Source organism: Suncus etruscus, chromosome 11 (assembly GCF_024139225.1).
Source record: "Suncus etruscus isolate mSunEtr1 chromosome 11, mSunEtr1.pri.cur, whole genome shotgun sequence".
NCBI classification, from domain to species: Eukaryota; Metazoa; Chordata; class Mammalia; order Eulipotyphla; family Soricidae; genus Suncus; species Suncus etruscus.
In genome coordinates, this window is record NC_064858.1 from 60710108 (window position 1) to 60813338 (window position 103231).

The 103231-nt window shown below is 43.5% G+C and overlaps 1 protein-coding gene and 1 pseudogene across 2 annotated transcripts; one reads left to right on the forward strand and one right to left on the reverse strand.

Annotated features, from left to right (window-relative positions):
* Positions 1 to 10715: 10715 nt before the first annotated feature.
* NT5DC3 (5'-nucleotidase domain containing 3) lies at positions 10716 to 88862 on the reverse strand. Of its 2 annotated transcripts, none has more exons than XM_049783157.1 (14): positions 88688 to 88862; positions 60350 to 60534; positions 41125 to 41199; positions 40272 to 40327; positions 39132 to 39222; positions 31411 to 31548; positions 30706 to 30766; positions 30164 to 30266; positions 29489 to 29590; positions 26368 to 26449; positions 25322 to 25408; positions 14497 to 14637; positions 12482 to 12546; positions 10716 to 11304 (listed from the first exon to the last, which is right to left on the reverse strand). In XM_049783157.1, the coding sequence occupies exons 1-14, from the start codon at positions 88860 to 88862 to the stop codon at positions 11052 to 11054; spliced, it is 1614 nt and encodes a 537-aa protein (XP_049639114.1). In that variant the 3' UTR covers positions 10716 to 11051. The 2 variants fall into 2 exon arrangements, with proteins under 2 accessions (XP_049639114.1, XP_049639115.1); XM_049783158.1 differs by lacking the exon at positions 88688 to 88862 and adding an exon at positions 88130 to 88187.
* A 7023-nt stretch (positions 88863 to 95885) lies between these two features.
* LOC126022303 (high mobility group protein B2-like) lies at positions 95886 to 96557 on the forward strand (annotated as a pseudogene).
* Positions 96558 to 103231: the final 6674 nt, after the last annotated feature.

Below are 103231 nucleotides of genomic sequence, written 5' to 3' on the forward strand. Positions count from 1 at the left end.
CTCAGTGGGTGGCCTTTGTATTCTGGGCACTATTTCCTTTGAGATGCAGAAGCTTTTCAGCTTAATATAGTCCCATCTGTTTATCTCTGCTTCCACTTGCTTGGAAAGTGCTGTCTCCTCCTTAAAGATGCCTTTAGTCTCAATGTCCTGGAGTGTTTCACCTACATGTTGTTCTATATACCTTATAGTTTCAGTTCTGATATCAAGGTCTTTAATCCATTTGGATTTTACCTTTGTATATGGTGTTAGCTGGGGGTCTGAGTTCGCTTTTTTGCAAGTGGTTAACCAGTTGTGCCAACACCACTTGTTGAATAGGCTTTCCCTGCTCCATTTAGGATTTTTTGCTCCTTTATCAAAAACAAGGTGGTTATATGTCTGAGGAACCTTCTCTGAGTACTCAAGCCTATTCCACTGATCTGAGGGTCTGTTTTTATTCCAATACCATGCTGTTTTTATAACTGTTGCTTTGTAATACAACTTAAAATTGGGGAAAGTAATGCCTCCCATATTCCTTTTCCCAAGGAGTGCTTTAGCTATTCGAGGTTGTTTGTTGTTCCAGATGAATTTCAGAAGTATTTGATCCACTTCTTTGAAAAATGTCATGGGTATCTTTAGAGGAATCGCGTTAAATCTGTACAATGCTTTTGGAAGTATTGCCATTTTAATGATGTTGATCCTGCCAATCCATGAGCATGGTATGTGTTTCCATTTCCGCGTGTCCTCTCTTATTTCTTGGAGCAGTGTTTTGTAGTTTTCTTTGTATAGATCCTTCACATCTTTAGTCAGGTTGACTCCAAGATATTTGAGTTTGTGTGGAACTAATGTGAATGGGATTGTTCTCTTAATGTCCATTTCTTCCCTATCATTATTCGTGTATAAAAAGGCCATTGATTTTTGTGTGTTAATTTTGTATCCTGCCACTTTGCTATACCAATCTATTATTTCTAGAAGCTTTTTGGTAGAGTCTTTAGGGTTTTCTAAGTAGAGTATCATGTCATCTGCAAACAGTGAGAGCTTGACTTCTTCCTTTCCTATCTGAATTCCCTTGATATCTTTTTCTTGCCTAATCGCTATAGCAAGTACTTCCAGTGCTATGTTGAATAGGAGTGGTGAGAGAGGACAGCCTTGTCTTGTACCAGAATTTAGAGGAAAGGATTTTAGTTTTTCTCCATTGAGGATAATATTTGCCACTGGCTTCTGGTAGATGGCTTTGACTATATTGAGAAAGGTTCCTTTTATTCCTATCTTGCTGAGAGTTTTAATCAAGAATGGGTGTTGAACCTTATCAAATGCTTTTTCTGCATCTATTGATATGACCATGTGATTTTTATTTTTGTTGTTGTTTATGTTGTGTATTATATTAATAGATTTACGGATGTTAAACCATCCTTGCATTCCTGGGATGAAACCTACTTGATCAAAGTGAATGATCTTCTTGATGAGGCACTGGATCCTGTTCGCCAGGATTTTGTTGAGGATCTTTGCATCTGTGTTCATCAGGGATATTGGTCTGTAATTTTCTTTTTTGGCAGCATCTCTATCAGGTTTTGGTATTAAGGTGATGTTGGCTTCATAAAAGCTATTTGGAAGTATTCCTGTTTTTTCGATTTCATAAAAGAGCCTGGCCAGAATTGGTAGTAGTTCCTCTTGAAAGGTTTGAAAGAATTCATTCGTGAATCCATCAGGGCCTGGGCTTTTGTTTTTGGGTAAATTTTTGATTACAGTTTTAATTTCCTCAATAGTTATGGGGGTGTTTAGATATGCTACCTCTTCTTTATTCAACCGTGGAAGGTTATATGAGTTCAGAAATTTATCCATTTCTTCCAGGTTCTCATATTTAGTGGCATAGAGTTTCTCAAAGTATTCTCTGAATACCCTTTGAATCTCTGCAGTATCTGTAGTGATCTCCCCCTTCTCATTTCTAATACGCGTTATCAAGTTTCTCTCTTTCTTTTGCTTTGTGAGTTTTGCCAATGGTCTATCAATCTTGTTTATTTTTTCAAAGAACCAACTTCTGCTTTCGTTGATCTTTCGGATTGTTTTTTGGGTTTCCACTTCGTTGATTTCTGCTCTCAGCTTTGTTATTTCCTTCTGTCTCCCTATTTTTGGGTCCTTTTGTTGAGCACTTTCTAGTTCTATTAGCTGTGTCATTAAGCTACTCAGGTAAGCTCCTTCTTCCTTCCTGATGTGTGCTTGCAAAGCTATAAATTTTCCTCTCAGTACTGCTTTTGCTGTGTCCCATAAGTTCTGATAGTTTGTGTCTTTATTGTCATTTGTTTCCAGGAACCTTTTGATTTCCTCCTTGATTTCATCTCGGACCCACTGGTTATTGAGTATGAGGCTGTTTAACTTCCAGGTGTTAAATTTTTTCTTCTGTGTCCCTTTGCAGTTCACATCTAACTTCAGAGCCTTGTGGTCAGCAAAGGCAGCCTGCAAAATGTCTATCTTTTTTATTTTATGGAGGTATGTTTTATGTGCCAGCACATGATCTATCCTGGAGAATGATCCATGTACATTGGAAAAGAATGTGTATCCAGGTTTCTGAGGATAGAGTGCCCTATATATATCTACTAGGCCTCTTTCATCCATTTCTTTTTGCAGGTCTAGTATATTTTTGTTGGGTTTCCATTTGGTTGACCTATCAAGTGTTGACAAGCCTGTGTTGAGGTCTCCCACAATTATTGTGTTATTATTGATATCCTTCTTCAGATTTGTCAACAATTGTATTAAATACTTTGCTGGACCCTCATTCGGTGCGTATATGTTTAGGAGAGTGATTTCTTCTTGCTGTACAAATCCCTTGATTAGTACATAATATCCATCTTTGTCCCTTACAATTTTTCTGAGTATAAAGTTTGTGTCATCTGATATTAGTATGGCCACCCCCGCTTTTTTAAGGGTGTTGTTTGCTTGAATGATTTTCCTCCAGCCTTTGATTTTGAGTCTATGTTTATTCTGACTATTCAGGTGTGTTTCTTGTAGACAGCAGAAGGTTGGCTTCAGTTTTTTGATCCATTTCGCCACTCTGTGCCTCTTAACTGGTGCATTTAGTCCATTGACATTGAGAGAAATAATTGTCATGGGATTTATTGCCATCTTTGTGTAGAAGTTTGGTGTGTTTTTTGTTCTGTCTTGTTTTTAGAGTAGATCTTTCAGTTTTTCTTTTAAGGCTGGTTTTGAGTCTGCAAAGATTTTGAGCTGTTGTTTATCTGTGAAGCCGTGTATACATCCGTCAAACCTGAAACTTAGTTTTGCTGGGTGCAATATTCTTGGCGAAGCATTTATTTCATTGAGTTTTGCCACTACGTCCCACCACTGCCTTCTGGCCTTGAGTGTTTCTGGTGACAGGTCTGCTGTAAATTTCAAGGATGCTCCGTGGAATGTAATTTCCCTTTTCGATCTTGCTGCTTGCAGTATTCTATCTCTATCGGTGGGTTTCATCATGGTGACTAGGATGTGTCTTGGGGTGTTTCTACTGGGGTCTTTTTTAGCTGGTACTCTTCGGGCATGCAGGATTTGGTCACATGTTTTCTTTAGCTCTGGTAGTTTCTCTGTGATGATGTTCTTAACCATTGATTCTTCCTGAAGATTTTCTTCTTGGGTCTCTGGAACTCCAATGATTCTGAAGTTGTTTCTGTTGAGCTTATCAAAGACTTCTATTTTCATCTTCTCATATTCTTTGAGTAAATTTTCCATTGTCTGATCATTTGATTTGAGGTTTTTTTCTAATCTCTTCTGCTGTGTAAAGTTGTTATGCATCTCATCTTCTAAAGCACTAATTCTATCCTCAGCTGCTGTTAACCTGTTGGAAAACTCATCCATTATGTTCTTCAATTCGTCTATTGAGTTTTTCAGACCTGTTATCTGATCTGATATTTCAGTTTGGAGTTTTCTGATTTCTGTCTTCATATTCTCTTGATTTTTATTAGTGCTCTGATTTATACTTTCTTTGATATCTGATAGCAACCTCCATATTTCGTCTCTAAACTCCATTTCTGAAAGACTGCTTAGGTAGTTGGTCGTTGTTGGGTCATCAGAGTTTCCATCTTCATTCTCTATGGTTGAAGTTGGTCTGCGTAGTCTCCCCATTGTCTCGCTTACGCTGTGGGTTTTTCTACGTGTTGTGGTGGTACTCATTGGCGAGGTGGAGTGCGCGGCCGCGAAGCGCAGCGGAGCGGCCGCGCTCCGGCCCCCAAACACTCACCTCAGCCGAGGCAAGCCGTCAGGGGATGCCTGGGGAGGCCCCCAAGTGTCTGCCAAGCAAAGAAACCAGCACAATCCACAACTCCAACAGAAAACTCACAGCCCCAGCGAGACACGCCTTGAAGAGATTAATGCTGAATCAGGTCAAAGTTCCCAGGTTGATGCAGGCTGGGGGAGGTCCCAAAATGTCTGCCGGGCCTAGGGGTCCAGCAGTCAGCCTGATCTGCAACTCCGGCCCCCAAACACTCACCTCAGCCGAGGCAAGCCGTCAGGGGATGCCTGGGGAGGCCCCCAAGTGTCTGCCAAGCAAAGAAACCAGCACAATCCACAACTCCAACAGAAAACTCACAGCCCCAGCGAGACACGCCTTGAAGAGATTAATGCTGAATCAGGTCAAAGTTCCCAGGTTGATGCAGGCTGGGGGAGGTCCCAAAATGTCTGCCGGGCCTAGGGGTCCAGCAGTCAGCCTGATCTGCAACTCCGGCCCCCAAACACTCACCTCAGCCGAGGCAAGCCGTCAGGGGATGCCTGGGGAGGCCCCCAAGTGTCTGCCAAGCAAAGAAACCAGCACAATCCACAACTCCAACAGAAAACTCACAGCCCCAGCGAGACACGCCTTGAAGAGATTAATGCTGAATCAGGTCAAAGTTCCCAGGTTGATGCAGGCTGGGGGAGGTCCCAAAATGTCTGCCGGGCCTAGGGGTCCAGCAGTCAGCCTGATCTGCAACTCCGGCCCCCAAACACTCACCTCAGCCGAGGCAAGCCGTCAGGGGATGCCTGGGGAGGCCCCCAAGTGTCTGCCAAGCAAAGAAACCAGCACAATCCACAACTCCAACAGAAAACTCACAGCCCCAGCGAGACACGCCTTGAAGAGATTAATGCTGAATCAGGTCAAAGTTCCCAGGTTGATGCAGGCTGGGGGAGGTCCCAAAATGTCTGCCGGGCCTAGGGGTCCAGCAGTCAGCCTGATCTGCAACTCCGGCCCCCAAACACTCACCTCAGCCGAGGCAAGCCGTCAGGGGATGCCTGGGGAGGCCCCCAAGTGTCTGCCAAGCAAAGAAACCAGCACAATCCACAACTCCAACAGAAAACTCACAGCCCCAGCGAGACACGCCTTGAAGAGATTAATGCTGAATCAGGTCAAAGTTCCCAGGTTGATGCAGGCTGGGGGAGGTCCCAAAATGTCTGCCGGGCCTAGGGGTCCAGCAGTCAGCCTGATCTGCAACTCCGGCCCCCAAACACTCACCTCAGCCGAGGCAAGCCGTCAGGGGATGCCTGGGGAGGCCCCCAAGTGTCTGCCAAGCAAAGAAACCAGCACAATCCACAACTCCAACAGAAAACTCACAGCCCCAGCGAGACACGCCTTGAAGAGATTAATGCTGAATCAGGTCAAAGTTCCCAGGTTGATGCAGGCTGGGGGAGGTCAATATTCAGACAATTTTCATTTAGCGGCATATTGAAACATTTTTCGGGATATACTCGGCGTATAAGTCGACCCCTGATTTTCGGTTGACTTTTTTTTGTTTCAAAAGTCATCTTATACGCCGGAAAATACGGTAATTGAAATCAAAATTTCTCTGGTGTGACCTCATAACCAGTAGAGACACTTGAATTAAAAGACTTCAGGGGCTGAACAGTAAAGCAGGTAGGGCTTGCACGCCAATCCCCGACATCCATATGGTTCCCCAAGCCCTGACCGGAATGATTCCTCATGGCGCTGTCTGCTCTAGAATGATTTATCAATACAGTGATGTCTCAAAGAGGCAAGTCACAGCGGGAATGATGCTAAGAAATATAAACTGGAAGGAGCCGGACAAGGAGCACACAGCAAGTGATCTGAGAAAAAAATTTCGAAGGAAGCATGTCACAGAGCCCCTAAAGTCCCAGAGTCTGAATCCCAGAGTGCACTGTTTGTGCCAGGGACTGGAAGGGAAGAGGAAAAGCGTAGCTGCCTCAGGCTCAGGATTTCCATAAGGAAACAAAAATTCTGGAATTTTCAGAGGGGCTCATGCTACTTACCATCATCAAATTGTATGCTTTAAACATGAATTTCAGGACTGCAGAGCTAGTGCAGGGGCTTAGGTGCTTGCCTTGTATGTGACCAACCTAATTCCATCCCCAGCACTGTATGTGGTTCCCTGAGCACCACCGGGAGTGATCTCTGAGCACTACTGGGTATGACCCAAGACCAAAAACAAAACAGTGAACTGAGTATGTGAATTATATCTAATAATTTAATACATAATAGAGTGAATGTCATTACCCTTCTAAATATTATTCAGATAGGTTGGCTACAGGGCTCTTTTGAATACAACAAACTGCCCCCCCCAGGTAGAATAGACCATCCATTAGTAGAATGCATCTATGGTTGCATTATCATCGTGATCTACACCAAAACTTCTTTTATCGGAGAACAAAGAACCTCCAGCAAGATTCCAACCAGGTTTCAGACAGAGTTCATGCAAACATTCTGAGATACAAGCAAAGTTTCAAAGGGACTGGTGATAGGGAACGGGGTCACCCCAAACTTTCTACCAGCTTCAGCCTCTTCATTCCATACCACAGCTCACTTCAGAAACAGCCTCGGGGTTAAAATGTCACTAGGGGGGAACAGAAAGATGGAGAGAAACCAGGCCTCTGACAATTGAGGGTGGGTGCCTTCCTTAGGCAAAACTGTCAAAGACCTAAGGTCCCCCCCTCCCCACTTCTCCTTTACTAGTAATGCCAACTCCAGCGACACTGGACACATCGCCCTCCAATGGCCTTACACATGCAAATATAGTCCTCTTCTGGCTACACAAATTCCTCTGAGAATTGGGGGGAGTGGATGGGGAGCATTGATAAAAGTAATAATGGTGGACCAAAGCGATAGTACAGTGGGTAGGGCATTTGCCTTGCACTTGCACACAGCAACCCGTGTTTGATCCCCAGTATCCCATGTTTTCCCGAGCACCACCAGAAGTTATTACCTAGTGCAGAGCCAGGAGTAAACCCTGTGCATCTCAGCCCAAAAAAGAAAAGTGGGCAGGAGGGTTCTGAGGAGCCTTGGGCCCCCACAATGTCCTTACAGGTGAAGCACTTTCACTTCGTGGGGTTTCTATGTGGGTTTCTTTGTAGATTATTGGGAGAAAGAGGTGCAATCAGGCCTAAAAGGCAAGATACAGGAATGGCCAAAAAACAGTTTGTAGACCAGGAACCCAGTCAAAATGCGGATACTAAGGCCCAGGGAACAGGGAACAGGGAACAGAGCAGGTGAGCTGTAGCAAGAAATGGGAAAATGAGGTTCTTGCCCCAGGTTCTTGCCACGCTCCGTGGGTCCAGAACTAGGCTGATACATTTTCTTTTTTTGTTTTGTTTTTTTTTTTTTTGTTTTTTGTTTTTTGTTTTTTGTTTTTGGGCCACACCCGGTAACGCTCAGGGGTTACTCCTGGCTATGTGCTCAGAAGTTGCTCCTGGCTTGGGGGACCATATGGGACACCAGGGGATCGAACCGTGCGTGGTCCGTCCAAGGCTAGCACAGGCAAGGCAGGCACCTTACCTTTAGCGCCACCGCCCGGCCCCAAGACTGATACATTTTCAAGGTATTTCTACCCCTTCCTGCAAAACTCACAATTCTACTGTGCATGTCTTGGTTACAATGCCCATGTACCTTCAGTCTACTAGGTCCTTGATTCAGTTTTCATTTTTCTGTTGGAACATGAAGCATAAAACTTTGCTGGGCCTTCCTAGGAAGAACACAAGCAAAGACGATGAAGGCGTTTTTGCAGAATGAGGAAGTGACTGATCCCAAGAGGAAAATGTGGGCACACTGTCAAATGCCACACAGACTAAGCTGACACCAAGTTTCCCTCAGTGGCTAAAGTCCACAAGCTTTCAGCTCTGTGCTGGGGGATGGGAGGCAAGTGAGGAAACAAGCAGAAACCTAACCCCTTCTCACCAGTTTTACTGGTTTTTGGACCCAGCAGAATTGGACACAGCTTGGCCACTCTATTGAGCTCTTCAAACAGGCAATTTTACAACAGACTGAACAAAACCAAACTTTTATTTGGTAATCCACTTAAGATCAAATCACATAAATCACCATTTAGAATAAATAGCAAATTCACATTCAGAATAAATAGTACATCTACTACAAGAAACCCGCATTCAGGGTGCCTGGCATTGTCAGGGCATGAATTGTCCTTCTACTTAAAAGAATTAGAAAACGAGTCTCCAAGTCCAGTCTCCTGCAGCCCCAGAAAAAGACCAAAGAAAGCACTGCTGCTAAGTTGGCTTTCCAAAAACTCAGTGGAGACCCACATGCAGGAGGTGCTCAGATGAGTGAGGTTCCCAGATCCCCAACCTGAGGGAGGCAGGTGGAACAGAGGAGCCCTGGAGCTAGGATAGACCTGTAGGGTTGAAGTCACAGCAGCTCCAAGGTGCTAGGACCCCCGGGCTGAGAGCAGGAAGTCAGTCCTGGGTCCTCAAAGGTCTTCCTAGCAGGTCATGCCTGAGGCGAGGGCACCAATGAGCTAGTGTCCTGGCATGGCAATGACACACTATGACAAGTGTGGCTTATGCTCAGTCATGTGAATCTGCTGAGTGACTTGCCAACATACCACCACTCCAACCCCCACAAAAACACATCCATCCAAGGAGTGGAGAGTTAAGGTGCCAGAGCTGAATCCAGACTCAGATGGATTGTCCACCAAGGTTACAGCGCCCTTTCCCTGTGTGCATGGCCACTGGAAATGAGCCTCAGAGCTGACTGGAATCATTCTGGGGCCTCTCCAGGGAAAAATACAAAAGTACAAACCCCTGCAGGAGAAAAAGTCCCCCCCTCTTCATCTTACCATCTTAATATTACTAGGGGTCAAGGAGCCACATAAGGAGGAAGGGGGAGAGGAAACTGGTATTTAAAAAAAGGAAATTTTAAGATGGGAAAATAGAGGCTCCCTATGTTGAATAGCGAAATCAAGGAACCTGCCTCAGGCCAAATTCAATCTCAGAGCAGGAGAGCCAAGGAACCCTTTGGCAGCAAATGCACATTAGCAGGGAGGGATCCATTTCCCCATACTTGATGCTCTCTGGGGATGCAAAGCCATTCAGTGCTCAGGAAGCTAATTAATGAGGGAAAAAGATGACTTTTCATTTCTCCTCTCCCATAATTAAGAGGGCCAAGGCTTTCAAAGCAATTAGCAGTTGCATGTGTCAGGCTGAAGCAATAATAGGAGGTTTCTGCAGCTCAGCATCTGAGTGGAGGCAATTGGGAAGAGAAAAGAGGCCGACGTGGGAGAAGAGCAAATGTGGGAATATTTGCCAAAGCCCACAGCTCTGGCCTATGAAAGCATGTCTGGAGAAGTTGGTGGTATGGGCCCTCCCCCAGGGTGAAGCCTCCCACAAAGGGCACACAGAGTACGTCTCCCATATGAGCTGGACTCTAAATTTGTGGCCACACAATTATGACATCAGCTGACAAATTGGCTAGTTGCCTGCCCTTCACATGGGGTTTCCCATCCTGACCTGTGCTTCTAACTGAGCTCAGGGGGTTGTACTAGAACACAGCCAGGTTCTTGCTCTGCGGCCCTAACAGCAGTGAACCAATCCCATTCACTTTTCCTAGGAAGTGTATTTTTTCCCCCAAGACCTGAGTCCCCCTACATAGACATCTGGGGGAGTTTCCCGTAGGCCACTTCATTCTTCAGTCCAGAGTGCCTGGAAAGGGCACCCAAGATGCAGGCCTGCATTTCCCTGTAGAGAACAACCTGGAATTCTTGAACAATCCCCATTTGCTCATCTGGCTTCTCCAAAACAGAAACTATGAATCTGGAGCACGAGATCCCTGAGGAACCCAGGATAGGTGCTCACTTAAAGTGCCCAAGAGTGAGTGCCCAGGGAAAATAATCTACTTGGAGGGCTGCTGCATCTGTAACAAAAGTCTGTGGAGGGAAAAGGGGGGCCTAAGTAGGTCTTCTGGGTCATAAGGATCATTGCACCACACTATTTAAGTACCACATTTGTCCCACATCAAGCCCCGCCCTAAGGCCAAGGAAGCGTCATTATCAGTCAGCGATGGAGGCCACCAGCTGGCTCTGCTTCTTCTGTAACTGTGGAAACACTGGTGGGAGGACACACACCTATCCTCCATCTGTCCCTTGCTGCTTTGGGTTTAAGGACACCTACACCTACAGCCTTAGGAAAACAGAGAAATATTCAGTAGATTCTTTGCTTTTTCTTGTAGCCTCCACATTTGTCTCCACCTTAAATGCTGACCCCTACAAGAAAACCACCCAAATACCTCACCCCTGGTTGCCCCTGCAGGGAAGGGTTGGAAGTGGTACCTCCTTACTCCTCACTGAGATCCGGCTCCTCTCAGTGTCAGCCTGGCCAGGCCTCGGGGTCTGTGGGTTCTAACAAGCTCCAGGCTTGGCCTTATACGTCTGCTCTGAGCTCAATCCTTCGTGAGCATAGGAGAGCACAAGAAAGCAGCCCAGGTATGAACACTCCATGACCCCATCCAGACCCTTAAAAGCTGGAGCATCACGTGCATGAGCCCCTATGTTTCACACATGACTGCTCAGTGAGTCTCCCCAAAAGTAGCAGGAGTCTCTGAGCTGTGCCTCCCAGAGACAGGGAGAGGCGGGTATGGGTGGCAGAGGGTATGGCCCAACACAGTCTGCCCTCCAATGCTCAATGGTTGGAGAGGTGGTGGCAGAAGGGCAGCTGCACCCTATGGGCAAGACCTCCTCCAAAGTAGAAAATGGGTATCACAGGAGACGTGGGCGCCTCTTTCCCAAAAGCAACACTTAGGCCAGCTAGGCCGGTCCTGCAGTCTCTGGCTTTGCTCGCACCCCAGCAAGGTTGGCTGGTTACTTGGCCTGGGCGGCCTGCAGGAGAGGAAGCCTGAAGGTGGGGGGCCCATCAGCCCAGGAGGGGAGTTCATGCTGCAGTGGAGTCCTGCGGGGGTAGAAGGTGTGGCTGACATCATAGCTGAGGAGGCAGCTCAGGGAGGCCATGTAGATGTCGGCAAAGCGAGACAGGCGCCGCAAGAAGTATGTTGGGTTCTGGTCAGTGCGGAACAGGCTGCCGAACTGGGCGTTGAAGAAACCCTTGGTCATTTCTCTGCAGGAGCGAGAGCAGAGGGGTAGGAATGATCCCAGAGAGCTTGTTTTCATTGTTTTGATTTTTGCATCACACATGGCTGGGCATGGGCATTCAGGAGTCACCCTGACTCTGTGCTCAGGGATCATGCTTGGTGGGGCAGAGGGAACCATATGGGATGCCGGGGATCAAATCCATGTCAGCCACATGCAAGGGACATGCCCTCTCCACTGTACTATCTCTCTAGTCCCCAGAAGCTTACTTTATAAAGAAGCTTGAACTAAAATCATCGTATTTCACAGGATTTTTTTTTTTAAGACTCTGGGGGGAGGGAATTGGGGCCAGAGAGATAGCATGGAGGTAGGACATTTGCCTTGCATGCAGAAGGACGGTGGTTCAAATCCTGGCATCCCATATGGTCCCCCGTGCCTGCTGGGGCGATTTCTGAGTGCAGAACCAGGAGTAACCCCTGAGCGCTGGTTTTTGGGTGTGACCCAAAAAACAAAAAATACATAAATAAAACACACAAACACACACACACACACAAACACACACACAGTCTACACCCACACAAGAACACACAGGATGTGTTCTTCGGATGTTCTCCGAGTGTCTGAATTTTTGTCTTCCCCAGAAATGAGGCCAGATCCTCCTATCAAAAGGTGGAGTGATAATAGAAGCGAATGTCAGTATGTTCAAGTTCTGAAGGGCTGGAAAGTGAAGGGCCTCAAGAAGTCCCCAAAACTCATCCTCAGCATCTGCCCCTCTCAGCTTGTCAGCAGCACTTACCGAAGCTGTGCATGCAAGCCAGCTCTAAGTGGCTTCCTGAGTGCCCACCAACACCTTGTTGAACACACAAAAACTGGGGCCTGACACTGACCCCTACACCGAAGTATGTCATCATCATATATCATCAGGCATGATCAGTGTCAGGGCAGAGAAACAATACAAGGCTATTCTGGGCCTCACACTTTGCCAGTTATAGGCCCACCAGCTGCCCAAAGGGAAAAGGCCAGCAGAGACAGGGAAGGGTCTGGTCCATCTTTCATGACCTCAGAGGGCTGAGAGGTCACTACCAGCCCCAGAAAAAATCTGCCAATGGCCAGATCTGAAGTCAGGGTTAGAAAAGGGAGTGAGCAGGGGTGGAGGTGGGCCTAGTAGGGGGGGACGTGACACTACTCAGAACAACCACTCTTACCTCATCTCCTTCCTCTCCTTTTTCCACTCCTGCAGGACCAGCTGTGACTCTGCATCTCTGTGTACCTGTGGAAAAGACACCAGCTGGTTGCTGCAATAGTGAGAGGGTGAGTCCATCTGGGCAGCAGCAGAGCTCTTCCAACACATAACTTCCCCAGGGAATTTTGGACCCCATTCCAACTCCATCACCTGCACACGAAGGGAAGGGAACGGTGCTGTTTCACACCCCAGCACCTCTCAGGGCCACAGTCTGGGAGTGTACTCTATGTTCTGACAGGACTGTAAGGAATGCTGGGGCTCCACCTGGTGGGCATGCATAGACAAGAGCTATTTTTACTTGTGACCTTCAGGCCAACATCAGCCCAACACAGATGCCTTTTATTTTTACAACAGCACCTGGTACACTGGCAGCAGCCCAACACAGAGGTGGACAAGCTGAGCATGCAGGGAGCTGTCACAGGTCCTTAGGGCAGTGTGTACTCTGAGGGGAGACCTGGCACCACTTCTTGTAGCATGGCTTGAGCTCCTGCCAGTTGGGAGGAGCTCCTGAAGGAGCCGGCCTGTCACAAGCCATGGCTTGGGGATGTCAGCAGGGAGAGTGGCATCAGTGTCCTGAGAGCTCTACAAGAAATCAGGGTGTCTTGGAGGCCAAAACACCCTTTTGTGGCCACAGAAAGGCATCCACAGTTTTTCCTGATAGCAGGGAAATGCGACCCAGTTTCAGTCCAGTAGCTGGACAGGTCTCATCACAGCCAAAGGGTCCCATCCAGCCCCACACCTCATATACCGTATTTTCCGGCATATAAGATGACCCCTAATTTTGCAGTTAAAACATAGGTTTAGGCATATATTTGCTGTATCAGACAGAACGTTCCTGTGCTGCAACTGTATGTACCATAGTGAGCCAATCACAACAAGCAAAGGTTCAAAGGTTATACTGTAATAGACTTCCTCTCTGACTCTGGCCAATCTGAGCAGGCTTTTTACAGTATAGATTCCGGTCCAAAACATTGTCTAATTTGCATGCATAAAAAGCCTGCTTGGATTGGCTGAGTTAGAGAGGCGGTTCGAGCAGCCTTGCAGTGATTGGTCCCTTATCATAGGCACCTTTTCTGGCAATTCCCTAGTTGTGTCAGTTAATCTCCCCCACTACATGAACCAAACAACACCCCATCCTCGGACCCTAGCACTGAACCACCAACACGGTTAGCTGGATTTTGCCAGAAGTGGCCGCCAGATTTCCTGAGTACTGTGGGGCCTGATTTTTTTTTGTTTGTTTGTTTCGTTTAGCGGCATATTGAACATTTTTCAGGATATACTCGGTGTATAAGACAATTTTCGGTTGACTTTTTTTTGTTTCAAAAGTCATCTTATACGCCGGAAAATACGGTACTTTCCAGGAAGCCCCAGAGCCTTGCCTGAAGTAGTCACCCCGGCCTCCACAGATCCTTTCCTTTTGCAGATGGGGAAACTGAGGCATAGCACAGTAGCATCTCAAAGTCAGCTAACAACAGTGCCAGAACTAGACCCACTCATGGGCAGACACTTCCCAATAAATCCCCACCCCAAGCCTTCTCCCAAGGGGCTGATTGCATTTCCATGAAGGGACACAGCAGAACTCACCCGCCTCCCCTTGCCCATGGAGCATGTGTTCCATAGGCTCTCAGGAATCCCTGTGCAGATCTCTTCAGGAACAGACCCTCTAGGCAAGGGACCCCCAGTCATTTACTGAGAGTGATGAAACCAAAATCATTGGAGACTGATTTGTTTGTCTCCTTGTTTTGTTTGGGGGCCACACCCAGTGGTGCTTTACTCAAGGCTTTACTCCTGGCTCTGTATTCAGGGATCACTCTGGCATTGCTCAGGGGACCATATGGTGTATCAGGGATTGAACCTGAGTTGGCCACATGCAAGGCAAATTCCCTGCCAACTGTCTGGCCCCCATATGGGAAACACTTTGCCTGGTGGGCTGAGCTGGAACTCAAGGAAAGCCTAGGAGGGAAAGTGATATCAAACCTGCATCTGCTCCAGCAAGCCAGTCAGCGTCTGTAGCCACGTCATGGTCTGCACGTACTGCTCCGTGTTCATGATGCGCAGCTCAGACCGCAACTCTGGGATGATGGCACCCGTGCGCCAGCCGTGCTTCAGGGTCAGGTCCTGGCCACCAGAGTCCCAGAGATCCCCAGTCACTCTTCCGCCAGACACATGCCTCTGCCCACCTGTCCCCATGCCACCCACTTTCCTCAAGCTCCTTTCCCAATGTCACGGCTGGTGATTAACCAAGCCAAGCTCAAGGAATTACATTTCATTAAGACCAATTCAGCCCCCCGGCTTTTGGCTATGTCAGTCGATGTGAACTAGAAATAACTGCTGTAACTCGAAGTCCTGAGTCTGGAGTCATTAGCCACAGGCTGTAAAACAGCAATTTAGGTCAGGCAGAAAGTGGTTCGCCCAAAGTGCCCCCTGAAGGGCATCCCAAACTACTTCCACACTGCAGGGGAGCACCAAGGACTTTGAGTTGCAAAGAATATGGCCTCTCAGACATGATGGAATCACACAACACAATCATACATGATTCCAGTTTTCATACCCAACACTGACAACAGACCTAAGTATGGTATCTGTTCTGCAGAATCTAAGGCACACAAACACAGGTGCTAACTTAATTTTCTCACCTAGCAAATATTTATCAACCACTACTATCCGCCAGTCACCATTCAAGATCCTGACAATAAAGCAACAGAAAAAAATGACTTGGGGCAGAGGGATAGCACAGCCGTAGGGCCTTTGTCTTGCAATTCCCAGTATTTCATATGGTCCCCTGAGCCTGCCAGAACAATTTCTGAGCACAGAGCCAGGAGTAGCCCCTGAGCGCCCCCGGGTATGGCCAAAAAAACAAAGAAAGAAAAAAGCTGACAAATCCCAGTCTTGGGAAACATAGACTACAGAAAGGTAAATACACAATTGTAGTGGCCTTAATATATTGGGAAAAGAGTCAAGTTATACTATGTCTTATTCCTAGAATGGCTATGCAAGGAAAAACTGAGGAATTCATAAAAATGTGGAAACTTAACACACCCGTCACAGATGGCCAAAGAAGAGAAAGTACAAAGGAAGTTTATAGCAAGTTAGGACCAATTAAAGTATAAAATGCAACATGGCCACAACTGTGGGATACACCAAAACTTGCTGAGGAAATATATAGCTATAAAATGAGTAACTTGGTAATTTCACAGTAACTATATTTTTTAATGAATAAAATAAAAAGGATTATAGTCAGGAATGTGGTTTAGTCTTCATTCAACCCTCAGCATCAAAATTAATCAATCAATAAACAGAATTTTAAAAGAATTTAAAAGAAGAATTTCAAATCAACTACCCAAAATGTATACTATAAGGAACTAGAGAAATAATAACCCACCAGAACATATCTGAAAACAGAGATAAATAAAGCAAAATAGAAAAATTAAAAATCCATGAATGTCAAAATGAGTTCTTAAAAATGATCAACAAAAGGGTCAGAGAAGCCTGGAGTGATAACCCAGCAGAGGGTGCTTGCCTTACACACAGCTGACCACAATTTGATTCCTGGCATCCCGTATGATCACCCAAGCCAGCCACGATTGATTCCTGAGTGCAGAGCCAGGAGTAATCCCTGAGCATCACTGGAAATGGCCTAAAAAACAAGGGTAGGGTAGGGTAGCCAGGAGTGACCTATGAGTATTGCCAGGTATAATACTCATTTGGAAAAAAAAAAAAAAAAAAGCCAATAAAATGTGAACTTGATTAAGGAAAAATTGAAAAAGTGAAAAGAAAAAAATATTTAAATGACAAAATTCTGAAATGTAAGTAGTGATATTACTAATGGTTCCATAGAAACAAAAAGGACTATCAAAGAATTCAAACTACTATATTCCAACTACCTGGAAAACTTAGATCAAATGGCCAAATCCCTATAAACACAACACTTATCAAGACTGAATCTGGAATAGGAGAAAATCAAAGCTGACCTCTAACTAGTGAGATAACTGAATGAGTAACTAAAAGTCTCCCAAGAATCCAAAGCCCAGATACAAAGGGCTTTTGGTGAATTCTAGTGAAGATGAGGACTTAGAACCAATCCTTCCCACAACCTTCCAGTCACCTTGGCTCCAACCTCAGAGCGGAAGGTTGTTTATATGCTGACACTGGCATGTGTGCCACCAATGGCTCACAAATGAATGTGGTTTGATTAACACAAACTACAGTGCCAGCATCAATGTGTTATCACCACACAGGTGACCCAGAGCAGGCCAAACATGTGGGCCAACCCTCTACATTTCTAACACATCTCTAAGCACTGCTGCTATATGGAGTACATAGAGGAAGTACTATGGTATGAGCCCTCCTCATGCTCAGTCCTCTCTGTGTAGATGAATATGTTTGAGTGCCACCTCTAGGACCAGATAGCTACCCAGCTGTGATTAGTTCCTTCATGGGGCCCTGTAGAGCCACTTAAAAGGCTGACCAGGCATTCTGGGAGCCCCAAGAATGTTCAGACTGTTTCTACTTCTTCATATAGATGATCAGGGTCACACAATAGGGACAAACAGCCTTCTCAGTCTGAACCCTGGATTACTTCCACCAGCTCTCAGCATTCAGGGTAGGTAGGATTGCCTACCTATGTGCTGGGGTCACCTGGAGGAGGGTCATTATTCAGATACTAGAACTGGCCTCTCTGCCTCCGGCACCTCCTGGGAGCCAGCTGCAGTGGGAGCCAGGCATGTGCACTCAAAAGAACTGACCATCAACCAGATTTAGAGACAAACATCAGCTTGCAAAGATTTTACAGTCCACAAGTGTTTTTGCCACTGAATCTGTAACATGCCTGGCCTATTTATTTACCATATTATCATATTATTTTTACCATAAATACTACCAGAAATGCTTCTTATAAATCAGCAATTTCATTTTTGCCTTGAAATATTCCTACTTTCCCCAGTCCACAGTGTAAAGAGGTTGAGAACTACCTTAGACAGACACTTCCTAAAAGGTCCTACCACAGCACCCAGCTAGACTGTGGAGCCCACACAACAGGCAGATGCCACAGCAATGAGATTGACATACAGGTACACACAAGGGCAGATCCAGTGGGAGGTCAAAAGCTCTAAGACAACAGCAGAGCTGGCAGCCCACGCTTGCTACCCAAACTCTGAGCTTCATTCAGGTTTTGCAAAATGTGAAGAGTGCAGCCGAGCCCAGGATCACCTGGCAGACACAAATTCATCCCACAAAGTATGGCAGCTTTGTCACTATTTCATCTTAGCCCATTTCTCACATTATCCATAATTGAAGAGAAATATTCAACATTCAGTTTTATCAACCCAGGGGGTACAGAAAGGCTCACTTTGCGGTCTAGCTGTTTACTGGAAATGCCATATTTATGGTCTTTAAGGTGACTGGCTGGCAAGAATAGTCTGCTAAGTTGTGTTTGTGTTTCTCATGCTTACCAAAAGGAAATAAAAAGAGTGCACAGTGGCATTTATTTCTTAGTCTTAGAACACAGCTGATTAATTTCAAATATACTTAAATTGAAATTTTTCCTGATAAACTTCTAATTGAAGTTTATAAACTTCTAATTGAAAATGTCTAATTTTCAAAAATAGTATCATTTTTTCCAAAACTCGGTACCCTCATGTTCTGTAAAAAGAAAAGACTCTTTAAATATGGCTTGTTCTTCAACTCTAAAAAAAATATAGAGAGTGCTTAAACCAAAGAGAAACTGCTTGCTAAAGACTAACTCATCTTTCCCCCAAGAATGGGGCCAGAGAGATAACATGGAGGTAGGGCGTTTGCCTTTCATGCAGAAGGATGGTAGTTCGAATCCCGGCATCTCATATGGTCCCCCGAGCCTGCTAGGGGCAATTTCTGAGCGTAGAGCCAGGAGTAACCCCAGAATGCTGCCAGGTGTGACCCAAAAAAAAAAGCTTTCCGGGCCAGAATTGCAGATAAAGCTGACTCTGCTGGGCACCTTAAGCTTGGCAGACATTTTGAGGCTTCCCCCAGCTTGCTTCATCCTGGAACTTTGATCTTCTCTGGCATTCAATCCCTGAGGGCTTGCCTCGGCTGAGGTGAGTCTTTCTGGGCCAAAGTGAGGATAAAGCTGACTCTGCTGGGCCCCTTAAGCCCACCTCTTAAGGGGTCAAAGCAGCTCTACTTCGCTTCGTGGCCGCACACTCCCCCTAGCCAATGAATACCACCATAACACATAGAAAAATCCACAACACAAGCATGACATTGGGGAAACTACACAGACCAACATCAAGTATAGAGAATGAAGATGGCAACTCTGATGGCCCAACAACAGCAAACCACCAAGTTAGTCTTTCAGATATGGAGTTTAGAGAAGAAATATGGAGGATGCTCACAGAACTCAAAGAAAGTATAGAAGATAACACTAATAAGAATCAAGAGAATATGAAGATAGAAATCAGAAAACTCCAAACTGAAATTTCAGGTCAAATAACAGGTCTGAAAAACTCAATAGAAGAACTGAAGAACAAAATGGATGAGCTTTCCCACAGGTTAACAGCAGCTGAGGATAGAATTAGTGCACTGGAAGATGAGATGAATAACAACTCCATACAGTAGAAAAAAATTGAAAAAAAAAAAAAGCCTTAAAGCAAATGATCAGACAATGGAAAAATTACTCAAAGAATATGAACAGATGAAAATAGAAGTCTTTGATAAGCTCAACAGAAACAACTTAAGAATCATTGGCGTCCCAGAGACCCAAGAAGAAAATCTCCAGGAAGAATCAACAGTTAAGAACATCAACATAGATAAACTACCAGAGCTAAAGAATACACGTATCCAAATCCTGCTTGCCCGAAGAACACCAGCTAAAAGACCCCCAGAAGAAACACCCCAAGACACATCCTAGTCACAATGATGAATCCCACTGATAGAGATAGAATACTGAAAGCAGCAAGATCAAAAAGGGAAATTACATTCAACAGAGCATCCTTGAGATTTGCAGCAGACCAGAAACACTCAAGGCCAGAAGGCAGTGATGGGATATAGTGACAAAACTCAATGAAATAAATGCTTCACCTAGAATACTGTACCCAGAAAACTCACTTTCAGGTTTCAAGGAAGTATACATGGCTTCACAAATAAACAAGAGATCAAAAACTTTACAGATTCAAAACCAGCCTTAAAAGAAAAACTGAAAGATCTATTTTAAAGACAAGACAGACCAAACTTCTACACAAAAGTGTCAATAATCCCATGACAATTATCTCTCTCAATGTCAATGGACAAAATGCACCCAGTAAGAGGCACAGAGTAACAAAATGGATCAAAAAACTGAACCCAATCTTCTGCTGCCTACAAGAAACACACCTGAATAGTCAGAACAAACATAGACTCAAAATCAAAGGCTGGAGGGAAATCATCCAAGCAAACAACACCCTTAAAAAAGCTGGAGTGGCCATACTAATATCAGATGACACACATTTTATACTCAGAAATTGTAAGGGACAAAGATGGACAATATGTACTAATAAAGGGATATGCACAGCAGGAAGAAATCACTCTCCTAAACATATATGCACCCAATGAGGGACTAGCAAAGTATTTAATACTAATACAATTGTTGACCAATCTAAGAAAGGATATCAATAATAACACAATAATTGTGGGATACCTCAACATGGGCCTGTCAACACTTGATAGGTAAACCAGATTGAAACCCAACAAAAATATACCAGACCTGAAAAGAGAAATGGAAGAAAGAGGCCTAGTAGATATATATATTTATAGGACACTCCATCCTCAGAAACCTGGATACACATTCTTTTCCAACATATATGGGTCATTCTCTAGGATAGACCACTTGCTGGTACAAAAAAAAACATACCTCCATAAAATCAAGAAGATAGAAATTTTGCAGGCTACCTTTGCTGACCACAAGGCTCTGAAGTTAGGTGTGAACTACAAAGGGACACACAAGAAAAATTTTAACAGCTGGAAATTAAACAGTTTGCTACTGCACAACCAGTGGGTCCAAGATGAAATCAAAGAGGAAATCAAAACATTCCTGGAAACAAATGACAATGAAAACACAAACTATCAGAACTTATGGGATACAGCAAAAGCGGTACTGAGAGGAAAATTTATAGCTTTGCAAGCACACATCAGGAAGAAGGAGCATACATGAATAGCTTAATGACGCAGCTTATAGAATTAGAAAATAATCAACAAAAGGAACCAAAAATAGGGAGACAGAAGGAAATAACAAAGCTGAGAGCAGAAATCAATGAAATGGAAACCCAAAAAACAATCCGAAAGATCAACAAAAGCAAAAGTTGGTTCTTTGAAAAAATAAACAAGATTGACAGACCATTGGCAAAACTCACAAAGCAAAAGAGAGAGAGAAACTTGATAATCCATATTAGAAATGAAAAGGGAGCGATCACTACAGATACTGCAGAGATTCAAAGGGTATTCAGAGACTACTTTGAGAAACTCTATGCCACTAAATATGAGAACTTGGAAGAAATGGATAAATTTCTGAAGTCATATAACCTTCCACGGTTGAATAAAAAAGATGTAGCATATCTAAACACCCCCATCACTATTGAGAAAATTAAAACTGTAATCAAGAATTTGCCCAAAAACAAAAGCCCAGGCCCTGATGGATTCACGAATGAATTCTTTCAAACCTTTCAAGAGGAACTACTACCAATCCTGGCCAGGCTCTTTTATGAAATTGAAAAAACAGAAACACTTCCAAATAGCTTTTATGAAGCCAACATCACCTTAATACTAAAACCAGATAGAGATGCTGTCAAAAAAGAAAATTACAGACCAATATCCCTGATGAACACAGATGTAAAGATCCTCAACAAAATTCTGGCAAACAGGATCCAATGCCTCAACAAGATCATTCACTATGATCAAGTAGGTTTCATCCCAGGAATGCAAGGATGGTTTAACATCCATAAATCTATCAATATAATACACAACATCAACAACAAGAAAAATAAAAATCACATGGTCATATCAATAGACGCAGAAAAAGCATTTGATAAGGTCCAACACCCATTCTTGATCAATACTCTCAGCAAGATGGGAATGAAAGGAACCTTTCTCAATATAGTTAAGGCCATCTACCACAAGCCAATGGCAAATATTATCCTCAATGGAGAAAAACTAAAAGCCTTTCCTCTAAACTCTGGTACAAGACAAGGCTGTCCTCTCTCACCATTTCTATTCAACATAGTACTGGAAATCCTTGCTATAGCGATTAGGCAAGAAAAAGATATCAAGGGAATCTAGATAGGAAAGGAAGAGTCAAGCTCTCACTATTTGCAGATGACATGATACTCTACTTAGAAAACCCTAAAGACTCTACCAAAAAGCTTCTAGAAATAATAGATTCATATAGCAAAGTAGCAGGCTACAAAATTAACACACAAAAATCAATGGCCTTTTTAAACGCCAATAATAATAGAGAAGAAATAGACATTAAGAAAACAACCCATTGGGGCTGGAGAGATAGCATGGAGGTAAGGCGTTTGCCTTTTATGCAGAAGGTCATTGTTTCGAATCCCAGCATTCCATATGGTCCCCTGATCCTGCCAGGAGCGATTTCTGAGCATAGAGCCAGGAGTAACCCCTGAGCACTGCTGGGTGTGACTCAAAAAACAAACAAAAAAAAAAAGAAAGAAAGAAAGAAAGAAAGAAAAGAAAACAACCCCATGCACATTAGTGGCACATAAACTCAAATATCTTGGAGTCAACCTGACTAAAGATGTGAAGGATCTATACAAAGAAAACTATAAAACAGTGCTCCAAGAAATAAGAGAGGATACACGGAAATGGAAACACATGCCCTGCTCATGGATTGGCAGGATCAACATCATAAAAATGGCAATACTTAAAAAAGCAATGTACAGATTTAATGCGATTCCTCTAAAGCAGGGATCCTCAAACTTTTTAAACAGGGGGCCAGTTCACTGTCCCTCAGACCATTGGAGGGTCTGACTATAAACAAAACTAAAACTAAAAACAAAACTTATGAACTAATTCTATGCACACTGCATATTATTTTATTTTGCAATGAAGAAACAAAACAGATACAAATACAATATGTGGCCCACGGGCCATAGTTTGAGGACCACTGCTCTAAAGATACCGAGAAGTGGATCTAACACTTCTAAAATTCATTTGAAACAATAAACACCCTCAAATAGCTAAAACACTCCTTGGGAAAAGGAATATGGGAGGCATTACTTTCCCCAATTTTAAGCTGTATTACAAAGCAATAGTTATCAAAACAGCATGGTATTGGAATAAAGACAGACCCTCAGATCAGTGAAATAGGCTTGAATACTCAGAGAAGGTTCCTCAGACAAATAACCACCTAGTTTTTGATAAAGGAGCAAAAAAACCAAAATGAAGCAAGGAAAGCCTCTTCAATAAGTGGTGTTGGCACAACTGGTTAGCCACTTGCAAAAAAGCAAACTCAGAGCCCCAGCTAACACCATGTACAAGGGTAAAATCCAAATGGATTAAAGACCTTGATATCAGATCTGAAACTACAAGGTATATAAAACAAAATGTAGGTAAAACACTCCATGACATTGAGACTAAAGGCACCTTTTTTTTTTTTTTTTTTTTTTTTTTGGTTTTTGGGCCATACCCGGCGGTGCTCAGGGGTTACTCCTGGCTGTCTGCTCAGAAATAGCTCCTGGCAGGCACAGGGGACCATATGGGACACTGGGATTCGAACCAACCACCTTAGGTCCTGGATCAGCTGCTTGCAAGGCAAACACCGCTGTGCCATTTCTCTGGGCCCGACTAAAGGCATCTTTAAGGAGGAAATAGCACTCTCCACACAAGTTGAAGCAGAGATAAACAGATGGGACTATATTAAGCTGAGAAGCTTCTGCACCTCAAAGAAGATAGTGCCCAGGATACAAAAGCCACCCACTGAGTGGGAGAAATTATTCACCCAATAGCCATCAGATAAAGGACTAATATCCAAAATATACAAAGTATTGACAAAACTATACAAGAAAAAAAAATCTATTCCCATCAAAAAAATGGGAAGAAGAAATGAACAGACACTTTGTAAAACGGGAAATGCAAATGGCCAAAAGACACATGAAAAGATGCTCCACATTACTAACTGTCAGGGAGATGCAAATCAAAACAATTATGAGATACCACCTCACGCCACTGAGATTGGCACACATCACAAAAGGAAAACAAGCAGTGCTCGCAGGGATGTGGAGAGAAAGGAACTCTTTTTCACTGCTGGTGGGAATGCCGTCTAGTCCTTTATGAAAAGCGATATGGAGATTCCTCCACAAACTGGAAATTGAGCTCCCATACGATCCAGCTATATCACTCCTAGGAATATACCCGAGGAACACAAAAATACAATACAAAAATCCCTTCCTCACATCTATATTCATTGCAGCGCTATTTACAATAGCCAGACTCTGGAAACAACCAAGATGCCCTTCACAGATGAGTGGCTAAAGAAACTGTGGTACATATACACAATGGAATACTATGCAGCCATCAGGAGATATGAAATCATGAAATTTTCCTATACATGGATGTACATGGAATCTATTACGCTGAGTAAAATAAGTCAGAAGGAGAGAGAAAGACGCAAAATAGTTTCACTCATCTATGGGTTTTAAGAAAAATGAAAGACATTTTTAGCAGTATCTCAGAGACAAGAGAGATGAGGGTTGGTAGATGCAGCTCATGACATGAAGCTCACCACATAGAGTGATGAGTGCAGTTGGAGAGATGACTACACTGAAAACTATCATAACAATGTGAATGAATGAGGGAAGTAGAAAGCCTGTCTTGAGTACAGGTGTGGGTGGGTTGGGGAGGAGGGAGATCTGGGAAATTGGTGGTGGGAGGGGGGTGTTCTTTACATGACTGTAATCATACAACTACAATCATATTTGTAATCACGGTGTTTAAATAAAGATAATTTAACAATAAAAAATTTCTTGGTTAATTCAATCCACTAGAGAGCTACTATAATTCCATTTCTTTGGCATTATATTGAAGTTTATACTTAGATTTTTTTCAGATATAAGATTTTGAAATCAATACTAACTACATGTCTTTTACTAAGTCAGGCAGCTTAATTAAAAAAAATGCTTAAGACAAGGGCCCCGGAGAGAGAGCACAGCGGTGTTTGCCTTGCAAGCAGCCAATCCAGGACCAAAAGGTGGTTGGTTCGAATACCAGTGTCCCATATGGTCCCCTGTGCCTGCCAGGAGCTATTTCTGAGCAGACAGCCAGGAGTAACTCCTAAGCAACGCCGGGTGTGGCCCAAAAAAAAAATGCTTAAGACCATTTATATAATACATATTTAAATAAATTAAAAATATGAAGAAAAGGGTCGGAGAGATAGCATGGAGGTAAGGCGTTTGCCTTTCATGCAGGAAGTCATCGGTTCAAATCCCGGCGTACCATATGGTCCCCCATGCCTGCCAGGAGCAATTTCTGAGCGTGGAGCTAGGAATAACCCCTGAGCACTGCAGGGTGTGACCCAAAAACCACAAAAAATAAAAGAAGAAAAAAAAGAAATAAACAGGAATGGGGCCGATGTAGTGGCACAGAGCGGACGAACCTCAGTTCGATCCCCTGGCATCCCATATGGTCCCCCAAGCCTGAGTACATAGCCAGGAGTAACCTCTGAGCATCACCAAGTGTGGACGGAAAAAAAACAATTAATATAAATAAATAAATACATAAATAAATAAATAAATAAATAAACAAATAAATAAAATAAAGAAACAGGAAAAAAAGGGCTTCTCACCGCTAGGTCACTGTATATATGGTCACCAAAATACAACACTTTCGATCCTCTCCAGCCAGTTAGCTTCAAAAATTCATATAAATTGCCCTGCAAGAGAAAACTAGAGATATTATATCCCATGGCACAGATATTTATGGCCCATAGTCCAATGTTTCTTTAACTTCAAAAACAATGGGATTCTTTTTGCTTTTACAACTTATATTAAATATCAAAACATACAGGTTAGAGCTTTTGTATGCATTCAATCAACTCTTGCTTCTAAAGATGTAATTTCCAAAAGAACTCATCTTTAGAAAACTCACGGTTACAGGCTTTTAAAAACATTCTACAGTATCTTTCCATGTCAAATACTCATCTAAGTGATTTGCGAAGCTGAAATGTACCATGAGTTATTTTACCCACCCCCTGATTCTCTATAGGTCTGTGACTACCATTTACACCATTATCTTATGTTGCAAGTAACTTTAGGATGAACACTCTTGTGGCAAGGCAATTTCTACTAGTTTAGTAATTTTCTTAGATTAGCTTCCTAGAAGTGAAATGGCTTTATGAAGCAAGTTTTCCAGGAAAGAGAGAAAACATGCCCTACTGAGCAAGAATAATTATCTTTAAAAGAAATGAACTGACTTTAGTAACATGGCAAACATCATCAGCTTCATCATTTATTCAGATATTTTCTAGCCTTGTTAGATGAACAAGATATATTACAACCATCAAACATAAATGAAATATAAAACACAGGGAAACAGCCCTCTGAATAAATAAGATGCCATGGGTTAAATGCTTCAAAAAAGAGAAATTTCCAAGACTACTGGCATCTTTGCTCTTAAATTTAAATTTTATTTTCAAGAAGAGTTCCATTCCAAGACAGAGCAGACCAAAAGGCTACTGACTCCCACTCATGTTCTGCCTGGATATAGAAACAGCCCATTCCAGTGAGCACTTGGAGGGCTCCTGGCACCAAGAGAGCCGTTCCAGACCTGCACTGTCACCTCCATCATAGACCATAAAGCATAGGAAAAAAGGACAAATTAGTCACCAGTTACCTGTTTGTAAATCTGGCCTTTCTGCAACTTGTGGATTTTATCCCAGAGTAAGACACCTTTCTCGTTCACCTTTCGAAAAGGTCTAGCAACAGAAACGAGAAACATCATGACAGGAAGCAGCATTCAGGATGGCTGCTCTGCAGAGACCTCCTAGCTGCCAATGGACATGGAAGAAGTTCCTCACACCTGTAAAGGCCTAAAAACCCATCACAACAACTATGGCCCAGCCCCTCGTGCAATCACACCCACAGGATGGGCCAGGCAGGCCACAATCAAAGGGTGGAAAAAGAACCATTCAGGGATGAGAATGATTCAGGATAACACCTACCACAGAGAGCTCCCCACTTCTAGTTACTAATGCCCTGGGGGAAAGGCCCATAAAGAAGTCCGGGGCCAGAGAGATAGCATGGAGATAGGGCGTTTGCCTGGCATGCAGAAGGACGGTGGTTCGAATCCTGGCATCCCGTATGGTTCCCCGAGCCTGCAAGGAGCGATTTCTGAGCATAGAGCCAGGAGTAACCCCTGAGCACTGCTGGGTGTGACCCAAAAACCAAAAAAAAAAAAAAAAAGTCTTCTTTAACCCCAGAAAAGTTTACATGAAATAGATAAATCCTCAATTGTAAAATTTAGTGAGAAGAAAAATGTAAGGGGAAAATCTAAATAGTCCTATAAAAGTATAAAATGTGTTTTATTGCTGGTGAGGTGGCGCTAGAGGTAAGGTGTCTGCCTTGCAAGTGCTAGCCAAGGAAGGACCGCGGTTCAATCCCCCAGCATCCCATATGGTCCCCCCAAGCCAGGGGCAATTTCTGAGCACTTAACCAGGAGTACCCCTGAGCGTCAAATGGGTGTGGCCCAAGAAACCAAAAAAAAAAAAAAATCAATATAATTTGGGCCCGGAGAGATAGCACAGCAGCGTTTGCCTTGCAAGCAGCCGATCTAGGACCAAAGGTGGTTGGTTCGAATCCTGGTGTCCCATATGGTCCCCCGTGCCTGCCAGGAGCTATTTCTGAGCAGACAGCCAGGAGTAACCCCTGAGCACCACCGGGTGTGGCCAAAAAAAAAAAAAAAAAAAGAAATGTTTTATCGTAAGAAAAGGAATACTGTCTTTATGTTGCAAAATATTAACTGATATTTAAGTACATGCATTTTAACAGCTGCTAAAGCTTTCCTCCCACGACAAACCCTTTGGGTGGACCTGGACTTTTACTGCAACAATGTGGAAATGAAGAGATGGTAAAATGGAAGGGATAAGCCAACTTTTATCCCGAGCATCATAAAAATAAATGTGAACTTGGGGCCGGAGAGATAGCGTGGAGGTAAAGCATTTGCCTTGCATGCAGAAGGACAGTGGTTCGAATCCCAGCGTCCCATATGGCCCCCCGAGCCTGCCAGGAGCAATTTCTGAATGTAAAGCCAGGAGTAACTTCTGAGCGCTACTGGGTGTGACTCAAAAACCAAAAAAATAAAAAATAAATTAAAAATAATAAAATAATAAAATAAATAAAAATAAATAAATGTGAACCTGAGAGACAGAATAGTGTTCTGCCCATCCCTACCTCACTGCTCTGCAAAGCACAATCAAGAAGTGGGGAGGCTTCTCTGGGCTGCAGCCCAACATCTAAAAACTTGCATGCGGGACAGAGTTTGGTGCTGACATGATGCAAGAAAAGTCACAGCTGTGTTAGTCCAAACTCAGGTTTCCCTTTGATCTCCTGAATTTTCAATCTCCGCATGTGACAAGTACACAAGTTTGGTCTCCTGAGTCACTAAGGATAGATGAACTCAGTATCACAGGAAGAATGTAACCAGCACTTATTCTAAGATGCCCCACTATGGGACTGTCAGTTGCCAGAAGAGTGGATGTAAGGCTACCTGTGCACCAATCTAGCAAATATACAAAAGTGGGGAAAAGTCTAAAGCAGGTCATCTTGGGAGGGGTGGGTGTACACCTAGCTGTGCTCAGAGCTCACTTCTAGCAAGGCTGGGGGACTCTAGAGGGTGCTGAGGATCTAACCCAGGTTAGCCATGCACAGGGCAAATATCTAATACTATTCCTGTATTATCTCCCCAGCCCCAAAGGAAGGTCATCACATACATGCAAGTTATTTTTGTAACTCTCAACACTATTGACATGGGGAAACATTTCTCAATAAATATGTCTGTCCCGCACATTAAAAGAGATTTTTTTATGAGCCAGGGCAAAAGTACAACAGGTTGGGCACTTGCCAGGCATGCAGCCATCCTGAGTTGGATCCCCAGCACCCCATGTGATTCCCTGAAGCCTGCCAGGAGTGATCTGTGAGTGCAGAGCCAAGAGTAAGCTTAGAACAATGCTTGGTATTGCCCATAATGAAAAAACAAATTTAAAAAAATTTAGAAACTATGGTCCCCTCACCCGTAATTTAGGGCCTATGATCCCCAAACGATAATTATACCTTACTACTGTCACAACTCAAGATATCCTGTTTTTCCATTCCCTAAGACAACTGTTGCAAAAACAGCCCCTCCGCTAGTCCTAGTCAAGAATCACTGCACTTGACTCAGCTGTGTGGCAACTTTGTGGCATCCACGTGCAATTCAAGAGCAGAGTGAGAAATGCCTGTTAAGGAAGCTGAGTGGGTGCTTGGGGTTGCTGCTGCTTTGTTATGGGCCACGATGCACCTGCAGTCAAAGCTCTAATTCACTGATACTCAGTTCGGATTTTTTTTTTCACTGCTGTCGATTGTTTTCTTAAGTGTGACTCATTAGGATTGAAGTAGCTGAGATGAGAACCACTTCTTGGATATGAACCATCTGCTCTGTGCCTATCTCACCTTCCAGCAACTCCCTCTATAGAACAATTTAAAAAATTCAAAGCTGGGGCTAGAAAGATAGTGGGTAGGGTGACTTCCTTGCTTATGGCTCATCAGGGTTTGATCCTCAGCACCTCATTATGATACCCTCCTTCCAGCACAGGGCCAGGATAAGTGCTGTGCACCACAAGTGTAGCCCCCAAAACAAAACAAATCAGTAATCTCAGTTGTTTGTTGACTTCCACGTAGATTTATCTAAGACACAGGCAATCTATCCTAACACTTCCAGCAGCAAACAAATAATATCTAATCCTCAGAAAGACACTCACCTCCGCTTATCATTAAAGAAGTTTGGCTTCTCGGCCTGAACAATGACCACATCAAACAGGTCCCTCCAGTCTTTCCCAACGATATACCTCATTCCTTTGTCACTGGAAAAAGCAGAAGAGCCCAGTTAGTCCAACCTTAAATCCAGGAAGAGTTGTTTGCCACTGTTTTCATTTGAATCTACAACTATGTTTTCTTCCCCTCTAACTTTATTTTTTAATAAATAAATTCTTTAACTGAAATACAGTTACAAAGTTATTCATGTAGCAAAGTCATACAATGTACAACACTTTTCCCAGTGCACATTTCCTGCCACCAATAACCAATAACTTCAGTTTCCCTTGTGCCCTCCACATTGCCCTCTCCCCTGCCTGCCTCTGATTCTACTCTTTCTCTATATCTCTTCCTTAACCCCTCTTTTATCCCCCCCCATTTTTCCTTTTAGACAATGTGGCTTGCAAAATTGTTAGTGAGGTATGCAATATTGTTTGCATATCACTTTATCTCCTCCAGCATTCAGTTCTTGTTCAGAGTGATCATTTCCAAGTATTATTGTCATAGTAGTCCCTTCTCTGCCCTTTAATATAGACTGAGGCCAAATATGAACTGGAAGTTAGATGTAACACACACACACAACAACAACAACAACAACAACAACAACAACAACAACAACTTACACAAAGCTACTAGGACTATTGGTGATGAGAAACATCTTCTTGCCATGGTCCGCCAATTTGGCCAACACCGCGCGGGTCTGCTCAGCATAGCAGATGTACTTCTCTAAGAGTAAAATACACATGGCTGCAGAGTGAGGCACCACAGACTTGTACATGGGTCATATACTGCCTGGGACACTTGGGCAAGGGATGAAATCAAAGTTTAGGGGCTACGTAGGTGCCCATAAAGACTGGTTCAGGTGTCTGATGGGTGCCCAAGGAATTTGGTTTAGAGGGGACAGGACTATATATTTTTCCAAATATTTTGTCTGAAGCTCATTTCAGAGGCTGGATCAGTGCCATGTGGGGCAGTAACTGATTCAGAGACTAAGTGGAAAATAACCTTGTGGTAGCAGCTGCCAGCTCGTGTCCTATGGCTCAGAACTGTCAGAGACTAGGGATGCAGAACCCCTGCATGTCTTGGTCAGAATGATGCTCAGATTGACCCTCTCCCAGGCCCCCATGTGATGGACATTATCAACAGGATGAAGACAAGCACGTACCAATATCCGCTTCAATAGCTCGGTACATGATCCCTTTGATGTGGACATCTCGAATGGAATCCTGTGAAAGAGCATTTGAATCAGTGGCTTGGCCTCCCTGCAAATGCCCATCTGTGCCCATCCACAAAGTCCCTCAATGATCACTAAATCCTGGCTCACTAATCCCAAACCTCAACCAGGAAAACTTTCATCTTCCACAGCAATAACAAAGGCAGCTCCCTCTGCTTTTCCAAGAAGTCCCTGGGATAAGGCCAAGTGCCAGTGAGTCTCAGAGAAGCCCAGATAGGAACCAGTGATCTCTGCGGGGGCTACAAGCCAACAACCCAGCCTCACAGATAAGGGGCTCTGGGCTTCTCTCCTCTTTTCAGCCTGCCCCAGTCTGCAGCTTTCACGGGATTATCAAGGAAAAGAGGCAGAGAGGGTACATCCTCACTTGAGTGCTACTACAAAATGTCCAAGAGATCAGAGCTCAGGTGGTGAATCCAGCTCTCGGGAGAGAAGCTGCTGCAGGGTGGGGGAAACACCTTAGGAGGCCAGGCATGGAGCATAGCCCAGCACCTAACTGGTACTAGGCAAGCATTTGCCCATCGTGCTACACTGCAGACCCCCATCACCTTCCTTCAGCATGCTAGGGCTGAGCACTAAGAGAGTGGCAGGCATGGGAGTAGTCACCCCCCCCCCCGGGGGGGGGGGGTGCCATACAACCTTAATGTCCTTATACAGGTGCACAGGCTCATAGTCAATGTTGTTCTTCAGGAAGTGTTCGTTCACGCAAGACAGGAGGGCCATCTCCGGCAGTGAGAAGATGTCCATGAACTGTTTCATGGTGTTCCCGTGAGAGCTCTGGGAGGGCATGGAAAGTATGAAATGTGGCTGGCAAACCCATTTGTGTGCCTGCACACATATACATACACATGTGTGTGCCTGCACACACAGGCACATGTACACACATGCAGTCTCTCTTGCTCTCCTGGTAAAAAAAAAGCTAACAACTCACTTTGCTTCTTCAGAACTCTTCACTGCAAGGCCTGAGTCATATATCAGCCTCAGGGCAGCATCACAGAAAGGCCCTCCTAGCCTCTCCCCCCAAAGTTCAGCCACCTTTCCTGCCTCCCACCTGCCTTTATATCCCAACTCATGCTCATCTGTGAAAGAGCCAACCATGAATTTGTGCCCCCAGAATGGCACAACATCCATTAAGGGGCCAGAGTGAAAGTATACCATTGTCTTGCATGCAACCTACCTAGATTTGATCTCTGACATCTCCTATAGTCTCCATGTGCCCAACCAGGAGGAGTTATAGTTAGGAGTACTGCAGGTGTGACCCCCCACCCCAAAAATTAATTTTTTAAAATAGCCACTTAAAAGTGCCTCCAGGCTGCTCTGCTTCGCTTCACACCACACACATCTTCTAGCCAATGAACCCTAGCACAACATGAAGAAAACACCACACTACAAGTGTGACAATGGAAAAACAATACAGACCAACACCATGCAGAGAAAATAAAGATGGCATCTCTGATGACCAAAAAAATGCCAACCAACTATTAACCTCTCAGATAAGGAGTTTAGGGAAGAAATATGAAGGATCCTAATAGAACTCAAAGAAAGCATGGATCAAGCTGAAAAAAACATAAATAAGAATCAAGAGGAGGGGCCAGAGCGATAGCACAGTGGTAAGGTGTTTGCCTTGCAAGCAACCAACACAGGACAGACAGTGGTTCGAATCCCGGCATCCCATGTGGTCCCCTGAGCCTTTCAGGGGTGATTTCTGAGCACAGAGACAGGAGTAACCCCTGAGCTGAGTGCTGCCAGCTGTGACCCAAAAACCAAAAAAAAAAACAAAAAAACAAAAAAAAAAACAAAGAGGATATGAAAACTGAAATGAGAAAACTCCAAACTGACTCCAAACTGAAATAACATGACTGAAAAACTCAGTAGACAAAATGAAAACCTCATTGGAAAGCCCCTCCAACAGAATAACAGCACCAGAAACCAAATCAGTGAACTGGAAGATGAAATGCTTAACAATTCCTTACAACAAAAGAGATTGCAAAAGAGTCTTAACACAAATGATCAGACAATGGAAAAATCCTAAAAGAATGTGAACAATGAAATAGAAGTCTTTGATAAACTCAACAGAAACAATATAAGAATCATTGAAGCTTCCTTCCTTTCCATCTTCCCTCCCTCCCTTTCTTCCCTCCTTTCTTCTTCCTCTCCATTCCTCCTTCTTCCCTCATTCCCTCACTTCCTCATTTCTTCCCTTTTACTTCTTCCCTCCTTCTGTTTTTCCTCCCTCCTTTCCCTCCTTTCTTCTCTTCTTCCCTCCTTCCCTCTCTTCCTTTCAATAACAAAAAAGTCATTGGAGTCCCAGAGACCTAGGAAGAAAATCCCCAGAAAAAAAAATCAATAGTCAAGGGCATCATTGCAGAGAAACTCCCAGAGCTAAAGACTGCATGCAACCTAATCCTGCATGCCCTAAGAGTACTAGCTAAAAGAGACTCAAAGAAAAGCACCCCGAGACACATCCTAGTCACAATGATGAAATCCACAGATAGGGAATACTGAAAGCAAGAAGATCAATAAGAAAATTACATTCAAAGGAGCATCCTTAAGATTTACAGCAGGGGCTGGAGTGATAGCACAGCATTTGCCTTGTACATGGCCAACCTGAGACAGACCCAGGTTTGATTCGACATCACATATAGTCCCTTGAGCCTGCCTAGAGTAATTTCTGAGTGCAGAACCAGGAGTATCCCTTTGAGCACTGCCAGGTGTGGCCCAAAAATCAAAAAAAATATTTACAGCAGACCTGTCACAAGAAATCCTCAAGGCCAGAAGGCAGTGGTGGATACAGTGACAAAACCTAATGAAATAAATGCATCCCTAGAATACTGCACCCAGCCAGACTCACTTTCAGGTTTGAAGGAAGTATACATAGCTTCATAGATAAACAACAGCTCAGAAACTTTACAGATGCAAAACCACCTTAAAAGAAAAACTGAAAGGTCTACTTTAAGACAAACCAGACCAAGAGACACACCGAACTCCTACACAAAGATGACCCTAAATGCCATGACAATTATCTCTCTCAATGTCAATGTAATAAATGCACCAGTTAAGTGACAGAGTGGCAAATGGATCAAAAAGCTGAATCCAACATTCTGCTGTCTACAAGAAACACACCTGAATAGTCAGAATAAACATACACTCAAAATCAAAGATTGGAGGAAAATCATCCAAGCAATCAAACACCTGTTAAAAAAAAAAAAAAAAAAAAGCCGGAGTGGGCCAGAGAGATAGCATAAAGGTAAAGCGTTTGCCTTGCATGCAGAAGAACGGTGGTTCGAATCCCGGGATCCCATATGATTCCCTGAGCCTGAGCCTGACAGGAGCGATTTATGAGTGCAGAGCCAGGAGTAACCCCTAAGTGCCGCCAGGTGTGACCCAAAAAACAAAAAGCAAAAACAAAAACAAAAAAAGCTGGAGTGGCCATATTCAGATGACATAAACCTTAGATTTAGAAAAGTTATGAGACAAAAATAGACATTTCTTAATAATCAACGGATATGTTCAACAGGAAGAAATCACACTCCTAAACATATACACACCCAATGAGGAACCAGCAAAATATTTAATACAATTATTAACAAACTTAAAAAAAAAACAATAACAACACAATAATAGTGGGAGACCTTAATACTGCCCTGTCATCCCTTGATAGGTCAACCAGGCTGAAACCCAACAAGAAATCACTAGCTCTCGGGCCAGAGTGACAGCACAGTGGTAGGGTGTTTGCCGTGCATGAAGCCAATTCAGGACAGAGGGTGCTTCGAATCCCGACATCCCATATGATCCCCCGTGCCTGCCAGGAACAAGTCAGGAGAAACCCTGAGCGCTGCTGGTTGTGAAAGAAAAACATATATACTAGCTTTGAAAGGAGAAATGAAGAAAGCGGCCAAGTAGATATATATAGGGCTCTCCTTCCAAAGAAAACAGAATACACATTCTTCTCCAATGCACATGGGTCATTTTCCAGGATAGAACACATGCTGGCCCACAAAACATATCTCCATAAAGTAAAGAGGATAGGAATTATACAGACTACCTTCTCAGATCACAAGGCACTGAAATTAGAAGACAACTACAAAGGAACACAGAAGAAAAAAATAACATTAACACCTGGTTTACTGGCACAACAGACAATGACTTGGGTTGAACAACCTAGTATGCCTGGAGCCTAGAAATGGTCTTACGCCAGAAAACTTCAGGGGTAAGGTCTCCTTGTATTTAGGCCAAGCCTTTTCTTTTCCATGTCCTCCATATTTTGCTGTGCCTATGCAAACAACAACTGCCACTCTAACACTATTTTTGCTGTACTTCTTTAACTCTTATCCTTAAAAAGAAAAAAATAATAAGAAAAGCCTATTAAACCTTCTGCTAGGCCTTTAAAGAGTTCATTGGTGATTCAATGATTTTCAAAAATATATTTGCTACTGAACCTTTTTTCTCTTCCATCTTGTTAGTTTTTTTTTATTTTTTTAAATAACTTCGCCTTTGTTCTTCCTCAAACAAATGTATTATGACCAATTGTGTCAGCTATGTGATATATTTCCTTTAAATAAATTTATAAAATAAAAAACAAAAATACTCTCAACAAGATGGAAATGGAAGAAACTTTTCTCAATATAGTCAAGGCTATCTACCACAAGCCAATGGCAAATATTCTCAATGGAGATCAAGTCAAAGCCTGTCCTCTAAAATCTGGTACATGACAAGACTGCCCCCTTTCGCCACTCCTATTAAATATATTTCTAGGGCCCGGAGAGATAGCACAGCGGCGTTTGCCTTGCAAGCAGACGATCCAGGACCAAAGGTGGCTGGTTCGAATCCCGGTGTCCCATATGGTCCCCCGTGCCTGCCAGGAGCTATTTCTGAGCAGACAGCCAGGAGTAACCCTTGAGCGCCACCGGGTGTGACCCAAAAAAACCAAAAAAAAAAACAAAAACAAAAATATATATATATATATATATTTCTGGAAGTACTTTCCATAGAAGTTAAGCAAGAAAATATATCAAGGGTATCCAGATAGAAAAGGAAGAAGTCAAGCTCTCACTGTTTGTAGATGACATGCTACCAGTTTTAGAAAATCCTAAAGATTCTACCAAAAAGCTTCTATAAATAGATTCATATAGCAAAGTTGAAGGCTACAAAATCAACATGCAAAAATCAATGACCTTGGGGCCAGAGTGGTGGCACAAGTGGTAAGGCATCTGCCTTGCCCATGCTAGCCTAGGATGAACCTCGGTTCAATCCCCCAGCATCCCACATGGTCCCCCAAGCCAGGAGCAATTCCTGCGTGCATAGCCAGGAGTAAACCCTGAGCGTCACTGTGTGTGGCTCAAAAAAAAAAAAAAATTCAATGGCCTTCTTATACACAAATAATGATAAAGAAGAAAAGGATATTTTAAAAAAAAATCTCATTCACATTAATGCCACACAAATTCAAATACACTGGAGTCAACTTAACTAAAGAGGTGAAGGGCCTATACAAAGAAAACTACAAAACACTGCTTCAAGAAATAAGAGAGACATAAAGAAATGGAGACACATACCCTGTTCATGAATTAACATCATTAAATGTCTAATTAAATTTTCATGGATTAACATCATTAAAACATCATTAAAATGGTAGTACTCCCCAAAGCATTATACAGATTGAATGCAATTCCTCTAAGGATACCCATGACATTCTTCAAAGAAGTGGATTAAACACTCCTGAAATTTAATTGGAACAATAAACACCCATGAATACCTAAAGCAACCCTTAGGAAGAGGAAGATGGGAGGTATTACTCTCCCCAACTTTAAATTGTACTACAAAACAATGGTTATTAAAACAGCATGGTATGAAATAAAGAATAACCTTCAGATCACTATAATCAAATTGTGTATTCAAAGAATGTTCACCAGACATAATACAATCAATTATCTTTATATATATATATATATATATATATATATATATATATATATATTTTATTTAAACACCTTGATTACATACATGATTGTGTTTGGGTTTCAGTCATGTAAAGAACACCACCCATCACCAGTGCAAAGTTCCCATCATCAATGTCCCAAATCTCCCTCCTCCCCACCCGACCCCCGCCTGTACTCTAGACAGGCTTTCCATTTCCCACATACATTCTCATTATTAGGACAGTTCAAAATGTAGTTATTTCTATAACTAAACTCATCACTCTTTGTGGTAAGCTTCCTGAGGTGAGCTGACAATCAATTATCTTTGATAAAGAGGCAAAAAACAAAAATGGAACAAGGAAAGCCTCTTCAACAAGTGGTGTTGGGACAACTGGTCAGCCACATACAAAAGTGAACTCAGACCTCCATCTAACACCATGCACCAAGGTCAAATCCAAATGGATTAAAGACCTTGATATCAGACCCGTAACCATAAGGTATACAGAACAACATATAGGTAAAATACTCCATGACATTGAGACTAAAGACATCTTTAAGGAAGAAAGAGCACTGTCCAAACAAGTTAAGCAGAGATAAACAAATGGGATTATAATAAGCTTGAGAAGCTTCTGCACCTTAAAGGAAATAGAGCCTAGGATACAAAAGCCACCCACAGAATGAGAGAAATTTCTCACCCAACACCCATCAGATAAGGGGCTAATATTTAAGATAATAAGGTTTTTACAGAACTTAAAAATAAAAAACATTGAACCCCGTCAAAAAATGGTGAGAAGAAATGAACAGACACTTCCTCAAGAAGAAATACAAATGGCCAAAAGGTACATGAAAAAATGCTCAAATCAAAACAACAATGAGATACCATCTCATGCCAAAGAGATTGGGACTGATCTCACATACACATACATACACTCATAAACACACACACACACACTCTAAATAGGAACAATCAGTGCTTGTGAGGATGTTGGAAGAAAGGAACTCTCTTTCACTGCTAGTGGGAATGCCATCTAGTCCAGCCTTTATGGAAAACAATATGGAGATTCCTCAAATACCTGGAAATTGAGCTCCCATACGATCCAGCTATACCACTTCTAAGAACACAATAACACAATATAAAAATGTCTCTGCACACCTATAATTATTGCAGCACTATTTATAAATAGCCAGAATCTGGAAACAAGCCAGATGCCCAACAACAGATGAATGGCTAAAGAAACTTTTGGTACATATACAACTTGTATGTATACTATGCAGCACTTAGGAAAAATGAAGTCATGAAATTTTCCTACACATAGATGGACATGGAAACTATTATGCTGAGTAAAGTAAGTCAGAGGGAGAGAGACAGACACAGAATAGTCTCAATCATCTATGGGTTTTAAGAAAAATGAAAGACATTATTATAATAATACCCAGAAACAATAGAGATGAGGGCTAGACAGATTGGGCCACAATGTAAAGCTTACCACAAAGAGTAGTGAGTGCAGCTAGAGAAATAACTAAACTAAGAACTATCATAACAAATATAATGAGAGAAGTAGAATGCCTGTCTTGGGCCCGGAGAGATAGCACAGTGGCATTTGCCTTGCAAGCAGCCGATCCAGGACCAAAGGTGGTTGGTTCGAATCCCGGTGTCCCATATGGTCCCCCGTGCCTGCCAGGAGCTATTTCTGAGCAGACAGCCAGGAGTAACCCCTGAGCATCGCCGGGTGTGGCCCAAAAACCAAAAAAAAAAAAAAAAAAGAATGCCTGTCTCGAATATAGGCAGGGGGTGTTGAAGGACGGAGATGGGGGACATGGTGGTGGGAATGTTGCACTGATGAAGGGGGGGGGCGGGTAATTCTGTTTATGACTGAAACCCAACTACAATCATTCTTGTAATCATGGTACTTAAATAAAGATATTATTTAAAATAGTAAAAATAAATAAATAAAAGTGCCTCCCAGTGCCCCTTGTTTGAGTTCAAGGGGCAGGGACCCTCTCCTCATCATTTAGAAAACACCTGCTTCCCAGGCTAGCGATGCATGGACCATTTTATTCTGACCATCAATGCCCATGAGAAACTTCCCAACAGGACAATCTACAAACACTCTGAAGGTAAAGCAGGCAGAGAAAAAAAAAGGTTCAACTTCTAGCACAGTTCCACTCGCACCCTTCCACACAGGCTTTCTGCAGCCAAGTGCAGGGGGACCACACTTTACCCTCCCAAGTATGGGCCCCCAATAGAGGCTGGGCCAAGGGAACATGGAAGCTCCCATCTAGCCAGAGTGGAGACACATGCTCATTTCTGGAACAACAAAATCCCCAGGCACAACCCCGCACTGTCTCACAGGGCCCATGTGAACAGTGAAGCCCCAAGTCCAGACTCCTGGATCCCCCCACATGGATGGGCTTGAGCAGAGCAGACAGACATGTTCCCCTCACCTTGCCATAGAAGTCGCTCATCTGCTCCAGAGGCACATGGGAGCCCTCATACATCTCGATGACCTCTTCATCAGGGACCACGCTGAGGCCCCTGCACAAAGAAGCTCTATTGGAGAACACAGCAGCCCCACTACAGGTACCCCCACTGGCAACAGCTCATCCTTAACCCACTGCTATTCTGCTGCCAAAGAAGCCACTCATATTGCTGGTATCTGTATTGTGCAAACAGGAACCCCAATGAGACTCTTGATGCTCCACAGCCCTAGAGGGGGACTGTGGTTCTCGATCCCCTATCATCCAGCAGACAACTGTGAGGAACAAGACCATGAGTATTGCCCAAGGTTCCCAAAACAGAAAGGAGTGGGTCTAGATCAGACTTTTAATCTTTGACTCTTTGTTTGGGGGTGGGAGGTAAGGGGGTGGGGTGATACTGGGGATTAAACCCAGGGCTTCACACATGCTCTGCTCCACAGGCCCAGGATGACTCAGAGCCCAGACATTCTTGCTCCCAGGCCCAGACAAGTTGCAAGGTTACCCATTGGCTTCTTTGCAGGTTATGTTTGAAGGTTTATCTGCTTCACTACTCAAGGGTGTTCCTCCCTCTGAGAGCCCTGCCTGCATCCTCCTCCTCCTGCACTTAACTTTCCAACCTGAAGAAAGCACTGGGTTCCCTGTAAAGCTTAGGGATGTGGTCCCCCCCCACCCAGTGTCATGTGACAGGAAGCTCTCAGGCCCTTCCATGTCAATGAAGGGCAGTTTCCGTGCCTGCCTCTGCCCTGCCCTTGGCCTGTCTCCAAGGAACTGTGAGGGGCACAGTGTCATATGAGGGCAGTGAAGGAGGCATGGGTACTCACCCTGGATCCCAAATATAGAGAGCTCTAAAGGGAAACTTGTGCACTCTGCTCCTCTCCCAAAAGAGGAGATGAGGACCCAGGTGGGAACAATTAGAAAATGAAAAGAACCAGCACTGTCACCTTGGCCTGTGGTCACTGAAGTGCTAACACTCCACCACCACCACCTACACACTGAGCTTCTGAAGGATGCGCGCAAACTTTAGCCCTTGATACACACATTCAACCAGCTGGGGTTTGGGGGTGGGGTGGGGGTCTGAAACCCAAAATTTGCACTTCTCACTCTTACCTGTAGACAGCTCCCAGCTGGATGTAATGAAAGGCATCAATCTTCATCAACACCGCCTTCAAAAACACAAACACACACAACATTGTGACTGTTGACCAATACCTGCAGGTATAACAACACTTAGGATCCTTAATCTATATCCCGTAGAACACTAGGATGACAGGAGAAGACTAAATGTTTTGGGGAAAGGTCTGCATTTTGCTTAAGGAACTGAGAGGCCTAGCTCACGGGGAAGGAAAAAAAAAAAAACCCAGAGACTGGTTCCTCCTCCAAACACCAAAAATGGCAACTAGAAGCACATGGTTAATCGACTTTAATGCTCTTCTATTATCAAGTCTTTACTGGGATTGAGAGGAAGTCTTGAGATTAAAGGTGCATACCTCGACCCTTGTTCAATCCCTGGCATCAAGTGGTCCTGAGTATGGCCAGGTACAGCTGAGCATCATTGTGTCCTCTGACTTTCACATTGAATCACTAGCCCAGGTGTCCAAGAATCCCTAAGATGGGGCCCCAGAGTGTTGCAGTTTTTGCAGTTTCACCCCTTACTAATCCATTGCTTAGAAGCCCCCCTCCATGAAAAAATTTTTAAAAACTAAAGATGATTCAGCAGGCCAGCACATGTTTTGTAGTTCAATCCCCAGCACTGCATATGACCACTGAATATCAGCAGGAGTAACCTCCCAAGTCCCTTGCTAGAACTAGTACCTCAAAAACAAAAGTAGTTTATTTAAATAGTTTAGCTCTGCAGCCCAAAAAGAACACACTTTAGAACTAATTTACACAACAAAAAGTACCAGGAGTCTATTTTAGTCCCAAATTCCATGCACAGGAAAACACAGAGACCCACACTTACCCGCTGCACATCATAATGAAGCCCACGGATTGCAAAATTGGGGTCGTATTCATACTTCCTGATTTCTGAAGGATACTGGGAAGGGAGGGAGGGAGAAAGCAGTTCAGTGCTATAGCCAAAATGTCTGGACAGAGTCCCCAAAGGGGCAGTGCAAGGTTGCAGTGCTTGGCAGAAAAAGTGGCATCAATATAGACAGACCAGGAGCCTCTGGCCAGAACCTTCCCCAAGCCCTTCCTGTCCATTCCAGGTGGGCTCATGCCCCCACCCCACCCCATGTCTCTCATCTAATGCCCTCCTGTCCTCTCCATTCCTCAGATTCAGCACCACCTCTGCTTCCACCCAGATACATCTGGGGGCTGAAAGAGGCTGCTGAGGTAGATTCTATATTCCCAAATCTGGCGCCAGGCCCCACTTCAACCCTTGTCAATGCACTGTTGTATGGCTGCCCCAACACTGCCCATGAACAGACTTCACAGAAGCCAGGAGGAAAAAATTTTGGGGACCTGGGGACCCCCAAGTGAAAATGGGTGACCCTAATTCTTCTCACCATATATGGCTTCTGCTTCCCCTCCTGAGCTGGAGGGACCTATGTGCACTCATCTTTGCACTGCTGTTCCTGTGGAGGCCTTGGAGAGGCCTCCTTTTTGGGAGGCAACTCGGTATTAGTACCCCCAAAGTTATGGAACCTTGAGATGCTCTACATCTCTGCACCAGACAGACATCCAGCAGCCCTCCCTAACACACAGAGTACAGGGCACCCCATTTCCCCCCCACACACACACAACTGGTGCTTCAATGGATGGGACGTCAGCTGCACCTGCAACCACCTGGCCTGAGCCACAGATGCGTGAGTGAGGCAGGGAGCAGGCCTCAGCCCTGCCCCCCACCACAGAAACTGCAGAAAGTCTGAGAGTCCATGGCAGATCTCAGGGTGATGTGAAACAAGATGCTGCTCTGGGGGTGCACGAACACCTCTGTGTTACTGAAGAAGGTGACACTTGCCTTCGATGTTTAGTGACCAACTCATGGCACCTCTACCAGCCCAGCAGTCTCAAGACCATGTGTGCACTCCTCGTCAGTTCAGAGGGAGGAAGGGGTACAGTTGAGTCAGGGGCTTCAACCAAGCCATCAGCATGTGGCACCTCCGCCAGATACTCTCTGCCACTCTGCAGGGTACCCATCTCACAGTGGCTGGGCTCCAGGCCAGTTCAATGAAGGCACTGACATGGGCATGTACCATCAATGGCTCATGCATACAAGTGGTTTACTCAACACCAATGGTAGCGCTGGTGTCAACGTCTGAATGCTGGAGAATCGGAGGATTCCATAAGAGAATTTATCCCCCAGAGATCTTTGTGGTCAGGTCAGTACTGAGGCCAGACCTGGATCACCCTGTACTCCCACCACTCAACATCTTCGAGCTAGACACTGATTATCCCAAACCTGACTATGGCTGATGACAACACCTGACATCTCCGTAGGCTCCAAAAGGAGGGGAGCACAGGCTGTTTGTTTAGTTAGAGATGAGGGTAAAGCAACAAAAATGAGGATTCTGTGTCTCTGTGTGTGGCCTGGCTGGGTTCACAGGCCAACACAAAGCCACCACCTGCACCCCAGCTATCCTCTGCCCACTGTTTAGAGGAGCACCGCCACAAAAGAAACATAAGTTGTTTTTTGTTTTTTTAAATAACTTTTATTGTGACCAATGTGAGTTACAAGTCTTTCACATTATATTTAAGGTACATAGTGACAATGAATTAGGGTAATTCCCACCACCAGTGTTGTCTTCCTCCACCCCTGTTCCCAGCATACATCACATACCACCTCTCTTGCCCACTGGACTTCTAGTGTAATAGATCCCCTTTGTGTATAGCTTGTTGTAGATTGGGTTATCTTGATCTGTTGTCGTTGACTTTGGGTTTTGTGTTTAGGTCTGATCATTTTTTATTTCCACTCAAAGTCCATGCGATTGTTTGCTCCTGGTACCATCCACTTTTTTTTCCCCTCCATTTTTGAGGCATAACAAGATGAATCAAGTTCTGTGGTTTTGTTAGAAAAAAAAAAAACAAGAAAGAAAGAGCTGGGGGAAGCCCATCTAGAAGCTATATAGTTTTAAAAGAAAAGAAAAAAACAAACCAAAACAATGACAAAAACACAACTAAAAAAAAAAATACAGCAACAAAACTACAACACCAAGAGGGGGAAGAATGGGGGGGGGGGGTAAAATCCAAATGGATTAAAGACCTCGATATCAGACCCAAAACCATAAGATATATAGAACAACACATAGGCAAAACACTCCAGGACATTGAGACTACAGGCATTTTCAAGAAGGAAACTGCACTCTCCCAGCAAGTGAAAGCAGAGATTAACAGATGGGAATATATTAAGCTGAGTAGCTTCTGCACCTCAAAGGAAATAGTGCCCAGGATACAAGAGCCACCCACTGAGTGGGAGAAACTATTCACCCAATACCCATCAGATAAGGGGCTAATCTCCAAAATATACAGGGCACTGACAGAACTTTACAAGAAAAAAACATCTAATCCCATCAAAAAATGGGAAGAAGAAATGAACAGACACTTTGACAAAGAAGAAATACAAATGGCCAAAAGACACATGAAAAAATGCTTCACATCACTAATCATCAGGGAGATGCAAATCAAAACAACGATGAGATACCACCTCACACCACAGAGAATGGCACACATCACAAAGAATGAGAATAAACAGTGTTGGCGGGGATGTGGAGAGAAAGGAACTCTTATCCACTGCTGGTGGGAATGCCGTCTAGTTCAACCTTTATGGAAAGCGATATGGAGATTCCTCCAAAAACTGGAAATCGAGCTCCCATACGATCCAGCTATACCACTCCTAGGAATATACCCTAGGAACACAAAAATACAATACAAAAACCCCTTCCTTACACCTATATTCATTGCAGCACTATTTACCATAGCAAGACTCTGGAAACAACCAAGATGCCCTTCAACAGACGAATGGCTAAAGAAACTGTGGTACATATACACAATGGAATATTATGCAGCTGTCAGGAGAGATGAAGTCATGAAATTTTCCTATACATGGATGTACATGGAATCTATTATACTGAGTGAAATAAGTCAGAGAGAGAGAGAGAAAAACGCAGAATGGTCTCACTCATCTATGGGTTTTAAGAAAAATGAAAGACATTCTTGCAATAATAATTTTCAGACACAAAAGAGAAAAGAACTGAAAGTTCCAGCTCACCTCAGGAAGCTTACCACAAAGAGTGATGAGTTTAGTTAGAGAAATAACTACATTTTGAACTGTCCTAATAATGAGAATGTATGAGGGAAATGGAGAGCCTGTTTACAGTACAGGCCGGGGTCAGGTGGGGAGGAGGGAGATTTGGGACATTGGTGATGGGAATGTTGCACTGGTGATGGGTGGTGTTCTTTACATGACTGAAACCCAAACACAATCATGTATGTAATCAAGGTGTTTAAATAAAAGAAAAAAAAACAGCAACAAAACTACAACACCAAGAGGGGGAAGAATGGGGGGGGGCTGGTGTGGCAAGGGTTTTTTTTTGGGGGGGGTGTTTTGTTTTGGGTTTTTTTTTTTTTTTTTTTTGCATAGGCACAATAAGTGTTGGGGAAATTAGAAAGGGAATTTCCTTGGCCTAGGAGATACAGGATTTCTCCACCCTTGAAGCATACTGGCATGGGAACAACTACAGGCTCTGAACATGCTCATTGTCGAACCCCAAGGTCTTTTTATGGTGCCAGGAAATGTTCTGCTCAGTGTGACTGTCAAAATCAATCCTCTGGGGCCGGGTGGTGGCGCTGGAGGTAAGGTGCCTGCCTTGCCTGCGCTAGCCTAGGACGGACCTCGGTTCGATCCCCCGGCGTCCCATATGGTCCCCCAAGAAGCCAGGAGCAACTTCTGAGCGCATAGCCAGGAGTAACCCCTGAGCGTCACAGGGTGTGGCCCAAAAACCAAAAGAAAAAAAAAATCAATCCTCTGTAATTAGAGATCCTGGTATTTACACAGGTCATAGGACAAAGTTTAGGACAGAGTCTTTCTTTATGGATCCAGAAGTTCTGCTCTGGCATGGTAGTAATCTTGGTTTTTGCACAGATTCTAGGACAGAGCTTAGGATAGGCAGGGTCTTTCCTTATGGTTCCAGAAGTTCTGTTCAGTCGCAGTTGTCAAGGTCAGACTAAAATTAGAAATCCTTTTTTTTTTTTGCACAAATCGTAGACCGAAGCCTAGGCTAAGGTCTTTCTTTTTGGTCCCAGGAAAAGTTCTGCTCAGTTGCGGTTGTCAAAGTCAGTTTTCTGTAGTTAGTGATCTTGGTTTTTTTTTGTTTGTTTTTTTTTTTAAACAATTTTATTTTTTATTTTTATTTTTATTTTTATTGTGGTTTTTGGGCCACACCCAGCAGTGCTCAGGGGTTTTTCCTGGCTCCGTGCTCAGAAATTGCTCCTGGCAGGCACGGGGGACCATATGGGACACTGGGATTTGAACCGATGACCTTCTGCATGAAAGGTAACCGCCTTACCTCCATGCTATCTCTCCAGCCCCAGTGATCTTGGTTTTAGCACAGATCCAAGGATGGAGTTTCTTCTGATTTCATCTTATTCATTTTATCTGGTGATGAAGTAGAGCAACCTACTCTAAAATCAAGTTTTTAATGTTTCCTCATCAGCAGGCTGTCATATCAACTTGGCACAAGTTGGTGCCAGAGCAGTATTAGGCACTCCCCAGAGGGTGTTTGATTTCTGGTGTTGTTGCAGGGAACTGTGTTTGTTTTATGGTTGAGATCTGGGGCTCAGGATTGGATGGTCACATAGAGTCTAAGTTGAGTCCCCATGACAAATGTTCAGGAGGGAGGCACACCTGTATTATAAAATTTATGGGTTCTTATCCCTAGTAGATAAGAGCTTGTTTCTATACAAAAGATTTCCCCTTTTTCTATGTGTTTTAAGAAAAATTAAGGACATTATTATAATAATGTAATGTAATAGTAATAATATTGCCCAGAGATAATAGAGATGAGGGCCGGAAGAACAAGCTCACAATATGAAGCTCACCAAAAAGAATAATGGTGCAGTTGGGGAAATACCTACACTAACAACTATCACAATCTTAATGAGTGAGAGAAGTAGAATCCCTGCCTCAAATACAGGCAAGGGTTGGGAAGAAGGGAAGAAAGGGCACTACTGGTGGTGAGAATGTTGCACTGGTGAAGAGGGGTGTTGTGTTTGTGACTGAAACAAAACTACAATCAAGCTTGTAATCATGGTGCTTAAATAAAGATTTTATATTAAAAACAAATAGAAGCTTCCCTCAAATCTTGGGGAAAAAAAAAGATTTCCCCTTTTTTAGCATGCCTATACAAAAGGGAACGGTGCCATATTATATTACTGGTACATTTGGGGGCAAGAATAACAGGCTATACATCTCTGTGCCCTGTTTTTGACCTGAGCTTTTATCCCAAGCATGACTTTTTCTCCTAGAATTTTGTACCAAGCAGAACCAAAACAAGTGAAATTAATATATACATATATAAATGAAAAAATAATAAAGATTTAAAAAATAAATAAATAAAAAAGGATGAAGGAGGCTATCTTTGCCTTTGAAAATAAACATACTAAGAGGTATAACTACTGAGGTATTAAACATACAAAGAAAATATAATCGCCGAAGATAGTACAGCAGTAGGGCATTTGCCTTACAAGTAGCTGATCCAGGACAGGTGGTGGTTCAAATCCCAGCATCCCATATGGTCCCCCGAGCCTGCCAGGAGCGATTTCTGAGCGTAGGGCTAGGAGTAGCCCCTGAGCACCACCATGTATGACCCAAAAGACAAACAAACAAACAAACAAAAAAAATATATATATAAGATATCCTCATTAAGTCTTTTGAGATATTGGGGGCGGGGGGGTAGGTGTGTGAGATCCAGGGCACATTTTCATCCTACACCATGGTCTTGAGTTTAAGAAATGGTTTGTAGCTGTAAAAGATCAGGTAGTGTCCTTGAGCTGACGGTCCTTCTGGAGCTAAACCCAGTAGCATGCAACAGTCCATCCACATTTGGTGGAGGGGGGGGTGTTAGAAGAAGGGCCATATAGAATGAGTCATCAGAAATGATAGTTGCAGCTTCTTGCTGGGGCCCAAGATGATTGAGAGGGTGTCTTTTTGCTTTGGGAGTTGGGTGGTGGCTTGTTGGGGCAGGAGGTCAGTCTCGGTACTTAATGAGTTAAGAACTTAGGGTAAAGAGGGTTAAATCGGGGGAGTAATGGATCAGGATTGGAGGGCTAGAGAATAGAAGGAGTTCTGAATGGGGGGAAAGATAATATATGAGGGGCTATATACTATATAGGCATGGGTTGTTAGCAGTCTAGGTTGGGCAGACAAAGAGTTCATTATATACAAACTCCCACCCACTTAAAGACAGACATTAGAGATCTGTTCATAAGTTGTTGTTGGACGCCTGACCCTCACAGGATGGATTTGTGCACTTAAGAAATAATTGAATTAAAAGATAAATAGGGGCCGGAGAGATAGCATGGAGGTAAGGCGTTTGCCTTTCATGCAGAAGGTCATTGGTTTGAATCCCGGCACCCATATGGTCCCCCGAGCCTGCCAGGAGCGATTTCTGAGCGTGGAGGCAGGAGTAACCCCTGAGCACTGCCGGCTGTGACCCAAAAACCCACTAAAAAGAAAAAAAAAAAAAAAAGGCTGGCACCTCGGGGTGGGAAGGTTTTCCAATTTCTAGGTATTTCATCGATGACAGGAGTGATGAAGCTTTCAGAGTTAGATTTGGCTGGAATATTTTAGAAGTGTAATTTTCAGAACTAGAGTACTAAACAATATGGTAGTGAGCACTATAATAGGTGTCTACCCTATATCCCTATGTAGTCTCATCCACCGTGTCTTGTTCCTTTCCCCTACAAAAGAAACATAAGTTGTTTTGTTTCGTTTTCTAAAAACATACAGTCCAGGGTGGAGGCAGAAGCAATAGTACAGTGGAGAGGACACTTGCCCTGCAAACAGCCAACCCGTTTCAATACCCAGCATCCCATATGGTTCCCCAAGTTGAGCACAGAGCCAGGAGTAAGCCCTAAGCTCTGTCAGGTGTGGCCCCAAAAACCAAAAAAATAATAATAATAATTTTAAGTACAATGTAGGGTAGTAAAGGCAGTCACTTGTATGTCATAGCCACAAAGGTTAACACTATTATAACCATCTCACCGTAAGTACAATAAAATACTTGTAGGTAGCATTTAGCAGTAAAAACAATTGACAAGCGCAGCACAACCACCCCACCAGGCTGATGGTCTGGGAGGGGGGGCATCAAGTCCCCCAAAGCTGAGGGATCAATGTAAATCTTTGTCCCTCCATGTACCCATATGGGGCCCTAGGGCAAAGGTGGTCTTCAGATGCTGGGATTTCCCATCTATGAAGGAAGAGAATTAGATTCCTCCCTGAAATAGAAGCAGAAAGAACTAAGTCAAGGATACTTGGACATGGCAAAAGCACAAGCCTTGGCATGTGGTAGAGAGGATGAGGCAAGGGAGCTGGGGTCAGGCTCTGTGTAAGACAGTGGGAACTAAATACAGCTATTTCCTTGTATAGTTTTCTGTACAATTTGTTAATGCATGGGGTTTGGGTTGTTATTTTCTTGCCTGAGGTGCCACACTGAGCACTATTCAAGGCTTACTCTTCATTCAGTGCTCAGGGATCACTCTGGCAGGGCTCAGGGGACCATCTGTGGTTCAAGGAATCAAGCCTAGGTCAGGCACATACAAGGAAAATACCTTCTGTGCTTCAGTCCCAAATGCATGCTCTTGTAACAACAGAAAACACAATAAACAAAGAAAAAGTCTCTTCCATAAGCCATGCTGGGAAAGCAAGACAATGACAAGTGACCTCTCTCTTAACATCACAGAAAAAAAAAAAAACAAATGCAGCATGGATTAAAGGCCTGGATACAAGAGCCAGAAGGACACAGACAGAGGATCATTTCCATGACATCAGCATGCAAGGCATCTTTGGAGACTTGACCCTGCATGCCAGGGAAGTGAAAGCAGAGAGAAAGCAAGGGACTAATGTAAATCTTTTCACAGAAAAGGAAACAGCAAGAAGAAGTGTTTACATGGGCAGGAGGGATAGAAGTAGTACAGTGGTAGTAAGACACTTGCCTTGCATGTGGCAGACCCGAGTTCTGCCACATGCAGAACTCCATATTCCACCAGCACTATCATGAATAATCAATTCCTGAATGCAGAATCAAAAGTGACTCCCTGGTGAGGCCCTGGTGAGCCCAAAACCAAACACACACACATATATCCCAAAAAAGGGTTTGGGGGGGGGGGGGCGCGGAGAGATAGCATGGAGGTAGTGTTTTTGCCTTGCATGCAAAAGGACAGTGGTTTGAATCCCAGCCTCCCATCTGGTCCCCCAAGCCTGCCAGGAGGGATTTCTGAGCATAGAGGCAGGATAGGTATGACCCAAAAAAAAAAAAAAATGTGGAACCCTTGGGCTGAAGTGATAACATAGCAGTAGGGCATTTGCTGTGGATGCGGCAAACTTGGGAAACCTGGGACAAACCCAGGTTCGATCCCTGACATCCCATATGGTCTCCTGAGCCTGCAAGGAGCAATTTCTGAGTGCAGAGCCAGGAGTGACCACTGAGTGCTGACAGGTAGGGCCCCCAAAACATAAAATTCATAATGATTACATTATCTTTATATAAAAAATAAATAAAAATGATGCAACCCAAGTGACCACCCACTTGGAAAAAAGCCCCAACCAGAAGCCAGGGAGAAGAGACTAGAGGAGCCTGAATAGAATAACCTCCAGGTGTGCCACAGCCCCCAAAGCCAGGAAAGACAAAGTATTCCCTGAACCCCAGGTTTTAGCCAAACTCTAACAGTAGGACAGGGGATTAAAGAAAGAAAGAAAATGGGCCGGAGAGATAGCATGGAGGTAAGGCGTTTAAGTTTCATGCAGAAGGTCATCAGTTCGAATCCCGGTGTCCCATATGGTCCCCCGTGCCTGCCAGTTAGAAAACCCTAAAGACCCTACCAAAAAGCTTCTAGAAACAATAGATTCATATAGCAAATGGAAGACTACAAAATCAACACACAAAAATCAATGGCATTCTTATACACCAATAATGATAGAGAAGAAATGGACATTAGAAAAACAATCCCATTCACATTAGTATAAGTGGACCCAACTATAAGCCGACCCCCCGAATTTTACCCTAAAAACTGGGAAAACTTAGTGACTTGAGTATAAGCCGAGTGGAAAATGCAACAGCCACTAGTAAATTTCAAAAACAAAAATACATACCCAAAACAATCACAATAATTGAAGAATCAGTATGTTAAATGGTTTTCAATGTTTATTACTAAAGAAAAACTATAAACTAGCAATAACTTTCAAACTTTAAATAAAGTGCAAAAAACCATAGCTTAATGGGCAATCAAGCTAAATCACAAAGGTTAAAATCCTTCAAAACTGGATTCCTGGGGCCGGGTGGTGGCGCTAGAGGTAAGGTGCCTGCCTTACCAGCGCTAGCCTTGGACGGACCGCAGTTCGATCCCCCGGCATCCCATATGGTCCCCCAAGCCAGGAGCGACTTCTGAGCGCATAGCCAGGAGTAACCCCTGAGCGCCACCAGGTATGGCCCAAAACCCAAAACTGGATTCCTCATCATCATCAGTATGTCCAGAGTTTCAACTGTATCTGATGTGAGGGTATCAGCTTAGACATTGTCATCATCACTGAGCTCGCAGATATCATCATCACTGATGTCAGTCTCACACAAAGCACAGAATATTGTGGGTTAAACAGTTCAGTGGCATACAGTTCAGTTCAGCCCCTACCTCTTCAGCTCAGCCATGACTTGTAGACTGAGTTGAAGAACAGCCCCCTCCAGCAGACGGCAGAAGATGACTGGAGATTACACACCAAATCAAATAACTTGTATGACCCGAATATAAGCCGAGTTCAGGTTTTTCAACACAAATTTTGTGCCAGAACACTCGGCTTATATTGGGAGTATATAAGTACCTTTGAGTCAACTAAAAAAAACTCAGCTTCAAGAAATAATAAAGGACACAATGAAATGGAAACAACACACTGCTCATGGATTGGGAGAATTAACATCATTAAAATGGCAATACTCCCCAAAGCATTGTACAGATAGAATGCAATTCCTCTAAGGAATTATCAAACTCTAAAGAATGTCAAACACTCCTGAAATTTATTTGGAGCAATAAAAATCTATGAATAGCTAGAGCAAGTCTTGGGAAAAGACATATGGGAGGCAGCACTTTCCCCAACTTTAAATTGTATTACAAAGCAATAGTCATTTATTGGAATAAAGGCAGACCCTCAGATCAGTGGAATAGACTTGAGTATTCAGAGAATGTTCCCCAGACATACAATCAATTAGTATTTGATAAAGGGGCAATAAATGTAAAATGGAGCAAGGAAAGCCTATTCAACAAGTTGTGTTGAGACACCTGGTCAGCCACATGCAAAAAAGCGAATTCAGACCTTCATCTAACGTCATGCACAAAGCTCAAATCCAAATGCATTACAGACCTGAATATCAGACCCAAAACCATAAGGAATATAGAACAACACATAGGTAAAACACTCCATGACATTGAGACTAAAGGTATCTTCGAGGAAAAAACAGAACTCTCCAAACAAGTGGAAGCGGAGATAAACAGGTGGGACTATATTAAGCTGAGAAGCTTCTGCACCTCAAAGGAAATAGTGACTAGGATAAAAATGGCACTCACAGAATGGGAGAAACTATTTAAAATTTATGAAGCTTACCTAATACCCATTAGATAAGGAATTAATAATGAAAACATATAAGATACTGACAGAACCTAACTAGAAAAAAACATCTAACCCCATAAAAAAAATGGGAAGAAATAACAAACAGACACTTCCTCAAAGAAGAAATACAAATGACCAAAAAGCACAGCAAAAAGTGCTCTACATCACTAATCATCAGGGAGATGCAAATCAAAACAACAATGAGGTACCATCTCACACCACAGAGATTGGCACACATCACAAAGAACAAGAACAATCAGCACAGGTGTCAGGAGGTGAAGAAAAAGGAACTCTTATTCACTGCGGGTGCTAATGCCATCTAGTTCAGCCTTTATTGAAAACAATATGGAGATTCCTCAAAAAACTGGAAATTGAGCTCCCATATGATCCAGCTATACCACTCCTAGGGATATACCCTAGGAACACTAAAACACAACACAATTATGCCTTCTGTACACCTACATTCATTGCAGCGCTATTTACAACAGCCAGAATCTGAAAACAACCTTGAAGCCTGACAACAGATGAGTGGCTAAAGAAACTCTAGTATATATATATACAACGGAATACTATGCAGCAGTTAGAAAAAATGAAGTGATGATATTTTCCTATACATGGATGAACATGAAAATTATTATGTTGAGTGCGATAAGACAGAAGGAGAGAGATAGATACAGACTCATCTATGGAATTTGATAAAAATAAAAGACATTAATATAATAATACCCTGAGACAAGAGAATTAAGGACTGGAAGTACCAGGCCACAGTATAAAGCTTACCACATAGAGTGAGTTCAGTTAGAGAAATAACTACACTGATATCTAGCATGACAATGGCAGTGAGTGAAAGAAAATGCCTGTCTTGAAGACAGGCAGGGATGAGAGAGAAGGAAGATGGGGCATTGGTGGTGGGAATGTTGCACTGATAAAGGGATTGCTCTTTTTTTTTTGTTTTGTTTTGTTTTGTTTTGTTTTTGGGTCACACCCAGTGGCCCTCAGGGGCTACTTCTGGCCCTGCACTCAGAAATCTCTCCTGGCAGGCTCAGGGGACCATCAGGCATGCTGGGATTTGAACCACCATCCTTCTGTATGCAAGGCAAATGCCCTACCTCCATGCTATCTCTCCGGCCCCAGGGGTTGTTCTTTTTTATAACTAAAACCCTACTACAAACATATTTGTAATCATGGTGCTTAAATAAATACATTGACTTAATAAAATAAAATAAATAAAGATGAAATTTTGCCATTTGCAGCAAAGTAGAAAAAAATCAAGGGGACTACACAAATTTAACCATGTCAGAAAGGAGAAAAGTATTTGGTAATTTCACTCATGTGCAATATATAAATGATTAATAAATAAAAAATAAACCAGTAGACTTAAATAATAGATCAAATGTTTTCTATGGGGCAATCGATGGTAAAGGAGATACCTTTTTTTCATTTAAAAATAAATAAAAAGGGCTGGTAAGAGCCAATAAACTAAGCTGAATCTCTGGATGCGAAAGACCAGGATGTGATCCGGTAGCTTACAGTCCCCAGAGCATAGCTGAAAGCAGCTCCAAAGCTGGACTGTGGCCCCAAAACAAAAACAAAGTGAAAAGAAAAGAAAAAGGGTCATTATGTAAAGTTGAAAACTCTCACACTGCTTTTTGGGAAGATGCTACACTGAAAATTCTGGCTCCATTCATTAATACACAGCCAAAAGATCTTGCAACTCCCATGAGTACATTTCTGTCTTGGCAGGAGAAATACACCAAACTCAATGCATCTTGTATTAATTATTTTGCTTCATCAGAGCAAGAGAAAGATCCAAATTAGCACAACTGACTCTATTAATATGCCTCATATAATTAAGTGTTATGACATTTCTTTTATCAAAGCAACAGACAGAATGAGAATGAATTCAATGATCTTAAATTGAGACGCTTCTGTAACCATAAAGATGATCATTTTCCCCATCTATCTGTATCTTTCTTTTTTCCCACCTTTCATGCATTTTTCACCTTCATAAAGTTTTCATTTTTATGAATGTTTTATTTCCTTCTGAACTATACAAGAAAGAAGCAAAGGACAGTAAAGGAAAACCTTGCTTGCCCCGCCCACACCACCTGCTGGGTTAAAAAAGCTTCAACACTGCAGGCACCCTGAAAATAGTTCTAAGAAATAAATTTAAATTAAAAGAAAATAGTCCTGAGTTCAAACCCTGGTTCTGTTTTCGACTGCCCATAAATTTAACTCTATAAACCTGTTTCCTCAAGACTGGAGAAATAATACTAGGGGTGAGTGAGGTATTTGCCCTGCACATAGCCAACACCAATCCAATCCCTGGCACTACATATTGTCCCCTAAGTCCTGCCAGGAATGATCCCTAAGCACAGATTCAGAGGTAAGTCCTGAGTATTTCTGAGTGTAGCCAAAAAAAAAAATCTAACCACATTCTTCCCTACCAAAAAAAAAAAAAGTCCTTCAGCTTTCTCAATTGCAAAGAGAAACATCTAATTGCAGGATTGTGGGCTGAGAAATAGTCTGAACTGTTAGCATTTACTGTTTTCTCTGCGCTAGGCACTTTGTTCTCATTCCACCAACACTACAGCACAAAAGGGACATTCCCAGTTCAACATCCATTGGTGGAGGCAGGGAGACCAGTGCTGGCTCTAAGAAGGGTAGCCAAGAGGGAGAAAAGAACAGAAATGAAGACCAGGGAAAAGAGCTGAAAAAAAATAATAATAATAATGGCCTGCAAAAAGAGGAAGCCTGGAGGGTAGGGGTAGAAAGGCTGGTCCCAGAATGCCTGTCCAGAACTGCAGACCCAGCTAATTGCTCCACAGTGACAAATGCCATGCCAGAAGGTAGTCGTGACAGAAAGAATGGTCCATGGTCACCTCCGCTGAATCCTCACTCCTCTGCTTTGGATCCTGTGCACACATGGTGGCAGGCACATGGGAAGGGATGAAGGAATGAGGAGGAGTGGTAGCTGCTGAAATCCTGAAGCAACCATGCTAACCATGGAAGAATCTCCTAGGGATCAGAATGCCCCCCCCCCCCAATCCATGCAATGAAGCTCTGAAAGAGCAACAGAGCTGCCCTTCAGGAGTTGTGGAGAGAGACTGCTCCAAGAACTCTGGGCAAGATGACCACCGCCAGGTGAACTCTAACCAGATCCTCCAATGAGACTAGATCTGAGTGTTCCTTCCCTCTTGCAGAAACCCCATCTATGCACGAAGAGACATTCAGATACCCTTCCCGACTGGTGATGCTGATGGGGCCACCATGCAATGTGTATGTATCACAGGACCCAAAGTCAGTCTGTCTCTCTCTCTCTCTCTCTCTCTCTCTCTCTCTCTCTCTCTCTCTCTCTCTCTCTCTCTCTCTCTCTCTCTCTCTCTCTCTCTCTCACACACACACACACACACACACACACACACATTTAGGCTGGCACACTGTGGGACAATCTCCTGTCAGACACAGCTGGACAACTGTCAAGAATAGCAACTGTCATCCGGTGCACAGCGCCTGCAGCTAATAATACTGCACTACTATCAGGGAGCCGGTGAGAATTACACAGACAGGGCATTTGCCTTGCATAAGGTTGACCCAAATTCGATCCCTAGCATCCTGAACATATAGTCCCCTGAGCACCTCCAGGAGTGATCCCTGAGTACAGAGTCAGGAGTAATGCCTGAGCACAGCCGGGTATGGATCAAAACAAAACAAAACAATATTATGTACATCAGCTATTAGAGTAGATCACACACACAGTAACAGCAGCATGGGTAGGAACTCTGGGATATAAGGAGCTCAAACCTATGCCAAACTCAAGAGAGTTGTTACATCAAACATGTGTAACCTTCCACCTGTCAGTAAGATCTCTCTAATGAGATGTTGTTTGGGAGTTGGGTTGAGATTTGGTTATCCCTAAGTTCCCCAAAAGAGAAAGGGATATCCTATACACCCTATCCAGGGAGTACAGGAAAAGATGATTTGTTAACAATTCTCTGCAATAAGTAATCCACACAGATTATTGAGAAAATACCGGCAAGAAAATTTACACTGCAAGCTGTTCACCCACAAGCCAGTTGCTCTGACAAATGGAATCACAAGCCTAGATGACAGCCCCAGCTCAGCTCTTCTGACTTTAATTATTTGAAATCCAAAATCAAGTTTCTCCCCAAGCGAAGGGGAAAATACCAACAGAAAATAAATGAGATACAAATGAGAAACAAATGGGGAGAGTATTTCAAAAGGCCTCAATTTACTTAATATTTTGAGTAATATTTTTATTTTTTTTTTTTTTTTTTTTTTTTTTGGTTTTTTGGGCCACACCCGGTAACGCTCAGGGGTTACTCCTGGCTATGTGCTCAGAAGTTGCTCCTGGCTTGGGGGACCATATGGGACAGCGGGGGATCGAACCGTGGTCCGTCCAAGGCTAGCGCAGGCACCTTACCTTTAGCGCCACCGCCCGGCCCCGAGTAATATTTTTCATACCTATTTTATTCATAGAATTTTCTTTTGGATTTGCCTTGATTGAAAACAAATATTTTTTGGGCCCGGAGAGATAGCACAGTGGTGTTTGCCTTGCAAGCAGCCGATCCAGGACCAAAGGTGATTGGTTCGAATCCCGGTGTCCCATATGGTCCCCTGTACCTGCCAGGAGCTATTTCTGAGCAGATAGCCAGGAGTAACCCCTGAGCAACACCAGGTGTGGCCCAAAAACTCAAGAACACCCTGTTATGATGCCTAAAGTTTTTTCTTTACATTTTTTTTTTGATGCACCAATGCAAATTATTGCTATTTGTTTGGTACTTTTACCCTTGTCTTTTTGGGGCCTATTGTTTACTTTCCTTTTTTTTTTTTTTTTTTTTTTTTTAGAGAATTAAAAAGGGTGAAATATTAAATAAATTGAGGCCTTTTGAAATAGTCCCCATTTGTTTCTCATTTTTATCTCACTTATATCTCAATCAAAATTTTCTGTTGGTATTTTCCCCTCCCCTTGCGGAGGGGCTTGAATTTGGATTTCAATGAATGGAAGGCAGGAGAGCTGAGCTGGGGCTGTCATCTAGGTTTATGGTTCCGTTTGTTGGAGCGACTAGCTTGTGGGTGAACAGCTTGCCTGCTATTTCCTCAATACTCTGTAGGTTACTTATTGCAGAGAATTGTTAACAAACCATCTTCTCCTATACTCCCTCAATAGGGGATATCCTTTCCCTTTTGGGAACTTTGGGATAACCAAATCTCAAACCAACTCCCCAATAATGTCTCATTAAAAAAAAAATCTGTATATGACTCAAAAGTGACCTGGATAATTTTAAGAAAATTCTCTGAATATTCAGTTATTGAATTAACCTTTTTTTTTACTTTTTGGGCCACACCCTGTGACGCTCAGAGGTTACTGCTGGCTATGTGCTCAGAAATCGCTCCTGGTTCAGCAGACCATATGGGATTCCGAGGGATAGAGCTAAGGTCCATTCTAGACTGCATGCAAGGCAAATGCCCTACCGCTATGCTATGGCTCTAGCCCCCATTGAATTTATCTTTCCCAGGCATTCAAAGCCAAATTTTAATAATGTCCAATACCTCTCTTGGCAAAGTAGATTGCATTTGAATAGAAGAATGATTCTTTGCCATTAGCATTTCATATGATAAGGTTACTCCAACAACATGTTTTTAATAATATCTGGACTATAAAGCTTGGCTTTGACTCCTTCCACATAAAACATTTCCCACTGAACACATTGAGGTGTGGTTAGGCACATATTAACCTCTGTCTTATAATCATTAAGAATCCAAATTGGGGGGCCGGAGAGATAGCATGGAGGTAAGGTGTTTGCCTTTCATGCAGAAGGTCATCAGTTCAAATCCCGGCGTCCCATATGGTCCCCTGTGCCTGCCAGGAGCAATTTCTGAGCCTGGAGCCAGGAATAACCCCTGAGCACTGCCAGGTGTGACCCAAAAACCACAAAAAAAAAAAAAAAAAAGAATCCAAATTGACCACCTACACCAATATTTTAATAACCACACAATAAGGTGATAAAGAGCTGTATTCTGTACATGATTTTTTTTTTTTTTTTTTTTTTTGGTTTTTGGGTCACACCTGGCAGTGCTCAGGGGTTATTCCTGGCTCCAGGCTCAGAAATTGCTCCTGGCAGGCACAGGGGACCATATGGGGCGCCGGGATTCGAACCGATGACCTCCTGCATGAAAGGCAAACGCCTTACCTCCATGCTATCTCTCCGGCCCCTGTACATGATTTTTTTAAACTGAGTTGCTTCATTCATGTCAAGGGGTACATATTCTAAAGCAATTCCTCCAGATATAGAGGACAGGCCTCAATTAATCATATCACCCCTAGTAGGAGTTTGTGGTAGGATAGGTGGGTTCAATAAATCATCATCAGATTCCTCTGATAAAGTAATGAGCACAGGATTCGAGTTCACCCATGGGGTCAGTACAGGTGGTTGGGCAATAGTGATCAATGCTCTGTAGAACCTCATGATTCTAAACCTGGGCTTTGGGTTGGCGTCTGCATAAAGCACAGGATTCGGGTTCACCTGTGAAGTCAGTACAGGTGGTTGAGCTCTGGTGGTTGATACTATAGTATAGAAGAACCTCATAATTCAAAACCAGGGCTTTGGTTTGTAGTCTGCATAGAATAAAGGGTCTTATTTTCTGTAGTGGAAGGAGTCACTATTTTTTTTTGAGATTCACTATTTTTAATCCTTTTATCCCTTAATAGCCAACCAATCCATAAGCTCAGCAGGATCACATGCACCAACATCAAAACTCTAGCAACGATCAAGGATATATATAGGGGCCCAGAGAGATAGCACAGTGGCGTTTGCCTTGCAAGCAGCCGATCCAGGACCAAAGGTGGTTGGTTCGAATCCCGGTGTCCCATATGGTCCCCCGTGCCTGCCAGGAGCTATTTCTGAGCAGTTAGCCAGGAGTATCCCTGAGCACCGCCGAGTGTGGCCCAAAAAACAAAAAAAAAAAAACAAAAAAAAACAAAAAAAAAAAAAAAAGGATATATATAGGATGGGAGAGACATTAATGTAATTGTATAATTTTATAGGAAATGAGGACCATAGTCAACCTAAAGCCAAAACTTTACACAAAACTGAACCAATCTGTATTAAACAAAAAAAAAAAAAGTAGTGATCCATTTAATTAACCACATCAGGGGCCAGAGAGATAGCACAGCAGTAGAGTGTTTGCCCTGCAAGCGGCCGACCCAGGACCAATGGTGGTTCAAATCCCAGCATCCCATATGTTCCCCTGTGCCTGCCAGGAGTGATTCCTGAACACAGAGCCAAGAGTAACCTGAGCACCTCTGGGTGTGGCCCAAAAAACAAAAAAAATAAATAAATAAAAATAAATCACATCAGGTATCTAAACATTCTCGTAGAGAATTTCCAAGAACATGAGAACATGTTCTCATTACTAATGAGGGTTGAGCTGCAGATTGTTCAGGCACCATTTGTAATGAGATATTCTTTGGGAGTTGGGTTGAGATTTGGTTATCCCAAAGTTCCCAAAAGGGAAAGGGATATCCTATACACCCTGTCCAGGGAGTACAGGAAAAGACGGTTTGTTAACAATTCTCTGCAATAAGTAATCCACACAGATTATTGAGAAAATACCAGGCAAAAAAATTTACACTGCAAGTTGTTCACCCACAAGCCAGTCACTCCAACAAATGGGACCCAAGCCTAGAAGACAGCCTCAGCTAAGCTCTCCTGACTTTTGTTCATTGAAATCCAAATTCAAGCCCCTCCCCAAGGGGAGGAGAAAATACCAACAGAAAATGATTGAGATACAAATGAGAAACAAATAGGGAGACTATTTCAAAAAGGCTCAATTTACTTAATAGATCTCAATAAAGTAATTGTGAAAAAAAATATTTTCCAAAAATATAACCCAGAAGGACCAGAGTAATAGCACCGTGGAAGGGCATTTGCCTTGCACACAGCCAACCCCGATGGACATCAGTTTGATCCCCAGCATCCATTATGGTATCCCAAGCCTGCCAGGGGCGATTTCTAAGCACAGAGCCACGAGTAACCCTGAAAGCCATCAAGTGTGACCCAAACCCTCCAAACCCTCGTGTGCGCGTGACCCATAAAGATAGTACAAGGATTTCTTGCTTTGGCCACAACTTACCCAGGTCTAAGCCTCAGCAATGCTTATGATCCCCAGAACTCTGCCAGAAGTAAGCCCTGAGCAGTCCCAAGTATACCCTCTCCCCCCAAAACAAAAGAACAATAGTCATCATCTGGCATGGAGCCAAGCCTTTTACTCACTTCGAAGAATTTCACTTTGTGGCTGGAATGTGCCTGGTAGATGAGAAAGGGACGCCAGAGTCCTGAGCACTTACCCGGTGCTCATTGATGAGAAGGTCCCGAGCAGCATTGAAGATCAGCGTGTGCAGGTGCTTGGAGTAAAACACCAAAGTGTAATCGTAATCAAAACCATAGATTTCAATGTCCGACAGGCTCACTTCATTGTTCGAGAAAATGGCATCAGGATTCAACAAGTTGCTCATGATTGAAGGAACCAATTCTAGAAGCAAAGGTGAGGAAATGAAACATGAGACAAAATAAAAGGTACAAGGCAGACCAGATAGAGGGTCCTCTTTGTGACTCAGAAGAGACCATTTCTTTTTTTTTTGGGGGGGGGGGCGGGGGGTGGACCATGCCTGACAGTGCTCTACAGTTACTCCTGGCTCTGCACTAAGAAATTATTCCTGGAGTCAGAAAGATAGCACAGGAGTAGGGCATTTGCCTTGCATGTAGACAACCCAGGACAGACCTGGGTTCAATTGCTGGTATCCCATATGATCCCCTGAGCCTGCCAGGAGCAATTTCTGAGTGCAGAGCCCAGGAGTAACCCTTGAGCACTGCCAGGTGTGGCCCAAAACCCGAAAGCAAATCAATTAATTAAAATTCAATTAATTTTAAAAAATAGAAAAGAAATTTCTCCTGGAAGACTCAGGGGACCATATGGGATGCCGGGGATAAAAACTGTATATGCCAAATGCCCTACCTGCTGTGCTATGACTTTGGCCCCATAAGAGACATTTATAAGTGTCATGAGAAGAGCGAAGTGGTGTTCATATCTTCCAGTGGAACTCACAAGTCCCATTGAAACATACAGAAAAGCATAACCAACCTACAACAGTCATAATGGAAAAGCAATGCAGAACACTGACATGTTTATTGAATGAAGACCCAACTAGTATCAGTCACCTATAGAGCCTCTCTAATAAAAAATGTTAGGTAAGAGATGTTGAGGATGTTCAAGGAATTCAAAGAAACCATGCAACAGATAGCCAGTAAGACTCAAGAGAAAATGAGATTAGAAATGAGAAAAATGCAAACTAAAATGATAGAACTGAAAAACTTGCTGGTCACAATGAAAAACTCATTGGAAAGCCCACTAACAGAGTAATATCTACTGAGTACAGGTTCAGTGAACTTGAAGGTGAACTGCCTAACACCTCCAGACAACAGCAGGAAAAGTGTTTGAAAAGTGTGGTTTCTAAAGCAAAGGAGTAAGTAGCAATGCTGCAGGAGAGCTGGGCTGAGACACTGAGACCCTGCGACCCAGTCAGTTACTCCCAAAGGTGGCCTGTTACAGCGGACAGGGACAGATATAGACTGCCTAGGACTGGGGGATGCAGAGGGAGGGAAGGGCTGCAGATAGATACCAATGGTTCTTCTCAGGAAAGATGCAAATGTTTTCCTCTTTTGAGGTTTTTTTTGGCTGGGGGAAGAAAAGCAGCTACACCTATAGCCACACTCAGCAGTGCTAAGGAGAAACTATTGCTGGGAATCACAGTCACACACTCCAGCCCTGTGAGCCATCTCCACAGCCCAGGAGGAAGAACAATGTTATCTGCAGCTTGAGGAAGGTGAAGCTGAAAGTAGTTATTAAGTGTGGTAAGAAAAAAATCAATTGCAAGGTGTGTAAACAGTCTTAATAAAACAGATACTAAGAAGAATATTTGCTGTTGGGATCAGAGAGATAGTACAAAAGGTAGGGTGTTTGATTTGCAAGCAGCTGACCTGAGTTCAATTACCAGAAACCCATATGTTCTCTGAGTCCACCAGGAGTAATTCCTGAGTGTGGAGCCAGGAATAACCCCCTGAGCATCCCTGGGTGTGTTCCCAACACCCTCCCGCAAAAGAAAAGCATATAGGGGCCAGAGAGATAACATGAAGGTAAGGCATTTGACTTGGATGTAAAAGGATGGTAGTTTGAATCCTGACATCCCATATGGTCCCCCGAGCCTGCCAGGAGCAATTCTGAGCGTAGAACCAGAAGTAACCCCTGAGCACTGCCAGGTGTGACCAAGTAAAAAAAAAAAAGAATATTCACTTCGACGACAAAAAAGATGCTTCCTTTAAATAAAGATATTAATTAAAAAGGAAAAGAAAAAAAAGATACTTTCCTTGGGGGGAAAAAAAGAGTACTTGTCAGTAATGTGGGTTTCAGATGATAAAGACATTCACTAAAGAAAATGGACTAGACCATGTTACATCTGATGACTTGGTGATTGAAAGCACTAGCAAAAGGCAGAGCCCTATAGCTGACACTGCCAAGGAAGTACCTATACCCCTTCTTACACAGAATTGACAGGGCTTGCCCCACATGCTTGCCTAAAAGACTGAATTAAATGGTGCCATTTTGTGGGCTTATTTCTGAAAGTAAAACCTGTCATAAACCAGGAAAGTTTCCAAAATAAAATCCATTTTTTATATAACGGTATGACACTTTTCAGTAATAATTCTTTCTCCCTAAATGTGTTATTTCAGTATCTCATGATGGGAGGGGGGTGGGAGGTGGAAAATGTCTTCCCTAGGAAAAAGCACACACAGACTCTGCAGAAAATTTCCAAAAACCTGGCTCCTGGGATCTAGTCAAGGTTCCCAGGTAAGTAGCACTATTAAACTAACTTGATGCCAAGATTTTATGGCCCAGACAGAATTCACAGGTTCATGAAGTATGAAGGAATAAAGGAAGGAAGGAAGCTAGCATAATAATGCAAGTAATGCACTTGCCTTGCATGTGGCCAATCTGGTTTGATTCCTAGCACCGTATGTGGTCCCTAAGCACAACATGTAAGCCCTGAGCATCACTGGGTGATGGCCTAAAGACTAAAATAATATAATGGAGGGATGGAGAGGACACCTAGATGTCGCTGAATCTACTGAAATACGCATAGTAAAGATTCACCAACAATTCCAGTTATTCATGAGTTGCTGCTTCCTAGGTCGCAGGGATTTTTGTTCTGCATATATGATACAGATACATATATGATACATGAAACAGGTATGTAACAGTAACAGGTACAGAGAGCTGAAAGCAGACCAGTCACAGGAAGTGACTCCTTCCTGGAAAAGGAAGCAGCCGTGAACAGGGAGGCTCCTGGGGTATGGGAAAGGGATGAGATTCACAAATGCTCTATTTTCTGCAAAAGACCACAAGCCATCCTCAGCCTGAAACAAAGTGGGGGGAACACTTAACATAGTGACCACCCAGCAGTACCTGTTCCCAAGGACATCCCCATCCCTCAACACTGCAGGCCACCAGGTCTCTCTCCCACTCAAGGCTCAAGCAGAAGCCCTCCATGAACCACAATGGAGATGGAAAATGACCGAGGGTCTTTCCTCTCCCAAAGCTGCCAGGCTATTTCACATGCCATCTCTTAAAATAAACACAGCCAACATCAGACAATTAAAAGAGCTTTCAACACTGTAAAGCTCTGAGAACAAATGAACCTTTGACTAAACTTAGATTCAGGGTTACATGCTTTCCCAAAGCAGAGCCAAAAAGTGGGTAGCAGTAGCGAGCAGAGAACAGCAGCAAGACCAAGACAGCAGCTGGACCTATAAAGGACAGAAAGGATCCATGCTCAGGGCTGTCCCTCTGAATCAGGTGCTGAGCACACCCTATACCAGCGTTTTTCAACCACTGTGCCGCGACACACTAGTGTGCCGTGAGATATTGTCTGGTGTGCCGTGAGAAAAATTCTAATTATAATGGAAAAATTATAATGGAAAAATTCCAAGTATAATGTCATCAAGGCTCTAGGTGTTGTTCACTTAGTTGTCTGTGTCCTCCTGTCAAAGGCTGAACAACAACATTCTATTGGACCAGGGGTGGTGAACACGCGGCTCTCGAGTCACACGCAGCTCCCAGCCAAAATGAATGCGGCTCTTTGCCAAGTTTGGATTTTGTTCTGCTGCTTCTGAGGAGGGACCTCTGAGGAGATCTCCGAGCGCATAGTCCCGCCCCCAGGCTGCATCATCCGTCTCCCATCCCTAGGAAACAACTGCACGGGCCAGCGAGCGGGGGACCCGTGTGTCACATGTTGGGTCACATCTTGCTGTTAGTACTTAGTGTGAAGGACGCAGCACACCCTTACCATCACCGCAGGATTTTGACCCTCACTCAAAATGGCAAAATGCAAAATGTGTTTAATATATTATTGTTAAAATTATATGTTTTTGTGTGTTTGTCTGTTTTGGCAGGTCACTGTTTTGGCTCTCTGACTCTGCTTTCACTTGCTGAGTGAGGGAGTCTCAAGTGTAGTTACTAGATTACATGGTTGAGATCAACTCACTCTGCACTGAGTTTCCTGAGGAATAACCACAGTCATGTAACCAACCATTTGGTGCCTTGCTTTCTCAGGACCAACACATGTCTTTCCTGCTTTAAGTTTAACTTTTGCCACAGTGTCTGTGAATAAATCAGGAGTATAAAAAAAAAATAGATATTTGGTATTAGGGGCTTGAGAGATAGTACGAAGGTAGAGCACTTATCTTTCAAGGGTTTAACCAGAAATCGATCCCTGACACCATATATGATCCTCCAAACCCTGGAACAAGTGACACCTCAAAGAAGAGCCAGGAATAAGCCATGAGCATCTCTGGGTGTGCCCCCCAAAACACAAGAAAAAAATTATACTCCATGTATTATAGAGTTAAGGATAGTGAAGGAAAGAAACTAAAGTGAAGAAGGCAGAGAATTAAGAATAAATGAGGACCAGAGAGATAGCATGGAGGTAGGGCATTTGCCTTGCATGCAGAAGGATGGTGGTTCGAATCCCAGCTTCCCATATGGTCCCCTGAGCCGGCCAGGAGCGATTTCTGAGTGTAAAGCCAGGAGTAACCCCTGAGCACTGCCAGTGTGACCCAAAAATAAATAAATAAATAAATAAATAAATAAATAAATAAATAAATAAATAAATAAATAAATAAATAAAATGATGAAGTAGCAGGGACCTTGAGCAAACTGGTGGTGGAACACTGTTAAATAGCCATATATCAGAACCACAGAGCCAGCAAATCTGAAACATAAGATCCATGTAACAACACAACTTTAAAATGTGCCTCTCTATGTTGGGGGCTCTGGGCAGGACAGCTAGCCATAGGCCCCCTGGGATGACCACTTAGTCCAGGGGACTGAGATCCCCCCCACCCCAGACTGGACCCCATTCAGGAATTCTCTTCTTACTATTATTCATTTTCAAAAGCGCATGGGTGCGACATATATACTTTTTAACAACACTCAAAAATATTCTTAATTCTCGACTGTTTTTAGAAAAAAAATGGAATTCCCTAGATTTGGAGGATAATATTCAAATAGGTCTCTAAAATCATTGTATATGTAGACATGACTTCCTATACAGTGGTCCTCTCTGACTGCCAAGCCTAATCCATAAACAATTCATCTATACAATGTATATAACCCCTCTGAAATATTTCCCCTCCTCCACACCAGAGCCCCTCTACTCCCTCATCTCTCAATCCGGATTCGTTATCTTCCCCTTAAGTAACCCTCTTTCCCTCAGTTCTTCAGTTTGTTAGGCACCAAGACTGACCTCCTGCCCCAACAGATTCTGCCCTTTCGCACACCCCTACAAAGCTCATTATTACTCCTTAATTCTCCCACCCCCAACCATCAGTACCTCACATTTACCCTTTTTAACTTCAGTTAAAAAGTTAACTTCAGTTAAAACTACACAGTTCTAATCACAGACAAAGTCGTGCATTGAATTTAACAACCCCCAACTATTTCAAAAGACATAAAATGGACACATATGTCTTTTGAATATTTTATGTGTATTTTCTTTAACAGCTATAACTCTTTCTAAATATTTTTTTACCATGACAATTCTACCGACTTTTTATCTTGTCTTCTCTTTGTGAGCTGTTCAATAAGGAATTCTGGTGGAAGAGTCCCTCAGTTTAATGCTTATGATTGAACCATGTCATGGGGATTGTTGGACTTGTTCTATGGTCCCCATATGCACCAATAACGCCATGTGGCATTGTTCTTGTTTGCATAGGCACATTAAAATGGGAAAATACTATACATACAAATAAGTTCTTATCTAATAAAGATTGGAACACATCTCATAGTGCAATGGGGCCTTACACCCTGAACATTGATATAATGACCTGGCACAGGCCTCAGAAGAATGGACATCCTCCATTCACCCCTGAACCAGGGAAGCTATCTACAAAACATCCAAGGTTTTTTATAACAACACCTGGAAGCAATCCTCTACCAGGGAAGACACTACCACAGCTCTGACATGGACCTGCTCAAAAGAGATTTTCCTTAACACTAAGAAGACTTGACAACAACAACGACCTGCTTACAGGACAGGGTTCTCTGCATTGCCCTTTAATTGTGAGGTGAAACGAGAGGACGCTCTGCACCATCCTGACTGCAATATAGGATATGCAGATTCCAGGATCTTTAATACAGAAACATGATACCAACAACAGAGACTGTGAAAAATAAAAGTGTATTGGCACTACAGACAATGACCTGGATTGGACAAACTAGTTTGCCTGGAGCCTAGAGTTGGTCTTATGCCAGGAAACTTCAGGGATAGGGTCTCCTTTCCATGTCTTTTTTCTTTCCATGTCCCTCATATTTTGGTGGGCCTATGCAAACAATAATCGCCACTCTAACACCGTTTTTACTGTGCTCCTTTGACTCTAATCCTTAAGAAAAACAACCCACTTAAACTTTTGAGGTTAACTTAAACTAATATACATGTGCATAGAAATGTAAAAAAGTACTTTGCTTTCAATGTTTAAGGAGTTATATAAGTTTTATGTCTTCGGATTGCTTGGTGTGCTGATAAGAAATATTATGTACTACAGTCTGGGGACTTGAGGGACAAAGTAATTGTACATGGGTTCTGTTTTATTTTTCTTAATGTTCTTTGGCTGAAAGTTCAAAGTTCAGATATCAGCAATGGGACTACTGAGAATTCTGTTTATGGGTGATTGTCCTTCCACTGTAACTTTACCTTGTCCTCTTTCTTTGCATCTTTGTTCTCATAATTAAAAATAAAAATTAATATAAATTAAAAAAAGAGTAGGTAGGAGCAAGCAGCTTCCTCTATTCACCCACCACCTGCCCCTGTATATTTCTGGTAGCTCTAGCAGCCACACCTGTACCCCACTATGTAAGGTGATTAGTCCAGTTCTATAGGTTCTGGAATCTATAGATTCCAAATTCCTCAACATTGACACCCTAGTAGGAGCACACCAAGTTCAATGGGAAAGTAATATAGAAGTCAAATAATATCAATAAATAAAAACAACATAGATTGTTAAACTAGCAACAAATGTCTTGGTAAATCCTCATAAATGACTCCATTGTGAGATACAATTTTCACAAATTTTCCTTTACTTAAGTATTTTTAATAACACCATTAGCAACTTAGTTCTAACAAGCAATATAAAATAATTTTTATATAGGCAGAAAAATGGGACAATGGTAGAGGGAATGGTAGGAATGGTGTTGGAACTTTAAATGCCTGAAAAATTATACTATGAAAAGCTTTGCAAAACCATGTTTTATTAAACAAAAAGTAATCTGAAAATAGTACGCTTAAAATGGACCTGTTACACTGGTAGATGAGGGGGCAAAAGGTGGTGGTATGGTATGCATGCTGGGAACTTTAGTGGTGGGAGGTCAACACTGGTGGTGGGAATGGCCATAATTCACTGTCACTATATGCCTAAAATACAACTATGAAGAATATGTAATTCACGGGCCCGGAGAGATAGCACAGCGGTGTTTGCCTTGCAAGCAGCCGATCCAGAACCTAAGGTGGTTGGTTTGAATCCCGGTGTCCCATATGGTCCCCCGTGCCTGCCAGGAACTATTTCTGAGCAGACAGCCAGCAGTAACCCCTGAGCACCGCCGGGTGTGACCCAAAAACCAAAAAAAAAAAAAAAAAGAATATGTAATTCACAATGGTCTCAATAAAAGTTTTTTTATTTTTTTGGGCCACACCCGTTTGACGCTCAGGGGTTACTCCTGGCTATGTGCTCAGAAATCGCCCCTGGCTTGGGGGGACCATATGGGACGCCAGGGGATCGAACCGCGGTCCTTCCTTGGCTAGCGCTTGCAAGGCAGACACCTTACCTCCAGCGCCACCTACCCGGCCCCTCAATAAAAGGTTTTTTAAACAATAAAAAAAAAAAAAAAAAAATGTGCCTCTCAGGGAGACAGGCTTGGGGAGAGAAACTGGGGACATGGTGTAGGGAAATCTCTATACAATGGTGATGGCATTGGTGTTGGAAAATAGTATGCCTGAAACTCAACTATGAATAACTTTGTAAATCAGAGTCTCGATTTAAAAACAATTAACAGGCTGGAGAGATAGCACAGAGGTAAGACATTTGCCTTGCATGCGGATGGTGGTTCAAATCCCGGCATCCCATATGGTCCCCCGAGCCTGCCAGCAGCGATTTCTGAGCATAGCCAGGAGTAACCCCTGAGCACTGCCAGGTGTGACCCAACAGCCAAAAAATATAAAAAAATAAAAATAAAAACAATTAACAATAAACTTTTCCTACCTGTCCCAGGACATTTTTCTTCTCTTCTTCCCTTTGTTGCTGTGGCAGGAGGAAGGTTTCGTCCTGGCTGTGGTGCTCACACACACCTGATGGGGTGCATGGGAGACTGACCACTTTATGGTGGCCCTGGGGATCCCATAAGCAATGCCCCAGGGATCCCACTCAAAATGAGGCCATAGTAAACTTGCAGCTTCATGCGAGTATGGCAGGTGTTCTACCACTCAGCTCCTCAAAGAAATGTTTTTAAAATCGAAAGATCTGAGCTTGGAGGGGCCAGAGTGATAGCCCAGTGATAGAGGGTTTGCCTTGCATGCGACCGACCTGGGATGGACCCGGGTTTGATCCCCAGCATCGCATATGGTCCCCCAAGCCTGCCAGGGGCGATTTCTGAGCACAGAACCAGGAGTAAGCCCTGAACACCACTAGTGTGGCCCAAAAACAAAACAAAAAAAGAAAAAGGTAGAACAAAAATAAAGATCTGAGCTTGGGAAATGCAATCTCTGCCAAGTAACTTGTCTCCTGTAGCTGGTTTTTAATGTCCAGTGACTGTCCCTTAAGAAAGATCTAGAACATGACAGAGGGTGAGACATAGCTGTCTAGGAACCCAGGGCACAAATCGTGTCTAGTAATATTCCTAAAGTCCCTAGAGGGACAACTGATCACTCAGTCCTAAATGTTGCAGAAGTTGACCAAGTTGACTGACTACATTCTTTCTCTCAGCCTTCCCCGGGAAAGTAGTGAGATAAAGACAGGAAGGATTGGGGCCATAGAAATAGGATAAGAAGTTTGCCTTGCACATGGCTGACATGGATTCAATCCTTGACATCACATAAGGTCCCCTGAACCAGGAGTGATCCCTGAGTGAAGAAATGGGAATAAACACTAAGCACTACCGGTTTGCCTCTAACACAACCAAAAAGAAGAGGGCTAAAAGAGGCCTGACAACCTAAGATCCCAAAGATGGCCTGTGGGGGGAAAGCAGTAAACTCTGGTGTCTGAGCTGGCCCAATGTGACCAACACTGTCACTTGCTTGCTCACTTGCATTCAGCCCATCTCCCCTTCTGGGCACATGGGGAGGGCTTCAATCCTCCCTCAGCCCCATCTCTAAAGCTGAAAGTGCCAAGTGTGTAGACAGACCAGGTTGCATGCTCCATCCCTGTGAATACATCATAGAAACATGCTGTGGAGACACCAAAAGATGGAAACTGGCCAGCATTAAGACTCTGTTGCCTGAAGGCCACAACAGAAAATATGTCAGCTCTGAGAATCCAGCTATGGCCAGGGTTGTCTGCGTAAGTCCCTGGTTTGTGGTAGTGTCCCTCACAGCAGCAGAACCTAATCTAGCTACCACACCTAGTTTGGGATTGATAGTCCACTGTGTGTGGCTCAAAAACAAAAACAAGCCCTGACCACCACACATTTTCCCTCCAGGAAGTTTTGCCAACATTCAGACAGCATGAACTCAGGAAGGACTTATTGGCAACCTCAGGAGATCAGTTATCTGAGTCTACCAAACTAGACACCTGCATTCATAGCACCAACACAGTGTGGCAGGCATGGGCCCCATCAAACCAATACCCTCTTTTACTAAAGCCAAAGTGAACCTGATCAGCCCAATCAAGGAAGTTTCTGGCTGCTTTATTAACCTAAGAGGATATAAACCAAATGAAAGACCACTGCAAGAAACCTAGAAAAGAGGCCATAATGACAAGAGTGAGGTCACCTAGTAACCCTGGATACAGTCACGCCTGAAGCTCTACCATCACTTGAAGTGCTGATTACATATTTTAACATTTTAACCAAACTTCAAAGGCACAGTGCCCCCAAGCCTGTCTTCCACCTTTTACATCTTCAGTACTCCTTCACATGCCTACTTCCAACAAGACCAGTGATCCAAACACACTATAATCTGGTACCAATTGGGACCAAACCTGACAGGCTCGCTGTCTGAATCTAAGTAACACTGGTTAGCTCTAAAGAAAGAACATTCATTAAGATTCCCTGCCACCTCCGCTAGAGGTAAGGTGTCTGCCTTGCAAGCGCTAACCGAGGAAGGACCTCGGTTCGATCCCCCAAGTCCCATACGGTCCCCCCAAGCCAAGGGCAATTCCTGAGTGCATAGCCAGGAGTAACCCCTGACCATCAAACGGGTGTGGCCCGGAAAAAAAAAAAAAAAAAAAGATTCCCTGCCACCTCTACTGCAAATCATACCCCACGAGAATCAAAGAGTGAAAATCTTGGCAAACATTAAAAGGTAGGAAAAATAAATTGATAACTCTTGCTTTCAAGCATAAATTGAATATAACCTTCTAAAGGCAAAAACAATATGAGTAAACACCAACATTTAAAGCATTAAAAAAATTTAAGTAGCTTTACATCCAAACAAGAATTTGGAGGACAAAATACATATTTAAAAAATTAAAAGACAAAGAACAAAGGACTAACATCCTTAATATTAAAAACTCCATAAAATACATAATAAAAATAAGATTTCAATAAACAAAAATACACACTATCACATACAAGAGAGGAAATTAAATGGCTGATAAAAATAAATGTTTGAACACACTAATTATCAAAAAAGGAAATTAAAACAATTAGCCAGGGGTGAGATAATACAGCAGGTTGCCTTGTACAACTTGACCGGGGTTCAGTCTCTGGGATCGCATATGGTCCTCTGAGCATTGCCAGAAGTAGTTCCAAGTGTAAAGCCACGAGCAACCCAAGCACTGCCGGCTGTGGCCCAAAAACCAAACCAAAACAAAAAACCAATTAGCCAGTTAAAAAACTCTCAAAAAGGTAGATTTACAAATGGTATTACTGTTTTTTGTTTCAAATGCAATTTTTTTTCTAGAACACTTGTTACTTGACTTCTCAAATAATTGGTATTGGGCAGAACTAATACTAGACTGGGTAGTATAGCAAGTAGCATCCTTGCCTGGCGCATAGCTAAGCTAGGTTTGATTCCCCAGCATCCGATATAGTCCTCTGAGAACCAACAGAAGTAATTCCTAAGAAAAAAACAAGGAAAAAAAAAAAAAAAAACCAGGAGTAATTCCTGAGTGTAGATACAGGAGTAACTCCTGAGCACCACTAGGTGTGCCCCCCCCCCAAAAAAAAAGATTGTATTAGTGTTCTTGCAGCTATTATTGTGCTTTACATGTAAGAGTTGTTCTTTTAGGAGAGTGGAGTTTACTGGAGGTTTCTGAGTCCTAACTGGGAGTTGCTCAGGGGACCATTTGGGGTGCTCTGTTACCATGGTAGTGCTCAGAGTAGCATAAAGTGGTGCCAGGACCAAACCAGAGCTGTGTCTTACCACCCATATCAGCTTCCCAGTCCTCAGTAAGGATTTTTCAAGTGTTCCAATTCTTGTTTTCCTTTGAAAAGTCCTTTTATTTGGGGGGAGGGGGGGCCCCACACCCAGTAGTGCTCAGAGGTTACTCCTGGCTTGGAACTCAGAAATCTCTCCTGGCAGGCTCAGGAGACCACATGGATTGCCAGGAACTGAACCCGGGTCTGTCCTGGATAGGTTTAATTATACTGAGAAAAGTTCCTTCCATTCCCATCTTGTTGAGAGATTTATTTTCATGAATGGATGTTGAACATTAGTGAATGCTTTCTTTGCATCTATTGATATGATATTTTTTATTTTGTTGATATGGTGTATTATGTTGATTGATTTGCGATGTTAAAGCATCCTTGCACCTTTGGAATGAAACCTATTTGGTCATGATGTATGACCTTTTTGATGAGGCATTATATCCTATTTGCTAAGATTTTGTTGAGGATCTTTGCATCTGTATTCATCAGGGTATGGTCTGTAGTTTGTTTTTGTTGGTGTTTTCTGTTATTTTTTTTAGCATCTGTCTGGTCTTCATATCAAGGTGATGTTAGTTAGCATCATAAAAACTATTTGGAAGTGATTCTGTTTCTTCAATTTCCTGAAAGAGACTGAAAAGTATTGGTGCTCTTAAAAGGTTTGAAAGAATTCGTTAGTGAATCCATCTGGGCCTGGGCTTTTGTTTTTGATTACCATTTTTATTTCCTCAATAGTGACGGGCCTGGTTAGATATGCTATTTCATCCAGATTCAACCGTGGAAGATTATAAAGTCCAAGAATTTATTTATTTCTTCCAGGTTCTCAGTTTGTGGCATAGAGTTTCTCTGAGTAGTCTCTGATTACCCTTTGAATCTATTAGTATCTGAAGCAATCTCCCACTTTCCATTTCTAATTCAGTTTGTTAAATTTCTCTCTCTCCCTTTCTTTGTGCTTTGCTAGTGGTTTACTGTTCTTGTTGATTTTTTCAAAGAACCAACTTTTGCTTTCATTGATCTTCTAAATTGTTCTTTGGTTTTCCACTTCATTAATTTCTGCTCTAAGCTTTGGTATTTCCTTGTTCCTGCCTATTTTTGGTTCTTTTTATTGATCACTTTCTAATTTTCTAAGCTGTATAATTAAGTTATTTACTCCTTCTTCCCTCCTAGTGTGCTTGTAAAGTTATCAATTTGGGGAGCCAGAGTGACAGCACAGCAGTAGGGCATTTGCCTTGCATGCAGTCAACATGAGACAGACCCCAGTTCAAATCCTGGCATCCCATATGATCTTCCAAGCCTGCCAAGAGCAACTTCTGAGCAAAGAGCCAGGAATAACCCCTGAGCACCGCCAGGTGTGACCTCAAAAAAAAAAACGGGTGGCTGGAGAGATAGCACAGCAGTATGGCATTTGCCTTGCATGGGGCCGACCCGGGAAAGACCTGGTTTGATTCCTGGCATCCCATATGGTCCCCCAGCCTGCTGCCAGTGGCGATTTCTGAGTGCAGAGCCAGGAGTAACCTTTGAGAGCCGCTGGGTGTGGCCCAAAAACCTATCAATCAATAAATAAAGTTTAAAAAAAAGCTATCAATTTTCCTCATAGTACTGCTTTTGCCATGTTTCACAAAGTCTGGTGATTTGTTTCTTCATTTGCATTTGTTTCCAAGAATCTTTTGATTTCCTCTTTGATTTCATCTCTGACCCACTGTTCAGTAGTGAGTTGTTCTATTTCCAGGTGTTAAAGTTTTTCTTCTCTGTAGTTCATTTCTAATTTCATTGCATTATGATCTGAGAAGGTAGTTCGTACAATTTCTATCCACTTGATTTTATGGAGATATGTTTTATGGGCCAGGATGTGTTTTATCCTGGAAAATGACAAACCATGTCCACTGAAGACTGTGTATCAAGTTTTCTAGGGGTAGAGAGCCAGATATAAATATAGATATAGATATAATATCTACTAGCCCACGTTCTTCCATTTCTCCTTTTAGGCCTAGTATCTTCTTGTTAGGTTACATCCTGGTTGACCTATCAAGGGATGACAAGTTAAGTCTCCCACTATTATTGTGTTACCAATGTATTCTTTCAGATTTGTAATTGTTTTAAATATTTTGCTGGTCCCTCATATGGGAGTACTTATGTTTAGGAGTGAGATTTCTTCCTGTTATACATATCCCTTGATTAATACAAAATGTACATCTTTGCCCCTTATAACTTTTTAAGTCTAATATTTGTGCCATCCGATAGTAATATGGCTACCTCAGCTTTTTTTAGGGAGTTATCTGCTTGAATGATTGTTCTCCAGTCTTTAATTTTGAGTCTATGTTTGTTCTGATTATTCTGGTGTGTTTCTTGTAGGCAGCGGAAGGTTGGATTCAGCTTTTTGATCCATTTTGCCACTGTGTCTCATAACTGGTACATTTAGTCCTTTGACTTTGAGAAAGATATTGTCATGGGATTTAATATCATCTTTGTGTAGGAGTTTGGTGTGTCTTTTGGTCTGTCTTAAAATAGACCTTTAAGTGTGTCTTTTAAGGCTGGTTTTGAGTTGGTAAAGTTTCTGGGCTGTTGTTTATCTGTGAAGCTATGTATACTTCCTTCAAACCTGAAAGTGAGTCTGGCTGGATGCAGTATTCTAGGTCAAGCATTCATTTCATTGAGTTTTGTCACTATATCCCACCATTGCCTTCTGGCCTTGAAGGTTTCTTGTGACAGGTCTGCTGTAAATCTTAAGGACACTCCTTTAAATATAATTTCCCTTTTTGATCTTTCAGTATTCTATCCCTATCTGTGAAATTTGTCATTGTGACTAGGATGTGTCTTGGAATGCTTTTTTTCAAACCTCTTTTAGCTGGTACTCTTGGGGCATGCAGGATTAGGTTGCACACAGTCTTTAGCTCTAGAAGTTTCTCTGCAGTATGCCCTTGACTGTTGATTCTTCCTGCGTCTCTGGGACTCCAATGATTTGTGTATTGTTTCTGCTGAGTTTATCAAAGACTTCTATTTTCATCTGTTCACATTCTTTGAGGATTTTTCCCATTGTCTGATTATTTGTGTTAAGGCTCTTTTCCATTCTCTGTCTCTCTCTCTGTCTCTCTCTCTCTGTCTCTCTCTCTCTCTCTCTCTCTCTCTCTCTCTGTCTCTCTCTCTCTCTCTCATTTATTTATTTAATTTTGGCTTTTGGGTCACACCTGGTGATGCTCAGGAGTTACTTCTGGCTCTGTGCTCAGAAGTCACTTCTGGAAAACTTGTGGGACCATATGGGATGTCGGGATTTGAACTGTGGTCCATCTTGTGTTGGCTGCATACAAGGCAAACACTTTACCATTGTGCTATCTATTTCTTTTGCTATCCCAAAAGAAATCATTCTTTTTGTTTGTTTTTGTTTTGGGGTCACACTCAATAGGCCTCAATGGTTACTCCCTGACTCAGCGTTCAGAAATTGCCTCTGGCTGGCTCAGGGGACCATATGGGATGGAAATTGAACCCAGGTCTGACCTGGGTAGGCCACTTGCAAGGCAAACACCCTACCACTGTGCTATCTCTCTGGCCCTCTTTTCCATACCCTTCTGTTGTTATGCAGCTCATCTTCCAGCTCACTGATTCGGTCCTCAGCTGCTGTTATTCTGTTGGACAGGCTTTCCAGTGAGATTTTCATTTTGCCTGCCTACCAAGTTTTTCACACCTGTTATTTCAGTCGAGTTTTCTGATTTCTATTTTCATATCCTTTTGCTTCTTATTTGTTTTGTTCAGCTCTATTCATGCTTTCTTTGAGTTCTATGAGGATCCTCCATATTTCTTCTCTAAACTCCTTATCTGAGAGGGTAAATAGGTGGGTGGTACTTTTTGGGTCATCAGAGCTGCCATCTTCATTCTCTATTCATGATGTTGGTCTGTATTATTACCCCATTTTTGCACCAATAGTTTGATGTTTTTTGCGAGTTATGCTAGGGTTCATTGACTAGGAGATATAAGCAGCCACGGAATGAAGCAAAACAGCTGGACTAACTCCACCCTTCTTTGGCAGTTCCAGCTCATCTCTGATCACATGGCTTCCAAAGATACTTCTTAGTGGGGTTGGCCCCAAATCCCACAGCTGTGAGTCAGGGCAGCAGCAGTTTGAAAGTTGTTAGGCAGCTATGAGGCTCTACCCTTATTGGCCATGATTTATATTTAGAATATTATGTTTTGTATAAATAATAGTGGCATGATTTGATAACGTTTTTACTCACTTAAAACTCTTTTTGCAAACAGTTGCAAAAAAGGAGAGGAAGTTGAGAGGGTGTTAGGAGTGTAAGCTGAGACAACATGCCAGTGTGTGCTACTCTGAGACAAGATCAATGGCTCTGACAAGACCATCACAGGCAATGAGGGAAAACCAAAAACTGCCACAAGTCCCAAGGCAACCAATGGTTCACTCCCCCTCCAGAGGTGACCATTCAAAATTCATCTATGTGGCATCTGTTCATTTCAACTAGAAGCTTTCATGATCCTGTGAGTTTAGACACTGTGTCACCTCCAAGGAAACTCAACCCATAACGGGCAGACTTACTCATCACAATCATGAACAATACATTGACATTTCAGCTACTCCCACCCCAAGTTACAATTATATCTCTTGTGACTCTGTAAGCAATAGCTGCAATTCTAGAGGCTCCTTAGGAAGCCTACCGTGTTTCCCAAAGCTCCAAGAATAAAATGAAATAACTGAAGGGTGTGCAAATATTAAGTCATAAAATAAAGACAGATATAACCACTCCCAATCCAAAAGGAAAAATAAACTGCAATTGCTTCAAGGGAAGAACATTTCTTAGACAAAGAAAATGAGTCTATCAAGGACTGGAGCCTAGATAGTACAACAGCAGTGCATTCCCTTGCATGCAGCCAATCCAGGACAGACGGTAGTTCAAATCCCGGCATTTTACATACAGTCCATTTTACATATGCCTGTCAGGAGTAACACCTGAGCATCACTGGGTGTGACTCAAAAATCAAAAAACAAACAAACAAAAAAAGATCAAGGACTTTTGTCATGAAAATGTCTTCATTCCAGTATGAAGTAGAAGGGAATAGTGCCTCCTATCTGGTGAATCAGTGTTTCCTTATCTTAGTTACCATCACAAGAAGTCCAGGAAGCAAGCACTTATGACCCCAATTTGCAGCCACTAAAGCTGAGAAGTTAGTAATGTAACCACCAGTCCATGCAGCTTGTAAACACAGAATCAATAGCAGGTAGAAGGCCTACAGTAAATGTTCCTAAGATTTCCATTTCTCTAGTGATTCACTCAACTAGTAATTTTCCCTACATCCGTAGTTATCGGCAAAATCTAGAGAAACTTGCCCAGCTCTTTCAGGAGGTTTTGGAGGTTAAAATTATTTTTGCAACAAAACTTACAAACTGGAGAGATAGTCCAGCAGATAGGAAAGTACAGATAGCTAATAAATAGAAGCTTGCCTTGCATGTGGCTGATCCAGGTACCCACCAGGAGTGAGTAACCCCATAAGCACAGAACCAGATGCTTTGAGCACGACCAGGTGTGGGCTCCAAAACAAGATAATAATGATGATGATGATGATGATGATAATGATAATAATAATAATTAATAGTAATAATGTGTTAGCCAGAATCTCCACAATCACCCATCCACATTCTAATCCTGAGGACTAAAAAGATGTATCCATCTGGGCCAAGAAGATAAAAGAGAACAAACATTGATTATGAGCTGACTTTAAAATGAAGAGCTTCTCAGATGTGGGGTACAAGGGAACAAAGCAAAGGACTAGGCAAGTTCTAGGAGGGGACAGGAAGAGCCCCATTGACATTGGCACTTTGGTGGTAGATGTGGTATGATAATACTGAAGACCTCAATCTCTGTCCTCCATGTGCACCTGCCCTGAGGCTCATTCATAAAGTAAGAGTCTGTGGGGACGGAGAGATAGCACAGCAGTAATGTGTTTGCCTTGCATGCATCTGACCCAGGACAGACCCAGGTTTGATTCCCAGCATCCCATACGGTCCCTCAAGCCTGCCAGAGCAATTTCTGAAAGCAGAGCCAGGAATAACCCCTGAGCACTGCCAGGTGTAGCACAAAAATAAATAAATAAACAAACAAACAAACAAATAAAGAATCTGCACTGTGAGAGCTGTGGCCCTGGACAGAATCATCTTTATGAGTGGAACCACTCATAAAGTTACATTTAATAATACCATAAAGTAGAGGATGGAGAGATAGCACAGCAGTAGGACATTTGCCTTGCACATAGCCAATCCAGGATGGATGATGGTTCGAATCCCAGCATCCCATATGGTCCCCCATGCCAGGAGCAAGTTCTCAGAGCAGAGCCAGGAGTAACTCCTGAGCGCCGCCAGATGTGACTCAAAAATCATAATAATGGGGCCAGAGAGATAGCATAGAGGTAAGGCATTTGCCTTTCATGCAGAAGGTCATTGGTTCAAATCCTGAACCCCATATGGTTCCCTGAGCCTGCCAGGAGCGATTTCTAAGCATGGAGCCAGGAGTGACCCCTGAGTGCTGCCGGGTGTGACCCAAAAACCAAAAACCAAAAAAAAAATCATAATAATAATACCATAAAGTCATAAAGTCATCATTAGTAATGATCAAACACTGCAAAATAAATTCAAACAAGCCCATGGGAAGGCCAACCTGTGACTTATGTTATAGATGACAGTATATATTCAGTTCTATGGTCTCTCTCTCTCTCTCTCTCTCTCGCTCTCTCTCTCTCGCTCTCTCTCTCTCTCACACACACATACATACACACGCACACACACACACTCTCTCTCTCTCTCTCTCACACACACACACACACACACACACACACATACATACACACACACACACACTCTCTCTCTCTCTCTCTCTCTCTCTCTCTCTCTCTCTCTCTCTCACGGGTCAAGGGGAGACAGGAAGAGAAAGTGTGTGTGTGTTTTGTGTGCAGCACAGCAAATCAAGCCCCATGAAGGCTCCAAGGGCCATAACACCTCAAGAGCTGCTCCCATCTTTTATTTTTAGCCCCTGTGATTCTTCTCTGGTTTCTCAGAGCTCAGCTGCTCAGCTATGCATTCAAAAGAACATTCTTTGTTTGGTCCACCCCCTGCCACTGTGTGCATGCAAGCAACCTGTGTAAGACAGATTTTAGACTATCTGGCCTGCCAAACTGCTAGAAGTCAAGAGCCAAAAGAGATCCAAATCTAAAGCAGCATTCTTCAACCTTTGGGTTTTATACCTACAGACTGGGGTGCGGAACAGGGTAGAAATGAAAGATAATTCACAGACCGGCTGATGGCTAAGATAGAAACAAGAAGCAATGCAGACAATATCATATTGTCTTATTAAGTCCAATGTCATAAAATTAGAATGCTGCTTTTAGGTTTTTTTGGCAGACAGCCAGTAAATTTCCAACCCAGAACCGGCCCACAGCCCAGTAGGGTCTAGAACAGTACTCTAGAGGCTCTCTGGGCTGCATATGTCTGGACAGGCTGTTAAGAGACTGGTTCCTGGTAGTGGTCTTCCCCACCTTCCTCTTCATTGTGTTGATGCCCCCCCTCCCTCATCAGCCTCCACCACCACCTCCTAACTGAACATCGTGCCTTCTATAAAGGCACAGAATTCTGCTGGAGAGATACTTAAAGTCCATGTAGAAATTGCCAGCCTGGAACTATCTAAACCATGTTGGAAGATTTGGGAATGGGTGATGAAAGAGATGATGACCCAGTTCCTCTCCCACGTGTTAATGCAGCAATAGTTTAAAAAGGTTGTTCAGTGGTGTACCCACCACAGTGATGACCCCCCACTTCTGAAGATGACAAGAACAAAGAAAAACAGATGAACTCCCTGTTTGGGACCAAGAATCCCTGAAAGTGGAACAAGGAATGCTTTTTGAAATTACTCAGCTGCAAACTACTTAGACATCAAAGGTTTGCTGATGTCCCATACAAGACTCTTGTCAATATGATCAAGGGAGAGAACACCTGAGGTCATATGACATTCAATATCAAAAATGACTTCACTGGGACCTGAGAGATAAAATAGGTTCTGGGTCCCATCCCAGGCATCCCATATGATCCCCCAAGCCTGCTGAGAGTAATTCCTGAGTACAGAGCCAGTAGTAAGCCCTGAGCATCACTGAGTGTGAAGAAATAGATAAATAAAATAAAAATGACTTTACTGAAGAGAAAGCCCAGGTAGCAAAGAGAACCTGTGGTGTAAAGCAAAAGTTACCTGACACTGGAAGAGTTGTTTCCAATACTAGTCATACTTCTCTGCTTAAATAGTTAATATGGGACAAACTGTAGACAGAAGCAGCAGCCAATCAATAGTATTCGCAGAATATCATACTTACTGCATGTGTATTTTTAGGACAGATTCCAAATCTTTGAGTTTTTCCTCATATGATCAAGTTTCCTTTTTCTTCTTTTCTCTTTTCTGCTCTGAATAAGACAGAATTGTGGGTTCTCTATAGAAGATGACATTTGTTTTCAGCTTTCCCTCTTTTTTGTAAAATGACATCTGCCCATTTTATTGTCCAATTAACTCTAGTGGCCTAGTAAAAGCTGGCATTATAAATAAAAACAACTTGCAAAAAGTTCTCTGAGGGCCAAAGTGATAACACAGTGGGTAGGGTGTTGGCCTTGCATGTTGCAGAACCAGGATAGATCCCTAGCATCTATGTTTCCCCAAGGCCACCAGGAATAACACCTGAGTGCAACCGAGTGTGCCCCCAAAAAAAAAAAATTCTCTGAAACAGAAAAAGAGAGAGAAGAAAATAATGGCTGCTGAACTTTCCAGGTAATATGGTCCAGGCTGATCCCTCTGTGGCAGTCTAAGAAAGGACAAGGACAGATTTTCCTTTCTACATAAACTACAGCAGCTCTAACACCACCCCTGACACTCACTGGCAGAAAGGGCCCAGCTCCACATAACTTACCCTTATCAAACTTCAGAGCCATCTTATTTTAGATTTATAAACCCTAAATTGCATGGCCACAAGCAACTGCATGGACACGTCAATATATTGTGTGTCAAGTGTCAGTCCAGGAGTATCACAGGGAATCTAATGGAAATGTTATGTAGTAATCTACCTACCTCAGTGAGTCTAACCAGTACACAGAAGGCTCAACTAGCACCAACCACAGCACTTCACACTGATTTAATAACACTATGGAGATAACAATCATTTCAAACTGACCTGTGTTGATCTAAGATTTGATCATTCCGATTGCCTTTCTGTTGTAACAAGCATGATGCTTGTACCTGCATGAAGGCAGGTTATGGTGGTGGGTGGAAAACTGGGGGGAAGGTAACACTGGTGGTGGATTGGTGGATTGATGTTGGAACATTTAGTGCCTGAAATGATTGTATTAGAGCAACTTGTTGCTTATCAAGGTGTTACAATAAAAATCAAAAAGAAACAAATAAATAAAACTAAAAACAATGTTTGTGTGTGTGTGTGACAGAGAGGGAGAGAGAGAGACAGAGAGAGAGGGGGGAGAGAGAGGGGGGAGAGAGGGGGGGGAGAGAGGGGGGGAGAGAGGGGGGGAGAGAGAGAGACAGAGACAGAGAGAGAGACAGAGAGAGCCATGTTCCAGACAAATTTCTTCAGCTTTTGTGAAATTTTGAGGGGTGAAAAGGAAGGAGAAAGCTAAGGGCTACACCCTGCATTACTCAGGAGTGATATTGGTTCTGTGCTCAGGACCATATGTGGTTCTAGGCATCCAGCTAGGATTGGTGGGATATAAGGCAAGTGTATCAATCCCTGTACTGAATTCTAACCAAGTCCTCATGTGCAAGGCTTTTTTTGGTTGTTTTGTCTGTTTTGTTTTGAGGCCACACCCTGCAGTACTCAGGACTTACTCCTGGTTCTCCACTCAGGACTCTGGCACGCTTGGGGGACCATAGGAGGGGCTGGAGATCAAACCCAGGATGGCTATGTCAAAGCAAGCACCCTACATACTGTACCTACTACCCCTTGGCCCATGTGCAAGTTTTGTTTTGTTTGGGTTTTTGGTTTTTAGGCTTTTTTTTGTTTTGTTTTTGTTTTTTTTTGGTTTTTGGGTCACACTTGGTAGTGCTTAGATGTTACTCCTGGCTCCACACTCAGAAATCACTCCTGGCAGGCTCAGGGGACCATATGGGATGCCGGGATTCGAACCACCATCCTTCTGCATCCAAGGCAAACACCCTACCCCGTGCTATCTCTCCGGCTCCATCCATGTGCAAGGTTTAACCAAGAATTCAAGTCAGGAGGCCGGAGTGATGGCACAAGTGGTACGATGTTTGCCTTGCATACACGGCTGACCTTGGACAGACCGCAGCTCGATCCCCCAGTACCCCATGTGGTCCCCAAGCCAGGAGTGATTTCTGAGCGCAAAGCCAGGAGTAACCCCTGAGGGTCACCAGGTGTGACCCAAAAAAAAACAAAAAGAAATGGAAAAAAAAAAAAGAATCCAAGTCAGAAGAGCAGACTAATGGAGACTGCAGAAGCCAATATATGACAGAGACTGAGAATTTGCTGAAGGTACGGGTGCATCCACTTGGGCCTATTGTCCTTAGGACAGAATCTTCCCTCGGCTTTCTCCAGATTCTCAAAGGGTCCCTGGCTCCATGATTCTACATCCCTGCTTCATTCCAGTCTCCAGGGGAAGGCAGATGGTCATTAAGTATCTCTGGGTATGATTAATAAACTCATACACTCATCATACATGGCAAGTATCCATACATATATGTATATATGTGTGTTGTTGAGAGATTTTCCCATGTTGTATTTAAAGCGCCATTTTGAGATATTTATCTTAGGTAAAAAAAAGAAAAGGTGGAGCGAGAGCAAGAGTACAGAATCCCCTGCAATCCATATGGTTCCCCAGGCACCATCCAGGAATGAGCCCCTGATCATAGAACCATGAGTAGCCCAAATACCACTGAGTATGGCCTAAAAGCAAACCAACAAATAGGCGAGAAGTATTACATCTACTGCCTCTGACTCATGGGTTCTGACAAGCCCATCAAAAGAAAGCTTTCCTAGTCTGTTTCTGCTCATGTCTTCTACCACATCCCTCAGGCAGTGCTAAAATACAGTCTGAGGGACCTGGTACAGTTTTTACTCATCTCACAGGGCCAAGGGTTTCAAATGGCTGGTATGTAGGAGGGTCCCAGAGTCCAAGCAGCACCCTACTGGACCTAAACCATCAGGAGGCAAAGTCAGGCCAAGTAATCTCAGTATTGACTGTGGGGCCCCTAAGCAACACTGAAGATGACCCCCCAAAAAAATAAAGTAGACATGCACGAACCCCCCCAAAAAAATAAAGTAGACATGCACGAATATCACTGCCCACTGCATGTGGTCCACGAGAAGTGTCTGCATCTTATGCAGATTCCAGACTCAATCAGAAAACCTCTTGGAAAACACCCCCTCCATACATCTGAACACACAGTTTCTGATTGAGTTTTCTGCGGGGGAGAAAATGTCACACCAGCAGTGTTTAAGGGCTACTCCCAGCTTTCTGCTCAGGGCTTGTTCCTGGTGGTGCTCAAAGGAACCAGCATATTGAACCCCAGTACACCCACATACACTGCCACCCACTTTCCAACCCTCTAATTGAGACTTAAGTGTTCAACTGGGAACTTTGACGAACTCCTCAAGGCCCCCAGACCAGCTTCCAACTCTTCGCACTGAATCGCACCAATGATTCCACATAGTCTAGCCACATGCCCCAGGTTTCAAAAGACCAACTTGGGGTGACTTCTGAAGAGAAAGACCAGGACAGGATGGGAACGCCTGGGGGAAGCACAGACTTAAGGACTCTGTTCCAGGAGGAAGAAACAGGCAGGGACAGACAGTGATAAACTTGAAATAAGACACACAGCACATGACACAAGTGAAATAAACACCCGATGCAGATCTTGACACACAGATTGTCCCAACACATGAGGACAAACTCTCCTTGGGACGACCGATTATGGAATGGGATCATTCTTTGTCTTGGGAATAGAGGGGCTGTTCTAAGACTGTAGACTGTCTAACAGTATCCCTGGTTTCTACCTTGGGGGGTGGGGGGGAACAGCACCCCTTTCCCAAGCTTTGCAATCAGAAATGTCCTCAGATTATTGACCAGGTTCCACCCACCCCCATAGGGTATGGAGAAAAGTGCCCTCCCCCAACTCTCACTAAAAACAACAACTCTACCAGACACTGGGGCCTGTGCTCCTTTTCTGAAATATAGACACCCTGTGCTGAACCAAGCGCTATACAGGAGGCATAGATACAGCACTTCCCAAATTCTCAAGCAGATGAAAGAAAGAATTATATGCAAAGTACTTAACCAGTACTACTGAGAAAGTGCCAGGGCAGGCTATAGAGACAGCTCCACAGACTGAGTGCAACTCTGCATGAAGGAGGCCCAGGTTCAATACTGGACACCACATGGTCCCCTGAGCACTGTGACCTTGAATACCAGGAAGAAGGTAGTAAGCCAAGAAGAGCCCTTGAGCACTATTTGGTATGACCCAAGAACAGCACAACAAAATAAAACTCAAAAAATTGACATTAGGAGATAACAATGTAGTAGGGCGTTTGCCTTGCACACAACCAATCCAGGAAAGACAGTGGTTTGCATCCCAGCATCCCGTATGGTCCCCTGAGCCTTCCAGGGGCAATTTCTGAGCGCAGAGCCTGGAGTAACCCCTGAGTGATGATCTCTGAGTACAGAGCCAGAAGAAGCCCTGAGCACCATCCAGGGTGCCCCAAATAAAAGTAAAAGTTCAAGATCATCAAAAGCAAGGACTTGTCCCACCCACAGGAGCACGAGGAGGCAAGGCAGCTAAATGCAGCCAGCTGTGGTGAAGACTCCAGGGGAGAGGAGTCAAGAAAGGCCCAGGTAAGGAAGGAACTCTAACGCCTATTTACGACGTATCAGTTTGCTTCCTTCTTGGCAACAAATATGCAATAGTCAACTGAGAAGCTAGAGCAGCAGGGTTAAAAAAAAAAACAAACGGGCCCGGAGAGATAGCACAGCGGTGTTTGCCTTGCAAGCAGCCGATCCAGGACCAAAGGTTGTTGGTTCGAATCCCGGTGTCCCATATGGTCCCCCGTGCCTGCCAGGAGCTATTTCTGAGCAGACAGCCAGGAGTAACCCCTGAGCACCGCCGGGTGTGACCCAAAAACCAAAAAAAAAAAAACAAAACAAAAAAAAAAACAAACATAAAAGTCATCTGTACATTTAAAATTTACCTCTAAAGGAAAAGATGTTTTAGCTTTTTAAAAGTGATTTAAAAGGGTATGAGATAAAGGGTAACAGGGATAAAACTCACCTCTTCCCAGAGGTGAGCCATTTAACTAGTAAATGCTGCAGAAAGCAAGCTGAGCGTGAACATCCTGCATGCCACAGACCTCACTGCAGAGTTGGGCTAAGGGATGGTGAAGCCACAGATAAGGCAAGAAGGGAAAGTCCAATCAAGGGCTCTGTGTTCCCAAGCCTGAGACAGGGACCACGGGAGTATTTGCTGAGGATAGAGAGCCAGGATGAAGCATCTCATTCACAGACCGATGGGGCATGAAAAAGTTTGATAATTAAAGAGTGCAGTGGCCACTTTCACTGGCAGAGCCCAGAGATTAACTAGCTTGTTCAAGGTCACAGGGCTAGTTATTGGCAGTGTCAGCAACTGAAGAGGTTAGAGGCCCAAGCAAGAGAGAGCTAGAGGCTTCCATCCATGACTAAACCGAAGCCTAAAAGAAGCAACTAAGAATAACAGTTACTCTTTACTCAGCATCTGCTGGCAGCCAAGAACACACTGAAATCCTCCCCTATCCCGAGGAAAAGAAGTCAGAGAGGAAAGCCTTTTGCTAAAGGTCACGGAGTTCAGAACTCATAAATTTCTCTGAAGTCTCCCTCCTGAAAATTCCCAGGGAACACCACACCCCCAAGGGTCTGATGCTGAACTCTGTCAAACCCTTACACTATCTCATCTGGCAGGCAGCATCTAACAAACACTTTTCCTGAGGGAATGCGTCTCACCACTGTACCCTCAGCAGCTCTGTTCACAGATGAGACAGGAAGACCTGGGCAGCCCAGATGCCAGGTCTGTAAATGACGAAATTTGATCATTTAAAAAAAAAGTTTAAGGCAAAATTGTACAGGTTCTTACAAACTACAAAGTTCCCATTCCACCAAGTGTGGGCATGATATTTAGAGAGATGGAAGCTTATGATCACACACAAACTGGCACATATGTATTATAAAATACAGCTTGATTTGTAATAGTTCCAAACTGGGAACAACCAGATGTCCTTCAATGAGTGAGCTACGGTTAAACATTTAATGCTTAACGATGGTATTGGAAAGATAGGACAGCGGATAAAGTGCTTGTCTTGCACATGGCTAACCCCTAGGTTCCATCCCCACACCCCCTTCTGTCCCCCAAGCACCACCAGGAGTGATTCCTCAGCATAGAGCCAGGAATAAGCCCTGAGAACTTTCCGTTGTGGGCCCCCCAAAAATAAAATAAAAAATAAAATACTTTACCCTAGCTAAATAAAAAGGCAATCCGGGGTATACCTATACCAGCAAAGACTACTCAACAATTAGAAAACTATTTTTTAAATATATCCATTATTGATACAATATACAATTTAGGTGACTCTCCAGTAACTTCTGCTTGGTGAAAATTCTCAATTCCCGAAGAGATGACTCAGTGGGCACTGCATGTTTTGGTCCCCTAAGCAAGTCCATAGGAGAAATCCCCAGCACAAAGCCAGGAGCGGCTTCTGAGCACTCCTAAGAAGAGTCCCCAGACAAACGAAACAAAAATGCTGATTCCAAAAGGTTACTCTCTGCACCATCCAACTACACAACATATTTGATTAATAAATTTTAGATGTGGAGACCAGATGATGGCCCATAATGTGAGGGAAGGCATTACCTCCCAAATACAAAGACTTGGGTGTGGTTACAGACAATGAGAGAGATTGTGTAGTAAACAACTCTGCAACTACAAACCCAATGTGGAGCTAGATCCACAAATTCATAAAACTAGATACACACACACACACACACACACACACACACACATCCAACTCCGTAAGGCATGAGAATATGATTTGTTAGTGATAGCAATGTCAACATACTTGTGATTCTGTATCATTGTTCTGCAAGAAGAAAACAAAGGGACAGGGGTATGTCCAAATGCCTGTGCTCACTCCCACCACTAAACACAAATATACAATTACCTCCATTTGAAATCTCAATCATAAAAATCATGCTTCTCTCCAAGCTCCAAATGCAGGTTCCTCTCCACTAGACCCACACACAGCCCCCTGGAATTCAGATGAAAAATTAAATAAAACAAAGGGAGAACCAAAACCCTTTCATAGTAGTCAGCCTTGCCACTCAGAAAAGCATCCCAATGAGTGCCTCCTGCTATTATTGTTCAAACTGACTTCTGCGCAAAAGATGAAAAATGGGATGAAAAATGCTTTCTCCCACCAAATATTTCTTCTCATTATCTCTGTCATCTCCACCTCCCAGTTCCTTTCCCCATAAAAAAAAAATCTATAAAAATTGTTCTAGGGTGGGCAAGGATTCAATCCCCAGAACCCCAGATGGTTCCCTGGGCCGCGCCAAAAAGGATCCCTGAGTGTAGAGCCAGGGGTAACCTGAGCGCTGCTGGGTAGGACCCAAAAACTGAAAAATAAATAAAATTGCTGCTCTGTCTTCCTTGAAAGCACGGATCGGCAATTGCGGGAAGGTAAGAAGCTAAGAAAACACATAAAGGGTGAGGGTCTGAGGTTGACCTGAGGTCAAGGCGTGACCTTGACCCGATTCCTTAAACCTGAGTGTCCCGTTCCCATCTAACGGCTGAGGTGGCACCTCCCTGTAGAGAAGGAGAATTCGGGGAGCCGATCCCCGCGGTCGTATTTCACTAGGTCTTCTCACCGGGTTCCCGCAGCAAGCGAGCTGTTTGTCATCCCCCGGGCACAAAGTTGTCGCTACCTGTGCGGGATCCCCCTGGTCGGTGAGCGCGGCAAATAGCGCGGAGCATCCCCATCGGGACCCTTTCCCCTCGCAAACACTACAGATCCCACCGAGTCTGTAAAAACGAAAGAACGCTCAACGCATGAGCTGCCGCCCGGGACCCTGCAGCCGCGGGGATCCGGGGTGACCTGCCCGGCCCCGGCGGCTCCAAGTGCTGGCTCGGTGGCGACACCGACCGACGAGCGCCGGACGCGGCCCCCGAGCCAAGCGCGCCCGAGGCGCCGCCGAGCGCCAGGTCCAGCCCAGCCTCGGCCCCGGGAGCTTCTGGCGCCGCTTCCGACCCCGCCGGTCCGGCCAGGGCATCGTCCGCGCTCTCCGAGACGCACTGCGGAGGCCGCGGGGTGGCCGGCAGCGGGCGCGAGCGCGGGGCGCGGCGGAGGGGAGCCCGGGAGCCCGCGGCGGTGGAAGGCCCGCGCCCCGCCGAGCGCGCGACCGGGCTGGGGGCGCCGCCACACTCACCGTCCGTGTTCCGCTTCGCCTCCCGATAGCGCTCCCACAGGTAGCGCTTCATGTCCGGGGCGGTCCCCGGAGCCGAGCACAGCCGCCGCACGGGCCGCCCCCAGCCGGCCCGCCAGGACGCCGCCGCCCTCGCGCCCGCCCCACGGGCCGCGGCCGCCGCCGCCGCCGTGGCCATGCTTCGGGCCGCTCCGCTCCGCTCCGATGGCGCCGCGGGGCCGAAGCGCGCGGGATCGAGCCCGGCCGCGGGTGGCTCCGGCGTCGGGACACGTGGCGGCGCGGCCCGCCCCTTCGGCCGCCGCCGGGCGGGGCCTGGGTCCCCGGAGAGGCGGGTCCGGTCCGTGCCAGGGGCGGGCCTGGCCAGAGGGGCGGCGTCTGGACCCGCTGCGAGGACAGGCCGGCTGGTCCCTGGGCAGATAGGAGGCAAATCGCTGGGCCTGCTGCAGTGCCCTTTTTTATTTGTTTGTTTGTTTGTTTTGTTCGGTTCCTTTGGGTCACACCGGCGGCGCTCAGGGATTCGCTCCTGGCAGGCTCAGGGGACCATATGGGATGCCGGGACTCGAACAACCGTTTGTCCTAGATCGGCTGCGTGCTAGGCAAACGCCCTACCTCTGTGCTATCGCTCCAGCCCCTATAGTTCCTTTTTGTCTTTTTAACCATTTTTATTGAGGTACCGGGATTTGCTGTGCTATTAATTATACTTGTCAAGCAGACAGCGTTCCAACACTACATCCATCACCAAAGAGGCCGCCTCCTCCCACCCCCGTATATTCAGTGGGCATAGACGAGATCTCCAGTTCCGGTGTGCAAACGTAGGTGTAGCGAGGAAAAAATGGGGGGCTCCTTGCCGGCCTGGGCTCCCGAGATCCGACCCCTCCTTGTCAAGCTCCGCAGCTTCCTTCCCCCTGTCCCCGTGGCCTGTCCCCGCACTCCCACGGACTGACTGTGCGCCTCTGATCACGGTGCCAAGAGGTGTCCTCCTTATGCGCGGTGGCTGGGTGCCTGTGAGGAAACAGCTGGCCTCTGTTTCCACAACGTGGACTGATCGTTTGAAATGCAACCCCTTCCGCACAGCCAGGGCCCTCCTAAGGAACGGACCTGCCTGGCGCCTACACTAGTTCTGTGCCTCCTGGTCCCACCGAGGCCAAACACAGAGGCTCTCTGCCACGCGCGACCTTTCTGCGCTGGACTGAGTTCGCAACCCCTGCGGAAAGGCTGATTGTTGCACCCACCATGCCCGCACCCCCTAGCAAGGCTGAGAAAGTCTAGACTGCTCATTACTATGGAGACAAACAACCCAAAGCATTAGGGCCCATGGAAGGTGTGTATGTGTTATCATGTACATTCTCAGTAACCCCCAAAAGTGGAGGCCATGATCTCTCCAGCCAACTGAAATCACTTTCCTGAAGCTTGCAGCTATACCGTACATTTCTTTTTTTTGTTTGTTTGTTTGTTTGTTTTGTTTTGTTTTGTTTTGTTTTGTTTTGTTTTTGGGCCACACCCGGCGATACTCAGGGGTTACTCCTGGCTGTCTGCTCAGAAATAGCTCCTGGCAGGCACGGGGGACCATATGGGACACCGGGATTTGAACCAACCACCTTTGGTCCTGGATCGGCTGCTTGCAAGGCAAACACCGCTGTGCTATCTCTCAGGGCCCAGCTGTACCCATTTCTTCCATTAGTCTTCCGGTTTAACATGAATGATAAGGGGAAAGGTAAACTATGGCCCGCGGGCCACATATTGTATTTCTTCCCGTTTTGTTTCTTCACTTGAAAATAGGACATATGCAGTGTGCATTGGAATTTGTTCATAGTTTTTGTTTTTACTGTAGTCTGGCCCTCCAACGGTCTGAGGGACAATGAACTGGCCCCCTGTTTAAAAAGTTTGAGAACCACTGAATCCTTAGTGTTAAATGAGGGGGCAGAGACATAATACAGGAGTAACGCAAGCACTTTGTAACCTGCGCCTTGAGCACCACATATGGTCTCCAGAACCCCACCAGGAGTGATTCCTAAGCACAGAGCCAGAACTTAGTCCTGGGCACAACCAGGGGTGGCCAAAACAAAACTAAACAAAACAAACAATAGGGGGGGGAAGTTACTGAGTACTAATTTAAAAATTACTAAGATAGGGACTAAAGCAATAGCACAGTGAGAGGGCGTTTGCCTTGCATACGGCTGGCCCAGGTTCTATCCTCAGCATCCCATATAGTTTTGGAGCCTGCCAGGAGTGATTTCTAAGCATGGAGCCAGGAGGAACCCTTGAGTGCCACCAGGTTTGGTCCAACTCTCACCCCAAATCACTAAGGTATCAATAAATAGTTTAAAACAGATAAGAGGGGCTGAAGCAATAGTACAGTGCATAGGGCATGCCACTGATCCCAGGTTCAATCCCCACATCCCCTATGGTCTCCCTATCAGGTCAGGAGTAATTTCTGAGTGCCAGAAGTAAGACCTGAGCGTCGTTGGATGTGACCCAAAAACTAAAAACAAGCAAGCCCAATAAATAGAGAAGATATAAAATCCATAGACTCTGGTGCTTCAAACTTATGGTATAGTTAATTTATTCCAATATATATCTTGTGTTACTTGTGTTTCACACAAAGATAAGGTTTTGGTCACAGGGATTGTAAATTGTGTTTACATAAAAATTAGTTCATCAATCCAAAATAGATTAAAACCAAAGAAATCTAAGTTACCATGAGAGCATTAATAATGTTTCTGTATATTTTTAAATATGGTACACAGTGATTCTTCTAAAATTCTTCTCCTTATCACTAACAGAAGTGGTCTTAAAAGTAGCAACAACAACAACAACAAAAAAACTATACAAAACTATACTCCCAGAAGACTGTGTTCCAGGCCTTACTTCAGCTTCATTCCCTTCATTCTGATATTTGAAAAACAGTGTTTTCTCAAATAATAGGTGCTTATTGGACAGCTCTCTGTGATAAATATTTGTTTTATATAAACTAAAAGAAGTATTTTCTATGTATACAAATAAGTTTATATGTGTAAATGTGATGGGTATATTCATACATGCATACAGACTTAAATATATGAGAACATATATGAAAAGTATATATAAATATATATGAAAAGTATGCATGAAAATTTAAGTGCAGGGGCCAGAGGCATGATACAGTCGATAGGGGATTGCACAGCCAACCAGAGTTCAATTCCAGCATCCTACATGGTCCCACAAGCCACAAGGAGTGGGTGTAGTCCTAAAAAAGAAAGAACCCCTATTAGAATATAGGGCAACTTGGGGCCGGCGTGGTGGCCCTAGAGGTAAGGTGTCTGCCTTGCCAGCTCTAGCCTAGGATGGACTGTGGTTCGATCCCCCGGCGTCCCATATGGTCCCCTGCTGCAGACGTGTTAGCGTCCCTAAGCAAAAACTTAGTGGGTTAGATAAATCTCACTAGGAATAAGCAGGTACACAAGGCAGATGAATATGAAATATGAAAATTAAATAAATGAGACCACACAAAATGAATTGTATGGGGACTCACATCCAAGAGACAAGAGACAAATTTATTTTTCAGCTGATGACATTTTTAAGCACGAGCTCTGGTATGCAGGGTGTTGTCAGGGAGAACAAAGAGTAGGAGAGCAGTACAATGGGGAAACAGGCCTAGAATCTACATATCAAATGACTATCCTATAGGTGAGAAAGACCCCTGTTGGAGGTTGGTGATGAAATTGTTTTTGGGTAAACAGAAAAACAGGTTTATCAAGAAAACAGGAGGAGAGAGACAAAAATATTTATGATGTTTATCTGGTTGCTGGAAAGTAGATTTTTGGGGGGACGGAAATAATTGTTTACCATCATAGAGCTAGACTCAGAAAAACAAGCTGCTGGCACCAGGTTATACTAGTCACAAATAAACTAGCCAGCAGGGAACTTTTGGCGGGCTTTGGTACTGACATTTCTTTGTCTGTAGGAAAGCTGAGGCTGGATTTCTATAGTGACCAAATAAAGAGAAAATGTAATGTCACAGTCATGTTGGAATTACAGCCAATAATCCACATAAAGGGTCAAATGATTGACTTCTCTGAACAGGCCTTTTGGCAAATAATTCTTTGGGAGGAAGGCACTGCACCGGGAAGGCAAAAAGCCACGTCTGGTGCGTGCTTTCTTTAAGTGGGGGGGGGGGGTAAACAGTCCCCCAAGCCAGGAGTAACCCCTCAGCGTCACTGGGTGTGGCCCAAAAACAAAAAAAAAAAAGAATATAGGGCAACCCTATTAGCACACAGTAACCTTCTTAGAATATAGTAAATAAAAAAATTACTATATTGATCCTTGGATCCAATGCCTTGTTGAATCCTTATTTATACTAGATTATTTTGTACAAGATTAATCTTTAAGTACAGAAATATCTATGAATGATGGCTATTTTAATTCTACCTTGTTGCCTTTTTCCTTTTGAGGAACCAGAGCAATAGCACAGCAGGTCAGGCATCTAATTTGCACGCAGCCCACCTGGGTTCGATCCCCAGCATCCCATACAGTCCCCTAAGCCTGCCAGGAGTGGTTTATGAGCACAGAGCTATGAGTAACCCCTGAGGGCCACTGGGTGTGACCCAAAAACCAGTAAGTAAATAAATAAATGATAAAATAAAATATCGCATTGACTATTTTTATGTTAATAGAAGGATTTTTTTCCATAGTTGCTTTTTTTTTCAGTTTTGGGTCATACCTGTAGGTGCTCAGGAATACTTCGGGCAGTCTCAGGGGACCATGTGGTTTGAACCCAGGTCTGCCATGTGCAAAGCAAGCCCTCTACCACTGCTGTTTTTCTACCAGTTTGATGATGATGATTAGTTCTTCCTAAACTGCTAATTTGCATTCTAAGTGGATATTTATTTTATTGAGTGTTGTCTTAATATAAATAATTAGTCCTAGTGTTGGTGGGGGATGGTAAGGCCTTACTGGACTCGACCCGGCTCCTGCAGCCCTGAAGGTCTAACTGGTCTGAAGGTTGCAGGGTAAGGGCAGAGAGATTCACAAAGCAGTCAGATGAAGTTCCAGGAGTCAGCCAGCTTTATTTCACAATCCCTTCCACCATGTACACCTCTTCACATGGCCTCCTATACTAAGCCTTTTCCCAGCAGCTACTTCTCCACTCCTATTGGGCTCTCTCGGCCTCCATCTCCCTTTCAGCTGTTTTTATCAGGCTTCCAGGCTGCCTAACTCCCTTTGGTGATGTTACTGCTGCTGCTTCTTTGATGATACTGAATTGCTCATGCTGAATCTGATGCTGTATCTCTGATGATGATGGCTCTCTATCGCTTCTCTCTCTAACTCTCCTCACCCCCTCTCTCTCCCCATTGCAGACTCTTCTACCCGCCCATTCCAGGTGTGGGTAGTTCTGATCATTCGGGTGGGATAGATGAGTTAGGGGAGGGGATAACCATATTCAAGGGCTCTTTATTCATATAGTCATGTGAATATAATTATTCTATCAGTGATGAATTATGGGCAAAAGATACTTCACACTGCTATGATGAAACTCATTTTGTTTTGATTTATACAAAGATGGGTTTGACATATAAGAAAAGCATATTATGGGGCCAGAGCGATAGCACAACAGTAGGGTGTTTGCCTTGCACGAGGGTGACCCTTGACAGACCTCAGTTCAATCCCCAACGTCCCATATGGTCCGCCAAGCCAGGAGCGATTTCTAAGCACATAGCCAGGAGTAACCCCTGAGCATCACCGGGTGTGGCCCAAAAACACCAAAAAAAAAAAAAAAAAAAAAAAGTAAAGCATATTCTTTCCTAATATTCTTACTATTTTTATTATTTTAAATGTATTTTATTTTTGTTTCAAAATGAGTTTTTATACCAAAAAATTATATTCTGGGGGCTAGTGCAATAGCATAGCAGTAGGGCATTTGCCTGCATGCAGCCAACCTTGGACGGACCCAAGTTTAATTCCCGGCATCCCATATGGTCCCACAAGCCTGCAGGAGCGATTTCTGAGCAGAGAGTCAGGAGTGACCCCTGAGTGCCAACATGTATGGCCCAAAAATTCCCCCCCAAATTATCTTCTCCAATACAAATATGAATCCCTTTAACATTAGTAAATATTTTATATGTTAATAATAATAATCTCTTATAATACTCAATAAAATATAATATATTCAGGGACTAAAATATTAAGTCCCCAAACCTTGATTATCTTCACATCTAAGCATTTTGAAAGAAAATGCCTCATCAAAGAATTCTAGAAAGACAATGAGAAAAATCTTTACACAGCAGAACCCCTGATTATTTTTATTCAGTATTGGAATCATGGAGGTCTTCAACAATTTTCTGTCACAGAGTTCTTAGACTAAAACTCTGGAGGAAGTGAACTGTAATTGGGGATGTAAAAAAAGATATTTTTTAAATATAAATTCAGTCAAATAATCCAGGAACTGAGCAGAGCTGCTTGGAGCCTCTAGAAACTTGTCTTTTTTTCCCTCTCTAATTTCCAGGTGACAAAACCCTTTGCCATGAAAGCTGAACATGATCATCTGTTTCACACAAAGGTAAAAGTTTCCAGGAGTAATTTTTCTTTGTCTTTGCTGCTTCGTTTTCTGATTCTTCCCAGGTTTCACCATTCTGCTGAATCTTTTGCTGGATCTTCTCCCCATAAGCAAGGGATCTCCAGTATTTTTTGCTCTTTCCAGGAGCACATTTTGATTTTTCTGAAATCGTGTAAGAGATCAAGTCCGGGGCGTTAATGCAGTGTGGGAACTTACCAGCACTTTCGCACATGGCAGAGCTCACAGTTGTGTAGCTATGGGCAGTGTGGTAGTTTAATCCAAGCAGTAGTTCTCTCATTTTGGTGTCTTTCTTACTGCACTCCCAGTATTTCAGGGTCACCGCTGTTCTGCTTCAATTCAATTTCCCTCAGAAGTCTGTAAAAGATGGAAAGATGTCTGAATGCCCGGAATCATCTTTTACTTTGAGATTTAGTAGAACAGAAACTCACAGGAGGATTCCAGAGACTGATGCATGAGAAGATCCCAGGTAAGTGGTCCTCAAGTCAAATGATCTGTATAGTGGCTCGTAGAAGAGTGCAAAACAAGAGGCTGCGGCTTGCGTTAGGACCGACCAGTTCTCCCCGGAACGAGCCTTGGCGGATCGCGGCGACTGAGGCGCCACCGAAGCCAACTCGGCGGACTCTGAGGACACGCGGCCTTGCCTTCGCCATGGGCAAAGGAGACCCCAACAAGCCGCGGGGCAAGATGTCCTCGTAAGCCTTCTTCGTGCAGACTTACCGCCAGGAGCACAAGAAGAAGCACCCGGACTCCACCGTCAACTTCGCCGAGTTCTCCAAGAAGTGCTCCGAGAGATGGAAGACCATGTCTGCGAAGGAGAAGTCCAAGTTTGAGGACATGGCCAAGAGCAACAAGGCCTGCTATGACCAGGAGATGAAGAACTACGTGCCCACCAAGGTGGATAATAAGGCGAAGGGCAAGAAGAAAGACCCCAGTGCGCCCAAGAGGCCCCCGTCTGCCTTCTTCCTGTTTTGCTCTGAATATCGCCCCAAGATCAAGAGCGAGCACCCCGGGCTGTCCATTGGGGATACGGCCAAAAAGTTGGGGGAGATGTGGTCTGAGCAATTCGCCAAGGATAAGCAGCCCTACGAGCAGAAAGCGGCGAAACTGAAGGAGAAATATGAAAAGGATATTGTTGCATACCGTGCCAAGGGCAAAAGTGAAGTAGGAAAGAAAGGTCCTGGCAGGCCTACAGGTTCAAAGAAGAAGAATGAACCAGAAGATGATGAAAAGGATGAGGAGGAGGAGGAAGAGGAAGACGAGGAGGAGGAGGAAGAAGACGAAGAATAAATGGCTATTCTGTAATGATAATGGATGGGGTGTGCGTGCGCTCAGGCAATTATTTTTCTAAGAATGTAAATTCAAGTGCAGCTCAATATTAGCTTCAGTATAAAAACTGTACAGATTTTTGTATAGCTGATAAGATTCTTTGTAGAGAAAATACTTTTTTTAAAATAAAATGCAGGTTGTAGCTTTTTGAGGAGCTACTCCACAGTTAGATTTAAAAGCTTCTGATGTTGAATGTTTCTAAATATTTAATGGTTTCCTTAATTTCTTGTGTATGGTAAGACAAAAAATTGGTAGGAACTAGTAAGATAGGAAATTTTGGTTTTTTTTAGAATGTTGCATTTTGTTTTTTAAGAAAATTTTGTAATAAAATTATGTATATTCTAAAAAAAAAGTGATCTGTATAAGTACCTCATGGCTTCTACAAGGTGGAATTGGAAGACTCGCTCAGCAACAACTGACCTGCTGGATGTGTGAAATGAAGAATAAAAGAATAATGGCAAAAAAAAAAAGAAGTCAACAATTGATGAAGACAGGAAAAGAATTCATGATACAATGCCAGGTACCATTTTCAGTCGTTTAAATAATTTAAATCAGTGGCCTAAACATATTTAAATTTTTTAAATACATTTTTCAATCTTATTTGTAAGTACTTGTTTATTCATTGTATTCCTTATAAGATTACTTTTAAGGGGCTATTTTATACCATTTATTATCAATGGGATAATGATGTTTGTAGGGCATTGCCTCTGGCATGTGGAGAGACCGCTGGGTATCTACAAATGAAAAACATGGACAGCTGACCCAGCCAATGTCCTGGTACTAACATTAATCATCTCAGCAAGTTTATGTGCGTAATTACCATCTGCTGGGCCTGTGTAATTCTGGAAGATAGACGCTATCATCACTTATCTCTTTTTCCTCCTCTCTTTTGATAGGTTTGGGTATTTTCCCCCTTTGATATCTTATTTTTGCACTATACCCAGCATGCACTATGTCTGGCAGTGCTCGTCTTGTGGGAGGGACTATGTGGAGGCAGGAATCAAATCCCTTTGAGCTCTCTTCCTGGGCCTTTTATTGGTGGAGGGGCCATACCTGGTGATGTTCAAGGGTTATTCATCGATCTGCACTCAGTAATTATTCCTGGTGGATGTGTGGGGGTACCATATAAGGTGTCAGACCGTGAACACAGGTCACTGTGTGTTCGACAAGTGCCTTACTCACTGTACTATCACTCTAACCCCTTGCCTTTCTTTTTCAATAGGCTACATAGTCCAGTGGCTCAAATATCAAAAAGCAAGTATATATTAAGAGGAACATTCCTCTTCCTCTGTGAAATCTTTTAGTTACTTTCTTTGGGGGCTACAATGCAGTGATACTCAGGGGTTATTCCTAGTTCTTCACTCAGAAATCACTCCTGGCAGTACTTAGAGGACCATATGGGATGCTGAAGATCAAACTCAGTCAACTACATGCAAGGTAAGCAACTTACCCACTGTACTATCTCTCCATATAATCTTCTAAAATGTGTGTTTCCATGGGAGCTGCAGTGATAGCACAGTGGTAGGGCATTTGCCTTGCATGTTGTTGACCCAGGACAAACCTGGGTTCAATCCCCGACGTCCCATATGGTCCCTGAACCTGCCAGGAAAGATTTCTGAGTACAGAGCTGGGAGTAACCTCTGAGCACCACCAGATGTGGCCCAAGACACTAAATAAATAAATTAAATAAATAAAAATGTGTCCTGAATTTTTACTAACCGTTCACTGACTTTCTAAAGATGAAAAAGAGGTTAAGTAGTCTGCTCCAGCAGGGTAAAAAGATAGTACAGTGAGTAGGGGTACTTTCCTTGCACATGCCCTTGAGCACCACCAGGTGTGACCTCACCAAATTAAAAAGAAATAAAGTGATTTGTTCCACTTTGTGATCGGATAATCCCCAGCCCAGGCCCTTGAAAACTCCCCAAGCTTTATATATAGCTGTCACTCTTGTAGGTTGCTGGGCTGGCCTCTCTTGAATTCTGCTCCACAGTCATTGATTGGGTCTCATCTTGCCCACAGCTTCTTCTGGAAATCTGGTAGGAGTTTTCATCAGCTCTACTTAGCAATTTTGCCTGAGCCTTGCACAGTGGTTGAGCCGGGACTCATTTGCAGAGGCCTTTCAGACACCCAAGCCAGATCCTGTACACTCTTCCTTTCTGCCCAAAGTTCTTTAAGAGATTTTGACTTACACTGGTGGTGGGAATGCCCCTCATTGTCACTATGTGCCTTAAATATTACTGTGAATGATTTGTAATTCACTTTTACCACAATAAAAATTAAAAAAAAAGAGAGAGAGATTTTTGACTTGAGCCAAGGAGAGAATTCAGGTTTTACATGCAAGTGACTCGGGTTCAATCCCTGGCAATTCATGGTCCTCTGTGCACTACCAGGAATGACTCCCAGGCACTAAGCAGGGAGTAGGCGCTGAGCATCCACCAAGGAGATAAAGAGACAGAGTCAGAGACAGAGAGGAAGAGAGAAGAGACTATAATTTGCTGTGGCATTGAAGCTATCACAGAGGCCATTCTCTGGAAGCCTATAGTCATATTACTTCAAATTCCTTCCTTACCCTGTGACCTGTTGAGGGCCTATACATCTCTGACCTCAACACTCAGCGGTTTTTCTTTTGTGCAGCCATCACAGTAGTTGTCAGGAATGCATATCCCGAGTGCAGCCTACCCTGTATTCCCTGGTTGCAGATCCCAGCCTAGGGCAGAAGAAAGGCCATGGGGAGTTCATGAAAGCTGCAGAGATGTCACTGAGTCCTCCAAAACTCCTGTCTTGGCAATCTCCATTCTGGATTGGAAGGGAACCTAACAGTTTATTGAGAACTTCACTAGCTGCTTCACATCTAATTTCTCACTAAAGCTTCCAAATGGGCTTGCAGAGACACTCAGCACCATACCCCTTTTGAGTACAATAAGAAAATTGGGGCTGATGGGATTTTAAAGATAATACAGGTAGGGTGCTAGCCTTATACACAGCTGGTCTATGTTCTCTAACATCCCATCCGGTCCTCTGAGCACCACCAGGAGTAATTCCTCAGTGCAGAGTTGGGGGTAACCCCTGAGCATCGATAGGTGTGCCCCCCAAAAAAGAAAATTGAGGCTCAGAGAAAATATAATCTCAAGCCCAGGAACTAGCAGAACTTCCTTCAAATCCAAGTTTCTGGGACCCAAGGTGAAGTGGTCTGGCAAGGAAAAAAGAATCCCCATATCCAAAAGACCTGATAAGCTGAGACCGTCCCTGCTAATGGTTAGCTGTGCTGTCCCCAGTCACAGAATGAACTGGAATCCAGAGTACTCCAGAGGCCCCATTGTCACGCGGTTCTGCTGTTCAGTTCCCAAAACTGACTACTTGTCTCCCCCTAGAATGCTCACCCAGCCCTTTAGAATGAACTCATTTCTAGAGCATAGAAACTTTCTGCCTAAGCAGCTTGAGACACACACACCCACAGACTCCCCAAGACAGTGCTAAATGGATCACTCTCTTTGCAGGGCTCTCTGTGCCATCTGACCAGTGTGCCCTCTTTCAATGAACTCACTTTGCTCTGCCTAAACCATCTCACTCTCCTGGTAAATGCTTTTACCATCCACAGCTCAGACCAAAGTATCCTGGTCTCTAGCATCTCTTCCATACCCTTCACAAGAATAAAAATGGGAAAACAAATAATTTCCCTTTCCCTTGGTTTTCTAGGAGCTAGGGGAGGAGGGGCTTATTTAAAAGGAACAAAGTTGGGGCCAGAGGGATAGCATTGCCTTGCACGCGGCCAATCCTGACAAATCTCAGTTCTGGGCAACCCAAATGGTCCTCCAACCCTCCCAGGGGCAATTTCTGAGTGCAGAGCCAGTAGTAACCTGAGCACGGAAAACAAACAAACAAAAAACTAAAAGGGCCAGAGTTGCCTTGCAACAGCCAATCTAGATTCCAACCCTAGTATCACATATGATCCCTGATCCTTGCCAGAAATGCTCTCTGAGCTCAGGGCCAAGAGTAAACTGTGAGCATTGCTGGGTATGACCTCCCCCCCCCCCAAAGACAGAGCAAACAAATAAAATACAGCTAAGAAGGAACCTTCTATCATTTTTCATTTTGCACTTTCCAGTGAAGCCTCACCTACCAAATTTCCATTTGAGTGTGAATTTGAGACCTGAGTCCTGAGGGTTTCCCCAAAATCCTATAAAAATAAATCTCTTCTCAGATTTAAAGTGGTATATTTTCCTAATCTCCCCACCCACCCTTTTATTTCAGTGCCTAAGAGTAAAAATAAAGTGGCATATGCATGATTACCTCTGGCAAAAGAGAGCAAAGCAATGCAAAGAACCTCCTCCCTCATCCCCTTCTTCTTCATCTTTCTTCTACCAAAATAGAACCCAAGCCTCCTGCTTCATTCAATGCTTCATGTTTGATGGACATTGAGAAAGATGATGCTTAATTCTAGAGACTCCATTAAGTGTCTGTCTTGAGATTGCATTCCCCAGCCCACAGCTGCTCCTTAGGTGATCATTACCAGGTAACAAGGATCCCTTCAGATGTGGGTGGACACAAGGAAAGTCCCTGAGTGCCCAATGAGCTGGTGGGGTGCAGTTAAGGCAGCTCAGGTGAGCTTCAGGAGAGGAGGATAAAGGATAAAGGAGCAGTCGGCTGTCTTTGCAGTTTCTTCCTTGAACCTCTTTTGGTCTGGAAAACCCACTGTGTATGAAGTTTGTCAGCAGGTCCCATGTTTGTCTGCTCACTCTTGCAATAATTCTGTGTGTGTGTGTGTGTGTGTGTGTGTGTGTGTGTGTGTTACTAGGTTCGGAAGGGAGAAAGTAACTTGACTATTTCCAGGGGCTTGGCTTCCATTTCTGCCAAAAAACAGTATGTATGTATGTATGTATGTATGTATGTATGTATGTATGTATGTATGTATGCATGTGTGTATGTGGGGGTTTGTAGGCTCAGGAGAAACTTTTTTTATTCTCTTAACCAACCAAGTTGGTGGTTTTCCCTAAGATTCTGGTTACAGCCTGAAATAACCTTAGTTTTTGAATAGCTGACCTATGAAGCCAGCTAACCTCTAATTACAAAGTATCTGCTCTTCTCTCTGCCATATGGATTCCTCCTATCCCCACACCAAGCCCAAGGACTCTCCATCCCTTTCCTTATCTCAGGATGCTATATTGCCTTATTTTTCCTTTTGTCCCCAGACTCCTTATATAGAAGCCAGCTCTCCTAATATGCAAATTTTATTAGGTTTTTCCCTTGTTCAAGTGTCTTGGTTAATTGGAATGTGCAACCATCCTGAGAAGGTCCTGGGGGTTCCCTCCCCAATACTCGTATGTCGTAGGTCCTCTACTGTGTGGGCATAACGCTTCCACTCCTTGCCTCCAGCCTGGACTCTCGGATGACCAGGAGTCTAATGGGTTTGTTGGGTTAATTTTAGCCATCTGATTAAGGACACTGCAAATGGCTAAGGTAGAGAAGTATGAAATGGAAGACGATTGTGTTCTAGGAAACACAGACTGAATGCTTCAGAGTTTTTCAAATGATGAGCAGATGAAGTAGCTACAAAAGGATAAGAGAGGGACCTAATAATGAGAATGTATGAGGGAAATAGAAAGCCTGTCTAGAGTACAGGTGAGAGTTGGGTGGGGAGGAGGGAGATTTGGGACATTGGTGATGGGAATGTTGCACTGGTGATGGGTGGTGTTCTTTACATGACTGAAACCCAAACACAATCAAGTATGTAATCAAGGTGTTTAAATAAAATATATTTAAAAAAAGAGAGGGGCAAGAGTGATAGCACAGCGGGTAGGGAGCCTTGCACACAGCCAACCCAGGTTTGATCCCCACCATCCCTTATGTTTCCCCAAGCCTGCCAGGAGTAATTTCTGATTGCAGAGCTAGAAGTAACCCCTGAGCACCACAGAGTATGGCCCAAAAACAAACAGAAAAATGAGGGAGGGGAAAAGTAACAATCAGGAAGGGTACTCAGCCCAGCCTCAGCCTCAGAAGCCAAATGTAGGGGGATGGACATTGAGAAAGATGATGCTTAATTCTAGAGACTCCATTAAGGACAAACAGAAAAAGAGACACGAGTAGTTGGTAGGGGAGAGAGAAAAAAAGAGAGAGAACTTGATTCTAAATTTATAAGTTGCTGAAAAAAATGACCTTTTCTGTGTAAGTCAAAATTAGCAAGCTTCGCTGTATCACTTACCCACCCAATTTTGGAAGTTAAGAGGTTTAATGTCGAGAGGAGATGTTTCAAGCTGAGCCAGGCATATGCAAATCAAAATCAGAGACAAGAACTGACTCATCACCCTGCAGAAAGTGACCCAATAGAGCCTGTTTAATTTCTTCCTTCTAAATTAGCATGAAATAGTTGGCATGTCTTCTTTAAATGAACCCCAGCAAGAAGGAAGTAACATGATGTTCATCTACCCAACTTCACCCAAAATAAACAAGTTCAGTACAGTATACTCAGCTTGACATAACGGAATATAAAAAGTCATATTTCTGATGTTTACCTCGCACTGAAAGTTTCTCATTAGGCCGATTTAAAGATTTATCTGAAAGGAGAGTAAAATTGATTGACTTGTGTCAGAGGCAGCTTGAAACAAAAAGCACAAAAGCCCTTTTGTAGTAGTAGAAATCAGTAATAACATTTCTAGAAATTAATGTTGGAT

Bases quoted from the DNA above. Each gene is read 5' to 3' on its own strand.
- NT5DC3 (XM_049783157.1), bottom strand. From the start codon at position 88,862: ATGGCCACGGCGGCGGCGGCGGCCGCGGCCCGTGGGGCGGGCGCGAGG. The intron at 31,549-39,131 runs GTGAGGGGAACA...ATGCCCTCCCAG, and splicing joins TGAGCGACTTCTATGGCAAG to AGCTCTCACGGGAACACCAT. The intron at 30,267-30,705 runs GTACGTGCTTGT...TTTTACTCTTAG, and splicing joins AGCTATTGAAGCGGATATTG to AGAAGTACATCTGCTATGCT.